The following is a 144,179-nucleotide window of genomic DNA, read 5'->3' as shown; positions in this document are numbered from 1 at the left end:
GGTATTGTTGTATTTCTCTAATAGATTCCCATTCCAATCATAAACGTCACTTTTGAGTGCATTCTTGCTCCACCTTTGCAAAATATATTTATCAGGTATGTCCTTAAACTTTCCCGAACAAACCCAAATGATGTGATTTGCATAAAATACCTCTCCTTTCAAACAGTTTACATGTGCACCTTACATCATTCGTGCTTTCTACCGCACTCAACCGCAAATTTTAGTCCTTTCTTTGCATCCTCAACTAACGACACTTCAAAGTTCGTCACAGGATTTGGCGGAGTGTATCCAACCAAACTGCAGGTATTTATTGAAAGCTTCACCTGGTTTTGGAACTCATAGAACATCGCATGGGTATAGCTTCTCACTGCTTGTGTCTCCCATTTTGACCCATACAAAGTGTTTCGGGATTGAATTCGCATTCTCCTCTTCACGGAGCTTCAAAGCAGTGCTTTTGGTGGTCGGTGGCGCTTTCATAGCGAACCAAGAACTCGTTAATGTCCCGTATTTGTTTTCAAACCGCTTAAAGAAACTATTAGCACTCTCTGACCTTTGTGTAGTTCGTAGTAAACCGCCCATTGGCACATTTCTGAAATAAGCGGGTATCCATGTGTGTCTATCAGCGAACTTCCCATTCAACCACGTATTGTCTTCCAAGGAGAAATCGTTCATGACTTTAAGCCACTTCTCTTCAAATTCCCGGGCTCCGGTCATCGTCCCATACAACACCGTTCGACGGGTTAAAAAGTCGGTATCTCTACAAATTTTACTCCCAACCTTGTCGGTTATTTTCTTCATGATGTGCCACATGCAAAACCGATGTTTCGTTGTTTTGAACTTAGCTGCAATGAACAAAATCAAATTATCGACCGTCACCATCATTTTATAATAACTAAATTCATGCAGTTTCACATAACAAAGTCATACGATGCACTATTATGTAAATCTCAAGTCTTATCCTCAGATTCAGACTATAAATCATATAGCTTATTTTGTGAATCCTACAGCTTATTTTGTAAATCTGGGGGGTTATTTTGTGAATCTCATGTCTTATCCTCGGATTCAGACTATATAAATTTTGTGCCTTATTCGCGATATAAGTACGTGAAACATATATTTACCCCAGTTTCACACATTCATGATCTAGTTTGGCATAATAAGCACTACGATTCACATAAACAAAAAACCAATCAAATTATTACAACCATCATATTTTATGAGGTACGATTTGCAAATTTCAGAAACATACCTGGAACTGCTTTAATTATTCCTGGGTCTTCGTCAGTGATGATGTAGTTAGGCTCCTTCCCACCCATAGCTGCCAGAAACTGGTCAAATACCCACATGAATGAATCCTCGTTTTCATGTTCTATAAGCGCACATGCAAATGTGATTGACCTTTTATGATGGTCAATTCCCGTGAAAGGCGTGAACGTCATGTTGTACTTGTTTGTACCATAAGTTGGGTCGTATGAAACTCCATCCCCAAACAGAGCATACGCTCTTTGCATGTCACAATCCGTCCAGAAAATCCTTGTCAATGCGTTCTTGGAATCTTTTTCATAAACAAAGTGGAGCCCTTTTGTTTCAGCTAGGGTGTCTAAGCGTGATTTGAACATTTCCCCATCATCATTTGTTCATTAGACACTTCATTTCCCTCGAAAATTTTTGAATTGCTTGATTTGTTGCCCCGACATTTTGAAAACCACCCAATTGTTGAGTGCATAGTTGGTGTGTTAAGCTAGGACCAACATTTGCTTTTGAATGGCTGACAATCATTTGCATATGAAATTCATTGATATTTTCAGCAAGTTTCTCAAATTCCTTATTTTTCACAACATCAAGCGGGTGATTGTGACCCTCAATAAACACGTCAACCATGTACTTGTTCTCATGGAACTTGAACTTTATCATTCTTTGGACAGCCCCACCTTCTAATCTTTGTTATTCTTGTGGTTGACCCTTTGTTGGAACTCTCTGCCTCTCCTCCACCTTTTTTCACCCTACGTTTAGCGGCTAGTTTTTCGGTTTGCTCTTTGTACCACCTATTTTCGTTATTTCGATGCAACGGATTCATCCGCCTTTTTCGCAACACCAGTTAGGGCAGGGGTCGTCTTTTCTTCTTATTACAGCCTTCCCGATTGCAAACCATGCACTTTGTTCTGATAATATCATCACGAAACCTTTTGCTTGAAGATTTCCTTGATTTAAACCCACAAGCAACAACAGACGTTTCATAAAAAAGCATCGCCGAGTCTAAGTCAATAAATGTTTTCCCAATCATTTGGTGTAAACTTTTCATCAATCCTATTTATCCATCGTTGGCTGCCACTCGGTGTGTAAGTTATAAGAGTAGTAGGTGTGGAAATAGTTGGTCTTTGTAGGGCTTGTTAAAACAAAAGAGAGGTAGAAGCTTCACCGCAATTAACATTGGAATCAACAATTGAAAATTGTAGATTCACAAAATAAGCCAAAAGTGCAAGATAGGAGATTAACAAATAAAGTTCCACAATATTAGCATATAAGGTTCATAATCTCTGCCACAAACCAAGTTTCAGGATCTTATAGTCTATATTTCAATAAATAACCTACTAGATTCAAATAATTAGCTCTTATATTTACAAAATAAGCACTCTGATTCACAAAATAGACAATGTTAAACAATCTTTGCCACAAACCAAGCTTCATAATCTTATAGTCTATATTCACTAAATAACCTATCAAATTCACATAATTAGCTCTTATATTCACAAAATAAGCTATCTGATTCACAAAATAAGGAGAATAGCAAAACAAAGCTCAAAAAAATAACATCTCAAATTCATAAAAGATTGATGTTTCTTCGGTTCAATTAGTAAGTTTTGCCAAAAAGAGCAACATAGGAGATTCACAAATCAAGTTTCACAATATTAGCATCTAAGTTCCTCTGTCACAAACCAAGTTTCGGGATATTAGTCTATATTTTCAAAATAACCTCTCGGATGCACAAAGCTAGCTCCTAGATTCGCAAATAAACCTCTCGATTCACAAAACCGGACCAAAATAACGTCTCAAATTCATAAAATAGGGACAAAACAAAATACTGTTGCAATAGCGAGTCTTATCAGAGTTTGTAGTATCGGGAGTTAGACTGCAACATCGGCAGGAACACTATAATAAATAGGACGAAATTGATAAATTTTGATCAAATTCAGGATATTATAGCATACATTCACGAAATAACTTCTCAGATTTACAAAATTCACTCTTAGATTCACAAAATAACCTCACATATTCACAAAATCAGGATAATAGCGAAAAAAAGGAGATTACCTGTTTCAATGACAATATTATCACCGATTCATCGTAATGTCGTAATCTCCATTGAAATTGAAGTCGCAACGTCAATTTGAGCCTTATTAGCTCTTATATTAACAAATAAAGTTTCACAATAATAATGTTTCAAATTAACAAAATAGTAGGAACACCATAATAAGTATGACATCGACAACCATAGATAAGAAAGCATGCAATATTGCGATGCAAGACAATTAAAGCATTCAATGGTGCGGACTTGTGCAAACTTTTCAGAATTTGTCATCTTATTTAGTTTTGTGTTTATCTTATTTTTATCAGATTCAATAAATAACTTATCAGATTCACATAATTAGCTCTTATATTCACAAAATAAGCACCCTAATTCACAAAATAGACAATGTCAAACAATTTCTGCCACGATCCAAGTTTCGGGATATTATAGACAGTTTATATTTTCAAAATAACCTCTCAGATGCACAAAATTAGCTCCTAGATTCGCAAAATAACCTCTCAGATTCACAAAACCAGAACAAAATAACGTCTCAAATCCATAAAATAGGGACAAAACAGAATACCTATTGTAATAGCACTATTATCGAGAGAGTCGCTAACGAGATCTGTAATCTCCATTGCGATTAGACTGCAAACATCGTGATAATACCATAATAAGTAGGGCGAAATTGATTATTTTTGATCAAATTCAGGATATTATAGCCTACATTCACGAAATAACTTCTCAAATTTACGAAATAACTTCTTAGATTCACAATATAACCTCACATATTCACAAAATCAGGAGAATAGCAAAACAGCTTCATAAAATAGCGAAAAAACGGAGATTACCTGTTTCAACAAGCATATTATCCCGATTCGTAATGTCCGTAATCTCCATTGAAATTAAAGTCGCAACGTCAATTTGAGCCTTATTAATGAATGAATTATAATCAATTAATGAATGAATTAACAAAATCAACAAATTTTACACCGCGAATGACGAAATTGCTCAATTGCTCAGTTTTGATCGAATTCAAACCCTAAACTAACGAAATACTTCAGTTTTGATCCTTATAAATTTACAAAACAGTTCGATTTTGTTCAAATTTGATCATTATATCATCAATTAATGAACGAAGTTAAGAAAATCAATTTTTCATCAAATAATATGAAATTACCTGGAAATTACCTCGAAATCTTCTAAGAAATCGATTAATTTGATGAATTCGCCTCTTTGATTGTCAGAATTTGATTAATTTGATGAAATCGTCTCACAAATTTGATGATATCGCCTCTTTGAAATCGACGCCCAAATTGAGTGATTTTGTATAAACGCACAAACTCAGTAGTTTTGGAAGGAAAGAATTTGGGCCTTTTGTTTAGATTAGAGAGAATAAGGTATTTGGGCTTTTTTTTAGATTAGAGAGAGAAAGTGTTTTGGACCAAATGAAAAGTTTCTTGTTGACCCCTAATTTTCATCCTTGTTTTTTCAGTCCAACATTACAAAATCAGCCCATCCATGTATAATGCAAATCAGTCCAAGGTAGTAATTTGGTGAGATCGGCCGCCTCGCCATAATAAGGTGCCTCACCGGATCCGGCCTATATATATATATATATATATATATATATATATATATATATATATATATATAAGATCCTACCAAGAGACGATACCTATATATAGGAAGAGGCAATTGCACTAAAGTTGGAAACCCTTGTTACTGTGATACTGTTACTATAAGCATTTACAACACAAAAAGATACTGTAACAACAACTGAAAAACATTTTGTGGAATGCTGGTCAGTGAATAGCTTTCAATGGGGAGTCGATAGGGTTGTGTGTGTTCGTTAACCCGGGTGAACCTAATATACTAGCCAGTTCGGGCAAGTGAGCAAAAAAAATGATGCAGAATGCATGTATATGATCTCATGGTTTATGCATACATGAAAGCACAAAGTGATGCATAATCAACCATATTTCAGCCTATTAATGTCTGAAGCACTTAAAACCTTCCCCCAAACGCACGGCTCTTAGTTGCCAGCTATTATTGGCTTAACACCATAACATTTTGTGGAATGATATTGTAACACTGTAATTTCTGTGTCATTGTAACACACAAGTACAACTATTGTAACACATAATCATTGTTATTGTAACAAAGAAATTTCTGTGTCATTATAACACGGAGGTACAACTATTGTAACACATAATCACTATTTTTGTAACACAAAATTTTCGTGTCATTATAAGACACAAGTAAAGCATTTGTAACACATAAACACTGTTAGTGTAACACATATTTGTTGTTATTGTAACACATATTTACAATGTTGTCGTTCATAACTATTAGTTTTGAAGTACGGCGTCTATTAGCTCAAATGGTAGAGCATTGTGCAATGACACAAGATGTGGGTTCAACTCCCATATAGACGAAATAATACAAATTAAAATCATAAAAATAATATCTCCGATCCTCTTAATACGATAATGATATACTCCCTCCCACTCAACATGATGTTTACACTTTTATTATTTTTGAGGAGTATTTTAATCAAACGTAAACAATTTGTTGAGTGAGAGGAAGTAGATTTGTGACGATAATGGTGCTCTTGTGTTACAATAATGGTGTTAACTGCGTTACGATAATGGCGTAGATGTGTTATAATCAAATTGTAAATGTGTTACATTATGATAATGGTGTAGATGCATTATAATAAAATCATAATTGTGCTACGTTAATGGTATAATTCAGGTACTATATAATGTAATTTGAAAAACTATCGACAAAGAGAATACACACATGAACATAAAGGAAGCCCATGTGGGATTCGAACCCACATTGTTCGCATAATTATGCGATGCTCTACCAGTTGAGCTAAAAGGCTTTATACTATGTTTAATTAGTCAAAGAATGTGAACAACTCTAGGTTATAATCCAAAAGTTTACATCATAACTATTGCAAATGTTTCATAAAAGATGAAAACTCTACAATAAAATTCCGTGAAGACGATAGGCCGCCTAATAAGTGTTTCGATTTTCTTCCACATCGTGTCTGCTACTTTACACAAATTGACACAACTGTGATATATAATTCGTCACCTAAGGTAATTGGTCAATTGGCATCTTATTGCATTTAAGAAATCTAGAATAAACAACAATTTCAACTACGATATTCTGATGGATACATAGAATTGATCCAAGAGACAACTCATAAACAAAAGTTTCTCTTAACAAAAGGATTAATGTAACAGGTGGATAGTTTAATGATACATAGTATAAGACTATACACAAAAATTGCATTGTCCAAACTCCAACCAACACAATCATCATTGTAGCATCGATACAATACATTTAACATATATATAAAACCATAGTAGAGTGTTGAAAACTACAATGAAACACCAGATTTTACCAAGAAAACAAGTTTGTTACGATATCTAATATGTGTTACAATAACTATAACGTGTGTTACAACACTAGCATAGTACAGGTTATAAAGTTCCCTTTGATCACGAAATGAGGAAATTATCGATAGATTCATACAACTTAAAACTCATTTAGCATAGAAAAAATAGAAGATCGAATTGAAAATAACGACATTTTAATGTTAACAGTATGACCAGTTGTCGTCAGTCGCCATCCTTCAAACTGACCTGAGAATCATCCGGTTTATCCAGATTAACACAAAAAATTAGAGAAAAAAACACTTAACAGAAAAATCAAGAAGTTTACCCAATTAATCATCCAATTTCTTCAGGCTAGTGCAAATAAAGGAAAAACATCAATCGATGAGAAAAATCTACATAAAAATTGAATTATAATTGCAAGTTCTAAGCAACTCACCAATTCCAGAATATTATTTAAGTATACCTAATTCTTGAGATATATATTGAGGCAAAATCTTCATCGCAAGGGTAATTCAAGTGATTCATACACAATGCCGCATAACTTTCATTACTTGTCCTTTGCTTCGATTTAGAGCAAAATTATAGAATATGTTGAATAAGTTAGGGTTTTAACAAGAACGACGATGAACGACTAACGGTGAACAATTGATAAAGCAAATGAAACGATGAAAATTGATAGAAAAGAATTGTGAATTTTTCAACAAGATTCGAATTTGTAGGATGAATTATGAGAATATTGTTACAGAGAACTAGAAGTTTTATCCTAATTAAGGGGGTGTTTGGTTCACGCGTGGGTATGGGTTTGGAATCGGGAATCATACCAGGGTGGTATTGGGTTGGAACTTGATACCTCATACCTTGTGTTTGGTTCAATTTTGGGGGGTATGGGGTTAGAAATCAATCAAAGCTAAAAACTCTTCAAAATACAATATTTTTAATAATAATTTTTATACTATTAAATCATGTAGAGAAAATTTAATCAAATAAATATATAAAATAGTTTTTTTACAATTGTTTTTATCACTTTTTAATATTTGTAATTTGATACCATGGGTATCAATCTCATACCCACCCCCCTCCCTGGGTATGAGAAACCCATACCTCATGGGTTTGAGGTATGGGTATGAAACCTTCAATTTTGTCAAACAAACACATGGTATGGGTTTGGTTCATTCCAAACCCATACCTCATATCTCTATTGGGTGAACCAAACACCCCTAAGAGAATATGATAGAAGAGAGAGAAAGAAAAATTAAAGAATGAGTTTCTGCGTATGAGGGAGACGCTGGGTATTGCCGCTATGACACGTGGCTTAATCTCAGGCGTTGTTTAAGTTAGATCTGACGGCCTAGAATAGAACGCAAGACTCATTTAAGAAGGGTGTACTCACATATATATATATATATATATATATATAAGATCCTACCAAGAGACGATACCTATATATAGGAAGAGGCAATTGCACTAAAGTTGGAAACCCTAAACTTTGAGAAGTGTCGAATTTAATAAGGTTAGTTCCTAATTTTTTATATCCCTTGCTTTGTGTAATTTAAATTTAATTAATACTTGAATTTTACTGTTGCTAGTACATGTACATGGCTTTCGATTGGGCTGCATTGCCTCTTGATATTCTGGGTACCATTGCACTAAAGTTGGAAACTTTTAAAGATTTCATTACGTTTTCCGTGGTATGTCGGTGCTGGAATCATGCTTCCTCTTTACTAAAGCACCAATGGAGGGCTACACCATCCGTCCCATGGCTTTTACTTGTTGAAAACACTAGCAATAAACCGAGTTGTGTTCGGAAGATTCAAAAGCAGATTAGTTGTTACAGATTGAATTTCCCTAAGACCTTTGGAGAAAGGTGTTGGGGATCACCTTACGGTTGGGTTGCAGTCGCTAAACGCGACCTCACCATTCAATTATTCAATCCAATCACAAAGGCAAATATTAGTTTCCCATCTTTAGAAACCATCGCGGACCTACACAAATATAACCCCGAAGATTTCAAAGATTATTATGATTGGGTTTTGAGGACTTTTTTGAAAAAACTTGTTGTGCTAAGAGTGTCTCAAAGTGGTCATCACGAGTTTGTTATTATTCTACTTTCTGATTTTAGCAAGGGCCTAGCTTTTGCTAAGCATGGTGATAAGTCGTGGACGACAATATTGATCAAGGAAACAGGTGTTACGGTGTATGATGTTGTGGCTATGGATGATCATGTATTTGCTTTATATGATGATGGAGCCATTGCGTATTGGAGTGTCGATGAATTCTACGGTCTTAATAAGATCGTTAAACCGATGAATTACTATGCAGGTGAGCATGGGATTTTCGAACGGTTTGATGTAAACAAAAGAAGAATATATTTGGTACAATCAAGTAGTGACCTCCTCATGGTATTAGTATTACATGAAGAATATGTCCAAGCCTATAGACTTAATCCTCAAGACAAAGTTTGGGAGGAAATCAAAGATTTGGGTGACGTGGCGTTGTTTCTAGGTGATAACTCATCTATGTCTGTTTCTCGAGCACATCTCAAATGTTTGCGAAGTAATTTTATATATTTTACCGATCAAGAAAGTCCGTTTTGGTTAATGGTGGTTCAACTTGATCTTCATTTTAACTCACACTTTCACATCATATATAATCGTATATTTTATAAAGATGATGATATACGTTCCTCATTGTGCACGCCCACCTGGTTTATTCCTCAATTTTAATGTCGTCTTGGGGCATTGTATTATATTTGGCAGAGGCAAAAGGGTAAGTGATGAGGCATCGCGTCTTTTGTTAAGGTTTCAAATGAAAAGAGTAAAAATGTTATACTCCATAGTACCTTTTTTTTCTATCCTAAATACGTTGTTTTGGTAAGTTATTTTTTCCTTTCTTTTTCTTATTTTAATAAATTTAGCGCTTCAGTTTAAAAACTAGTTAACCGTTTTTGTTATGTTAGAATCGAACATGTATCCAGTTATTTCTCAAATCCGTCGCTCGGTTGACCGAACCAGAATATAACCGAATTAAAGATTTGGCCAGTATGAATGTAAAAAATGTAATTATATATTTGGAGGACGGGGGAATAGATCACTCAACATCTCTGTTACCTAACTTACCTTGTAAGGTAAGTGCAATCGTTCCAACGTTATTTTCTAAATTTAAATACGTAATACTTTCTTTGTCTTAGGTCATCGTATTATACGATGATATAGTTCCTTATTGTGCACACCCATCTGGTTCATTCCTCAATTTTAAAATCGTCTTGGGTCATCGTATTATACTCCGTATATGGAAGAGCCGAAAGGGTCATAGATGAGGGGTCATTTGTTAGGGTTTCCTCCTCCTCTTCATTTCTCCTGTTCGGTTTTTCACCAGGGACGTTGACACGCCTAAAATGTCGCACTTAAAGACGGCCAAATTAACAATTTATATACCACTAAACACACTAATTAGCACTAATTATAAACTAGTAAAATAGCAAGCAAGGGATCGAACCCAAGAGAAGATGGGTTTTGCAATAGTGAAATTAAAAGAGTAATTAGAATAATTAAGACAAAGTAACAACAATTATATAAAAAGGGGAGGGGGTTTGGGTTGAGTTTCAATTGTAACAAAAGCAAGGAAATTCAAACAAGAGTGCAAAACAAGTAATCAATCAAGAGTTTTAAAGATGGAAATTAATCAATTTGAGAAAAACTTAACCGACCCAAAGTTTGGCACTTTAGTTGACAAAACCCTTCAATCAATCCTTCAATTATATATTATCACTCTATTGTGAAGATTAATCTTCTAAATCTCCTAAATAATGGCCAAATGACAAGGAAATCACACTTAATCAAATAACCCAACTTATCAATTCTACCAAGTAGAAATCACATACATTGGTCAAATTTACAAGAAGATATGAGCACAAGAGATTCAATAGAGGTAATTAGACACAATGAAATCACAATTAATGCCTAACTACAAGTTAATCCTTTACTTGCTAGTTAAGCCAAGAAGAAATCACATTCATTAGCATAATAACAAGGTGTTGCAAAGATGAAATTACAAGGAAATCACACTTAATAATCCCAACAACAATAAATTAAGGAACTTGATTAATTAAGCAACAAGGAAATCACACTTAATTACTCAATATAAACAAGGATTCCAAAATTCAAACAATAAACACAAAAGGATTAACAATGATAATGAAATTAAAAGAAAGATTAAAGAGTCTTACAACCAAAAGATTAAACCTTGAGTCGGATTAAGAAAGGAGATTAGTTCTCCATAATTAGATCTAACCCAATTCAAAAGATGAATAATTCCCCAAAATTACAACTTGATTAATTCAAAGAGCAAAAGATGTTGAAAACCTAGAGGCAATCATCTATATATAGTCTAGGTATGAAAGGGATTAATGGGTCATACCATGGTGCAAACCCGTAATCAAAACATGCTAAAACACGCTGAAACCCAGATATTTCGCACCGTGCGAAATATGGGTCCTGGAATTTCGCACGGTGCGAGTTCCCTGCTGGACAGCATTTTTTCCGAAGGTCATATCTCTCTCGTTACTTGGCCAAATGAGGCGTGTGACCTACCGTTGGAAAGCTAAGAACATAAGCTTTCACCTCCACTTGGCCTTGCATCGATACGAGCTCTAGAACTCAAGATATACCCATTTGAAGTCGATCCTTATGCAAACGACGCTTCAAATCTTCAATTCCTTCATCCTTTCAATTCTTCATATCTTAGCTAGTCTTCCTTCTTGCTTGTAGATATCTTGTACCATGGTAGACTTCAAGACATGTCTTTGCTTTCGATCATTGCTCAAAACTCCATTACTAACCCGGCATTAAGAATATGGTAAATGTGGAGTAAATCATGTGAAACCACGTCTCAATGCCGCTTTATTATGCATAAAATAAGCTAAATATATAGTATAAATACGAGCCTATCAAATACCCCACACTTAAACCTTTGCTCGTCCCGAGCAAACTATTATAGAACCAATCAATCAACAAAAGGCTCACAAAATAAGTATGGGTACGCTCAATCGATTCATCCCTCTTTTCTCACACCTCTTCCTACTTATATCTCCCTCATCACATTATCAACATAGTCACTATTCCGTTACAACATCATCACAAAAGTAAGTGACCCAAAGCCTCCATAATGAACGCTCTTCACTTACGCGCCCTCCTTATGTCTTCCCTCATCTAAGATGATCCTACTTTCCACCAATTCAATCTCATTTTCATAATCCAACATAACATCCTCCTTATTTCTCCCCCTTATCACTCCATCCATTTGAAACACAAGGTTATCTAGCATCAAACACCTCCAAACCCAATAATTAGACAACCTCAAAATAACCAAAACTCAACCACACTATCAATGCATAAGACAAGTCAAAGCAATCCAACTCCAAACAACAAGTATGCCAAGCACTAGTATCAAAATAAGCTTCCAAATCCCCCTCCTAGTCTTGGCACACTACTAGTCTACCCTTCCGGCCTTCTAGAGCTCCACCACTTATGTCACCAACACCAAATGGAAGTAGTCATGTATGTGACATGATTTCAAGGCTTCAAAGAGTCAAAAAGGTTTTTCAATTTTTTTCCTAATTCTCTCATTTTGCCTAAACCGCCCTCTCGGGTTTTCGGTTTAGCTCTTTTCCTCACCTCTACTCTCGTGGCTCGCACTCTTTTTTTCATTTTGCCCGGAGTGCCCTTTCGGGTTTTCACTCCGACCTCGGCCCCTTTCCCACTTTTGCCTAGGATGCCCTTTCGGGTTTTCATCCTAGCCGGTTTTTCTTGTCTTTTTTTTCTTCTTTTTTTTTTCTCTTTTTTTTCCGTTTTTTTTTTTTTGAATTGAAATACGATGCATGAAATGAATATATTACAATATATACATGATGTTACCAACTCATGTCCACCCCACACTTAATTCTTCACTTTGTCCCCAAAGTGAAGGTGAACATCACAATCAACCTCAATGAAATGACTTGAGGCACCCACTTTCTCTTAAAATTAGAACAAGTTCAACTCCATCTCACAAGCTCACTAACTTACACCACCAAACACCCTCGACTCTCGATGATGAGCTCAAAGATTCACACCTTACATCCTCCTCTTCATCTACTTCACTTGGTATTATCATGGTGTACCAAGCACAAATCATGGGCAAAATGAGAACTCAACATACTTCACCATTTTTCCAACAAAACTCCTCCATATTTGAACTTTTGATTGCTTCTTTTTCATTGTTTGATTTGTGGGAATGAAAGTGGGAATTCTTTTGTAGGTGATTCCACATGATTGAGGTAATGATAGGGAAATAAGGTGTTTAGACAATTCGGCAAAGAAGAGTGGTGATGTATGTAGTGATTGTGTCAAAAAGTGAGATTGGGAATAATGAGGCACAAGGGTAGCTTGAATAGGCTTGATAAGGAGCATTGGTGGAATTGTAAAGCATGATACTTTTTACTCTCAAGCAAGGACTTATCAAAAGATTTTAATAAATCACTTGCACCATTTCACAAACACCTTGTGTGCACTACTCAAGAACTTGAGTTTTACACACAAGTAACCACTCATAATCCATTATTAGGAAAAGACAATAATAAAAACATTAAAGAAGAAGTACGGGTTGCCTCCCGTAAAGCGCTTTTGGTTTCCGTCGTTTGCTCGACGCCTTTTCAAGTTTCATCTTCTACCAATGGTCAAGAGCGGAGCAACTCAATGCTCTTAGTAACTTATCAAACATGTTAGCCCACAAACAAGAAAAGTGACAATAATAGAAAGTCAATACATACCAAGCATGAACAATGAAAGCATATGCATATGACAAGTGATTCATTGAGTTTTCATGTTCGAAAAACAAATTAATGTCACGATAAGACTCCTTGAAAGAAGGGTTAGACTTGGTAAAAACCAAGTAAGAGTGAAAGGACACAAGAGATTCTTTGGGAATTAGAATGGGTGGCTCTTTCATGTAAACTAGGGGAGGTTCCTCTTTGTGTGGCAAAAATTCAACAATCATCATGTTCTCTACTCTCTTAACATTCTCTTTAAAATTCATACTCACTAACTTCTTAGCCAAAGAAGGGTCACAACCAACATCCTCAAGTACCACAACATTCTCGTTTTCTTCTAATTCCTCCATGGGTGGATTTGCCTCCAAATCTTGTAAGGTTGTCTCCAAATCACAAGACAAAACATACCCCAAATCTTCTCCAACCATTCCATTAGTTAAGGCAACATCCAAAGTGTCACCTCCACACAATTCATAAATGGTTTGAACAATAGGTTCAAATATCTCAAGAAAACATAGAGAAGAAGTCTCGAGAGGGTATTTTATTGCCTCATATATGTTGTGTTTGAACATTTGACCCTCAAACTCCATGGTAAGACACCCACTAGACACATCTATCTTAGTATTGGAGGTTTTCATGAAAGGTCTTCCCAACAAGATTGGTGTTAAGCCTTTTTCGGGCTCCATGTCAATCACATAAAAGTCGGCGGGAAACATCATGTCACCCACCTTGACCAAAACATCCTCAATGATACCTTTGGGGTAGATGTTGGACCTATCGGCCAATGAAATGACTACATGAGTCGATTTCAATGGCCCCAACTTGAGAGACTCATAAAGGTAATTAGGCAAAACATTAATAGATGCACCTAAATCAAGCATAGCATGTTGACAATCCAAGTCACCAATTTTGCAAGGAATGGTGAACATGCCCGGATCACTACATTTTCGTGGCAAACGTTTTTGAAACATAGCCGACACATGTTCACTAGCCCTTAGCTTTTTCATACTTTTTGCCTTATTGGTCCTCTTAGTAGTGCACAACTCTTTCAAAAATTTTGCATGCTTGGGCACACTACTAAGAAGATCAAGAAGAGGAATGTTTACCTCCACTTTACGAAAGATATCGTAAAGGCTTGAAGTTTTCTTGTCAATTATCCTTGTATCATTCAAAGCACTTGGAAATGGAGCTTGTGGCTCATATTAGGAAGAGGTTCATTGATCCTCACTTGTTTGGGTGTAGATGCTTCCCCATGTTCCACTACCACTTCAATTTCATCTTCAATCACATCTTCCACTTCATGAACAATAGGAGGTGGTCTTGATTTCTTAGGAGCCTTGGGTGCCTCTACCAATTCTCTACCATTCCTCAATGAGACCGCTTTTGCTTGTTCTTTGGTGGGTGGAGGAATTGTGTGAGAAGGTAGGCTCCCTCCTTGAGTGGTTTGAGAATTGAGGGTGTTGAGAATTTGACCAACTTGGGTCTCAAGGTTAACAAACCTAGAGTCGGTGAGCCGATTTTGTTGAAGCACGGCGGTTTGGAATTCCTTGGTATTATTTAGCAAGATTTGGCTTTCTTTTTGCATTGTCACTTGATTCATAGCAAGTGTTTTCATTATGTCTTCTAAAGATGATGAAGTTTTAGGAGAGGGTTGTTGAGAGTTTTGAAACTCCCATTGATAAGTTTCATTAGCCAAGTATAGAAAAAATTCCCACTTCTCTTCATAGCTAAACATATATCTAAATTTTCCCTCACTCAAATGATAAACATGTAACACCGTTTCATCATTCAAACCATTAAACACCACATGACATAACTCCCAAGTTCGATATGGGTATCGACATCTAGAGACATACTCACCCAACCTATCAAAATACTTGTGAAATGGTTCATCCTTAAATTGAGGAAAATCAAGAGAAGCCATTAAAACAAACAAGAGAGCAATAGAAACTAGTTAAACTAATCCTAATATTTACAAAAACACACAACTATTCTAATAACACCAACAAAAACACTAGCAAAACCGTTTCCTTCCCCGGCAACGGCGCCAAAATTTGACACGCCTAAAATGTCGCACTTAAAGACGGCCAAATTAAAAATTTATATACCACTAAACACACTAATTAGCACTAATTATAAACTAGTAAAATAGCAAGCAAGGGATCGAACCCAAGAGAAGGTGGGTTTTGCAATAGTGAAATTAAAAGAGTAATTAGAATAATTAAGACAAAGTAACAACAATTATATAAAAAGGGGAGGGGGTTTGGGTTGAGTTTCAATTGTAACAAAAGCAAGGAAATTCAAACAAGAGTGCAAAGCAAGTAATCAATCAAGAGTTTTAAAGATGGAAATTAATCAATTTGAGAAAAACTTAAACCGACCCAAAGTTTGGCACTTTAGTTGACAAAACCCTTCAATCAATCCTTCAATTATATATTATCACTCTATTGTGAAGATTAATCTTCTAAATCTCCTAAATAATGGCCAAATGACAAGGAAATCACACTTAATCAAATAACCCAACTTATCAATTCTACCAAGTAGAAATCACATACATTGGTCAAATTTACAAGAAGATATGTGAAGAGTTAAGAACGATTAACACCTAAGAGGGGGAGGGGGTGAATTAGGTGTACCTTTTTTTAAAATTTTATTCTTAACTTAGTTAATTAACTATTTTAAGCTAAGAATAAAGAAGTACAAGACTTGAGAAACTTAATTGAAGGTAAGTTCACAAGAAGATCAGCGATTCTATGTCACGGTATAGGTGACTGTGACACAGAACTTGATTAGGTACATGCGAGAAATAGCAAAGTGGAAGAACGTAAAAGTAAATGAACAAACAAACGACATTTTAAAAATTGGTTCAGCCTCTACTCCGAGGCCTACGTCCAACCGTTATTTTATTGCTTGTTTAGAAATTTACTCAAACTTACTAAACCCCTTACAATGAAAATAACTCGCCAACCTACTCCGGTTGCACTCAAACTTAAAGCTACTCCGCTTCAAGAGTTTATGGGTTCTATCTCAAGGTGTTACAGAATCTTGAATCTCAAGAGTTCACTTAAATGAACATGGAGATTACAATGAAGATCTAACACGAGAATCATGGAACAAACTCATCATGTCACAAAGACAAATGAATCGATACTTGGAGGTTTTCTGACTTTTTCGAAAACAATTTTGAAGACTTAAAACCAGAAAAACGTTTTGCAAATACTTGAAGAACAAAGCTTTTAATGCACAACTGATTTGCAAGGTTTTTACAATAAATGCTTTGGAAGTCTTAAGAAATAAATGTGACTAAGACACTCTATTTATAGTGGATTTAGTCTTAGGTTAGTACACTTTGAAAAATTAAATCCAATATTAAAATGATAGCTTTGAGTGATGGTAAGTGTTAGACTTGTAGGCTTGGGGCTTAAGAAATCAGAAAACTTAAGCTTCTACACTCAACATGTGACAATTTACCAAAATGGCAAAAAGCCTTTCTTACTTTAGAAGTTTGACAAGTCTTCTTTGCCATTTTTGGTAAAAGGTGTTTGCACAAATCTAGAGGCTTAGTCAAGTGGGCTTGTGACTCCAAAATTTCAGATTGTTTTCAAGTTTCTGAAAATTCAAATGTTTAAGGTTTAAGGTTTGCAAAGTTTTGACACTTAAAAACATTTGGACGAAAAACTCCTCCGTATGATAGTAGTACGAAACCACGATGCAGCGTGCGTTGCATGGTTTTGCCATTACTTGACTTAAATGAGAATGTTACACTTACTCTTACATATATCGACTAAGGCTTTGGAAAGTATCATTGTCTTGACTTCCTTGAATGACTTGATCATCTTGAATCATTGTTGAAAGTCCATTTGATTGCTTCATTTACTAATTATATCAACTAAGAGCAAACAATCAAATAACAAGGGGACTTGGCATCATCAATCTAATGTGTTCTAACAAATTCCCCCTTTGATGATGACAAGTCCAAACATGTGTGATATTCCCCCTTAGCCCATGGTTAGTCGGTCTTTGGTTAATTTCAACATAAACATAATTAATAAACATGATCAAGGTATTCGAAAGGTGCAACATGCTTGGCCAAAGTAAAACATCTAATCATGGAAGCTAAGACATAATTAAGGTGGACGTTAGCCTAAGAGTTAAAAGATCACACATGGCATAATTAAACTACTTCCCCCTCTTGACATCGTCAAAGGAGGAGAAAACATGTGCAAAAGGCAAGCAACACGATTAAAACACACGCAAATAGTTCAAGCAAGATAAAAACAACCGAAGGTGCAAGAGAGTGTCTTAAAACAAAACAAAGAGCCAAAGTTCAAGAGGAGAAACGGGTTAAAGAGGTATGAGTTTAGGAGGCATTCTGAAGACGTTCAAGGAGATCTTCATTCATGGTGCGAAGATCACCGACTTCATCCCTCAACTTGCCCTGTTCTTTGACCAACCGGTTCACAATCCCAAGAAGCTCATCCAACTTTGCAAGGACCACACCCATTTCAACGGTAGAACCCACTGTAGAACCCGACTGATTCTTCCTTTCCAATTTGCCATTCTTAATCTCCAAGTTCATTCGAGAAAGAAGACCCGGTGTCATCTCATCACTCAATTTCTCAATTGCAGGGCTTCCCTTCAACACTAACCCTTCCCTCATGAAAATTATCGAGAGCCACATACCATAAGGAACTACGGCATTTTTGTCAAAGTTCCCGCTTTGGAACTCAGTGGACATCTCAAGTATGCGGTGAAACATAAGGCGAGGAAGGTTAATGGGTTTGTGCTTAACAATGTGATGAATTAGGAGCATGTCAAGAAGAGAACATCTCCCACGGCTATTGTTGGAAGGGACAAGGTTGCGAAAAACCAGGTTGAAGATGAACCGGGTGGGTGCGGTTAATTCAAAGGCATATATGTTGGTAGGGCCATCATCATCATGAGGTCGAAGAACCTTCATGACCTGGGTAGAGGTAACCTCATCAACTTCACCCCAATCACGTTTGGGAAAAGAGGTAAGCCCGACATTACAAATATCAAGATGAGCAGCAAGTTGGTCGAGGGTTAGGACAAAGGGTTTTTGATTGATAAAGGCAGAGAGAGTTCCAGATTCAACATCCACTTTGACGGTTGCATAGAATTGGATGATTTCGGACAAATACATGGGGCTATATTTGTCCAACAAATTCACCCAACCTTGTGCATACATGGCCTCTTTGAAATATTTAAAAGCAGGAGAGGTGTCATACCAAGATTTCTTATAACGACGACCATTGTGGAAGCAACAAAGCAGCATACCGTGGCATATCTTGAAGATCTCCTCCGGGAGATCAAGAGAATTGAGATGGTTGAGGATATCATTCTTGAATGATTCGGCAAAAGGAGCAATGACAAGGTCCATGCATGTGTTGAGAGGCACCTTCTCCTCAATGATCTCATCCTCATTTATGCTCGGTAAATCCCGTTGATAACGAGCCCTTTTGGGTGCTTTTGATTTTGACCCGGATCCCCTTTTTCTTTGGGTAACCTTGGGTTTTGGAGGGGATGCCTCCGGGGTTACATCCTCGTCATCATCACCGAATATTTCAAGCATCTTCCTCTTGGACCGGGTTCGTGATGCGGGTTTTGAAAATAATGGGTCAAGCCCATCATCAAACACCACTGTGGCATCATCACGATCCTCAACATCAACAACTTCATAATCAATTTTCTCAGCATTTGAACCGATTTCCTTTTCAACAGTGGAGGTCTCCGTTGCATCAATCTCACTCCTCTTATCCTTCTCTAAAGTGTCACTCACCAAATCCTTTAGAAGCACATCATCATCATTCTTTTCAATTAGAACATCACTATCCTCCTTCCTTTCCTTTCCGTCTGAATCCCTCTCATTTTTCTTATCTAATTTTTCTTCACTTTCTTTTGATTGCTCTTCATCTTTCTCTGATTTTTCCTCACTTTTTGATTTTTCTGATTTTTCATCACTTTCTTTTTCTTTGTTTCCCTCTGATTTTTCCTTACTTTCTTTTCCCTCTTTTGATTTTTCTCCTTCAAGTTCCCCCTCGTTCATCTCACTTGAGTGATCTCCCTTTTCACTTGTTTCGATAACACCACTTGATTTTTGACTATCTTCATTCTTTTTGGTTCCCTTAGAACCGGATTCTTCTTCATCGGTTTCAATGTCCACTTCAGCATCAAGTTGTAGAGAAATAGGAGGATTCCTACTTCGACCTCCTCTGCCACGACCACCGCCCTTTTTGGCGGTTGTCTTTTTTCGTGCAACGGTTGGTTTGGCAGTGGCAGAGGTGATTTCATCTAGTTTTGCAGCGGTTTTGGGAGCCATCTTTTTCTTGGCAATGTATTTTGGATTAAAGGAATTTCTGAGTTGAAGTAATTCTTTGGAAAGTTTTGGAGGCATTTTGAAGAGAGTGGAAGAGGAAATGGCTTTGACGGTTTTGGGAATCCGAAAAAGTGAGAGTTGGTTGTTTATTTAGTGGGTAATAGGGTGTGTTTAGTGGAAACATGGAAGTAAATGAGGGGATGGTGTAGTTATTCTAGGTGAGGGACGGTTGAGTGTTGATAATGTGAGGCTAGGGTGTAGGCTTTTAAGTGATGGGACATAAAGTGATTTTTTGGAAGCTCAATGCAAAAACAACTCAAGTGCACTCATTCGGCTGTCAATTACATTTGTTCGATATTTGCATGCATTCTACCACATTAACTAACATTTAATTACATGTTCATCCTCCCTCTAATCAATCATTGGAAAACGTAATTTTAATTTAGCGGTATGTCACCTAATAAACCAATTTCCGACCGAAGTCTTTCGAATTGTTCTCTTTCTAACGGTTTTGTAAGAATGTCCGCAATTTGATTTTCCGTTTTACAAAAGCTTAGACAAATATGACCTTTCTCAACTTGATCACGTAGAAAATGATGTCGTATGTCGATGTGTTTAGTTCGTGAGTGTTGTATAGGATTTTTTGATATATTAATTGCACTAGTGTTGTCACAAAAAATAGGGGTAGTCTCGAAAGTAAGGCCATAATCATGCAATTGTTGACGTACCCAAAGAATTTGTGCACAACATAGAGCGGCACTCACATATTCGCTTTCGGCCGTGGACAATGCAACGGTGTTTTGCTTCTTCGAAGCCCATGAAATGAGACACGGTCCTAGGAAAGTAGCAATGCCCGAGGTGCTTTTCCTATCCAATGTATCACCGGCATAGTCCGCATCCGAAAAACCTACAAGATCAAGTTCGTAGTGAGTTGGGTACCAAAGATATAGCCCTTGTGTTCCAATCAAATACCTAAAAATCCGTTTGACGGCTTTGAAATGAGATTCTTTAGGATTTGCTTGGAAACGGGCACAAGCACACACACTAAATTGTATGTCGGGTCGACTAGCGGTTAAGTAAAGTAAGGAACCGATCATACCTCGATATACCTTTTCACTAATGCTCTTACCGTTTTTGTCTTTGTCAAGCTTGACTTTAGACACCATTGGTGTAGGCATAGGATTAGAATTAGTCAACCCAAACTTACTTAGCATTTCTTTTAAGTACTTTTGTTGGTGAATCATCGTTCCATTCTCACATTGTTTGATTTGAAGACCAAGAAAGAATCCAAGTTCTCCCATCATACTCATTTCAAATTCGAAGTCATCAAATCGAAAAGTACTTATAAAGAACATTGTTAGTTGCACCAAAAATAATGTCATCGACATATACTTGTACAAGCAACAGTTCATCTCCTTGTGACTTGATAAACAACGTTTTATCCACCGACCCACGTATGAAACCGTTTTCCAATAGAAACTTTGAAAGCCTATCATACCAAGCCCTAGAAGCCTGTTTTAAACCATAGAGTGCTTTATCTAGTTTAAAAACGTGGTTGGGAAACTCGTTGTTTATAAAGCCCGGAGGTTGTTCAACGAACACTTCTTCATCAAGGTATCCATTTAAAAATGCGGTTTTGACATCCATTTGAAAAAGCTTAATACCTTGAAAAGACGCAAAAGCTACAAGCATTCGTATGGCTTCAAGCCTAGCTACCGGTGCAAAGGTTTCATCGTAATCAATTCCTTCTTGTTGGTTAAAACCTTGCACCACTAGTCTAGCTTTATTCCGTACGATTTCTCCAACATCATCTAGCTTGTTGCGAAAGACCCACCGTGTACCAATTACGATGACGTTGGGAGGGCCTAGGGACAAGATGCCATACCTTGTTCCTTTCAAATTGCTCCAATTCCTCTTGCATTGCAATCATCCAAAGATTCATCATCAAGGCTCTTTGTGACATGGTCAGTTCGATTTTTGAGATGAAGGCATTGTGTGCACAGAAATTTTGAAGCGATGATCTGGTTTTTATTCCAGAGGTTAGGTCACTGGTTAAGTTTGATAAGGGATGAGAGCTTTGGTGTTTCCATTTCTTGGGAATAAGTGAGTTAGAAGATTCGGTTTGTTAAATGCCTGTGATCGAGGGGACGTTGCATGAGAGAGTGCTTGAAGGAGGTGATTGTGGTTCGTTTATGATTAGATTGGGCTGTTCTTCACCATCCTTGTTCCCCCTGGATGAGGTAGCATCATTTTGTGTAGGAGGACGATTAGTTCCCCCTGAATTTTGCACATCCTCCTCATGCAACAAAGTGGCTCTAATCGTTGCTCGCCTTCTTCTACCACTTGATCCATTTCATGTCGTATCATACCAATCTCAAAATCATCATCATATTCATCATCCTCATCATCAACCTGTGTGTTTGACACAAAAAGACTAGATTCGTCAAATATTACATGAACGCTTTCTTCCATTTTCATAGTCCTTTTGTTATAGACTTTATATGCTTTACTATGATCGGAATAACCAACAAAAACTCCTTCATCACTACGAGCATCAAATTTGCCAAGGTTGTCTTTTCCATTGTTGTGCACAAAGCATTTACTACCAAAGCATTTTAAGTGTGAAAGATTAGGTTTTCTTCCTCGTAGTAGTTCATAGGGAGTTTTCTCAATGATTTTTCTAATCATGACACGGTTGTAAATATAACAAGATGTGTTTACGGCTTCGGCCCAAAAATTCTTAGGAACCTTAGAGCTAATGAGCATGGTCCTAGCCATATTTTCAAGCGTTCGATTCATTCGTTCCACAACCCCATTTTGTTGTGGGGTTCGTGCGGCCGAAAAGTTATGACTAACACCATACTCATTACAATAGGACTCAAATGACGAGTTCTCAAACTCGGTTCCATGGTCAGATCTTAATGAGACAAGTTTATATCCAAATTTGTTTTGAACCTTTTTGACCCAGATTAAGAACTCATCAAATGTTTGATCCTTAGAACTTAAGAAGAGAAGCCAAACAAATCTTGTGAAGTCATCTACAATGACACAAATAAAACGACTTCCGCCTCTACTCACCACTCGCATGGGACCACATAAATCAATATGAATGAGTTCAAGAGGTAAGGAGGTGCTAACAACCTTTTTGGATTTAAAAGAGCACTTAACTTGTTTCCCTTTAACACAATCATCGCAAAGTGATTTAAATTCAAATTTAATGTTAGGAATGCCGTCAACTAGATCAAGTTTCTTAAGGGTGTTAAGTGTCTTAGCATTTACATGACCAAGTCGTTTGTGCCAAAGCCAAGGGTCGTTCTTTTGAACACTCATGCATGATAGTGATTGACCCGACAATGCATACAAGTTAGTCATATAGACGTCTTTAACACGTTTACCTTCAAGTATGAGTTCTCTAGTTTTACCATTGATGATTCTACATTCACTAGCAAGAAATTCAACAATATTACCTCGATCACAAAGTTGTGAAATGCTCAAGAGATTGTGTTTCAAACCTTTGACAAGCAACACTTTGTCCACGCATAATGACTTTGACTTACCAACCTTTCCAATACCAATGATTTCACCTTTCTTGTTGTCGCCAAAAGTCACCATGCCACCATCATAGGCTTCTAGCGAGAGGAATCGGTTTTCATCTCCCGTCATGTGACGAGAGCATCCACTGTCTAAGTACCAATTGCTGCTGCCCCTCACTAATGCCTATAAGAAATCAAACATTTAGTTTAGGAACCCAAACAAGTTTGGGCTCCTTCTTGACAACGACCTTTTTAACTTCTTCTTTCTTTATCCACACTTGTTTAGCATTCTTAGTGTTTCTTTCTAAGTCACGGACTCTTTTGTCACAACCATTAAACTCATGACCTGTTTTGCCACAATAGTTACAAATGATGTACTCGGGAAGACCAAAGATACTTTCTTCTTGAAGTCGGTTTGACTTGGATCCTGGTTTCGAGTGCAATGTGTGTGTGCTCTTTGTTGCATTTGAAACCAAGTCCAGCATTCTTTGCAAATTTTTCGTACTCTTGTGATTGTTTCAAGAGAAACTCCAAAACATTTTGACTTCCTTCCCATTTTAAGTAAAACATCTTAGCCTCATCTAGCTCTTTAGTTAATGTTTCAATTTTAGCAAGATGATTAAGATTCAATTTACCTAAATTGTCAAACGCTTGTTTTGTAAGTCTTGCTTCGTCACTAAGTAACATCCCAATTTGTTCCAATTGTTTATTATCTCTTTGACATAATTTGAGGTCAGCTAGAAGAGTGTCACGTTCCTTAGTTAAAGAAGACACTAATTCCGTGAGAGTATCTATTTCTTTTCTTGAATCGGATGCCACAAAGAGAAACCTCGTGGCATGAGTCATTCAGACTTTCTTTAACATCTCATTTTGAGCAAGAAGGTCATCATTTAGTTTTTGAGCTCGTTCTAAGGCACTTTTGACATGACTCGACTCATCATTTAACATTTCAGCAATCTTAACAAGATCATCTTTTTCGTTGTGACAAGTAGCTAAGTCAATCAAAAGTTGGTCACGTTCTTGTGTTAGTGATGACACATTTCCTTTAGAATGGATGCAAAGTGCAAGGATCATTGCCTTTGGTTTCATCAACTTTGTTGGCTAAAAACAAGTTTTGTTTTCGAAGTTTTTTGATTTCTTTTTCAAGACCCAACATGGAACTAGGTTGATCATTCTCATTTAGACTTTCTTTAAGGACTACATTTTCCTCAGCTATGTCCTCAATTTCGATTTGCATAGCTTCCAACTTATTAGTTTGGACACGACACTTATCTATGAATTGATCTAGGAGGAGACAAACTTTGTCTTTAGAGAAAGATCGAACCTTTTTCTTGAGCTTAATTACCTCATGGTCCGAATCGAGTCCGAATCCACGGAGTGAGCCATAAGACACTTGATGTCTTCTTTCTTTGATGATTTGGAAGTATTTTTTGAGGAACTAGACGAGATGCTAAGTTTGGCGTCTAATTCATCCTCAAGGACATCGTCCTCTTCAGAATCAGACATGCCCCAAATAGCAGTCATTACCTTGTTTTTGTAATCACGTTTTGCAAAGTCACGTTTTTCCTTAGATTTGATATCGTTCCACTTTGGGCATTCTTTGATTTGGTGACCTTTATCACCACATTTAAAGCAACCAACAGTGGAGTTAGATCTTCTCTTAGGAAAACGGCGTTTACTAGAGTTGTTGCTATACCTTTGAGAGTTTCGACCATTGATCATGCCAACAATGTTTTTAGTAAACATTGCAAACTCATCATCTTCATCCTCCTCATCACTTGAGAGAGCATTAAGAGCGAGTCCTTTCCCTTTAGAGCTTTCACTAGAACGCTTCATGAGAGTTAACTCATGAGCCATAAGTGAGCCCATAAGTTCATCAAGGGTGAGCAATGAAAGGTCCTTAGCTTCCTCAATAGCCGTAACCTTCGGTTGCCACTTTTCAGTTAGGCTACGAAGGATTTTACGGACTAAATCCTCGGATTGAAAACTCCTACCTAAACTCTTAAGGTCATTGACAATACTAGAAAAACGTGAAGACAAACTATTAATTGACTCATCTCGGTCCATATTGAACATCTCATATTGTTGCATGAGAAGATCAATACGATATTTTTTGACTTGTGACGTTCCCTCATAAGCAAGGTTTAGGGTGTCCCAAATCTCTTTGGCCGAGGCACATCCAGATATACGATTAATCTCTTGGTCACCGATTCCATATTGAAGAATGGACATGGCCTTAGAGTTTTTCTCGATTTTCTTATAGTCGGCCTCAACATACTTATCCTCACTTTTCAAGGAGCTAGTGCCATCAGCATTAGTCACTTCGATTTTGAGGGGACCCTTTTGAATGATTAACCAACATTCATAGTCCGCACTTTTGACATAGTGCTCCATGCGATGTTTCCACCAGGCATAGTTTTCTCCTTTGAAAATGGGATACTTAGTGTGTTTTGAATCGTCCATAACTATAGGATCAACTCTTTGGATTTAACCAATATCAAGAGCACAAGGCTCTGATACCAATTGAAGAGTTAAGAACGATTAACACCTAAGAGGGGGAGGGGGTGAATTAGGTGTACCTTTTTTAAAATTTTATTCTTAACTTAGTTAATTAACTATTTTAAGCTAAGAATAAAGAAGTACAAGACTTGAGAAACTTAATTGAAGGTAAGTTCACAAGAAGATACAGCAGTTCTATGTCACGGTATAGGTGATTTGTGACACGTAACTTGATTAGGTACATGCGAGAAATAGCAAAGTGGAAGAACGTAAAAGTAAATGAACAAACAAACGACATTTTAAAAATTGGTTCAGCCTCTACTCCGAGGCCTACGTCCAACCGTTATTTTATTGCTTGTTTAGAAATTTACTCAAACTTACTAAACCCCTTACAATGAAAATAACTCGCCAACCTACTCCGGTTGCACTCAAACTTAAAGCTACTCCGCTTCAAGAGTTTATGGGTTCTATCTCAAGGTGTTACAGAATCTTGAATCTCAAGAGTTCACTTAAATGAACATGGAGATTACAATGAAGATCTAACACGAGAATCATGGAACAAACTCATCATGTCACAAAGACAAATGAATCGATACTTGGAGGTTTTCTGACTTTTTTGAAAACAATTTTGAAGACTTAAAACCAGAAAAACGTTTTGCAAATACTTGAAGAACAAAGCTTTTAATGCACAACTGATTTGCAAGGTTTTTACAATAAATGCTTTGGAAGTCTTAAGAAATAAATGTGACTAAGACACTCTATTTATAGTGGATTTAGTCTTAGGTTAGTACACTTTGAAAAATTAAATCCAATATTAAAATGATAGCTTTGAGTGATGGTAAGTGTTAGACTTGTAGGCTTGGGGCTTAAGAAATCAGAAAACTTAAGCTTCTACACTCAACATGTGACAATTTACCAAAATGGCAAAAAGCCTTTCTTACTTTAGAAGTTTGACAAGTCTTCTTTGCCATTTTTGGTAAAAGGTGTTTGCACAAATCTAGAGGCTTAGTCAAGTGGGCTTGTGACTCCAAAATTTCAGATTGTTTTCAAGTTTCTGAAAATTCAAATGTTTAAGGTTTAAGGTTTGCAAAGTTTTGACACTTAAAAACATTTGGACGAAAAACTCCTCCGTATGATAGTACTGAAACCACGATGACAAAGCGTCACCGTTGCATGGTTTTGCCATTACTTGACTTAAATGAGAATGTTACACTTACTCTTACATATATCGACTAAGGCTTTGGAAAGTATCATTGTCTTGACTTCCTTGAATGACTTGATCATCTTGAATCATTGTTGAAAGTCCATTTGATTGCTTCATTTACTAATTATATCAACTAAGAGCAAACAATCAAATAACAAGGGGACTTGGCATCATCAATCTAATGTGTTCTAACAATATGAGCACAAGAGATTCAATAGAGGTAATTAGACACAATGAAATCACAATTAATGCCTAACTACAAGTTAATCCTTTACTTGCTAGTTAAGCCAAGAAGAAATCACATTCATTAGCATAATAACAAGGTGTTGCAAAGATGGAATTACAAGGAAATCACACTTAATAATCCCAACAACAATAAATTAAGGAACTTGATTAATAAAGCAACAAGGAAATCACACTTAATTACTCAATATAAACAAGGATTCCAAAATTCAAACAATAAACACAAAAGGATTAACAATGATAATGAAATTAAAAGAAGGATTAAAGAGTCTTACAACCAAAAGATTAAACCTTGAGTCGGATTAAGAAAGGAGATTAGTTCTCCATAATTAGATCTAACCCAATTCAAAAGATGAATAATTCCCCAAAATTACAACTTGATTAATTCAAAGAGCAAAAGATGTTGAAAACCTAGAGGCAATCATCTATATATAGTCTAGGTATGAAAGGGATTAATGGGCCATACCATGGTGCAAACCCGTAATCAAAACATGCTAAAACACGCTGAAACCCAGATATTTCGCACCGTGCGAAATATGGGTCCTGGAATTTCGCACGGTGCGAGTTCCCTGCTGGACAGCATTTTTTCCGAAGGTCATATCTCTCTCGTTACTTGGCCAAATGAGGCGTGTGACCTACCGTTGGAAAGCTAAGAACATAAGCTTTCACCTCCACTTGGCCTTGCATCGATACGAGCTCTAGAACTCAAGATATACCCATTTGAAGTCGATCCTTATGCAAAGGATGCTTCAAATCTTCAATTCCTTCATCCTTTCAATTCTTCATGTCTTAGCTAGTCTTCCTTCTTGCTTGTAGATATCTTGTACCATGGTAGACTTCAAGACATGTCTTTGCTTTCGATCATTGCTCAAAACTCCATTACTAACCCGGCATTAAGAATATGGTAAATGTGGAGTAAATCATGTGAAACCACGTCTCAATGCCGCTTTATTATGCATAAAATAAGCTAAATATATAGTATAAATACGAGCCTATCAGACGTCTAACACTCCGTGCAACTACGGACGGCGGAACCGGGCCTCTGGTTTTGAACACCGAATTTATGCCTTATTGATTAAACTCAATACAAAAATAGAAGTATAGTACTCTTGTGCATTTATATTTGGGGCCTCATTTTTTCTCAGTGCATCGGACCTTCATTTGTTTTAAGACGCCCCTGTTTTTCATAGATGAGGGGTCACATTTTTCGTACTTGGTTTTTCATCCATTCGGTTTACAATTAAGATTTACATGTAATGATCTAAATTTACAGTCTCTTTATAAGACTCCCTATAATCAAGTGTGAAAAATGTAAAATAATAGGAATTCGGGGCAAGTGGCATTGTTTATAGATCTTTACTTTTGTTATTTTGTACGTATATTTTTTTAGAATGAATATGCCAAAGGTTTGATCGAGAAGAAGTTGGGTATATCTGGCCAATGATGGGTAGGAGTATTAGATGTACATGATATGAGTGTTTATGACAATGAAGATGACAAAGGTTCTGTTTGTCAAAACTAGCTGAAAAGATAACTGAAAACTGAAAAATTATCTGAAACTTGAAAAGCTAGCTGAAACCTGACAGTTAGGAGCTGATAAAGTAACTGATTATGAAAAAAAACGTTTGGCAAACTAACTGAAAAGGTAGCTAATTCTTGATAAAATGACGTAAAACGATATGATAATTATTTAATATTATAAATTCAAAGGGTAATAAATGGAAAATAATTTATTTCAGGTACCTGAAATCTCAAATGCTACTCTAGGTATCATTTCATTTCAGATAGCTTATTTGATCAAATAAGCTACTTGATTGCCAAACACTTGCAGAAAAATCAAGTAGCTGAAATTTTGGTCAAATAAGCTACTTTGGTCAAATAAGCTACCTGAAATATCGTGTCAAACAGAGCCAAACTATAGCGATTTTAGAAATGAATAATGGAGCTCACTATTTGTCCACCGATTTGGTTTATTCATTATTTCTTTTACCTTATTTTGTGGTCGGTTAACTTATACTTTGTTTACTTATTCTATCACATACTAGCGAGTATTAACTATTTTTTTTGGGGGGTGGGGGGGGGGGGAGAATGAACGATAAAATTAAGCATAAACAGAGGGTTCAATACAAACTAGGGGAGGGTACCCGATAAAGGAGTACAAATGTGAGCAAGGTCCAAATTATACAAAGATAAAACAAAGGTGGGTACAATATCCCAGCTAAAAACGCCACTATTAGAGCTCGGGTTGCGTAAAGCGAACTTGGAGACGGCATCCGCTACATGATTAATTGATCTCTTCTCATAGATAATGATCGTTGAGCGTGAGACTTTTAAAAGATTCCTGCACTTCAAAATGATATTAGTAAAAGGCCCACAAGGAGCCGAATTACCCAGAATTGCATTAACCGCAAGTGTGCAATCAAAACTAATAATAAAATTTCCATTGTTAGAAGCTGCAAAAATAAGGTCGTTCTTTATCGCAAGGAGTTCGGAGATGAAGAGGTTAGGGGCTAAAATTCTAGTGGACCAACCTTTGATCCAAACACCTAAGAGGGAATGAGAAACACACGCAAGGCCAGCTAGGGAGGAGGAAAGACAAAAAGTCGCATCGACGTTGATCTTAGACCAACTAGACGATGGAGGGGCCCAACGGTTTGGGTAAAAAGGGGTGGCAGGTGCTGTGGGAGGGGGGGTTGTCAAGCTGGTGAAGAGTAGTGTGCTGGTGGTAGGTAAGCTGGTAGAGGGTTTGCGGGGAGAGGGGAATTGGTTTGTTAGGCACTGGTGTATGTTGAGAGAGGTGAAGTCAGGTGGACAGATGCTAGTGTTTGGGCAGCGCTCCATTGAGATGCAAGAAAAGAGGAGTGGTTGATCCATTTGGGATCATGGGAGGGTTAGTATCCGAGAAGACACTGTCATTTCGACTGAGCCAGAGACGCCAAGCGAGGAAGGAAAAAAGTGTTACCCAAGATTTGTTAGTGGAAGTGCAATTTGTTTTGATCCAAGGTTGAAGAGGGAGGGAGTAGAAGTTTGGAGGGAGGGTGTAATTGTCCCAGACGGGGAGGGCATGGGTACAATCGCGGAGGATGTGAAGCGTAGTTTCTTCCATCAAAGGGTTAGGGCAGACTGTGCACCGTGGAGAATTGATGACAAATCTTTTGTACAGGGTAAAGTTATTGTTGGGTTCCTTATGATTGATGATAACATGCCCATTTGATTTGTGTTATCTTAGTTTACCTTTTCAGGATTAATGATTAAATCAAGCATGGATTAATGATTAAATCAAGTATGGATTAAGAAGTGTTGAAGTTGTTAATCATCCCTTGTATTGAGTCTTAGTGTCATCTAATGTACAAGTGAGAAAGTAGAGTATCTTAGAGTAATAGAAACAGTCAAGACGACTGTTACTTTTATTAGTAAACAACTGCTTGGATTGTTGCCACAATTCGTAACACTTGAAGCCTTTTTATCTTTCAAAAAATCTTTCACGTGTCTCTTGTTTTTCAAAGATAAACTTCAGATTTTTATTTGGAGTTGACTTTCAATAAAGAGTGGTTTGAATAATTATTATTTTCAAAACGTTTCCTCTTTGTGCAAATTCATCCCTTTGGTCCTTTAGAAAACAAGAATTGCTTTTTGCCATATTTGTGTAAACTTGTCATCATGTGACTTGTTTTTCCCTCTTTGTTTTCTGAATTTGCATGAGCTTTTATGGATATCTTTCAAACACTCTTTCTCTATTCTTGCCTTTGCAAAAGAGCCTTCTTTGGTGAATGTTTTGAGTTGTTGCTAAAGCTCTTCACATGTGTGGTCTTTGACCCTTCAAAACCCTAGCAACCTCCTCACCCATTCTCTCTATAAAAGGCGAGCCACTCCCTCTCAAAAATCCCAAGACTTCTTTCTGAAATTATTTTCAAGTTTGCAAAATCGTTTTTCAAAGCTTTAAACCGTGTGTCCTTTGCAAAACTTCTAAGAGTCTTCAAGTTGTTACAGTCGTGGCTACTGTTACTTTAACATACTAAACTCTCTTGCTTATGAATTGTTGATCTTGTAAAAGTTGTCCATCTCTATTCTTTGCTAAGAATATGTTAGTGGAAACTTGATCCTTATAACATTCTAAGTGTGTTAGTAGAGTTTAGGAAAGAGTAGTCTTCAACTCTTGGCAACCGGAGTAGGTTGCGAGTTGGCTTGTCATAAGAACGGAGTAGTTCTTGGACTAGCTTTACAACCGGAGTAGGTTGGTGTTTTTTATTGTACGGGTCTTTTAGTTTTCGGAGTAGATCACTAAAAGAAATCAATAAAAAGTAGATTGGACGTAGGCACTTGAGTTTCTTGCCGAACCAATTCAAAAATCTCGTGTTCAATTGTCTTACTTTATTTCCGCTGCTCTTTTATTTTTGTTTGTCTTGCTTTGCTTACATTTCGAAGTAACAGTTCATCATACTGTCACATTTGGTCTGCAGTCTGTATCCCATAAATTGAGACAAATAGATACAGTCCGAACAGTTGTTACTTTCATACTTCAGCAGGCATTCATTTTAGTACTCGTGTAATCTCGCAATATTACTCGAAGTATTCTCTCTTCTCTTTTGTTCTCTTAACTCACTTTAAATCAATAAAGTTGAAGTTAAAATTTTTAAATAGTACCTAATTCACCCCCTCCCCCTCTTAGGTACTTGAATCCATAAACTCAACAATTGGTATCAGAGCCTCGTGCTCTTGATCGAGGCTAATCGCCTTAGAGTTTGATTCGTGGGTAATGTATTCCGAGAAACACTCCAAGATCCCGGTCTTTACCGGTTCGAATTTTGGATGGTGGAAACTCAAAATGGAACATTACATCAAAAGTATCGATTATCAATGTTGGAACATCATCCAAAATGAACCTCTTGTCATTGAGGAAACCGATATCTTAAACGGTTTCACCAAGACAAAAGAGGAAAGAAATTACAATGAAAACGACTTCAAACTTGCCGAAAAGAATTCCAAAGCAATGTCGATTCTTCAACGTTGTGTTGGTGAGGGGGAAGTTAGTCGAATCTCCGGATGTCCTACGGCAAAATCTATTTGGGATTCTCTTGTACTTGCTTATGAAGGGACGTCCCAAGTAAGAAAACACCAGATTGACCTTCTCATGCAACAATATGAGATGTTTAGAATGTCAAAGGACGAGTCTTTAAATAGTTTCTCTTCACGTTTTTCTTGTATTATTAATGAGCTTAAAAGTCTAGGAAGGAATTTCGAGTCCGAGGACATCATTCGAAAAATCCTTCGTCGTCTAACCTCTAAGTGGCAACCCAAAGTCACCACCATAGAGGAAGCTAAAGACTTGTCAACCCTATCTCTTCATGAACTAATGGGATCACTAATGGCTCACGAGTTTAATCTCGATAAGCATTCTAGTGAGTCCTCAAAGGGAAAGAGTCTCGCCCTCACATCCTCTCCAAGTGATGGAGAAGATGAGGAGGAAGACGAGTTTGCTATGTTCTCAAGGAACCTAGCCGGGTTGGTCAATGGCCAAGGAAACAAAAGTTTCACTAATAATTACTCGAAAAAACGCTTTCCTAAGAGACGACCTAACTCCACCGTGGGATGCTTTAAATGTGGTGATAAAACTCATCAAATTAAAGAATGTCCCAAGTGGGATGAAATCAAATCAAAGGAAAGAAGAGAAAAGGTTAAAAAGGACTATAAACATAGAGTCATGAGTGCTATTTGGGGAATGTCCGACTCCGAGGAAGATGAGGAACTCATCGAGGAGGAACTAGAGGCTAAAATGTCTCTTAGAAATCATGGTAAAGAAAAAGTCTCAAAAACCTCAAAACTTGAACACTTAAGATGCCTCATGGCTAATCCCGACGATTCCGACTCCGATTCCGACAACGAGGTAAATCATCTAAAGGCCAAGGCTAGAACTTACTCCAAAGAGAAAGTATGTAAGCTTCTTGACCAACTTTTTGATAAGTGTCGGTTTCAAAATGATAAGCTTGAGGTAATGCAAAATGAGATTGAGGAAATTGCTCAAGAGAACTTTAATCTGAAAAATGAACTAAAAGCAACAGACAGCGTCACTGTCACATCTGAGGCTTATGATGAGGTTAAAAGAGTCAACAAGTTAAACAAACATTTGACTAAAGAACTAGAACGTCTTAGGTTGACCCCCACGGACGTCTCTGACCTTGAAAATGTCAACACTACCTTGGTGATGCAAGTTTCCTCACTAACCAAGGAACGTGATGATCTTTTGAAGGACAAAGATGCTCTTGAGAATGAGATCTATGACTTTGTAGTTGAAGTTGTAGACCTAAGAGAAACAGTGTCTAAGACTGTTGCTTCTGACAAAGATTTAGACAAGTCTAAAGAAAATATTGAATGTTTGGAAAATGAAAACAAGTGTCTAAAAGGTGAGGTTGTTTGTCTCAAGAATGAAATAGAAGTTCTTCATGATAGGCTTACTTTCTTTCAAAAAGGTATGCCCGAATGTAGCACTTCTAGGTCTTCTCCTCATCATAGATCCGATGAAATCGTTGATCTAAACAAAAGACTTGACGAGATGACATCTAAATATGAAGAGTCCAAAGAAAGAATCATGTATCTCGTGTCTAAACTCAACAACCACACCCATGACTTCATAGTTGAGAAAAGATTGTCTATTGAAAGTGTTAACAATGATGAACTCAAGAGAGAAAAAGAAAAGAATTTGCATCTCCTCTCACGTGTCAATGACTTGACCAATGAACTTGTTAATGCTAAAAACATCACTGAAAAATGGGAAGGAAGTCAAACCGTGTTAAACTTCCTCACGAATCAAACCGAGAGATGTCACAAAACTGCTGGTTTGGGGTTCAAATGGAACAGTCAGACAGACTGTTACATCCAGAAGCCTAAAACCGATTTTAGAAGGAGAAAGTACGTTGGTCTTCCCGAATACATTATTTGCAATTATTATGGTAAGAATGGTCATGTCCTCAACACTTGTGAGAGAAGATTTCATGACATTAACAAGAACATCAAAATAATTAAGCAAATATGGATTAGGAAAGATACCATAAGATGTGTTAATCACAAAAGGGGACCCAAGTTTGTTTGGGTTCCTAAACTCAAAGTCTAATCTTGTGTAGGGCTTGGTGAGAGGCGGCCGCAATTGGTACTTGGATAGTGGATGCTCTCGTCACATGACGGGTGATAGAAGCCAATTCCTCTCACTTAAAGCATAAAATGGTGGCACGGTAAGGTTTGGTGACAACAAGAAAGGTGAAGTAATTGGCATTGGAAAGGTTGGTAAGTCACCATTACTTTGTGTCGACAACGTGCGGCTTGTCAAAGGTTTGAAGCATAATCTCCTTAGTATCTCTCAACTTTGTGATAAGGGTAATATTGAAGAATTTAGTGCTAATTTGTGTCGAATATTTGATGCCACTACTAATGAACTAATACTCGAAGGAAGACGTGTCAAAGACGTATACTTAACTAATTTGAACACTCTATCCGGTCACACCATGTCTTGCATGAGTGTAATGAACAATGATCCTTGGTTATGGCATAAAAGGTTTGGTCATGTTAGTACAAAAACTCTTAATACTCTTAAAAGACTTGACTTAGTTGAAGGTATTCCTAACATGAAGTTTGATTTTGATAAAGTTTGTGATGAATGTGCTAGAGGCAAACATGTTAGAAGTTCCTTTAAATCCAAAAGAATTATGAGTACATCTCAACCTTTGCAACTTTTACATATCGACTTGTGTGGACCAATGAGAACTAGAAGTAGAGGTGGTAGTCGTTATGTGTGTGTCATTGTTGATGATTACTCTAGGTTCGTTTGGGCGCTCTTCCTAAGCTCTAAGGATGAGACATTTGATGAGTTTCTAATTTGGTTAAGAAAGATTCAAAATAAACTTGGTTTAAAACTTGTTTCAATGAGAACCGATCATGGAACCGAATTCAAAAACTCATCATTTGGTGCTTATTGTGATGACAATGGTGTAGACCATAACTTCTCGGCTCCTAGAACACCACAACAAAATGGTGTGGTTGAAAGGATGAATAGAACCCTTGAAGGAATGGCTAGAACAATGTTATTATCTAGTAAGTTGCCTAAGAACTTTTGGGCCGAAGCGGTAAATACCGCTTGCTACATTCATAATCGTGTCATGATAAGGATTATATTGAATAAAACTCCCTATGAATCGCTACGTGGAAAAAAACCCAACATTTCATATTTTAGATGTTTTGGAAGCAAATGTTTTGTTCATAACAATGGTAAAAACAACTTGGGTAAGTTCGATCCACGTAGTGATGAAGGAGTATTTATTGGGTACTCCGATCATAGCAAGGCCTATAAAGTTTACAATAAACGAACCTTGTTAATTGAAGAAAGCATCCATGTCATTTTTGATGAATCTAGTGTGCTTGGACAGGTACAAAACGTGAATGATGATGATGATAGTGATGACGATGAGTTTGAGATTGGCCTTGTTCGAAAGGACTTCGTGTTCGAGGATGAAGAAGCTCCCAGCACTGATTTGCAACAGACACAGAGACTGTCACCTTCAAAGGAGATCGGTAACTCAGGGGGAACACGTAGCACCTCTGCTACTGTTTCTTCTCTGGAAGCAACAGACCCAACGACTGTTGCCTCCACCTCCAGAACTGAAGTAACCCAAAACAGAGATGATGAAGATCACTCCAGGCCAAAAGAAACAGTCACTGTGATTGATGCTGCTGAGGGGGAACAAGAAACCTTTGTTCCAAAGAAGTGGAAACATCAAAGCTCTCATCCACTCTCTAATCTCACAAGTGATCTCAACTCGGGAATTCGAACAAGATCATCCCTCAACGATCTCGCTCATCTCAATGAGTATTGTGCCCACAATGCCTTCCTCTCTCAAATTGAACCTTCAAATGTAAATGTCGCCTTTGACCGATGCAGATGGTTGCTTGCTATGCAAGAAGAACTCAATCAATTCAAAAGAAACGAGGTATGGCACTTAGTCCCTAGACCGCCTAATCGTACCGTCATTGGTACTAGGTGGGTCTTTCGCAATAAGCTTGATGACTCGGGAGAAATTGTAAGGAACAAGGCTAGGCTAGTGGTGCAAGGTTATAACCAACAAGAAGGTATTGATTACGATGAAACCTATGCACCGATAGCTAGACTTGAGGCCATACGATTGCTTATAGCTTTTGCGGCTCACAAAGGTATTAAACTCTTCCAAATGGATGTTAAAACCGCTTTCTTAAATGGATATTTGGAAGAAGATGTCTTTGTAGAGCAACCACCGGGTTTTGAGAACAATGACTTGCCTAACCATGTTTTCAAATTAGACAAAGCTCTTTATGGTTTAAAACAAGCACCTAGGTGTTGGTATGATAGATTGTCAAAATTTCTTATTGAAAATGGTTTTAAAAGAGGCTCCGTTGACAGAACATTGTTCTTGAAGTCACAGTCAGACGAACTGTTGGTTGTACAAGTATATGTTGATGACGTTATATTTGGTGCAACAAATGAACTCCTTTACTTATATTTTTCGGAACTAATGAAATCGGAGTTTGAAATGAGCATGATGGGTGAGCTAGGATTTTTCCTTGGGCTCCAAATTAAGCAATCAAAGGATGGAATCATGATCCACCAACAAAAGTATATTAAGAAAATGCTTAAGAAATTTTGGATGACTAATGGTAAGTCTCATGATACACCTATGGTAGCCGGGTCCAAATTGGACAAAGATGAACTTGGTAAGAATGTTAGCGATAAGGTGTATAGAGGTATGATAGGGTCACTTCTCTACTTAACCGCAAGTCGTCCCGACATTCTCTTTAGTGTTTGTTTATGTGCTAGATTCCAAGCAAATCCGAAAGAATCACATTTTAAAGCCGTTAAACGAATTCTTCGGTATTTGATTGGAACACAAAATCTTTACTTATGGTATCCCTTACATTGTCCTTTTGATCGCATAGGCTTTTCGGATGCGGACTATGGGGGATGTACGGTTGATAGAAAGAGCACCTCCGGAATTGCAACATTCTTGGGTCCATGTTTAATCTCTTGGGGCTCAAAGAAACAAAATACGGTAGCTCTTTCAACGGCCGAAAGTGAGTACGTTAGTGCCGCACATTGTTGTTCTCAATTACTTTGGGTAAGACAACAACTCTTGGATTTTGGTATTATTTTTGACTCCGTTCCCATAATGTGTGATAACACGAGTGCAATAAATATTTCCAAAAATCCTATTCAACACTCTAAAACCAAACATATTGATATTCGTCACCATTTTATTCGTGATCATGTGGAGAAAGGACATGTTAAACTTATCTTTTGCAAAACCGAAAATCAAATCGCCGATATTTTCACTAAGCCACTTGCAAGAGAACATTTTGAGAAATTTAGACTAGAAATTGGGTAATTAATTGCTTGTGATTTTTAGTGTGAGTTTTACAAATTTTCTTAATTGATTAAATTAAAATTGGATATATGTCATTAAGTATTCTAAGTGCATTGACATCATTTTTAGACCAAAAATTGACACCGTATTTGTGAGTCGGTAATCACTCAACCTCATATCTAAGTTTACGTTTATAATATGTTACCTTGCGTCTTATCTCGAGTGATTAAATGTGTTTAGTTGGGCCAACTACCTCTCCTCCCTCATTTATTGGGCCATTTACTCCATTCAACCCACTTCCTATCCCTAACCTACCGTCCAAACTTACTAACCCACAACATCCATCTCTTCATCTCCCAAATCCTACCATCTCACCTACCCACTAACCTACCTTAACCCACCATGGTAAAAACATCCTTTAACACAACTATACCCGTCAAACCCACAAAAATGACCTCACCACCCGTCACATCTGACCCACCAACAACAACAACTCCAAACATGCCTCCACCCAAAATCTCCCATGCCTTTCCTCCACAAACCTCAACCACGATTCCATCACCATCACCAAACCCAGATCCACCAAACCCACATCCAACACCGCTCTCCACTGTTCCATCATCACCAGACGACATCCCCATCTCCACTATGGTCGGGCGTCGTACTCGAGGAGGTCAGAAGAAAAGTACTACTGTCCCAAGCTCTTCCTCTAAACTGGTTATGGTGAATGTTGATGATATTGAAGAAACTGAAATTGACTTGAATGAGAATCCAACCAAGTCTGCCGAATCAGATCCGATTCCGGCAAAGAAAAACAACAAAAGGAAAGAAAAGGCTTCTTCATCCCAATTACCCCCCATTTCTGAAAGTGTCGAGCATAGCAACATCGAAAACCCTACTGTTAATCCTCCTGTTGAAACACCCAGTGAACCACCATTGAAAAAATCAAAACCTTCCAAGAAGAAATTAGTGTACCTTTCTCCCTCAGATTCGGTTTCCCTAACCTCTAAATGGGATTTGGCTCTTGTTTGGGATCACCTTGAAAGTCTAGATCTTCCTACCTCCATCTACAAAAACTGTGAGAGGTTGATGAATCCCAAAGCCATCCATTCTCCTCGGGTTTACAACCAATCTTGGTTCGAGCCTCCCACCTTTCACACTGTCCGTGACATGATATTGGCTCAAGGTTGGGAAAAATTGTTGGAAATGCGTGAACCGGTCTTTGTGAGTGAGGTGATTCAATTCTTTGCATCCGTCCGAGTTGACAAATCGGGTGAATTCCTCACGGCTAAGGTGAATGGTAAGCCTCTGAAACTTACTCAATCTGATTTTGCTACCGCCCTTGGTATCCCAACCGGAGGCTATGACAAACTCCCCTCCGAAACCTGGGTTGCTTTACCTTACGCCTCACCCCTTAGTGTCGCTCAAGTCGTGTGTCCCAAAGCTGTCTCTTGTGGTCCAGTTAGCAACACCCAAATACCCCCTCCTCTTCGAATTGTCTTTAACATGTTGTGTCGTTCCCTTTACCCTTCGGGTGACCGGGGAAAACTCTCCATAGCCCAACAATACTTAATTTATCACATTGCAACTCACAAGAAAGTGAACTTAGTTGGGTTAATGTTTAAGCGTTTTCATCTTATTTCGACCAAACTCCGTAAACCCTCTTCTAGCATGCTACACTTACCCTATGGAATGTGGTTGTCGGTTGTGCTCAAGGCACATGGGGTGTTAGTGAGTTCTAGCTTGGGGTCAATAGACATGTGTGACATTATGAGTAATGGTCAAATGGGGAAAATGCTTATCAAAGTGGAAAATGATGAATTGATCTCTGTGAAAATTAAGACGGATCCTGAGGTTGGGTCGTCTAGTCAAGTGAATACGGGTAGTATGCAGGAAGTTCTTCAAGCTGTGGCTGAGTTGAGTGCTTGGATTAAGCACGATGCTCATCAAAAGGATTTGGCCATCTCGGATCTTGCCTCCACCGTGGACCTCATTCGTGGAGAAGTGGACATTATATCCACTCTTGTCTCAACAAAGGAACATGGTGATGATGCTCCATTGGATGATGATCCTTTGGGTAGTGGCTCGGATGGTGAACAAGCTTCCTCTCCTTAGCCTATCCTATCCCTTCTATTTTCGGCCCCCTTAACTTTTATCCTTGCCTTTTCTTTTGTCCCACCTTGTTGTGCCCTTCTAAGACTATTTTTCTTTACTTGTTATTTTGATGCTTGGTGGTGTATCTTAAACTCTATTTAGCCGTGGTGAACTATGGTTAACTTATGTTTAATCCGTATGTTTATGTTGACTTTGTTACCTTGTCACGGTTATATGTGTCTTTTTGTGTTTTCTTGTGGTTATCTGCACTCTAATGCCTTTGACATCCCTATCCTTTTTGATGATGTCAAGAAGGGGAAAAGTTAAACTCATGCTCTTAATTTCTTTGCATATTGATTAACTAATGTCTAGGCCTAACCTTCTTAGCTTTGAATCTTGTTTTGGGGCAATGTAAAATTGTCATGGTAGTTTGATTCTAGCTCTTGCCTTAGGTAAGGTAATATTGTCCCTTCTCTCATTTGATCTTGCTTGTTTAAAATCTTGAATTAAGGTGTTTACATTGCTTATACATTCGTTTAGGGCTTGTCATCATCAAAGGGGGAATTTGTTGGGTTCCTTATGATTGATGATAACATGCCCATTTGATTTGTGTTATCTTAGTTTACCTTTTCAGGATTAATGATTAAATCAAGCATGGATTAAGAAGTGTTGAAGTTGTTAATCATCCCTTGTATTGAGTCTTAGTGTCATCTAATGTACAAGTGAGAAAGTAGAGTATCTTAGAGTAATAGAAACAGTCAAGACGACTGTTACTTTTATTAGTAAACAGCTGCTTGGATTGTTGCCACAATTCGTAACATTTGAAGCCTTTTTATCTTTCAAAAAATCTTTCACGTGTCTCTTGTTTTTCAAAGATAAACTTCAGATTTTTATTTGCAGTTGGCTTTCAATAAAGAGTGGTTTGAATAATTATTATTTTCAAAATGTTTCCTCTTTGTGCAAATTCAACCCTTTGGTCCTTTAGAAAACAAGAATTGCTTTTTGCCATATTTGTGTAAACTTGTCATCATGTGACTTGTTTTTCCCTCTTTGTTTTCTGAATTTGCATGAGCTTTTATGGATATCTTTCAAACACTCTTTATCTATTCTTGCCTTTGCAAAAGAGCCTTCTTTGATGAATGTTTTGAGTGGTTGCTAAAGCTCTTCACATGTGTGGTCTTTGACCCTTCAAAACCCTAGCAACCTCCTCACTCATTCTCTCTATAAAAGGCGAGCCACTCCCTCTCAAAAATCCCAAGACTTCTTTCTGAAATTATTTTCAAGTTTGCAAAATCGTTTTTCAAAGCTTTAAACCGTGTGTCCTTTGCAAAACTTCTAAGAGTCTTCAAGTTGTTACAGTCGTGGCTACTGTTACTTTAACATACTAAACTCTCTTGCTTATGAATTGTTGATCTTGTAAAAGTTGTCCATCTCTATTCTTTGCTAAGAATATGTTAGTGGAAACTTGATCCTTATAACATTCTAAGTGTGTTAGTAGAGTTTAGGACAGAGTAGTCTTCAACTCTTGGCAACCGGAGTAGGTTGCGAGTTGGCTTGTCATAAGAACGGAGTAGTTCTTGGACTAGCTTTACAACCGGAGTAGGTTGGTGTTTTTTATTGTACGGGTCTTTTAGTTTTCGGAGTAGCTCACTAAAAGAAATCAATAAAAAGTAGATTGGACGTAGGCACTTGAGTTTCTTGCCGAACCAATTCAAAAATCTCGTGTTCAATTGTCTTACTTTATTTCCGCTGCTCTTTTATTTTTGTTTGTCTTGCTTTGCTTACATTTCGAAGTAACAGTTCATCATACTGTCACATTTGGTCTGCAGTCTGTATCCCATAAACTGAGACAAATAGATACAGTCCGAACAGTTGTTACTTTCATACTTCAGCAGGCATTCATTTTAGTACTCGTGTAATCTCGCAATATTACTCGAAGTATTCTCTCTTCTCTTTTGTTCTCTTAACTCACTTTAAATCAATAAAGTTGAAGTTAAAATTTTTAAATAGTACCTAATTCACCCCCTCCCCCTCTTAGGTATTTGAATCCATAAACTCAACAGTTATGCAATTTAATTCCAGCTCGCGAGGCTAAATCGGAAGAAATACTTTGATCAGACATAAGTGAATAAATTAGCTTGGCAATATTTGCTAAATTAACTGCATTTACGCCCGAACCCTTGGCCGGGCTGATCATAGCTTGCCAAAGCTAGGGCTACAATGCACATTGGTCGGATGATTGAATTCGATATTAGTAAAGCCTCATATCCTTTATTTCCAGGGTCTATTATAATCCACCTATTTCAACCCCTTACGTAGTGGTGGAGCTGGGGACTAGTAGGGGCGCTTGCCCCACCCACCCCTTCGGCGGATTAAATTTTCGGAGTTTTAGTTAAAATTTCTGAAATTTTTTCGAGTTGACTCCGCGATTCCTTGCTCCGCCACTACTTTTCATTATCATTTCACTCCTTAAACTTTTCACCTCCTAAACTTGAATCCTTGCTCCGCCACTACTTGCACGCTACACCGAACTTAAATCTAAAATTAAGCACCAAAAATCCCACAAAAATTTCAATCAAATCATCCTAAATAATTGAACAAAATGTGAGCATAAAATCAATGCATATCATATGAACGCTCATTCCCAAATCTCAACTTCAATATAGGGAGATTAGAGAACGCATGCCCTCCCTTCTTACCCTACATTCAAAGAAATGTGTGTCATTGCTTTGTCTCAATGAAATGTTTACATACTCCCTCCTATTCACTATATTCTTCCCTATTTCCTTATTCGGATTATTCGGGTTTTCTTCCCTATTTCCTTTTTTGGGTTGATTTGTGTGGTCCAAATTAAATTGCATATGGGATAATATATTTTGTATGGTCCAAATTCACTTTTTTATTTTTTGTGCAAAAAGGAAAGGGGAAGAATATAGTGAATAGGAGGGAGTATATTTTATACGCTAAAACCCGTTTAATATTATTAAAAGGAAAAGTAGAGAGTAAAATATACTCAAAAAAAGTGTAAATTATTGATTGAAACACACAAAAAAAAAGAAAATTATTGATTGAAAAATATAACTATTGACTAGGTCAAATGGAGTAACTACTGTTAGGCACCCTTACAGATAAATCTGTTTCTTTTCTCCATGCATTCGTCTTAGGCATATTGCGTAACTCGTCTTAAATTTAAGATTGATGTGTAAATATGTATCTCTTCTAACATCCTCTCTAAGATATATTAGTATTTCTTTAAGATTAGTTCAGCTTCGATAGTTTAGGACTACGTGCGACAATGAGAAGAGGTTAATTTTAATTATGCACTTGGGTTTGACCCATTATTCGGGTCTGAGTTGTTTATCTCTTGTTTATGTGTAGTTAAACTTGGATAAAATTAGTTTAGTACGAGTAGCTACTAAAGCACGAACATTTTAATTGCGACTTAGGTTTGACCAATGCTTCAGGTCGAAGTTGTTTACTCTTAATTTATATACAAAGCGTTTTGCTTGTGATGGGCTAATCCCGTCACAAGCTGAAGACCTCTCACAAAAGGGGAGAGGGGACAAGGTGGGGCACCCCCCATGTGCTTCCCCACTCACCTCTCATATGTATTTTGTGAGAGAAAACGATATCCGTCACAAACTTGTGATAAATATCGCCCTCTTCAATGAGATTTTGTGATTTATATAAGTGGTTAAAATTTAGATAAAATTTGTATCGTAATTTTAGTAGTTGAGCAACACAACTTAAATACCTAAGCTTGATATACTCCCCAGTCCCCACTATTTGGACAAACAACCGAGTTATTCCGTTGTACTCAATAATTGTATCGGATTGTTGGGCCACCATGTCTATAAGTTGTTGCATCATTATTCATTACCCGTCTCATTGTACCTTCGAATACTTTTGTTAGATTCCTTTCACCATGAAATCGAAACATCAATCAACTCCTTCAGCTAACTTTGTTCTTCATTTTTTTTTTTCAATTGTGTTTTTCATTTTTAGTATGTGAAATTTCAATTTTGGTTCATTGAATGATGCTATTACGTACAGTACATTGGTGGAGGACATATGTTAAGAATAGACTCTCTTATACAAGAATTTGTGCTTATAAAGCAACATGTTTATAGTTTTGAGTTATGATACGGACACATAAAGAATTCGGTGTCATAGTATGTTTTACATAACAGTGATTTCAGGAAATTGTTGAAAGCATTCGGCCCACAGTCCATAGACCATAAAAGCCCGCTCTCTCTATTTCAATTCGTATGAGTCGTTTTATAAAAAACATAAATTGCCTCTTTTTATATGTCGTTTTATATTAGTCCATATACTTCGCATTACATTTTCTTTACATTTTTCAACACACGAATAATTAGGAAAAAGTGGTACTTGTATATTGGAATTGGTAGAAGAAGTTTGCTTTCCTATTTGTAAATATCCATTTCTTATATATACATAATTATTATAACATTATTTCCTAATATTATCTTAATTCATCCGTAAAATTCCGAAACATCTTATAAAACTAAACACAAATTTATCTTATATACACAAAAGTGAAATGATACTTGACATGTTTCAGTGTTAAGACGAGTATATCAATCTTAAGCTCTTAAGTAGTATATATGAATAAAATAAAAGCAGAAAGAATAGGAAAAAACAACCGATTTGTCTTATATACATAAGTGAAATGATATTTGATTTGTTTTAGTGTTAAGAGAGATACATCCGTTTTAAATAAGACTTATTTGATCGAAAAATACATATAAGACTATAGAATACATAAATAGAATACATGAATTGGACTTGTAATATGTTTGTTATGATAAGAAAACAAAGCAACAATAGATTAAGGGGTCGTTTGGTTGCCCACTAAATTACACAGGAATTTTAATTCATGTGAATTGCAAAATGGGTAGGTTGTTTGGTTACCTCAATTCACATGAATTGGGACTTCCCATGAATTCCAATTCCTCTATAATGGAGGAAGCTGCTTACCTAGATCCCCCTAGGTAAGTGGGAATGCCTACATGAATTACAATGCCTACATGTAACCAAACAACATTTTCTAATTCACATGAATTCTAAATTCATGTGATATGACACTTCCTAGGCATTGTAAGTTCCCGTATGTAACCAAACGACTCCTAATAGTAGTAGTACATGAACACTTTGGATATGAATGTGATTTCTTAACCGTGGATATGAATGTGATTTCTTAACCGTAAATCACTATTTAAAACAACTAGTTTTCAACCCGTGAAATTTACGGGCCTGTATTTTAAATTTTAAATTAAGATAGGCGATTATAATTAAGCTGTAATGGTTAATTTATTTCGAGTTAATAACTACTATCATGATAGGCGATTAGAATTTGTATCATCCATTATGTTCCTCTATAATTTCCGTTAGCATTATTTCGACTTAATAAATGTTTATTCAGCCACTCTTAACCATCTAAAGGGAAATATTCAACCCCATATTAAGCCTTTAGTTTAATTTTCTATTAGATGTCAAACTATAAATTCACTTAAGAAAAAAAAAACAAAAGTTTTTTCATCCAATAACAGACAAAAAATGAAAAAACCGTACATATACAATATACCCCGTATGACAAAAAGAGCTAGGAAAGTATTGTTTTAACAATTTCAATAAGAAAAAAAAATTAAAAAAAAAAGTTAAACAAAAACACAGAAGAGGCAGAGAAACACATGAATAGACATTGAAGATACAAAAATCAACTTGAGCTCTTTACATCCATGCCATTGACAATTGAAAATCAACTCCACAAATTCATGGAGCATGAATTTTATTTCTCCCACAAATTCAACCCCAAAAGTTGAGTGTAGTTACATCGGATGAAGTAATTGTCGACGGCGAGTATTAGCAAAATCAAGCCCATTGAGCATTAATTTTGGTGCATGCTCTTTGCTCAATTCACCCATCCTTGGTAGTACCTTAATTTTCAAGGTGGCCTCAACAATATTTTTTGTGATAATATAGAGATTATTGTAATGGTAATAAATTTAATTTTAGACGGAGATTTTTAAATTTATGAAAGTTTTAAGATCATAAATTATGGAGAAAAATCACAGCCTGGTATTCCTAAATTATTTTTCAATCAACGATTTACTTAAAGTTAGTGTTAAGTTTTTGTGACTTGTGACTGAGTGAAGGTGAATGGGGTTATTATGGGTATTTATATTGATTTCTGTAGGGCATTTTTTGAGAAAACTCTAAACGATCATTCTAGAGAGAAATTCAAATTTTGGGTCAATTATTTTGTAACTGTAGAAAAGATAATTTTTGAGATAACTTGATATGGAATCACCATCCCCATGATTTCAGCGAATAATAAAAGTATTTGTTTCCATTTGTAGTACTATATTGGAATATTCTGTTGAAGATGCTATATACTGCGTTATCTTCTAAGTTTTTACTTTTTTTTGTTTTTTTTTTTTCAGCTATTATACCTCTATTTTTCTGCCACATCAGATTGAAACTAAAAGTTGAGATGACACATCAGTGGGATTAGCTGCTGCATTAGAAAAATATATGATGTTAATTTGACCAAAGCAACTTCAAGTTTGACCAATTGAGCATGAAGAATAGTGCATGCACTTAAATAAAATGTCATTCATTTTCTCTTTTTCTTTCTACACAAAATCTCATTTGTGACGGCATGTATCCGTCACTTTGGAGTGACGGATACCATTTTCTCTCACAAATGATCCAAATATAGGAGAGAGGGAAGCACATGGGGGTGCCCCCACCTTGTCCCCTTTATTCGTTTTGTGAGTGGCATTATCCGTCACTTACTCCGACCCATCTTCAGCAAGACTTCCTGTTCTTTCTATTAGTCCATCTCCAATAGACAACCACAATATAGAGTAGCTTAATTTGTCAAGTCGGTTTTTTAAGCTAATTTCTCTTCAACTACATATCGCTTCAATAACTGCCTACAACACTTTATAATTTTATGGGTCCCATATTAAAAAAATTCTCCAATAAAAAATTTTACTTCTTATTTTTTTAATCCAAGCCACATGCTTGGTAGAGTTATAATGCTCAAAAGTTACGCCCATTTTTCATACTCCAATAGTAAAGCTACTTGCTTGCAATTTTACAAATATGACAAGTAAGTCCCTTTTGCAAACCATTGGAGTTGCTCTTACACTCCATCTATCCAGGTCAATTGTTATTATTTGGTTTGGCATGTCACGGTTGGCTTTATGTACAACCGAGGTTCATGTGCTTCATGTGCTGGGAGTGCTTCAAGGCTCAAAGGATCAATCTTCAAGGAAGAATCTAGAAGATTAGAGAAGTATCCAGAAATGTCTAGAAGTTTCTAGAAGATAGTAGAGTCAACTAGAATATTCTAGAAGGTCCGGAATATTCTAGAATAGTGTAGAGTAATCTAGAGTATTCTAGAAGTGTCTAGAATATTCTAGAATAGTGTGGAGTCTTCTGGGTTGTTCTAGATTGTTCTAGTGCATACTAGAATTGTCTAGAAGGGTCCAGAATCTTCTAGTAGGTACTAGAACATTCATGTACATGATAGAGATATCTAGTAGTGTCTGGAACATTCCGGAAGTTTCTGGGGTTGTGATATCCAGAGCATTCCAGAAGGTTCCGCTTCCAGAGATTTCCATAGGAGTAGTATAAATAGGGGTAAGGGGCATCATTTGCCAACCATCCTACCAAACTCACACACACCAACACATTATATCCAAGTCTTGTAATTCTCTTAAGCATCTAAGTGTAATATAAGTAACCTTTTCACACATAGTGTCTAGCCTTCTTATCCGACATTTAGCCTATACGAGACATAATATTCCGCTGCAAAGGGGTTGCCTGGCTTAGTTTGCGAACGGGTGCGAGTTAAGTGGCACACGAGCTTGGTTTTCTAGTGTCAAAGTAACCAAGGCGTGACAAGTGGTATCAGAGTAGGTTCGCCTGCGAAGACCATACATTGCGGAGATGTCGGGTGTTGAAGCAACTAGTGCCATTAGTGGGACCGTGAATGTGCAGAAGGCAAAGGAGTCTACTAGTTCTCAGCTTGCGCGCTTGGAGGAAGTTGTGGTGCAGCACCAAGGGGCGCTTGAGAGAATAAGTGAAAACGTGGAGAATGTAAGTGATCAGGTCAAGGCGTTCGATAATGGGGTAAGCGACCTTGTGAAGCAGGAGATGCAAGGTGCGTTCAACGTTCTTGCAAGCTCACTTGAAGAGAGGCTTGATAAGAGGATGGACGAGAAGCTGGCTGCCTTAATCCAGCCCCTGTTGAAGCGAATCGACGAGCTTCAAGAACAAATCGTGGTGTGTAGAGCTGCAGTGGCAGGGAGTGCCACAGTTGGGGAGGCATCAATTAGGATCAAGGTGCCTAAACCGCCGAAATTCAACGGGAGTCGGGACGCAAAGGAGATAGATAATTTCCTGTGGTGCGTCGAGCGTTACTTTGACGCTCTCCGAGTTGAAGACGATGCCACGAAGATCACTACCGCCAGTATGTACCTTGTCGATGACGTAATCCTATGGTGGAGACGTCGACAAGCCGAGGTGAAGAAGGGACTATAACAAATCAGGACATGGGACGAGTTTAAGGTAGACTTCAAGAAGCAATTCTACCCCGAGAATGCCGAGGAGGTTGCTTTGAAGAAGTTGAGAGCATTGCGACACACGGGGACCGTAAAAGAATATGTGAAGCAATTCTCATCAACGGTGTTGGAGGTGTCGAGTATGCCGGAGAACTTGTTGCTCATATACTTCATGGACGGGTTACAACGTTGGGCAGAACAAGAGTTGAAACGCCGCAACGTGAAGACCCTAAATCAGGCGATTGTGGCGGAAGAGTCCTTATACGAGGTGACAAGTGATCGAAGGAGGGGTAGGGAGGCGGATAGCATCAACGAGATTGGTGGGGGAGACCGCCAATCAAGTACCATCACGGGTGATGGTACGAGGGCCAAGGAAGCAACACATGACCGGAGTCGTATGAAGGGGCGCGACAAAGGTAAGACGTTCAACTGCTTCTTATGCGGAGGGCCGCACATGGTCAGAGATTGCCCCCAGCGGGCAAAGCTTAGCGCAATGGTGATGCGCAACGAAGATGAGGAGTCATCAGAGTCCCAAGAACCACGAACGCTTGGGGCAATGAGACTTCTCAATACGGGGGTCGTGGACAAGCCGACGGGACTGGCTACTGCGATAAAATTTGGCGTCGAGCCGACGTTAAAGGCTACCGGGGTCATTAACAAGGAGCCTGTGGGGCTGGATGCTACGACAAATTGTGAAGTCGAGCAGATTAAAAAGGCTAACAAGGTCGCGTACGAGGTGGCAACAATAAAAGAAGAGGCGGGACGCAAGTACAAGGGGAACTTGTTGACCGTCAATGGGGAGGTGAACGGTGTTCATACTCGGGTGCTAATCGACTCAGGTTCAAAACACAACTACGTTGCTTTGAGAGTGATTAGGGATATGGGCATTCGATACACCAAAACCGGGGGCGAGTTGAAGGCAGTGAATTCTTCGGCTACGCTAATTTACGGGATGGCCTATGGAGTCCCAATCCGCTTGGGGAAGTGGAAGGGGAAGGCCAAATTCATGATCGTCGATATGGACGATGAAGATGTTGTGCTTGGCATGGAGTTTATCGACTCAGTCAAGCCCTTCAAACTTGGGGATGATATCAAGCTTGCACAAGAGGAACGCGATGCAAGGATCGCTTCTTTACGAGTGATTAAGGCGCCAAGAAGAAGGCGCCAACCAAAGATTCAAAAAGGGACTAAACCTGCCAGAAATTGGGGATATGTTCAACAAGGGTGTTGTTGTTGCTGCACAACTAGTCATCGAGGCCGGAAGACAACGTATGAGCATGGTTATCGAGGATCGACCGTGACGAGGACGTCTACGGCTTTGGTGGGGGAGAATGTCACGGTTGGCTTTATGTACAACCGAGGTTCATGTACTTCATGTGCTGGGAGCGCTTCATGGCTCAAAGGATCAATCTTCAAGGAAGAATCTAGAAGATTAGAGAAGTATCCAGAAATGTCTAGAAGTTTCTAGAAGATAGTAGAGTCAACTAGAATATTCTAAAAGGTCCGGAATATTCTAGAATAGTGTAGAGTAATCTAGAGTATTCTAGAAGTGTCTAGAATATTCTAGAATAGTGTGGAGTCTTTTGGGTTGTTCTAGATTGTTCTAGCGTATACTAGAATTGTCTAGAAGGGTCCAGAATCTTCTAGTAGGTACTAGAACATTCATGTACATGATAGAGATATCTAGTAGTGTCTGGAACATTCCGGAAGTTTCTGGGGTTGTGATGTCCAGAGCATTCCAGAAGGTTCCGCTTCCAGAGAGTTCCATAGGAGTAGTATAAATAGGGGTAAGGGGCATCATTTGCCAACCATCCTACCAAGCACACACACACCAACACATTATATCCAAGTCTTGTAATTCTCTTAAGCATTTAAGTGTAATATAAGTAACCTTTTCACACTTAGTGTCTAGCCTTCTTATCCGACATTTAGCCTATACGAGACATAATATTCCGCTGTAAAGGGGTTGCCCGGCTTAGCTTGCGAAGGGGTGCGAGTTAAGTGGCACACGAGCTTGGTTTTCTAGTGTCAAAGTAACCAAGGCGTTACAACACGCCAAAGAAAAAAAGAAGAGGACCAATAATGATAAATGGACTAAATAGAGTTTGAAAGATTAAATTGTTCATCAAATTCATTCCTAAAATAGAAAGGATAATAATTGATTGAGATACCCAAAAATAAAATAGGACAACAAATGACCGAGACGGAGGGAGTATATGATATCTTTGAGGCTCGCTTAGACAGGATAATTATTACTAGGATAATAGAGCTAAAATAACTATAAAAAAAATGCAGGTAGGTAATGGTGGTTGCTAGTTGGAGTTAGAAATGAAAAAAATATTGTAATAACCTTTTATTACCTCTCTTTAAGGAAGTAATAGCTACCGACCTCCTTTTCAATTAATGTATGATCTCTGTTTGAAGGTAATAATTTCTCTTTCACCTCCTGTTTCCACCCTCCATGATTATAAATCATCAATCTCCTTCCATTTCTTCTTGTTTTACTCTCCATTATTCCAATAACAATTACCCCATCTCAAACAAGCTGAAAAAGGGACTTTCCTTTCCTTTTAACATAAAATAAATCACAAGTAACATATTATTACATACTAGTGTACTACTCCTTATATCTTCTCACCCGTATAAAATGAATAGTTTGTTAGTTAAACACTTATTTATTACTATTAATAAATAATTTATATATATATATATATATATATATATATATATATATATATATGATCTCACACTTATTATTGAAAGAAATAGTAAGTTATGAAAAATATAAAGCGATCTGTTTGAAAGTAGCTGAATATGTAAGTGAAACTTAAAAAGATAACTAAAATTTAAAAATGCAACTCAAAACTAATAAAGATATTATCTGAAAATTAAAAGTAAATTATTTCCAAAAAAAGTTTGGCAAATTGGATGAAAAGCTTTCTGACATTTGATAAAACGACATAAAAAGATATGGTAATAATCCCTTGTTAGTGGTCTATAAGAAAGAGAAAGTGAAACAAAGTTATTGATTTACTTTGTTGGTGTTTGTTTGAAACAAACAAAGAGAATGAAATTCCTTCCTTACCCCTCAATCTAAGGAGCTGTTTGGTTAGGGGTAATTAGGAAAGGGAGAGGGAATTAAAGTCAGTTCCCTTTGTTTGTGTTTGTTTAGTCATTTTAATCATTCCCTTTCCCCCTCCCTTAGCCCTGAATTAATCTAAGGGTGCGTTTGGTTATAGAAAGGGAAAGGGAAAGGGAAAGGAAATTAGAAAGGGTAAGAGGGGGAAAGGTAAGGGATTACCTAAAACTTAACTAGTTGTTTGGTTACATCAACAAAATGAAGTGTGGTGGGTTGTGGTTTGTTTTGGTGTACGGGTGGTGGTTTAGGCGAGGTGGTGGTGGTGGTGATGGTGGTGGTGGCGTGGTGGTGGGGTGGCTATGGTGGTGGTGGCGTCATTGTGGTTATGGAGGTGGTGTTGCGGTGGTGGTTTATGTGGGGTGGCTGTGGCGGTGGTTTTTGGTAGTGGTTTATGTAGGGTGGTTGTGGTGGTGTTGGTGGTGGCGGTGGCATCATGGTGGTGGTGGTGCTGCTGGTGGGGTGGTTGTGGTGGTTGTGATGGTGGTGGTGGCGTTATGGTGGCGGTGGTGTTGTGGTGGTTGTTTATGTGGGGTGGATGTGGTGGTGGTTTTTGTGGTGGTGGTGATGGCGATGGGGTCTTGTTGGTGACGGATGTGGTGGGAGTCGTAAGTGTAGTGGTAGGTAAATAAGGTGGTTGAAGGGTAATAAGGGAAATGAAATCTCATACCTTAGGGGGGTGGGAGGTAAGGAATTAGATGGATTGAGAGGTAAGGAAGGGAATTGCATTCTCTTTGTTTGTGTCAAACAAACACCAACAAAGGGAATCAATAACTTTGTTTCCCTTTCCCTTTCTTATAGACCTCCAACCAAACGCCCCCTAACTCCTTCCTCCTCACCTCCCTAATGAATGAGATTTTATTCCCTCATTCCTCCCTTACCAGTTACCACCCACTACCACAACCATTATCACTAAACCACTCACCACCGATCCTGAGACCAACACCACAGTGAGTGGTCGTCGCCTCTCCTAGCCTCCCCATCGTCGCACTGGGACCAACCACCACCAAAACACATTACCTCTATTGTATGACGAACAACTACCACTAACACCCACCACCACGTCAGCAATGCATCGAGACCATTGTTGCCGGCGACACCTCGAGAGTCGAGACCACCGGTAATGGCGCCTCATCGCTCATACCATCTAAAGTCGACCTCCCCCGTTTCAATATCACCATCATCGCCCCTTTAATCTTCTTATCCAAGTTCTAATCCGATGCTCATATCCTTCACATTTCATATATAATTTTTCAATGTGGACAGATTCTTTTTTGGGGATTGATGGCAGTAGCAATTTAGGCAATATTGAGAAATCATAAAATCCATATTTTTGATTGTCTAATACTCAAGCAAGGAACCAAGTTCATGTATATTATTGAAGGTCTGATGTCAGGGACGTGACACCGGTAGCAAGATGTCGGCGTCTCTATGATAGAGGTAGGCGGTGGAAATGGTGGATGTGAACGGTTGTAGTGGTAGAAGGCGGTGGTTGTTGGTGGTAAATCTGGTGATTGAGAAAATAGGTGGTGCCTGGTAGCTGTGTTAGTATATTCCCTTTTCTTATTGTAACCAAACCAAACAAGTAGTTAAGTTATGGGTAATCTCTTTCCTTTCCCCTTCTTTCCCTCTCTTATTTTCATTTCCTTTCTCTTTGTTGAATCAAACGCCCCCTAATTTCATTACCCTTGTTACCCTCCAACCACCTTATTTATCTACCACCGCATTTACGACTCCCACCACACCAGTCACCATTAAGACGCCACCGCCACCGCTACCACCACCACCAAAATCACCATCACTGCCAATCCACATAAACCACCACCACAACACCACTGCCACTACCACCCACCATCATCAACACCACCACAGCCACCCCACCGCCACCACCACCACCACGACGCCATTGCCACCACCACCACAACCATCCCACCTAAACTACCACCCGCACACCAAAACAAACCACAACCCACCACACTTCATTTTCTTTATGTAACCAAACAATTAGTTAAGTTTTAGGTAATCAATTACATTCCCCCTCTTACCCTTTCTAATTTATTTTCCCTTTCTCTAATTTTCTTGATCTCTCCAATTTTTCCTCCTAAATAAATTTCGCTATAATCGGGCTTTTATTATATCATATATGTAATTGGGCTTTTACTATATTATATCTATAATTGGACTTTCATTATATTATATCTACAACTGGATTATACTCAACTTCCACGTTTCCACCGATTAATGCAAACAGTAATAATAATAATAATAATAATAATAAATTTTACAATTAAATTTCAAATTGAGTTAAATATGAGCTGTATAATTATTATTTTCTTTAATATTCTTATCTAAAAAACCGTGCATTCGCGCGGAATCTATACTAGTGAATAACTAATACGAAGTATAAAGTACTCTTATTTGTATTACTTGGTACCTTTTTTTTCCCTCACATTCTACATGTCTAACTTTTCTCACATTTTTAACTATTTATGAATCAGTTAACAAATATCCACATGTTTTAATCATTTGTTTACTTTTTATTAAAATATTTCTCACAAAAGTAAAAAGATATATAAACAGATAAATAAGAGGGCGGGAGTATATGATGACTAAATTTTAATCAAGTAAACTATTTTATTCAAATATTCCCTAAACTATTTATCACATAGAGCATATACCATGCATTCCTTCATTATAATGGTAGCTAAATATGATTATTATCCACCTAATTAATGATATGGTTTTGAAGAAAGTATTCCACTCTATTTCAAATAATCGAAAGAGCATAAAAATGCATAAATTTAGCGATCCAAGTTGCATATGCCAGCATTTGCATATGTGGATTACCCTATTTTAGAATACATAGTGGCTAACGTGCATGATGAAGCAAGGTACGTCCTTGTTTATAATAATCAAATCAAACTTGTTTAGTTGTTAATCTCTTTCCTATTATGCAGTTTGAGCGACTAAATTATGAGCACTAACGTAAAACACATCTTTAATGAACTGGGAAATTCCTAAATAAGAAATAAATAAAATAAGAAAGATTCAGGTGAAATGAATTTCGTAGGTGACACCGTCCATAATTACAAGTAACAAGTACGATATATAGACTGTTCGTGCCAATTAGCCACACTTTTTTTTTGGACAATTTTTCATTTTTAATTCTATTTTATGGTATCAGTCATTTGTTTTGTTTAGCTTTTAATAATGGAAAAGTTTTGAATGAATAATTTGATCATCTAACTTTACAAATTTACAATACTATCTACGGAGTATCACATATTCGGAAATGGTCCATCTTCTTTTTTTTACAGTTTGTAACAAAAGTAAAGATAAACAAATAAAAGAAACGGATGGAGTATTAGACGTACAACTAAAAGGAGCTCAATCCTTGAAAAATACTAGTACACTATCTAGAAGTTGCTAGAGGAGTTGGACTTGGATATAAGTATAATGCATTAAAAGATGAAGCCGCGTTAAGAGAAGATTTCAAAGGATTATACATAGTACTCCGTATTAGTATAGGAAATTGCGTAATTGGTTAAGATTAGAAAACATAGAATTCCATGTACATAGTCACTTCCTAAATTGTCAATTTCAAATCTAATTCAAGTCTCTCATTGCCCTCCCACTCTCCCATTACTTCTTTTTCTTTGTCTCTATACTCCTAGTACGACGTATAGTTTCCTATGTGGTCGGTATTGGGTAGTGATTAGTGTTACACAAATTTTCAATGAAGATGGACGCTATTCATCATAAGTTGGAGATGGATAGTGTCCCTTTCATATCAAGTGAGAATTAAACGGAGCACTTTACTTGCCCTTCAATATTGTAAGAGGAGCACTATCCATCTTCAATGAGACAAACTGTTAGAACACAAATTTTCATTGAAAATGGACACTATCCATCACAAGTTGGAGACGAATAATTTTTAATGTTCGTAAATGGGTTCTACAATTCACGAATTACTAGTCCCTCGTTAACGTTTGGATGGGTCATATAACTCACCAACTACACAAATAACATTATACCTTCAAAGTATATTATAATATCATACAACAAATCTATATTTAATCGGGCTTATGTGCAATTTTCTTTAGCTTTCTTATTTATTTATTTTTTTGTTTAGATGAGTGAGTTTAGAAACTTTATGGTATAATTCCGATTCTTTATAACAAAACTCGAAATATTTATTATAAAGTTTGGATTCTACATCACTGATTGTACTACAACTAATTGTATAGTCTATTAACTAAACTAACTATGGTGGTGTTTGACCTAGCTTTAAAAGTGCTTTTGCATTTGAAAAAGTAGAAACTATGTCAAACACTATAAAATTAGGGAGAATTAAAAATGTTTTTAAAAAGCCAAAAGTTGATAACTAACCCCTAAGTAGAAGTAGAAAATTGTTACTTCTACTTTTCACTCTATTGCTTAAAAAGTCCAAAAAAGTAGTTAGGTCAAGCATAAATATTTATTAAAAAAACGTTTTTAAAAAGTTTGGCCAAACAACCAAAAATTTTCCGAAAAATAACTCGTGAATAAATTCATTTTAAAAAGAAAAAACTATTTTACATAATCAAGGCTAAACAGTACCATATATTAAATTTTAAAAACGACAATTTAAAATATCCACAACTTATCAACTAACATTCTAGGCTAGGCACTAACTCAATCGACACCAAAGTTCTCTCTTCCTAGTACGATTCTACCCGTTTGTCACGGTTGGCTTTATGTACAACCGAGGTTCACGTGCTAGGAGCGCTTCAAGGCTCAAAGGATCAATCTTCAAGGAAAAATCTAGAAGATTAGAGAAGTATCCAGAAATGTCTAGAAGTTTCTAGAAGATAGTAGAGTCAACTAGAATATTCTAGAAGGGTCCGGAATATTATAGAATAGTGTAGAGTAATCTAGAGTATTCTAGAAGTGTCTAGAATATTCTAGAATAGTGTGGAGTCTTCTGGGTTGTTCTAGATTGTTCTAGTGCATACTAGAATTGTCTAGAAGGGTCCAGAATGTTCTAATAGGTACTAGAACATTCATGTACATGGTAGAGATATCTAGTAGTGTCTGGAACATTCCGGAAGTTTCTGGGGGTGTGATGTCCAGAGCATTCCAGAAGGTTCCGCTTCTAGAGAGTTCCATATGAGTAGTATAAATATGGGTAAGGGGCATCATTTGCCAACCATCCTACCAAACACACACACACACACACACACCAAGATCACTACAGCCAGTATGTACCTTGTCGATGACGCAATCCTATGGTGGAGACGTCGACAAGCCGAGGTGAAGAAGGGACTATGCCAAATCAGGACATGGGACGAGTTCAAGGTAGAATTCAAGAAGCAATTCCACCCCGAGAATGACGAGGAGGTTGCTTTGAAGAAGTTGCGAGCATTGCGACACACGGGGACCGTAAAAGAATATGTGAAGCAATTCTCATCAACGGTGTTGGAGGTGTCGAGTATGCCGGAGAACTTGTTGCTCATATACTTCATGGACGGGTTACAACGTTGAGCAGAACAAGAGTTAAAACGCCGCAACGTGAAGACTCTAAATGAGGCGATTGTGGCGGCAGAGTCTTTATACGAGGTGACAAGTGATCGAAGGAGGGGCAGAGAGGCGGATAGCAGCAACGATATTGGTGGGGTAGACCGCCAATCAAGCACCATCACGGGTGATGGTATGAGGGCCAAGGAAGCAACACATGACCGGAGTCGTATGCAGGGGCGCGACAAAGGTAAGACGTTCAACTCCTTCTTATGCGGAGGGCCGCACATGGTCATAGATTGCCCCCAGCGGGCAAAGCTTAGCGCAATGGTGATGCGCAATGAAGATGAGGAGTCATCAGAGTCCCATGAACCACGGAGGCTTGGGGCAATGAGACTTCTCAATACGGGGGTCGTGGACAAGCCGACGGGACTGGCTACCGCGATAAAATTTGGCAGCGAGCCGACGTTAAAGGCTACCGGGATCGTTAGCAAGGAGCCTGTGGGGCTGGATGCTACGACAAATTATGAAGTCGAGCCGATTAAAAAGGCTAACAAGGTCGCGTACGAGGTGGCAACAACAAATGAAGAGGCGGGACGCAAGTACAAGAGGAACTTGTTGACCGTCAATGGGGAGGTGAACGGTGTTCATATTCGGGTGTTAATCGACTCAGGTACAACACACAACTACGTTGCTTTGAGAGTGATTAGGGATATGGGCATTCGATACACCAAAACCGGGGGCGAGTTGAAGGCAGTGAATTCTTCGGCTACGCTAATTTACGGGATGGCCTATGGAGTCCCAATCTGCTTGGGGAAGTGGAAGGGGAAGGCCAAATTCATGATCGTCAATATGGACGATGAAGATGTTGTGCTTGGCATGGAGTTTATTGACTCAGTCAGGCCCTTCAAACTTGGGGATGGCATGATCACCATCACGTCAAACGGGAGCGATATTGATATCAAGCTTGCACAAGAGGAACGCGATGCAAGGATCGCTTCTTTACGAGTGATTAAGGCGCCAAGAAGAAGGCGCCAACCAAAGATTCAAAAAGGGACTAAACCTGCGAGAAATTGGGGATATGTTCAACAAGGATGTTGTTGTTGCTGCACAACTAGTCATCGAGGCCGGAAGACAACGTATGAGCATGGTTATCGAGGATCGACCGTGACGAAGACGTCTACGGCTTTGGTGGGGGAGAATGTCACGGTTGGCTTTATTTACAACCGAGGTTCATGTGCTGGGAGCACTTCAAGGCTCAAAGGATCAATCTTCAAGGAAGAATCTAGAAGATTAGAGAAGTATCCAGAAATATCTAGAAGTTTCTAGAAGATAGTAGAGTCAACTAGAATATTCTAGAAGGGTCCGGAATATTCTAGAATAGTGTAGAGTAATCTAGAGTATTCTAGAAGTGTTTAGAATATTCTAGAATAGTGTGGAGTCTTCTGGGTTGTTCTAGATTGTTCTAATGCATACTAGAATTGTCTAGAAGGGTCCATAACGTTCTAGTAGGTACTAGAACATTCATGTACATGGTAGAGATATCTAGTAGTGTCTGGAACATTCCGGAAGTTTCTAGGGGTGTGATGTCCAGAGCATTCCAGAAGATTCCGCTTCTAGAGAGTTCCATAGGAGTAGTATAAATATGGGTAAGGGGCATCATTTGCCAACCATCCTACCAAACACACACACAAACACACACACACCAAACATTGTATCCAAGTCTTATAATTCTCTTAAGTATTCAAGTGTAATATAAGTAACATTTCCACACTTAGTGTCTAGCCTTCTTAGCCGATATAAATCCTTTATAACACATAATATTCCGCTGCAAAGAGGTTGCCTGACTTAGCTTGTAAATGGGTGCGAGTTAAGTGGCACACGAGCTTGGTTTTCTAGTGTCAAAGTAACCAAGGCGTGACAAGTGGTATCAGAGCAGGTTCGCCTGCGAAGACCATACATTGCGGAGATGTCGGGTGTTGAAGCAACTAGTACCATTAGTGGGACCGTGAATGTGCAGAAGGCAAAGGAGTCTACTAATTCTCGGCTTGCGCGCTTGGAGGAAGCTGTGGTGCAGCACCAAGGGGCGCTTGAGAGAATAAGTGAAAACGTGGAGAATGTAAGTGATCAGGTCAAGGCGTTGGATAATGGGGTAAGCGACCTTGTGAAGCAGGAGATGCAAGGTGCGTTCAACGTTCTTGCAAGCTCACTTGAAGAGAGGCTTGATAAGAGGATGGACGAGAAGCTGGCTGCCTTAGTCCAACCCCTCTTGAAGCGAATCGACGAGCTTCAAGAACAAATTGTGGTGTGTAGAGCTGCAGTGGCAGGGAGTGCCACAATTGGGGAGGCATCAACTAGGATCAAGGTGCCTAAACCGCCGAAATTCAACGGGAGTCGGGACGCAAAGGAGATAGATAATTTCCTGTGGTGCGTCGAGCATTACTTTGACGCTCTCCGAGTTGAAGACGATGCCACGAAGATCACTACCGCCAGTATGTACCTTGTCGATGACGCAATCCTATGGTGGAGACGTCGACAAGCCGAGGTGAAGAAGGGACTATGCCAAATCAGGACATGGGACGAGTTTAAGGTAGAATTCAAGAAGCAATTCCACCCCGAGAATGCCGAGGAGGTTGCTTTGAAGAAGTTGCGAGCATTGCGACACACGGGGACCGTAAAAGAATATGTGAAGCAATTCTCATAATCGGTGTTGGAGGTGTCGAGTATGCCGGAGAACTTGTTACTCATATACTTCATGGACGGGTTACAACGTTGAGCAGAACAAGAGTTTAAACGCCGCAACGTGAAGACTCTAAATGAGGCGATTGTGGCGGCATAGTCCTTATACGAGGTGACAAGTGATTGAAGGAGGGGCAGAGAGGCGGATAGCAGCAACGAGATTGGTGGGGGAGACCGACAATCAAGCACCATCACGGGTGATGGTACGAGGGCCATGGAAGCAACACATGACCGGAGTCGTATGCAGAGGCGCAACAAAGGTAAGACGTTCAACTCCTTCTTATGCGGAGGGCCGCACATGGTCAGAGATTGCCCCCAGCGGGCAAAGTTTAGCGCAATGGTGATGCGCAACGAAGTTGAGGAGTCATCAGAGTCCCATGAACCACGGAGGCTTGGGGCAATGAGACTTCTCAATACGGGGGTCGTGGACAAGCCGACGGGACTGGCTACCGCGATAAAATTTGGCGTCGAGCCGACGTTAAAGGCTACCGGAGTCGTTAGCAAGGAGCCTGTGGGGCTGGATGCTACGACAAATTGTGAAGTCAAGCCGATTAAAAAGGCTAACAAGGTCGCGTACGAGGTGGCAACAACAAATGAAGAGGCAGGACGCAAGTATAAGGGGAACTGGTTGACCGTCAATGGGGAGGTGAACGGTGTTCATACTCGGGTGTTAATCGACTCAGGTGCAACACACAACTACGTTGCTTTGAGAGTGATTAGGGATATGGGCATTCGATACACCAAAACCGGGGGCGAGTTGAAGGCCGTGAATTCTTCGGCTACGCTAATTTACGGGATGGCCTATGGAATCCCATTCCGCTTGGGGAAGTGGAAGGGGAAGGCCAAATTCATGATCGTCGATATGGACGATGAAGATGTTGTACTTGGCATGGAGTTTATCGACTCAGTCAGGCCCTTCAAACTTGGGGATGGCATGATCACCATCACGTCAAACGGGAGCGATATTGATATCAAGCTTGCACAAGAGGAACGTGATGCAAGGATCGCTTCTTTACGAGTGATTAAGGCGCCAAGAAGAAGGCGCCAACCAAAGATTCAAAAAGGGACTAAACCTGCGAGAAATTGGGGATATGTTCAACAAGGATGTTGTTGTTGCTGCACAACTAGTCATCGAGGCCGGAAGACAACGTATGAGCATGGTTATCGAGGATCGACCGTGACAAGGACGTCTACGGCTTTGGTGGGAGAGAATGTCACGGTTGGCTTTATTTACAACCGAGGTTCATGTGCTGGGAGCACTGAAAGGCTCAAAGGATCAATCTTCATGGAAGAATCTAGAAGATTAGAGAACTATCCAGAAATATCTAGAAGTTTCTAGAAGATAGTAGAGTCAACTAGAATATTCTAAAAGGGTCCGGAATATTCTAGAATAGTGTAGAGTAATCTAGAGTATTCTAGAAGTGTCTAGAATATTCTAGAATAGTGTGGAGTCTTCTGGGTTGTTCTAGATTGTTCTAATGCATACTAGAATTGTCTAGAAGGGTCCATAACGTTCTAGTAGGTACTAGAACATTCATGTACATGGTAGAGATATCTAGTTGTGTCTGGAAAATTCCGGAAGTTTCTAGGGGTGTGATGTCCAGAGCATTCCAGAAGATTCCGCTTCTAGAGAGTTCCATAGGAGTAGTATAAATATGGGTAACGGGCATCATTTGCCAACCATCCTACCAAACACACACACACAAACACACACACACCAAACATTGTATCCAAGTCTTGTAATTCTCTTAAGTATTCAAGTGTAATATAAGTAACATTTCCACACTTAGTGTCTAGCCTTCTTAGCCGACATAAATCCTTTATAACACATAATATTCCACTGCAAAGGGGTTGCCTGACTTAGCTTGCAAATGGGTGCGAGTTAAGTGGCACACGAGCTTGGTTTTCTAGTGTCAAAGTAACCAAGGCGTGACAAGTGGTATCAGAGCAGGTTCGCCTGCGAAGACCATACATTGCGGAGATGTTGGGTGTTGAAGCAACTAGTGCCATTAGTGGGACCGTGAATGTGCAGAAGGCAAAGGAGTCTACTAATTCTCGGCTTGCGCGCTTGGAGGAAGCTGTGGTGCAGCACCAAGAGGCGCTTGAGAGAATAAGTGAAAACGTGGAGAATGTAAGTGATCAGGTCAAGGCGTTGGATAATGGGGTAAGCGACCTTGTGAAGCAGGAGATGCAAGGTGCGTTCAACGTTCTTGCAAGCTCACGTGAAGAGAGGCTTGATTAGAGGATGGACGAGAAGCTGGCTACCTTAGTCCAACCCCTCTTAAAGCGAATCGACGAGCTTCAAGAACAAATTATGGTGTGTAGAGCTACAGTGGCAGGGAGTGCCACAATTGGGGAGGCATCAACTAGGATCAAGGTGCCTAAACCGCCGAAATTCAACGGGAGTCGGGACCCAAAGGAGATAGATAATTTCCCTGTGGTGCGTCGAGCGTTACTTTGACGCTCTCCGAGTTGAAGACGATGCCACGAAGATCACTACCGCCAGTATGTACCTTGTCGATGACGCGATCCTATGGTGGAGACGTCGACAAGCCGAGGTGAAGAAGGGACTATGCCAAATCAGGACATGGGACGAGTTCAAGGTAGACTTCAAGAAGCAATTCCACCCCGAGAATGCCGAGGAGGTTGCTTTGAAGAAGTTGCGTGCATTGCGACACACGGGAACCGTAAAAGAATATGTGAAGCAATTCTCATCAACGGTGTTGGAGGTGTCGAGTATGCCGGAGAACTTGTTGCTCATATACTTCATGGACAGGTTACAACGTTGAGCAGAACAAGAGTAAAAATGCCGCAACGTGAAGACTCTTAATGAGGCGATTGTGGTGGTAGAGTCCTTATACGAGGTGACAAGTGATCGAATGAGGGGCAGAGAGGCGGATAGCAGCAACGAGATTGGTGGGGGAGACCGCCAATCAAGCACCATCACGGGTGATGGTACGAGGGCCAAGGAAGCAACACATGACCAGAGTCGTATGCAGGGGCACGACAAAGGTAAGACGTTCAACTCCTTCTTATGCGGAGGGCCGCACATGGTCAGAGATTGCTCCCAGCGGGCAAAGCTTAGCGCAATGGTGATGCGCAATGAAGATGAGGAGTCATCAGAGTCCCATGAACCACGGAGGCTTGGGGCAATGAGACTTCTCAATACGGGGGTCGTGGACAAGCCGACGGGACTGGCTACCGCGATAAAATTTGGCGTCGAGCCGACGTTAAAGGCTACCGGGGTCGTTAGCAAGGAGCCTTTGGGGTTATATGCTACGACAAATTGTGAAGTCGAGCCGATTAAAAAGGCTAACAAGGTCGCGTACGAGGTGGCAACAACAAATGAAGAGGCGGGACGCAAGTACAAGGGGAAATTGTTGACCGTCAATGGGGAGGTGAACGGTGTTCATAGTCGGGTGCTAATCGACTCAGGTGCAACACACAACTACGTTGCTTTGAGAGTGATTAGGGATATGGGCATTCGATACACCAAAACCGGGGGCGAGTTGAAGGCAGTGAATTCTTCGGCTACGCTAATTTACAGGATGGCCTATGGAGTCCCAATCCGCTTGGGGCAGAGGTAGGGGAAGGCCAAATTCATGATCGTCGATATGGACGATGAAGATGTTGTGCTTGGCATGGAGTTTATCGACTCACTCAGGCCCTTCAAACTTGGGGATGGCATGATCACCATCACGTCAAACGGGAGCGAGATTGATATCAAGCTTGCACAAGAGGAACGCGATGCAAGGATCGCTTTTTTACAAGTGATTAAGGCGCCAAGAAGAAGGCGCCAACCAAAGATTCAAAAAGGGACTAAACCTGCGAGAAATTGGGGATATGTTCAACACGGGTGTTGTTGTTGTTGCACAACTAGTCATCGAGGTCGGAAGACAACGTATGAGCATGGTTATCGAGGATCAATCGTGACGAGGACGTCTACGGGTTTGGTGGGGGAGAATGTCACGGTTGGCTTTATGTACAACCGAGGTTCATGTGCTGGGAGCGCTTCAAGGCTCAAAGGATCAATCTTCAAGGAAGAATCTAGAAGATTAGAGAAGTATCCAGAAATGTCTAGAAGTTTCTAGAAGATAGTAGAGTCAACTAGAATATTTTAGAAGGGTCCGGAATATTATAGAATAGTGTAGAGTAATCTAGAGTATTCTAGAAGTGTCTAGAATATTCTAGAATAGTGTGGAGTCTTCTGGGTTGTTCTAGATTGTTCTAGTGCATACTAGAATTGTCTAGAAGGGTCCAGAATGTTCTAGTAGGTACTAGAACATTCATGTACATGGTAGAGATATCTAGTAGTGTCTGGAACATTCCGGAAGTTTCTGGGGGTGTGATGTCCAGAGCATTCCAGAAGGTTCCGCTTCTAGAGAGTTCCATATGAGTAGTATAAATATGGGTAAGGGGCATCATTTGCCAACCATCCTACCAAACACACACACACACACACACACACACCAAGATCACTACAGCCAGTATGTACCTTGTCGATGACGCAATCCTATGGTGGAGACGTCGACAAGCCGAGGTGAAGAAGGGACTATGCCAAATCAGGACATGGGACGAGTTCAAGGTAGAATTCAAGAAGCAATTCCACCCCGAGAATGACGAGGAGGTTGCTTTGAAGAAGTTGCGAGCATTGCGACACACGGGGACCGTAAAAGAATATGTGAAGCAATTCTCATCAACGGTGTTGGAGGTGTCGAGTATGCCGGAGAACTTGTTGCTCATATACTTCATGGACGGGTTACAACGTTGAGCAGAACAAGAGTTAAAACGCCGCAACGTGAAGACTCTAAATGAGGCGATTGTGGCGGCAGAGTCTTTATACGAGGTGACAAGTGATCGAAGGAGGGGCAGAGAGGCGGATAGCAGCAACGATATTGGTGGGGTAGACCGCCAATCAAGCACCATCACGGGTGATGGTATGAGGGCCAAGGAAGCAACACATGACCGGAGTCGTATGCAGGGGCGCGACAAAGGTAAGACGTTCAACTCCTTCTTATGCGGAGGGCCGCACATGGTCATAGATTGCCCCCAGCGGGCAAAGCTTAGCGCAATGGTGATGCGCAATGAAGATGAGGAGTCATCAGAGTCCCATGAACCACGGAGGCTTGGGGCAATGAGACTTCTCAATACGGGGGTCGTGGACAAGCCGACGGGACTGGCTACCGCGATAAAATTTGGCAGCGAGCCGACGTTAAAGGCTACCGGGATCGTTAGCAAGGAGCCTGTGGGGCTGGATGCTACGACAAATTATGAAGTCGAGCCGATTAAAAAGGCTAACAAGGTCGCGTACGAGGTGGCAACAACAAATGAAGAGGCGGGACGCAAGTACAAGAGGAACTTGTTGACCGTCAATGGGGAGGTGAACGGTGTTCATACTCGGGTGTTAATCGACTCAGGTACAACACACAACTACGTTGCTTTGAGAGTGATTAGGGATATGGGCATTCGATACACCAAAACCGGGGGCGAGTTGAAGGCAGTGAATTCTTCGGCTACGCTAATTTACGGGATGGCCTATGGAGTCCCAATCTGCTTGGGGAAGTGGAAGGGGAAGGCCAAATTCATGATCGTCAATATGGACGATGAAGATGTTGTGCTTGGCATGGAGTTTATTGACTCAGTCAGGCCCTTCAAACTTGGGGATGGCATGATCACCATCACGTCAAACGGGAGCGATATTGATATCAAGCTTGCACAAGAGGAACGCGATGCAAGGATCGCTTCTTTACGAGTGATTAAGGCGCCAAGAAGAAGGCGCCAACCAAAGATTCAAAAAGGGCCTAAACCTGCGAGAAATTGGGGATATGTTCAACAAGGATGTTGTTGTTGCTGCACAACTAGTCATCGAGGCCGGAAGACAACGTATGAGCATGGTTATCGAGGATCGACCGTGACAAGGACGTCTACGGCTTTGGTGGGAGAGAATGTCACGGTTGGCTTTATTTACAACCGAGGTTCATGTGCTGGGAGCACTTAAAGGCTCAAAGGATCAATCTTCATGGAAGAATCTAGAAGATTAGAGAACTATCCAGAAATATCTAGAAGTTTCTAGAAGATAGTAGAGTCAACTAGAATATTCTAAAAGGGTCCGGAATATTTTAGAATAGTGTAGAGTAATCTAGAGTATTCTAGAAGTGTCTAGAATATTCTAGAATAGTGTGGAGTCTTCTGGGTTGTTCTAGATTGTTCTAATGCATACTAGAATTGTCTAGAAGGGTCCATAACGTTCTAGTAGGTACTAGAACATTCATGTACATGGTAGAGATATCTAGTAGTGTCTGGAACATTCCGAAAGTTTCTAGGGGTGTGATGTCCAGAGCATTCCAGAAGATTCCGCTTCTAGAGAGTTCCATAGGAGTAGTATAAATATGGGTAAGGGGCATCATTTGCCAACCATCCTACCAAACACACACACAAACACACACACACCAAACATTGTATCCAAGTCTTATAATTCTCTTAAGTATTCAAGTGTAATATAAGTAACATTTCCACACTTAGTGTCTAGCCTTCTTAGCCGACATAAATCCTTTATAACACATAATATTCCGCTGCAAAGAGGTTGCCTGACTTAGCTTGTAAATGGGTGCGAGTTAAGTGGCACACGAGCTTGGTTTTCTAGTGTCAAAGTAACCAAGGCGTGACAAGTGGTATCAGAGCAGGTTCGCCTGCGAAGACCATACATTGCGGAGATGTCGGGTGTTGAAGCAACTAGTACCATTAGTGGGACCGTGAATGTGCAGAAGGCAAAGGAGTCTACTAATTCTCGGCTTGCGCGCTTGGAGGAAGCTGTGGTGCAGCACCAAGGGGCGCTTGAGAGAATAAGTGAAAACGTGGAGAATGTAAGTGATCAGGTCAAGGCGTTGGATAATGGGGTAAGCGACCTTGTGAAGCGGGGAGATGCAAGGTGCGTTCAACGTTCTTGCAAGCTCACTTGAAGAGAGGCTTGATAAGAGGATGGACGAGAAGTCGGCCGCCTTAGTCAACCCCTCTTGAAGCGAATCGACGAGCTTCAAGAACAAATTGTGGTGTGTAGAGCTGCAGGTGGGTGGAGTGCCACAATTGGGGAGGCATCAACTAGGATCAAGGTGCCTAAACCGCCGAAATTCAACGGGAGTCGGGACGCAAAGGAGATAGATAATTTCCTGTGGTGCGTCGAGCATTACTTTGACGCTCTCCGAGTTGAAGACGATGCCACGAAGATCACTACCGCCAGTATGTACCTTGTCGATGACGCAATCCTATGGTGGAGACGTCGACAAGCCGAGGTGAAGAAGGGACTATGCCAAATCAGGACATGGGACGAGTTCAAGGTAGAATTCAAGAAGCAATTCCACCCCGAGAATGCCGAGGAGGTTGCTTTGAAGAAGTTGCGAGCATTGCGACACACGGGGACCGTAAAAGAATATGTGAAGCAATTCTCATAATCGGTGTTGGAGGTGTCGAGTATGCCGGAGAACTTGTTACTCATATAATTCATGGACGGGTTACAACGTTGAGCAGAACAAGAGTTTAAACGCCGCAACGTGAAGACTCTAAATGAGGCGATTGTGGCGGCATAGTCCTTATACGAGGTGACAAGTGATTGAAGGAGGGGCAGAGAGGCGGATAGCAAAGAACGAGATTGGTGGGGAGACCGACAATCAAGCACCATCACGGGTGATGGTACGAGGGCCAAGGAAGCAACACATGACCGGAGTCGTATGCAGAGGCGCAACAAAGGTAAGACGTTCAACTCCTTCTTATGCGGAGGGCCGCACATGGTCAGAGATTGCCCCCAGCGGGCAAAGTTTAGCGCAATGGTGATGCGCAACGAAGTTGAGGAGTCATCAGAGTCCCATGAACCACGGAGGCTTGGGGCAATGAGACTTCTCAATACGGGGGTCGTGGACAAGCCGACGGGAATGGCTACCGCGATAAAATTTAAGCGTCGAGCCGACGTTAAAGGCTACGGAGTCGTTAGCAAGGAGCCTGTGGGGCTGGATGCTACGACAAATTGTGAAGTCAAGCCGATTAAAAAGGCTAACAAGGTCGCGTACGAGGTGGCAACAACAAATGAAGAGGCGGGACGCAAGTAGTAAGGGGAACTGGTTGACCGTCAATGGGGAGGTGAACGGTGTTCATACTCGGGTGTTAATCGACTCAGGTGCAACACACAACTACGTTGCTTTGAGAGTGATTAGGGATATGGGCATTCGATACACCAAAACCGGGGGCGAGTTGAAGGCCGTGAATTCTTCGGCTACGCTAATTTACGGGATGGCCTATGGAATCCCATTCCGCTTGGGGAAGTGGAAGGGGAAGGCCAAATTCATGATCGTCGATATGGACGATGAAGATGTTGTACTTGGCATGGAGTTTATCGACTCAGTCAGGCCCTTCAAACTTGGGGATGGCATGATCACCATCACGTCAAACGGGAGCGATATTGATATCAAGCTTGCACAAGAGGAACGCGATGCAAGGATCGCTTCTTTACGAGTGATTAAGGCGCCAAGAAGAAGGCGCCAACCAAAGATTCAAAAAGGGACTAAACCTGCGAGAAATTGGGGATATGTTCAACAAGGATGTTGTTGTTGCTGCACAACTAGTCATCGAGGCCGGAAGACAATGTATGAGCATGGTTATCGAGGATCGACCGTGACAAGGACGTCTACGGCTTTGGTGGGAGAGAATGTCACGGTTGGCTTTATTTACAACCGAGGTTCATGTGCTGGGAGCACTTAAAGGCTCAAAGGATCAATCTTCATGGAAGAATCTAGAAGATTAGAGAACTATCCAGAAATATCTAGAAGTTTCTAGAAGATAGTAGAGTCAACTAGAATATTCTAAAAGGGTCCGGAATATTTTAGAATAGTGTAGAGTAATCTAGAGTATTCTAGAAGTGTCTAGAATATTCTAGAATAGTGTGGAGTCTTCTGGGTTGTTCTAGATTGTTCTAATGCATACTAGAATTGTCTAGAAGGGTCCATAACGTTCTAGTAGGTACTAGAACATTCATGTACATGGTAGAGATATCTAGTTGTGTCTGGAAAATTCCGGAAGTTTCTAGGGGTGTGATGTCCAAGAGCATTCCAGAAGATTCCGCTTCTAGAGAGTTCCATAGGAGTAGTATAAATATGGGTAACGGGCATCATTTGCCAACCATCCTACCAAACACACACACACAAACACACACACACCAAACATTGTATCCAAGTCTTGTAATTCTCTTAAGTATTCAAGTGTAATATAAATAACATTTCCACACTTAGTGTCTAGCCTTCTTAGCCGACATAAATCCTTTATAACACATAATATTCCACTGCAAAGGGGTTGCCTGACTTAGCTTGCAAATGGGTGCGAGTTAAGTGGCACACGAGCTTGGTTTTCTAGTGTCAAAGTAACCAAGGCGTGACAAGTGGTATCAGAGCAGGTTCGCCTGCGAAGACCATACATTGCGGAGATGTTGGGTGTTGAAGCAACTAGTGCCATTAGTGGGACCGTGAATGTGCAGAAGGCAAAGGAGTCTACTAATTCTCGGCTTGCGCGCTTGGAGGAAGCTGTGGTGCAGCACCAAGAGGCGCTTGAGAGAATAAGTGAAAACGTGGAGAATGTAAGTGATCAGGTCAAGGCGTTGGATAATGGGGTAAGCGACCTTGTGAAGCAGGAGATGCAAGGTGCGTTCAACGTTCTTGCAAGCTCACGTGAAGAGAGGCTTGATTAGAGGATGGACGAGAAGCTGGCTACCTTAGTCCAACCCCTCTTAAAGCGAATCGACGAGCTTCAAGAACAAATTATGGTGTGTAGAGCTACAGTGGCAGGGAGTGCCACAATTGGGGAGGCATCAACTAGGATCAAGGTGCCTAAACCGCCGAAATTCAACGGGAGTCGGGACCCAAAGGAGATAGATAATTTCCTGTGGTGCGTCGAGCGTTACTTTGACGCTCTCCGAGTTGAAGACGATGCCACGAAGATCACTACCGCCAGTATGTACCTTGTCGATGACGCGATCCTATGGTGGAGACGTCGACAAGCCGAGGTGAAGAAGGGACTATGCCAAATCAGGACATGGGACGAGTTCAAGGTAGACTTCAAGAAGCAATTCCACCCCGAGAATGCCGAGGAGGTTGCTTTGAAGAAGTTGCGTGCATTGCGACACACGGGAACCGTAAAAGAATATGTGAAGCAATTCTCATCAACGGTGTTGGAGGTGTCGAGTATGCCGGAGAACTTGTTGCTCATATACTTCATGGACAGGTTACAACGTTGAGCAGAACAAGAGTAAAAATGCCGCAACGTGAAGACTCTTAATGAGGCGATTGTGGTGGTAGAGTCCTTATACGAGGTGACAAGTGATCGAATGAGGGGCAGAGAGGCGGATAGCAGCAACGAGATTGGTGGGGGAGACCGCCAATCAAGCACCATCACGGGTGATGGTACGAGGGCCAAGGAAGCAACACATGACCAGAGTCGTATGCAGGGGCACGACAAAGGTAAGACGTTCAACTCCTTCTTATGCGGAGGGCCGCACATGGTCAGAGATTGCTCCCAGCGGGCAAAGCTTAGCGCAATGGTGATGCGCAATGAAGATGAGGAGTCATCAGAGTCCCATGAACCACGGAGGCTTGGGGCAATGAGACTTCTCAATACGGGGGTCGTGGACAAGCCGACGGGACTGGCTACCGCGATAAAATTTGGCGTCGAGCCGACGTTAAAGGCTACCGGGGTCGTTAGCAAGGAGCCTTTGGGGTTATATGCTACGACAAATTGTGAAGTCGAGCCGATTAAAAAGGCTAACAAGGTCGCGTACGAGGTGGCAACAACAAATGAAGAGGCGGGACGCAAGTACAAGGGGAAATTGTTGACCGTCAATGGGGAGGTGAACGGTGTTCATAGTCGGGTGCTAATCGACTCAGGTGCAACACACAACTACGTTGCTTTGAGAGTGATTAGGGATATGGGCATTCGATACACCAAAACCGGGGGCGAGTTGAAGGCAGTGAATTCTTCGGCTACGCTAATTTACAGGATGGCCTATGGAGTCCCAATCCGCTTGGGGCAGAGGTAGGGGAAGGCCAAATTCATGATCGTCGATATGGACGATGAAGATGTTGTGCTTGGCATGGAGTTTATCGACTCACTCAGGCCCTTCAAACTTGGGGATGGCATGATCACCATCACGTCAAACGGGAGCGAGATTGATATCAAGCTTGCACAAGAGGAACGCGATGCAAGGATCGCTTCTTTACAAGTGATTAAGGCGCCAAGAAGAAGGCGCCAACCAAAGATTCAAAAAGGGACTAAACCTGCGAGAAATTGGGGATATGTTCAACACGGGTGTTGTTGTTGTTGCACAACTAGTCATCGAGGTCGGAAGACAACGTATGAGCATGGTTATCGAGGATCAATCGTGACGAGGACGTCTACGGGTTTGGTGGGGGAGAATGTCACGGTTGGCTTTATGTACAACCGAGGTTCATTTGCTGGGAGCGCTTCAAGGCTCAAAGGATCAATCTTCAAGGAAGAATCTAGAAGATTAGAGAAGTATCCAGAAATGTCTAGAAGTTTCTAGAAGATAGTAGAGTCAACTAGAATATTTTAGAAGGGTCCGGAATATTCTAGAATAGTGTAGAGTAATCTAGAGTAATCTAGAAGTGTCTAGAATATTCTAGAATAGTGTGGAGTCTTCTGGGTTGTTCTAGATTGTTCTAGTGCATACTAGAATTGTCTAGAAGGGTCCAGAATGTTCTAGTAGGTACTAGAACATTCATGTACATGGTAGAGATATCTAGTAGTGTCTGGAACATTCCGGAAGTTTCTGGGGGTGTGATGTCCAGAGCATTCCAGAAGGTTCCGTTTCTAGAGAGTTCCATAGGAGTAGTATAAATATGGGTAAGGGGCATCATTTGCCAACCATCCTACCAAACACACACACAGACACACACACACAAACACACACACACACACACACCAAACATTGTATCCAAGTCTTGTAATTCTCTTAAGTATTCAAGTGTAATATAAGTAACATTTCCACACTTAGTGTCTAGCCTTCTTAGCCGACATCTATCCTTTATAACACATAATATTCCGCTGCAAAGAGGTTGCCTGACTTAGCTTGCAAAGGGGTGCGAGTTAAGTGGCACACGAGCTTGGTTTTCTAGTGTCAAAGTAACCAAGGCGTGACACGTTGGTTACAAAGCATAAACTTGTTCTTATGTGTAAACGAAAAAATCATCAAACAAATTACAATCCAAGGTTTCATTAGAATAAAAATCTGAATCAGGTTTCACAAACGTTATTAATTGCGTGTGAGGTAGCATTTTCTATTAATGTGTATGTTAAATATGGAGTATATCGTATATGATCAGACAAATTAAATAGCGAACGAAATAAAAATTTCATTAATAAGAATTGGAATATAAATTTAATGCTGAAAATAGTTTAAACTAACAGGATCTAGGTTATAGCAAAACGATTATAAAATTAAACTTATACATGATGTACTAATAAGTATTCACCATGAAGTAATTGTCATTTAATCAACTTAAGGAAAAACATATGCACTAAAAGAGTATCTTCGGTTATTGATTCTAACAAAACTTACTTTTAAAATTTATAAAATATTAAGATAGTAGCTTATTATTGGAGTTGTAAAATAAATGTTAGAAACTTGCGAACTGATACTATAAGAGTAAATAATCTCTTATAAAACGATTTTATGATAATAATTTGTAAAATCATATAAAAAAGACATGGATGACATTGTTATAGAAAAGTGCCGGTTCGTGAAAGTTATTTTAGTAATGTTTGACAAATGTATAAACAGATTCATAATAACGATTTTAGCAGCAAGTATGAGTGTATGACTATCAAATAAACTAAGAGAAATTAGAAAATACATTTTATAATTAGCAGATTATAGGATAATTAAAATGTGTTTATGTATAAATTGAGTATTCTGGTACAATAGAGGCCGCTATTAGCAACATATAAAAAATAACAGATTCTGATCAGTATGATATCAGAATATATATTCCAACTGAACTGAAATGAACCTGAATTAAACTGAACTGATCTGCACTGAACTGAACTTATTAAATAATAAGGAAACTGAGCTGATTTGAACTGAATTTATAAAAACCGAAACTAAATTCAAAAGAACAATGTCTTAAAGTCTGGGAGTCTTGAAAACAACTAAAAATCGATTCAAGTCAATTCAGATGAGGGTACATCGAGCATTACTATACAAAATCCCAAAATTAAGGTCCCGTTCTTTTGAACTAAAATTATCTGAACTTGATTGAACTTATCGCAACTAAATTTAATGGACTAGAAGTAAATTGATCTGAAGTAAATTGAACTGGAAATATTATTAAATTTCAGTAATTCTAATCTGAACTGAAATTAAGTTTAAGAGAACCGGGCCTAATACTTCGTACCTAGCTCAACCCGTTTCAAAGAGACAACACTAAACCGAAACCGACCCAAATTTATGAGGACAGAAACAAGGCACATAACAAAAAAGACAACAAGTGGGTAAAGTGGGGGAAGCAAGAAACAATAGATAGAGTGATAAGTTAGGAAAGTGAGCATAAGATTCCTAATTTTAAGGCATAGATTCAATGAATTTGCATGCTGACATAACTTCCCCTCTACACACCTTTCCCCCCCTACACATTCATTGTATACATCTTCCCAAATTCATACATTCATCATGCATTCTCCTTATTTATTATTATTTTTATTTTTAAATATCTTTTTTTATTCTCATTTTACACCCACTTTCCCTTTTCTTCTCTAACCCTTCCCCATTACTTAAAAACCTCTCATTTCAACACCATTTTTCTTATTTCTCATCTTCCTTTTCTTTCCTTCTTCTTCCTCAACTTTTTTATTTTCCTTTTTTTCCCTATTTTTATAGGGTTTTATTCCACTTGGTTCCACTTTGTCTCATGAATTTTGCGCTTATTCTACAAATTTCAACTGCTTTGTTCATAATCTTTGTTTTTGGGACCTGCTTTGATCTGGGTTTGTGCTTTTATCCATCAAGTTTCCATCTTTTTTGCCTCTTTGAGGTTTTTCTTTGCCTTTCATCATGTCTCAGATCTTCGATTTCACTGGTATGTTCTTTTTTCTGGGTTTTTTGTAATTCCTTTTAATTTTCATAATAATGAAGACGGTTTCACACTGTAAGACGGTCTTATTATAAATTTGTGCTTAATTTTAGGTGGTGATATATATAGGTTGCAATGTTAGTTTGATTTAATTAATTTATTTCCACTAATGAATTTAGATATAGATATGGACATGTATAAATCATGGATTTATTTCCCCAGTTTATGGTTGATTGTGATCATATTGGAAGAACCCTAGCTAAGTAGTTTTTGGTTAATTTGGATATTCAGGTGATGAGGAATTTTACCATGGGGGATCAATATACTCAAACCCCAAGGAAGCCGGTAGCTTTTTGTCCTTGGGTGATAGCCCAATGGATGTTTTCTTTCCTCGTAAAAAGGCTCGATTCGATACCCCTTTTGTTCTTAGCCATGAGATCTTGGACCAGAAAAACCAAGTCTCTATTGATTCTCTCCCAGATGAGTGCTTATATGAAATCCTTAGGCGATTACCCGGTGACCAAGAAAGAAGCACATGTGCTGGTGTTTCTAAGAGATGGCTTATGTTGTTGAGTAGTATCCCTAAGGAAGAACTTTGCAGGGAGAAAATGGATCTTATGGATGAGGATCTGGAGGATGGGTTCCTTACTAGGAGCTTGGAGGGAAAGAAGGCAACTGATGTTAGACTTGCTGCGATTGCTGTTGGAAATGGTGGTTGTGGTGGTTTGGGAAAGCTCACGATTAGGGGAAGTAACCCTAACCCTACTCGCGGAGTGAGTAACCTTGGTTTAAAGGCTATTGCTCGATGCTCCCCATCGCTTAAGGCTCTTTCTCTATGGAATATCTCTTCTGTTGGGGATGAGGGTCTTCTCGAGATAGCCAATGGGTGTGCCCGTCTTGAGAAGCTTGACCTTTGCAACATCCCTTCAATCACCGATAAGGCCTTGGTTGCTATTGCCAAGGGTTGCCCTTCTTTGAACTCTATTAGCATCGAGGGTTGTCAAAATGTTGGAAATGAAGGTCTACAAGCCATCGGGCAGTTCTGCACCAATTTGAAGTCTCTTAACGTTAAGGACTGCCCGCTTGTTGCTGATCAAGGGGTAGCTAGTTTAATGTCATCAGCTACTTTCGTCTTAAACAAGCTTAAGTTCCAAGGATTGAGTATCACCGATGTATCTCTTGCTGTCATTGGGCACTACGGCAAAGCACTTACTGATCTTGTGTTAGCCAACCTTCCAAATGTTAATGAAAGGGGTTTCTGGGTTATGGGTAATGCTCAGGGGCTTCACCACCTTAAGTCCATCACTATCACATCGTGCCGTGGAGTCACAGATCTCGCAGTTGAAGCTGTCGGAAAGGGTTGTCCAAATTTGAAACAGTTTGTTCTCAAGAAGTGTGCTTTCTTATCTGACAATGGATTGATCTCTTTTGCCAAGGTTTCAAGGTCTCTTGAGAGCCTTCAATTGGAGGAGTGCCATAGGATAACCCAAATCGGGTTTTTCGGTCTCCTTTTGAACTGTTCCCCCAAATTTAAGGCTTTAGCCATGTCAAACTGCTTTGGTTTTAAGGATATGATTTTGGGATTTCCCCTTCCTGACCTGTCCACCCCACTTCGATCTGTAACTGTGCGTAACTGCCCTGGTCTTGGGGACATGACTTTGGCCATGTTAGCCAAGTTATGTCCTCACTTGCAATACGTTAACTTCGCTGGTCTTCCTGCAATCACAGATGCAGGCCTTCTCTCTCTTGTTGAGAGTTGTGATGCTGGTAACGGTCTTGTTAAGGTTGATCTGTCCGGTTGCATCAACGTCACCGACGACGTCATAGTTTCATTGGCTAAAACCCATGGTGGAACCCTTGAGGTTCTAAACCTGGCTGGTTGTGGAAAGGTGACTGATGCCAGCTTGGCAGCCATTGCTAATGACTGCCTTGTCCTCAGTGAACTTGATATATCAAAGTGCGGCATCTCTGATTTGGGTATCACATCTTTGGCTCGTTCCAAGCAGCTTAGCTTGCAGATCCTCGCGTTGTCCGGGTGCTCATCGGTCTCAGACAAGTGCTTGCCGTTCTTGTATAAGTTGGGTCAGTCTCTTATGGGACTCAACCTGCAGAACTGCAACTCAATCTCTAGTAGCACCATCGACATGCTCGTGGACCGACTGGTCAAGTGTGACATCCTTGCCTAAATCCAAACCCGAAGTATATCTATCTAGAAGCGTTCGTGAATAGTAGTGGTTCGTTTAGTTTTTGGGTCCATCAGTTCAAAATCGGGCCTTACTCATCCCAGCGACTCAGTTCTTTTTCCAGGCGGAAATGGCAAATTTTACCCCCTTTTTTTGCAGACTTCCTCAACAACGAGGAGCCTGTTTCAAGAATTCCGGTACCCCCTTTTGCAACGGGTGCCGCGTTCTACCGCCATTGATGCCTGATAATATAGCTACGGAGTCCCTGGAAGAGTGAGGCCTTCCCCTATCTTTTGCTGGTGTCTGGATCTCTCTAAAAAAAAAAATAGTGTCTTTTGTTTAGTTTATCCTGTTGGTTGTCAGTTTTACCATGTCGTCCGTGACCGAGCCTTGATGGATTCGGTCATGGCGGGTGTTGTTGGTTACAAGTCGTTTTCATCGTCTGCTGCTTTTGGAAGCTCGAACTAGGGTAACTGGCTTCATCATGGGCTTTGGCTTTTACAGTTTTCCTTTACCGGAGACTGTTTTTTAACCTTTTTTTGCCAAGTCCTAGTTTTACCGGTGTCTTTAGTTACGAGCTTGTACTCTGCAGCGACGTTTTTTATGTAATGGTTAATGGGAGTACTACTGTTATGATAATGAATAAAAATCTTTCTTTAGTGTAAAATTATGTACCTTGTTATTCGGTCTCTATCGGTCGTTTGTTTACCTTTAATTGTACGAACAAACAAAGCAGACACCTAATTGTCGCACAACATAAGCGATATGCTGCACGTCTCATTTGACATTTGCCTAACATTTTTGTTGCGAAGACCATGTGATATACAAGGTGCGTGGAATAGTATCTCCAAATATTAATTGTCTAGTGCGATGTGATGCAATGGATGCCGGTTTCACATTTATCTTTTTTTCCATTTTGTTATTATTTACTTTCGTCCTGGTCATTTTTTTCCTATTCTATTTTGGGTATCTCAATCAATTTTTGTCCTTTCTATTTTAGTAATACATTTGATGAACAATTTGGTCATTCACACTTAATTTGGTACACATGTCATTTAGTAATTGACTCTCTCATCTTTCCTTTGTTTTTATGCCAAAATCAAAGGATAACAAATGACCGAGACGGAAAGAATACTTCGCAACTGAACTAGTTTTATACCTGTGCAAAAAATGCACGGGTCGTAATAGCAGGTGCTATCGTTAGATACATAAACAACCGTATTTTATCAGAATTATATTAAAAGTATTGACATGTTAGACCCGTTGAATGTATGTAAATTGGAACATTTTATGTAAATTGTGACATTTTAACTTATGTTTTAACATAAGTAATTAAAATAGGAATATGAATTGAGTTTAGGAGAGATGGTAATTTAATTGAATAAGAAACATGAAGGGTCTCATATATAGAAATTCAACACCCAATCAGAAGCTAGTAAAAACTTGGCTTTTATATTATGTTGATTAACATTTAGCAGTCCAATTTATAATTTTGTTGTTTGTATAAAGTTTATACATCAACTTTGGGCGTTGGTTTGTTTGTTATGTTGAACACTTGTTTTTACTATATACCTAGGTGAAATATGGTATTAGTAAATATTGTTAAAAATGTTTTGATTTTTTATGATAAAAATTTGCAACTAAAAAATATGTTATTAGTAAATATTTGTGTGGAGTCTATTGATCGAATACGAAAGAGGGGGGGTGAATTGAGTATTAAAACGATGACCACTTTTTGAAATATATGATATAAATTAATTACTTGATTTTATTGATTAAAATCAACTAATTAAATTATTAACAATAAGTGCAAAATCGAAATAACAATAATAAAGAGAGAGAGAAAGAGAGACACACAGGATTTTGAAGTGGTTCAGTTTCACAAGTCGAAACCTACGTCCACTATTCTCGATTAATAATTTTTAGTACCTTTCTCCGGATTACAAAAATTACCAATCCACTCGTATAATCAACTATATGATTATAACTCAGATTGAGTATCGCTAAATACTCTAGGTTGCTCTTACGTTAATAAGAAAAATACAACGACAAATACTAATCTCACGTTATGCGAGTGAGTATACTATCCTTGTGTATTTAATATCCTATAACGATTTTTCTTCGAGTGATTGACAAATTTGATGCGTGATTTTTGTATAAGCAAATATGAAAATAAGAATTAAAGCTCAAATAATTTTTGCTTAAAATATTTTTCTCTCTTTGAAATTTGTAGATGTGTGTGTCAACAATTAATGTTGAACTAGTGTAGTTCCCGTGCTATAGCACGATACTTTTTAGATTCATTTTATAAAGAGATATTATCAATTAAATTATTTACATAAATGAAGTATACTTTTAATTTAATGTTATAAATCTACTAAATATAATATCAATAAGAGGTTGAAAAAAAAGTCTACTACCATAAGAAGACATTTTAAGTTAAGTTATTTTTTTACTATTAAAAATAATACAATAATTTTATACCATTACATGCAACTAATTTATGACATTAATAGTACAATTATTAAGTTAATTGTATAATTTTATTAAAACGCATATTGACCTTAAAACGAAAAGCAGTAAAAACTATTCCTCGCGCCGAAAAAAAATAATTTACGAAATATTAAAATAATGTTTTCACTTTTTTATTTCTAATAGAAAATACATAAGTGTTTTTACATCCTTCAAAAAATAGTCCATATTACTAAGACAAAAATTTACATAATAAATAACTGATGACTTCTTACAAAAGAGGCAATATATAAATATAATATAAATTTAAATTTATACGAAATCAAGTTCACTCATCTAGCTTATAATATGACATGTAGAGTCCAAAATTATGGGCTATTAATAATTTTTACTTTGATAGATGAGATACAAAAAGTGGGCTACGTATATGGTCCACAATTTACAATCCATCAAATCTTGTTGTGTTAGTAGTATCCAGAAAAATAGGCCCAATTAAAAAAAAGTCACTTTAGGCGGGAAAACTAAGAGAATTTTTATTCTCTTAGTAGTAGGGGAGATGAATGAGAGTATTTATAGTAGAGAGGATTAGGGTTTGGAATATTCTGGAACTAGGGCATAGGAATGTTCTGGAAATATCAAACTTGATGAACAAGTAAGAAGAGAAAGGAAGGAGAAGATTTGGCCTCCTAGGGTTTCGGCCACCTAGGGTTTCGGCCTCCCTAGGGTTCGGCCGGCCCAAGGCCTCCTTCGGTCCATCCTTGCTTCTCTAGCCCGCAACAAATCGAGATAGAATTTAGTTAAAGCCCTAGGTTGCATGACGATATAAATATCGTATTACAAACCAATAGTTTATTTAACTTAAATTCTAATTAATTAATTCCAACCAAATAAATACTCTCTTATTTTTATAAACCATTAAAAATATATTTTCCAAAAATTAACGCATCATTTTTGTCTAGCAATGAAGTTATGTCTATTAGGTCATAACTTCACTAACCTTTAAATCAAACAAAGTAAAACCATTACCGGATGACGACCTATACTATCTAATCTTGAGTAGATCTTGAAGAACGAATCGTCTCTTCACAAGTCTCTCATCTTGAGTCTCGTGGTTGATTTCCAATCTTGATCTTGCTTGAATGCATCGATCAAATGTGTTTGAAGTTGTACCTTCTTGGTCCAAACTTCAAGCTTGCGTCTTGTAATTGTTCCTTTCTAAATTAAAACTTAAGCACACAATTACACGCATATGTTTATATATTAAGTCCACATACAAATCATTCATCATGTCATTATCAAAACAATTAATAAGGACTAAAGGTCCAACAAATTCCCCCTTTTTGATGATGACAAGTCTCCTATGATTTGTGTCTAAGTCTAGTTCCCCCTCAACATAATACTTCCCAAATTATAGAACAGTTGAGCGTAGAAACTAATAATCTCTTCAAAGTTATAACTATAGAACGCCATGAGAGAATTAACTTTAAGACGGTCGCAAATCATAAAAACAATTCCCCCTCTTGGCATCATTGAAAAGATAAGAACAAACATAAAACGACCAGAATAACATATTATGAAACAAGAAATAATCATGAAAATCATATTATATTAAACGTAATCTAGTTCTTAATTAGCATAATAATATTATAAACTGAAATCACACAAGGAATAATGCGGAAATGAAAAAGCTAATATCCATAAGAATGGATTTTTATTGTGAGCAAAGGAATTAAAAGATAAGGCGAGGTTGAATGGATTAGGGCAAAATGATCAAGGGTATCGTGGGCTTGGTGGGTTGGACCGTGGTCGGGTGCGGTATTCCAAGTCCTCGAGTCGCGCATGACAATGGTCGAGAAGTGCAGCTTGAGCGGTTAATCGAGTATCGAAGTTACCAATCCTCAAAGTCATTGCTTTAACTGCTTCATATATAGTTTGCATCTCAGACCTCATCTCCTTCCCAGATTGCAAAAGATCATCACCAAACTTAACCAAACTAGCCATACCTTCCTTTATTTGAGTAGACTCGGAGTGAGTTCGTACGGCGGCCTTAAAAACGCTGTCAAGCCGTGTATCAAACCGAGATAACACGGTTTGGATATGAGCCGCGCTAACCTCACTTGGTCCACTAGTATCAACTCTCCTCTTTCTTTGAATAAGATCAAACAATTCTTCTAATTTCTTGTCTTGTTCATTAATCCTTCCAAGAATAGAAGTAAAGTTTGAATCCATCTTAGAATCCAACATATCAATGCTCACATTACTTTTTCCTCCTTTTTCTCCTTTTTCGCCTTTTGTCTCAAAACCTAATTCGTTGCCATTAATAACGAGCTTCATATAAGATAGATAAAGATCGCTCATCTCGTCATTAGTGATAACTCCATAACTCTGCTTCCCAATTACTCCTTTCTTCTCCAAAATTCGAGATATCCAATTCCCATAAGGCAAACTTAAAGTAGAAGCAAAATCCTCCATCTTAGCCGTTACACTAGCTTGTATAATTTTATGAAACACAAACAAGGGTAGACTAACCTTTTCTCCTTCAAGCCAAGCCTTCATAATAATCATCTCATGTGCCCCGAATTTATCTCCACCTTCTTTTCTAGGGACAATAGTATTCCAAAGAAAGTTCAAAAAGAACCTTAATTTTGGCGGCAACTTTGTAGTCAAGATAGTCTCAGACGAAGTTGCATCTTGTTTGAAATACCGTTTCACTATCAACCTTTTTTCAGGTAAAAGACCTCCCCATTCTACGCTTGGATTGACCTCAGTTCCTCCTTCAGGGACTCGAGCCAAGTCGCAGAAATCACCAGGTGAGACTTTTATGGAAGTCTCATTGACCACAGCAAATAAATTTCCCTCCTTAAGATGAACAGAAGCATAAAATTGATATACCTCAATAGGAAAGACATGACCACTTACAGCAACAATATTTTCCCATCCTTGATCCTTGAGAAAATTTCTGAAAAACCCAAGTGCTTTGTATTTCTTTAACCAATCAATCGAATATACTCGTCCTGCGTGAATGCGATATTGAGCAACTTGATTGACATCTCTTCTTTCTCCTTGAGTTAGTCTAAGATTATTTAGTCCATTGTTGGTGTAATCATCCATATGCTGTGCGTGAAGAATACGTGAAGAACCATCTTGAAGTTTATAGCTCTCAGTCTTTGAACTTACCTCAATTTCCGAAACCGTCTTTCCCTTACCCTTAAACAATTTTCGTCGCTTGATGAGGTTGGAGGGTTGGTCGGCATTGGACCGTGGGGAACGGGGTGGTTCGGCCGGTGAGGTGGAGCGGGTGCGAGGTGGTGATTGGCTTACCTTCTTTCGAATAACAACATGTTTCTTTGATTGAAAACGGGTTGTAGGTTGATTAGTCATTATGAGAATTAAAGAAAGTAGTAAAAGGTAATTAGGGTTTAGAGAATTGTAATTGATGAGAATTATGGTGAGATTAAAGGGGTATATATAGCATAAGGAATTTTAGTTAAGGTAAGAATATGATTCCTAAAAGATAGAGAATAATACCAATTTCCTTATTTCTTTAATGCCTTTCTCCTTTTTTTTTTTCGGCACCTTCCTTTTTTTTTTTTTTTTTTTTTTTGTTTCGTGCCCTTTTTTTTTTTTTTTTTTTTTTTTTTTTTTACTAGGCACTTTTTTTTTTTTTTTTTTTTTTTTTTTTTCGTGCGTTTTTTTTTTTTTTTCGCACTTTCCTTTTTCCTTTTTTTTTCGGTATTATCTCCTATTGAATGTAAGATTAGGAAAGAAAATCTTAAGATGGAGTTTAGGTAGGATTTGTGGAGGAATATAATAAGATAGAAATATCTTTATTATATTAGGCAGTTTATTGTAGATTTTGTCGATTTTTGTAAGGAAATGTGATTATGCAGAATATAAAATACTACCATACACATAAGCAAGATATAACACGTAAAATAAATATTATTTAACATAATGAAACTTGCAACAAAAATATACGGACACAATCGTACAATCTTATCTTCCTAGCCAGTCATTCAGGTTCCCAGACATAATTATGACGAATTTAATTATCACTAATTAAACCAATCTCAAGTCTCAATAACTCAAAGCGTTTTCTAGCTAATGCCTTAGTCAAGATATCAGCCCATCGCCTTTTCAAAGACTACAAAATTCAAGTGAAATGTTGCCTTTCTCTACATGATCCCGTAGAAAATGGTGTCGAATATCTATATGTTTGGTCCTCGAGAGTCTTGGGCAGGGTTCTTAGAAATTACTATAGCACTCGTATTGTCACACATAATAGGCATACGACCTACATTTATACCATAATCACATAATTGTTGCTTTAACCAAAGTAATTGAGAACATACCAGTCCTGCAGATACATACTCGGCCAAAGAAAGAGACATTGCAACCGAATTTTGTTTCTTTGATCCCCATGTGATAATACAAGGTCCAACAAACGTTGCATACCCAGAAGTGCTTTTCCTATCTAAAGAACATCCTGCATAATCTGCATCTGAATATCCTACTAGATCGAAATTACACTCAAGTGGATACCATAAGTATAAATTAGACGTACCAATTAAATATCTCAAGATACGTTTAACTGCAATTATATGTGATTCTTTAGGGCACGATTGAAATCGAGCACAAACACATACGCTAAACATTATATCAGGACGACTTGCAGTTAAATATAAAAGTGAACCAATCATACCTCGATATGTAGTCTCATCGACACACTTACCATGTTCATCTATAGTCATCTTCTTTTCAGGTACCATAGGTGTATCGTATGATTTTGCATTTTCCATACCGAACTTTCGGATTAGTTCCTTGATATATTTCTGTTGGTGTATCTTTATACCATCCTTTGTTTGTTGAATTTGTAAGCCTAAAAAGTACTTCAGTTCTCCCATCATGCTCATTTCAAACTCAGAAGTCATTAGATCAGAAAAATACTTGCACAATTTTTCATTTGTAGAACCGAATATAATATCGTCTACATAAATTTGCACAACAAGTAAATTTGAACCCTCGGATTTTAGGAACAAGTTTTTATCGACAGATCCTCTTGTAAAATTATTTTGTAACAAAAACTTGGATAATCTGTCATACCATGCCCTTGGAGCTTGTTTCAAACCATATAACGCTTTGTCTAGTTTATAAACGTGGTTTTGAAACTTGCTATCTAAGAATCCGGGAGGTTGTTCTACGTAGACTTCTTCCTCCAAATAACCATTAAGAAATCTTTGTCTTAACGTCCATTTGGAACAGTTTCATTCCTTTATGAGCAAAGAAAGGCAATAATGAGACGTATAGCCTCAAGTCTTGCTACAGGTGCAAAGGTCTCGTCATAATCGATCCCTTCCTGTTGATTGTAGCCTTGGACAACTAGTCGTGCCTTGTTTCTTGTAATAAGTCCTGTATCGTCCAATTTGTTTCTAAACACCCATCTAGTACCAATAACAATTCGATCACTAGGTCGTGGCACTAAGTGCCATACCTTATTGCGTTCGAATTGTTGAAGCTCTTCTTGCATAGCGGTTATCCAATCAGGTTCAGCAAGAGCTTCTTTAATATTGGTAGGTTCAATGGTTGATAGAAACGAAAAGAACGAGCAGAAATTATTCAAGGACCTTCTAGTTTTAATGCCTTGCTCTAGATCCCCTAGGATTTTGTCCAAAGGGTGGGAGCTTTGATGTTTCCACTTTTTGAGAACTCTAGGCTCATTATCATTTGATGGACTAGCATCATCTGCAGACGAAGAATCATGATTTGTTCCCCCTGAGTTGGACTCGGGATTTTCTTCAGAAGCATCACTAACTTCATTAGAAATATCATGATTTGGATCGGAAGTTACAACATCATTAGGTATAACTTCAAGATCTCTTTCTTTATCCAAGGAAGGGTCGATAGTATCATTAACTATGGACTCATCACTTCTCTTAGGATTGTTTGCAGAATTTTCTAGTTCATCATTGATACCTTGAATATCTTCTTCTTCATTTAAAGGCTCATTTCTTGCTAGAAAGAAATCGGGCTCATCTGGATCCTCTTCTTCCTGTTCAGCTTTATCAAGCACATTATCTTCGTCAAAGCGAACATGAACACTTTCTTCTATGCGCAAGGTTCTTTTATTGAACACTTTGTAAGCTTTACTATGATCCGAATATCCCGTAAAAAACACTTCATCACTTTGGGGTCAAATTTTCCTAAATTTTCTTTTCCATTATTATGAACAAAACATTTGCTCCCGAAGCAACGGAGATGTGATATATTGGGTTTTCTCCCTCTTAAAAGTTCATAGGGAGTCTTTTTCAAAACAGGTCGGATCATAGCTCTATTATGCACATAGCATGCGGTACTAACGGCTTCTGCCCAAAAGCTTCTAGGAAGGCCACTACACAAAAGCATAGTACGAGCCATATCCTCTAGGGTTCGATTCATACGTTCCACGACACCATTTTGTTGTGGGGTACGTGGTGCGGAGAAGTTATGCCCCACACCATTTTCCCTACAATATTCTATAAATAATTGATTATCAAATTCCGTGCCGTGATCCGTCCGAATCGAAATAAGCTTATTATCATATCTATTTTGGGCAAGCTTCATTAATACCACAAATTCATCGAAAGTTTCATCTTTAGAAGAAAGAAAGATTGGCCAGACGTACCTTGAGTAATCATCGACTAGAACAAATACATACTTTGATCCACCACGGCTTCTAACTCTCATAGGTCCACATAAATCCATGTGTACCATCTCAAGTGGTCGTTTAGTGCTAACTATTCTCTTAGGTTTAAAAGAGGATCTAACATGTTTGCAGCGGGCACATGAGTCACACATTGTCTCTTGGTCGAAATTAATTGAGGGCAAGCCTTCAACTAAATCCATGGACTTAAGTTTCTTTAAAATAGTTGGACTAACGTGTGCAAACCTCTTGTGCCACAAGCAAGACTCATCGGAAGTTACTTTCATACACGTAAAGGAATTTGTATTGACAGCATTTAAGTCAATCATATACACATTCCTCATACGGTGACCCTCAAGTAAAACATTACTAGTACCTTCAATTATGATACGACAAACATCGGCATGAAAAACAACTCTATTTCCTTTGTCACATAATTGAGAAATACTAAGTAAATTGTGTTTAAGACCACTTACCAGATATACTTTATCGATTGAGTGAGAGGTAGAAATTCCAATTTTTCCTACTCCAATAATCATACCCTTCTTGTTATCTCCAAAGGTAACCTTGCCACCAAAGAAGGGCTCTAGTGAAAGAAAAAGACTGTCTCTGTCATGTGTCTCGAGCATCCACTTTGTCGAGATACCATAAATTATTTTCTTTCACTTCTTCCTGCAAATGAATAAAATACAACTTTTAGGTACCCAAGCTAAGTTGGGTCCTTTATGGTTAGTAATTCTATATATTTGATCCTTTCTAACCCATACTTGTCTTATTATTCTTTTGGCTTTGACATTGGGTTGTTGTCTAACAATCGGAACATAAGGTACTTTAGGTTTTGCTCTAACAAAAGTAGCTCTAGATCTAGTACATTCATGAGACGCTCTAGGTTTAGGGTTTTGAACTTTGGGCTTGAATGTATGCTTTCGATTCTCATTTATTTTGTTTGATTTTGAAGGAATAGATGAGTAATCAAAAGCCATATCATAAGTCCATCTAAACTCATTATTGCGTTCTTCATTGTCATTAGGCTCATCTATAGTTGAGACATCATCTTCAACTATGAAATCACAAGTCTTAGCCGTTTCGACATTCTTTTTCTTATCCCAAGCAAGTTTGACACAATTAACTTGAATATGTCCAGTAGAGCCACAGTAATTGCAAATCAAGTATTCTGGAAGATTAACGTATTTTCTTTTTCTGAAATCATTTTCAGATTTGCATTTATCATGGTCTCTACGACTATAGCATTCATGACCAAGTCCCATCTTCATGTTGTTATCGGATTGTTCAGTAAGGAAGTTTAAAACCTTTGTGCTTCCTTCCCATTTATCATGAACCTTTCGTGCATGTAAAAGTAATTCTTTCAAGGATTCAATTTCTTTTTCACATTTTGAATGATCTACACTTGAATCCTTGGAAGAGTTACCTTTCTCAAAGTCTTCACGAAATTTATCAAAATGTTCATTCAAGACACGTTTCTCAATTTCATGTTGTTCCTTAAGTTGAGACAGACTTTTACTAGCTTCTTCTAATTGCTTAGAGAGAAATACAATTTCTCTCTTGTGTTCGGAAACCACACTATCTTTGCCATTAAGCTCATCTTTTAAGATCTCATTGACTTTCTTCAACTCAGAAGTTATAGCATCACTAGCTGTAACTTTAGCTTGAAGATGCTTTATGTTGAGTTTGAGCTCTGAAGTTATGGCATCACTAGCCGTAACTTTAGCTTGAAGATTCTTAATGTTGAGTTTAAGCTCTGAAGTTATGGCATCACTAGCCTTAACTTTTGTTTCAAGAGCGTTCTTCTCAGCATTCGTCATGTCTGAAGTTGTAGCTGGAGTAGCCATAACTTTAGATTTGAGCTTTTTGGCGTTGGCTTTCAGAAGTTGGTTTTCCTCAGCAATATCTAAAATCTGTTCCTTAAGGTCTTTTAACTCTAGACTTTGTTCATGACAATGATCAAGGGAATGTTCACAACACTTAAGTAAATTATCCTAAGAAAGTTTCCTAACACGCTTTTTAAGGTCAAGATAATTTACCTCTTCATCCTCTGAATCTGAATCTGAATTTCCAACAAGACATCTCTCAGAATTTGAAGCATTGCTTTCATTGTCGCTTTCGGAGAATAGGTCAAGACTGACGTTACTTAGACAAACGTTGGCAGTTTCTTCTTCATCTTCGGATTCGCCATCTTCAAAGTCCAAGTCTCCCCAACAATATGCCATCATAACTTGCCTGAATTCTTTCTTTGTTTTGTCACGTAGATTTTTGTCTTTAATTTTCTTCCATGTAGGGCAATCTTTGATCATGTGATCATTTTCACCACATTTGAAGCATCCACGATTAGAGAAAGACCCTTTTGACTCAAAATTTTTCTTGGGAGTTTGTTTTGATTTGTTATTTGTTTTATTTTGATTTTGAAAGAAAGCCTTTTTCTTAAAACGTTTAACAAACAAAACGGTTTCATCTTCAATATCTGAAGAATCATTAATCTCGCTAGACTCAGCTTGTAAGGCCATCTTTTTGCTTGTGCCAACTTCCTCCTCATCCTGATTAAGAGTAATCTCGTGAGCCATTAAGGTTCCGAGTAGCTCCTGATAGGATAATGAAGTTAGGTCCTTACATTCTTCTATGACAGATACTTTATGTCTCCATCTGCGAGACATACTTCTGAGTATTTTTCTAGCAATTTCCTCAGAGTCAAAAGTTTTTCCTAAATTCTTTAGCTCATTGATGATGCTAGAAAAGCGAGAGGACATGCTATCAACGACTCGTTTTGCTCCATGGCAAAACAAGCTCGTATTTTCGCATTAATAATGCCATACGTTGCTTTTTGACAACAATGGTTCCCTCATAGGCTAATTCTAGACCATCCCATATTTCCTTGGCAGATGAACTGGTTGAGAAACGATCGAATTCAGTGGCAATCATACCGTTTTGCAATAAGCTTATTGCTTTTGAATTCTTCTCACCTTTTAATAATCCGCCTCAATATAGTCTTCTTCTTTCTTTTCGACGGTAGTGCCATTCGGTTGCAAGTAAGATCTTATTAGGACCATTCTTGATAATCAACCAACACTCCCAATCGTTTCCCTTAATGAAGTGGGTCATCATATTTTTCCATAAACCATAGTTCTTCCCATTGAATATAGGACACTTTAGGTGTTTGGAATCCATTTGATAAAAAATAAATGCAGCGGAAAAGACGATAAATAGACTACAAAAAAAACGATCAACTCTAGCTGTTAGGCTATCAAGAGCACGAGGCTCTGATACCAATTGTGGAGTCTATTGATCGAATACGAAAGAGGGGGGGTGAATTGAGTATTAAAAACGATGACCGCTTTTTCGAAATATATGATATAAATTAATTACTTGATTTTATTGATTAAAATCAACTAATTAAATTATTAACAATAAGTGCAAAATCGAAATAACAATAATAAAGAGAGAGAGAAAGAGAGACACACAGGATTTTGAAGTGGTTCAGTTTCACAAGTCGAAACCTACGTCCACTATTCTCGATTAATAATTTTTAGTACCTTTTTCCGGATTACAAAAATTACCAATCCACTCGTATAATCAACTATATGATTATAACTCAGATTGAGTATCGCTAAATACTCTAGGTTGCTCTTACGTTAATAAGAAAAATACAACGACAAATACTAATCTCACGTTATGCGAGTGAGTATACTATCCTTGTGTATTTAATATCCTATAACGATTTTTCTTCGAGTGATTGACAAATTTGATGCGTGATTTTTGTATAAGCAAATATGAAAATAAGAATTAAAGCTCAAATAATTTTTGCTTAAAATATTTTTCTCTCTTTGAAATTTGTAGATGTGTGTGTCAACAATTAATGTTGAATGAATGAGAGTATTTATAGTAGAGAGGATTAGGGTTTGGAATATTCTGGAACTAGGGCATAGGAATGTTCTGGAAATATCAAACTTGATGAACAAGTAAGAAGAGAAAGGAAGGAGAAGATTTGGCCTCCTAGGGTTTCGGCCACCTAGGGTTTCGGCCTCTCTAGGGTTCGGCCGGCCCAAGGCCTCCTTCGGTCCATCCTTGCTTCTCTAGCCCGCAACAAATCGAGATAGAATTTAGTTAAAGCCCTAGGTTGCATGACGATATAAATATCGTATTACAAACCAATAGTTTATTTAACTTAAATTCTAATTAATTAATTCCAACCAAATAAATACTCTCTTATTTTTATAAACCATTAAAAATATATTTTCCAAAAATTAACGCATCATTTTTGTCTAGCAATGAAGTTATGTCTATTAGGTCATAACTTCACTAACCTTTAAATCAAACAAAGTAAAACCATTTAGGATGACGACCTATACTATCTAATCTTGGTAGATCTTGAACGAATCGTCTCTTCACAAGTCTCTCATCTTGAGTCTCGTGGTTGATTTCCAATCTTGATCTTGCTTGAATGCATCGATCAAATGTGTTTGAAGTTGTACCTTCTTGGTCCAAACTTCAAGCTTGCGTCTTGTAATTGTTCCTTTCTAAATTAAAACTTAAGCACACAATTACACGCATATGTTTATATATTAAGTCCACATACAAATCATTACTGTCATTATCAAAACAATTAATAAGGACTAAAGGTCCAACAATTTGTAACTTAACATCATTAATTTCTGTGTAAAAAAACAAAAAAATACTCATTTTATTACTTCTTTCGATCTAAATTTTAATTTATTTCTCCAATCAAAATACATTAAAGAGGAACATGAAAAATAAGTGAATTGTCGATTTAAATTCTATAAATAATGTACTAGAAAGTAAAACTCTATAAATACCGTGCATATATTGCACGAAGTCTATATTAGTAACTCTATAAATACCGCGTATTCATTGCGCGGGATCTAAACTAGTCTGCTAATAATCAAACAATTTTTTTTTTTTTTTGAAATATGCTAATTTAATTTGATTGTCGAATCCGCTACTAAAACCTTTTAACTGTATTCTACTAATATTATCCATTATTATAAATCTGATTCTGCTAATTGTCAAATATAACCTTTAAATTAGTATAGTAATATAGTTTATAGGAGTAAAAAAAGTAGAATAATTGAGGTATCTTGAAGGAGTTGGGTCAAAATCGTTGACGATCTTAGAGATGCTTACGCTAAACCAAGAAAAGATTTCCTAGTGATAGCCATCATTACTTTCTAATCTTTTTAGATTAATTTAGTTTGATTCTCAAAGACAACAAATCATGGACAAAAAATTCACTAATTTCGCATCAAATCTTCGAGGATCAATCTTTTTCTAACAGTACGATCCCTTAAAAAGGCTCGTTTCACCCGATTTAGCCCAACATTGAAATATGTAATGAGTGAGTGGAGTCTATAAATAAATTAAGAAAAGTAATAATGTAATGATTTCAAAGCTTTACAGCTAAGAGATATGATTAATAAGGATTTGTTCATGATTAGTTGATCCCAAAATGAGCTAATTATCTTAAACCAATGTTAATCAACGGTGGACTTGTATCATTGAATCTTGAAAGATTAAATTGTACTCGTAGTAGTATGTCTTAATTAAGGAGCCCATTAAGCTTTTCACAAGTTGTAGAATAAGACCATTTTCGAAAAAAGTTTGTTCATTTGTGCTAATAAATAATGAATTATCTTCATGTATAATGAGACCGTCTCATAATATAAAACCGTGTCACTAGAATTAATATAAGCTTTTAGTTGTATTGCATAACTTTTGTATTTTCTAAGAATTTGAGATGAGCTCGGTAAAATTAACTCCATATAACAAAATTTATATATCTATATACTCATTGATGAAGTTAGGGATTGTCGCGGAGATGCAAAATTTAAGGAGGTAATTGAAATTATTAACTACTAAGCTTATAAGACCCTGTTCTTTTGGACTGAAATTGTCTGAACTGAACTTAATGGAGCTGAACTGAACTGAACTGAACTGATCTGAACTGAACTGAACTGAAATAATAATAAAAAGATTATAATAATAATAATAATAATAATAATAATAAATATTATAATAAAAATAATACCAATAATAATAATAAATATTATTATAATATTATTCATTAATAATAATAATATATTAATATAATCTAATAATAATAATCTAATAAGATATATAAAAAATAAAATATTAATATAATAATAAATAAAGTAATAATAATACAAATATATTAGTAATATAAATGATAACATTATTAATAATAATATAATATATTAATAATAATAACTAGAAAATAAATAATATAATAATAATAATAATAATAGGTCTAATATAATAACTTATTAACATAATAATATTAAATATAATAATAATAATAATAATAATAATATAATAATAAATATGTGATTAATAATATTAATAATGAGTATATTAATAAAATAATAAATAATAAATAATAACTTATTAATATAATAATATTAAATATAATAATAATAATAATAAATATGTTATGAATAATATTAATAATAATAAATATATTAATAAAATAATAAATATAAAATAATAATAATAATAATGATAATAATAATAATAATAATAATAATAAATGTATTAAATATATATATAATAATATAAACAATACGAATTAATTATTAATAAATATAATAGTAATATAATAAATATAAAAATAATAATAATAATAATAATAATAACAATAGTAAATACAGTACATTAATATAAAAATAATAATAAGAATATCAATAAGAATAATAATAGTAATGTTGAAATAAATGAATCGAATCGAATCGAATCAATCGATCTCGAATCGAATCGAATCGAATCAATTGATTGAGTGAATCGAATCGAATCGAATGGAGTGAATCGAATCGAATCGAATCGATTAGAATCGAAATTAAGTCCAAAAGAACAGGGCCTAAGTATAACTGCTGGAGAGGTTTTGAGAGTTTATATAATACTTTCTAAGGTTTAATACAGAATAACCTAAAAGACCCAAGACAGAACTCTAGTCCAATACAAATAACGGACACCGTTTAGGTTTCAGGGGCGTTGCCTCCGAGCCCACACTAAGGCGTTTCACTCCTGGACGACCCTGACTCGCTCACTTCGACACAGTCGTTCGAAATGACGACTAACAAATTCAAGGCATATATCCAACAAATCTCCACCTTGACTTGAATCCTCTCACAAACAACAAATGTACCAGATGCACCCTACCTAAATGCCAGATGTACCATATACTCTTCTCCCCTCCCCCTTAAATATTACACACAATCGGGCAATCAGATGCTTCAGATATTTAGTAAGTCCAAACAATGTTGAAAATTACTAAGCGAAACCGGCTTGGTAAGCATATCAGTTGGGCTATCAGTGGGACCCACTTTATTCACCCTAATGCTCCTCATTCCTTAAGAAATGATACCCGACGTCGATGTGCTTAGTCCTCTTATGATGGACTTGATCCTTAGCTTGACAAATTGCACTGAGGCTATCCCAGTACACAATAGCTTATTCCTGATGTAGACCAAAATCAATGATCAGCCCTTTAACCAAATTTCTCTACTTTAGCTGCTGCTGTTAAGCCATTACTAAGCTTTTGTAGTAGATAACGTGTTACTGTAGGCTGCAAAGTAGCCTTTCAACTGAAAACCGTACTAGTAAGAGTGAAAACATACCCAATCATAAATCTAAATACTCTGTATCACCAACATAATCAGAGTCAGAATACCTGACACTAAATACTCTGTATCACCTCCATAAATGAGATCAACATTAGATGTACCCTTAAGCAGGTACCGAAAATCCTCTTTACAGCTTACCAGTGCTTTTTACCCGGATCACCTATAAATCGACTCGTCACACTGACAAACCCTGCTAGATCAGGCCTAGTACAAACCATAGCATATATAAAACTTCCTACTGCATTAGCATAAGGAAACCGAGACATGTATGCCTTCTCTTCAGTTGATTTAAGTGCGAACGACGCAACAGACATATGTGCATTCGATTCACTAGGAGTATCTATGGGTTTAGAAGTAGACATGTCAAACCTTGGAAGCACCTTCTGAATATAGCCTATCTCTGATAAGAAAAGCTTCTTCTTGCTTCTATCCTTGTTATGTCCATCCAAAATTTTTGTTCGCTGCACCCAGATCTTTCATTTCAAACTCAACACTGAAGAGACCTTTCAACTTCTGAACACCAGACTTGCTCTTTGCAACTATTAGCATATCTTCGACATATAGGACTAAATAGATGAATGAATCATCAGAGCCGTAGCGTAATACACACAACAATCAGACGAACACCTATTATAGCCGATCTTCATCATATAGCTGACAAACCCCTTATATCATTGCATGAGAGACTGTTTTAGCCCCATATAAGGACTTTCGGCCCGCAAACATAGCCTTCTTTTCTGGAGACCTAAAAACCCTCTAGTTGAGTCATGTTTATCTCTTCTTCCAACTCTCCATATAAGAAAGCTGTTTTAACGTCTAGTTGTTCAACCTCCAAATCCTGTTGTGCAATTATCGCTAGTAGAGTTGGCAAGCTCCACTCGACTTGAGAAACATGACTGACCTGCCCGAAACCTGACCCGACATCATATGGAAACTAACAATATCCGAAACCCACCCAACCCGTTTACGACCCAATATGATCTGATGATCAGTGACCTGAATCCAAACCCGGTCCCCCTTGATATGAACTCCATCTGATAATGACCCGGTAGTTATTAAGTTTAATAATGATCAAAATGAAAACGATTTAGTGTTTAATTTAATATATTTGACTTAATATTAGAGCAATTAAAAAAATAGCTAAAAACAAAATTTAATGATAAAAATTAAAGTAATACGGTAAAATAACTTAGAAGGCATGGCTCAAATTTGAGTTTGTTGAGATCATTAAATAGTTGAAGGTACCGCTATAAACTAATTAGGTAGGAGTATGACCCAGTTCTTTTGGATTGAAACTGATCTGATCTGAACTGAACTTATAGGATCTGAATTGAACTTATAAGATTTGAATTAAATTTAAATTAAGTGACGAATGAGATCTGAACTGAACTTATAGGATCTAAAATTAACTAAACTGAACTTATAGAGTCTGAATAAACTGAAGTTATAGGATCTGAATTGAATTTATAGGATTTAAGCTGAACTGAACTTATAAAATTTAAAATGAACTTAGATTTAGTGGCTTTAAGTTTAAAAGAACATCACCTATGTAGTTCAAATGAACATCATTACCTAAATGAATTGTTGAAATTGTCTTTACCTTACGATGTAGAATTGATTGTGGACGGGTGTTGTTCGGTTTGCTTAAATTTCAAGCCTAACTAATATAATACGAGTAAGAGTTAACTTGCACGTTTTGTGACAAAAATAAACAAACAAATCGGAAGATTAAAACTTGCACGTACATTCCAATTTATGAGACAAAATACGGCAATGAAAATGAAAGGACCACTCTCTAATAGTCTAATACGTAGTAGTATTATTAAGAAACAATGTTTTTTTTGAGGGACAAAAATTTATTTTTTATTAATCAAAGCCGATACGAGGTCGGTAGACAGTAGCTACAGTATCAGTGATAACTTAAAAGGACACGTCTACCAACCCCCGGGTCGAAAAAACAAGAGGCATAAACTTCATAAAGCGCGCCATCCTTTGGATAAAAAAAGCCATAGTATAGCCGAGGCGCTAAACCTCTTTTTGAGAAATGTTAGAGCAAGAGATCCTACTGAGGCAGAAGAATGCAGTTTCGCTCCCAAAGAGAACGTAAGGTAAAGACAGAGGAGGCAGTAAGCGCTGTTGGCGGAGCAGCAAGCACTCATTGTGCAGGTTATTACCTTCCGTGATCGGAAAAACCACTAGAAGAAATGAAAAACAAGTAGTGACTTTATCTTCGGTCTACTTGTTAAGGCCTATCCTTCCTCCCCTTCTTCCATTCCCTTGGATTTGCCTTCAAGTCCGAGGAGATACCAAACTGAGAAACGACCGATGCTTGATTTCATTGCTCTACACCGATTGTTCATTCCAATACTGTCCCTTAGGCTCCCCTCGTTGTGAATTTTAATTTAATCTTCCGATCCAAATGATCCCCACGCGAACTGAGGACCATGAGGTACATTACCCAACCGCTTAACAAGAGAATGTTCACTTTATAAGTCCAAGGAGGTTTCATCGCAAAACCAATTGACAACGGATGGAGCAGCCCTTTGGGTTATAAGCACTTAAGCAGGGCGAACCTGTTGAACGTATAAGACTTATGTATTTCATATATTTGCCAAATCAATTGTGTTGAGTACAATGTACAAAGAGAATATATATACTAAGGATACACGGTATTTACGGAAACGAGATAATTTGGTAACGGCTAGTGAATAAACTCTTCTAGGCAAGGAAGATTGTTGCCTGTTGTGTGCTTGATGGAGCCGTTGGAGGTGGGTCGTATTACCCCTCTCAAGTTGGTGCGTGCAAATTGGAGACTCCCAACTTGGATAGCATATTCTTGAAAGAAATCCGTGTAACACCCCCATATTCAGAGGAGCCTTAACTAGGCCTTCCTTAGCATATAAGAGCGTTACCATCTCGGTTGCCTGAGGATAGTAATAATCAAATGTCGATAAAAGAACTATTATATTGTATTACAAGCGATTAAACCAACAAATAATATGAAAGATACAACTCAAAGACTACTCGCTATGACTATCGAATCTCGTGAAGACTCATCCCTGCCCGGACTCCTACTATCAACAACATCAACACCTGCTAAAACCGACTGCTCACCATAAGGGATCACGGCAGACACATAACAAACAAATAACCACACAAGGTCAGTACTGAGACAAGATACGACAACGGCAACTACGACTATCAACACAAAACAAAGCTATCAAACCCAAACACAAACACGATAACCCAACCAACTTTGTCACCGACTGTCCACTGGACCAGTCCTGCCAGTGGGGGACCGCAGCCGTTCCCACCAAATCCCCGTTCCTCATAATGAGCGATAACCCTGTCCATTAATGTGCACATCCCCTCCCGTGGCGGGTTCCACGGAGGGCGAAACTAGGGCGTGAAGTCACTCCCGCAAGTGACCTCACTCAGCCGAGGCCACACCTCGAGAACCATAGACAACGATCACAATCACCATCACAATCGTCACCAAACAATTACGATACTAAGCAATCACAAAACAATCACAACGACCGACACGCTAGACCATCTACAGAAACTGAGTAGGCGAACCTACCTTTAAGCAACTGCAACCAACCCATGCCAACATATGACATATCCAGCAATCAAGCAAGGCCTATAAGCACAACACAATCATCTATTACTACCAAGCAAACCCTAATCGCAAAGAACAAGGACACGGATGATGATTATGACATACCTATAGGGAGAAACTCAGCAAAAGACCGCTACCCGACTCAAGTGACGCCCTCCTAAGGCTCAAGGATCTTCAAAAAGGCTTCCATGGAGGTTTTGAGGTGAAGGGAAGGGAAAGAGGCGACTGAAGGATAGGAAGAAAGTGGCGGAAGTGATTTGCGGATTTAACAAAACGCGATATAAAACCCTCGCTGAAAACTCGGTACTCGATCGAGTACCCAACATACTCGATCGAGTGGCCCCCTACTCGATCGAGTAACCTAGCTACTCGATCGAGTAGCCTCTACTCTATCGAGTACCATTCTTAACACGCAACCTAAGATGATTTTGGCACTCGCTTCTAAGGCTATTCCCGCTCCCAAGGTTAGTAAACGCTGGTCAAAGGGTCCCAAAAAGGGCGGGTATTACAATCCGTCCTAGAGCTTTAGTCAAAATATCGGCCAATTGGATTTTGGTATGGACGTAGCTTGGTTTGATTGTGAGTTTTAGAATCTCGTCCCGAATGAAGTGACAATCCACTTCAAGGTGTTTAGTGCGTTCATGAAAAACCGAGTTGCGAGCTATGTGAAGGGCGGATTCACTGTCACATAGTAGGTCAATCGGTTTGTCATGAGGGAGACCCATAAATTGTAGTAGACCTTTAATCCATTTCAGTTTGCAGACCGTGACGGCCATGGCCCGATACACGGCCTTAGCTGATGATTGCGAAACCGTTGTTTGCCTTTTCGTTTTCCAAGAAATAGGGGTGCTGCCGAGAAACGTAATGTAGGCGGATAGGGATCTTCGACTATTAGGACAATTTGCATAATCAGAGTCGCAATAGGCGCGTAGGCGAAGATCATTATCAGACCGAAGAAGGAGCCCTTGACGTGGATTATTTTTAAGATAACGAACCACCTGAAGCACAGCTTGCCATTGATCTGTCCGTGGGGCATGCATGAATTGCGTCAAGATGTGGACGGAGTAGGTAAGTTCTGGTCTTGTGATGGCGAGGTAGACTAGGCGGCCTATCAAGCGTTGATAAGGCTGCGGGTCAGAGAGCAAAGGAGAGCTCGTTGAGGCGAGTCGATGATTGGGTTCCATGGGTATAGACTGGGGTTTGGAACCGAGTAGGTCGACTTCAGTGAGAATGTCGAGGGCATATTTTCTTTGCGATATAAATAGCCCGGTCTTATTCCGAGCAATTTCTAAACCCAAGAAATATTTTAGAGGCCCAAGGTCCTTCATGTGAAAACAACTACTGAGATAGCCGTTGAATCGATCAACCATACTTGAATTATTTCCACAAATAAAAAGGTCGTCGACGTAGACTAGAACATGTACCTCAGTGTTGGATGTTGTGATGGAGAACAGGGAATGATCGTAGGGACATTGCTTGAAGCCATATGAGATCAAAGCCGAAGCTAACTTGGCCTACCAACATCTTGGAGCCTGTCGCAAGTCATATAAAGATTTCCTGAGACGACAAACTTTGCCGTTGGTGTCATTGTTGAAGCCCGGAGGTGGTTTCATGTAGACCTCCTCTTCAAGTTCACCATGTAAGAAAGCATTGTGGACATCTATTTAATGGATGACCCAATTCTTTGCGGCGGCGATGGTGAGGAGAGTACGAACTGTGACCATTTTGATAGTTGGTGCGAAGGTCTCTTGAAAATCAACACCTTCAATTTGCTTGTTACCCATGATGACTAGACGGGCTTTATATCGTTCAATTGTCCCATCGACATTGTACTTAATTTTATAGACCCATTTCGATCCAATCGCCTTTTTGTGGGGCGGGAGATATTCCATTGCCCATGTGTTGTTGCGTTCCAGGGTTTAATGTATGGTGCAATTGGTGGCAAACCAAAGCCTTTACCTTTGAACCCCACAACATGTCTATTGCAAATTTAATAGAATAATATTTACTCATCTGTATTTTGCAATAATTGGGTTAGCAAAAATCCGTCTTCTAAACCATTTTTTTTATGTTTGGGGAACAACTAGAGTAAGAAGCCCCAAGTGAGCATATTAAGGGAGACCTGGCAAAACGGGTCAACGGGCCGGGTTCGGGTCGGGCCAATTCGGGTCGGGTCAATTCGGGTCTCTCGTTGAGTTCGGGTTAATTCAGGTCGGGACGGGTCTTTTCGGATTTCGGGTCTGTTTCGGGTTTGTTGTCGGGTCTGTTTCGAGTCAAGCGGGTCGGGTTGTTTCGGGTCGGGTCATTTTCGGGTCAATGAATAATAGAGAAATAGCCATTTCAAGACTTTTCGGTTCAATTAGAGTTATATTTTGTCGAGTCATTTTCGGGTTTGGTGGTTTCGGATCGGGTCATTTTCGGGTCGGGCCAGTACGGGTCAAGAAAGATCGGGTCATGTTCGGGTCGGGTCGGGTCAATTCGGATTTTCGGGTCATATTCGGGTGATGTAGTTCGGGTGACTTCGGGTCTCGAGTCAACTTTTTCAGGTCGGGTTGCTTTTGCCAGGTCTAGTCAAGCACATCCGGCATAAATAGGTCTCAGCAGCTCATTAGACATTCGTAATCCTGGTCACCTTGCTTCTAGGTTCGAGTGATAGGTTATTGGGCCTGCCCTTCTTAACCTGAAATGTTCTCAGTCACTCAATGGCGTTTGGTTCTAAGGATTGGTTTATGCTTTTTCCGGAGACGGGAATAAAACACTTTCCTATACAAATATCGGATCATGCACCAATTGAGTTGGATTTACACCTTACCCGTAATAAAAATAATAAGCCTTATAAAGTGGATGCATGGATTTTCGAGTATGATGAGTGTATATCTCTTATCAAGGAGGTTTGGAAACGACGATTATGTGGAACACCAGCTTACCAAGTTGCAAGAAAGCTTTCTGTGGTACGGCAAGAAGTACGACATTGGGCTTTAGATAAGAGACAAGAGTGGCATCAGAAATGGGATGATTTTGATTTGGAATTAGAAAGAGGTATGGATGCTGCTATTAATGATGGTAATGATGATATGTATACGAGAGTTAATGATAAGGTTCGGGAATTTGCTAAAGTGGCCGCGGTCTTTTGGCGACAAAGGGCAAAATTAAAGTGGATGATTGAAGGTGATACTTGTACTAGGTATTTTTTCAATTGGGTAAAAGGGCGTGCGGGTAGAAACTTTATTCTAGGGGTAAAGAATGGTAATGGAGATTGGATTTATGAGCCGGATCTTGTTGGGGAAATTTTTTATGAGTCTTTCTATAATTTATATAACCCACCATGCGCTGATAATGGACCTGTGCGGGAAAACTTAATGGAGGAGGTCTTAATGGGGATAAGTAAGACTGTTCATGGGGATGATTGTGATGAGTTAAGTCGGCCCTTTACGGCGCAAGAAGTGCGAACTGCAGTTTTCCAGATGGGTGCACTTAAATCACCGGGACCAGATGGAGTACCAGCTATCTTTTACCAGAAATGTTGGTATTTTATTAAAAAGGATGTAACAAGGGCAATTCTCTCAATTCTCAATTCGGGGATGGTTCTCAAGGAACTTAATAGGACTTTCATTACCTTAATTCCAAAATGTGATAACCCGGAGAAGGTGGGGGATTATCGACCAATAAGTTTGTGTAATGTTCTCATGCGTATTGTCTCTAAGTGTATCACAAATAGAATGGCAAAAGTGATGGGTTATCTGGTTGGGGACTTCCAAAATGCTTTCATTCCGGGAAGGCAGATATCAGATAATATTATTTTGGCTAATGAAGCTCTACATAAGATTAATTTACACAAAAAAGGGAAATCTGGGCGGTATGCGTTCAAAGCTGATATGAGTAAAGCTTATGATCGCGTGAGGTGGGATTTTTTGCGGGCTGTGCTTTATAAATTTGGAGTGCCAGAAAGGTTGATTTTTCTGATCATGAATTGCGTCACGACAGTTTCATATCAGGTTCTTTTTAATAGAGCACCATTAAGGGTTTTTCAACCGCATTGTGGCTTGAGGCAGGGTGATCCGCTTTCCCCCTACCTCTTCGTCCTTTGCATGGAGGTGTTATCATGTAATGTGCGTAAAGCACAACAACGTGGTTTGTTGAAAGGGATTACGTTGTGCCGTGGTGTGGAGGCTTTGTCTCATTTGTTTTTTGCGGATGATGCGATTTTCTTCTTACATGATAGAAAAAATTCGACGAGGAATCTCCGAGCTATTTTAAATAAGTATTGCAAGGTGTCTGGACAAGTAATGAATGAAGATAAATCCGGGATTCTGTTTAGTCCTAGTACAACACTTGCACGGGCACGTTGTGGAATGCGGAATTTGCGAGTAAAGGGAACCCAAGGTTTGGGAAAGTATCTGGGGTTACCTACTGATTTACAAGGATCGAAGAGGGAACTTTTCAGAGGACTTATTGATATTGTTATGAAGCGAATCTCTTCATGGAATGGGATCTTTTTGACTCCAGCGGGAAGGTTAACTTTAATCACATCTGTCCTATCAAATATCTCTAATTACTTTCTATCGGTTTTTAAAATACCGGTAAGTGTGACTAATAAGATTAATTCTTTATTATCACATTTTTGGTGGGCGGGTGGTAGATTGGGGAGGACAATCCATTGGTGTAGTCAGAAGTTTCTTAGTTTACCAAAAAGGGAGGGTGGTCTTGGTATTAGGAATATTGAGTGTCTTAATCAAGCAATGCTAGGGAAGCATGCATGGAGACTTTTATCTGGTGATCAATCGTATTTTGCACGCATTTTCCGGAAAAAATTATTGGGAGATGAAGTTTTGAAGGATAATTGGATGGTACAAAATGGGAACAATTTATCATGGGGTGCTAGAAGTATTCTTCATGGTCTGGATTTTGTGCGAAACCAAATCGGGTGGAAACCAGGTTTGGACTCTGAGATGAATGTGTGGACTAACAAATGGGTGAATGGAGATTATCCGGAACCAAAGGATGATTGCCTGGGAATTGACCGTGTGGATCTTCAGCACTTGATGGTTAAGGATTTGCAGATAAATGGTCAGGGCAGGGAAAGAAAATGGAATGAAGGTTTTCTTCATTCTTTCTTGGTGGATGATAGTGTAAAAGCTATTCTCGCTAAACCCATTTGTCGATCACAAACATCTGATGAAGTTTATTGGTTACATAATAGTGATGGCCAATATAGTGTTAAGAGTGGTTATGGGATACTTTTTCATGATTTTATGTTAAGGAGGGGATCACTGAAGGATAAGGAACGGCTCAGTCGTGTTGGTTTGACTTTTTGTAGACAAAAATTATGGAAGTTGCCGGGCCCCCCGACTTGGAAAATTCTCCTTTGGAGGATTCTTACTAATACTCTCTCCGTGGGCATTAATTTCGTGAAGCGGAATATTGAGATTGATCCGAGTTGTAAGTTTTGTAAAGGGAGAGAGATGACCATAGAATCTATGGAGCATTTATTTAGGGACTGTCCTGTGTCCCGAAGATTGTGGGCAGGATCTGAACTTGGTATTCGCACGAATCAGACTTCGTTTCTGCAAATTGACTCTTGGATTATTGATTGGATGTTATACATGGAAAAATCGGAGGGTTGTGAGGAACAACAAATCCGGTTTCTTGCCACACTTTGGTGCATATGGAGTACTCGCAATCAAATTCTTTTTCAAGGTGTGGATTTTCATCCTATAATGTTTTTTAAGCATTGGTCACAAATTGTTAGTACTGGGATCCAAGCTACTAAGGAAATAAAGAAGGGTGCTTGTGCCTTAGAAGGAAACTCAACATCATTAGCACGGGATAACGCTAATTGGGTTCGCAATAGTAATCCAATTTGTGTTGTGGGGCGGATTGGTGATTGTCGTCATGTGCGAGTGTTGGTGGATGCGGGTTGGAAGGGCTTTGATAAGGCAGGTGTTGGGTGGATTGCTATGTCTGAAAATGGTTACATTTTCCATAGCATGGGGACGAAGATTATGGCGGAATCTGCTTTGCAAGCTGAAGGTCTTGGTGTGCTTTTAGTGATTCGATGGGCTTGTGAAAGGGGTTTGCGTCATTTGGAGATTTCATCGGATTGCTTATCTTTGATTTTGCAGCTTGCAGGAATGGAGAGACGCCACCTTATTATAAAGACTACTTTAGAGGAGATGTCTGATTGCTTTTCTTACTTTCATTGTTTAGCTTTTAGTTATGTTCCTAGGCGTTTTAATTATAATGCCCATCGTCTTGCATGTAAGGCGATGGATAGTTAGGTAAACCTTTATTTACCGCTGCCAAAAAAAAAAAAAAAAAAAAAAAAAAAAATGCTACGCGTTCAAGCTAAATGCATTTTCGTCTTTGAAATGTCATATATCCCCTTTTTTGTTCGGCATAGGACTTAACCATAGAGAAGGTAGCAGTACCAACTACTATTACTTTCAGCTTGAATCACCCAATTTAGAGCTTTGATGCTTAAGACATGGTCACGTAATATAGACTTTTGTGTATAAGCTTTGTTAAAACTTATTCACGAGCAATTTTGTGTCATTTGTTTTTCTCGGCTTGTCATGAGTCATGTCTCGATCATATGAATGTCATGGCTCTCACTTAAGCATGCCTTGATCACGGCCTTCGACTCTCCTCTTCGTTTCTCGATCACTTCTAGTTGACCAATCAGTACTTGCTCATCATCTACTGACATCAACCTTCAAATTATGACTTTTGTGTACCAACTATGAGTCTATGACCTTAGCTATTAAAACAAAACCGATCAATATAATCGTCGAATAAGTTGTATAGCGGATCGTACCACACCTCACATATCTTCGTGTTTTTTCATCTTATCTACTGAGACATTAACCTTTAAATTATGTTTTTCAATATCGATGGTTTTTTTCAGGAATCGTATCCCCAGTATATCTGAGACGTTAAAAGAAAAGAAGGGAGTAATAAGTAAGCAATAACCCCAGTATATCTGAGTCGAGGACATAAAGAATAAACTGATGACATTAGAAAAAAGAGCGTGTACATTCAGAATCAAACGAGCCGAGCTTGCTTTTCATCGTCTATCCTCGACTGATAACGATTTCTAGCATATAAATGTTAATGCCGTTACCACCCTTAAAGAATTAAATACAAACTACGGAGCATACTAACTAATTAACAAGAAACTGTCGACTTGCAAAATTATTTAGATAAAATGGTCAATCTAATCGGGAAATTGATTGACATAGTTTCGTCTCATTCTTTCAATAGTAATTTAAAGTTGGGGAATAAACAGGGTCGGTGGGGCAAATGATGAGTTCATATCATCACCTTCGTAAAATCGTTGTATGTTGCCAGTCTTGAGGTCAAAGAGACCCGTATCATGTCCACCAGGCTCTTTTACTGATTTCCAAAAGCTACATTCATCATCAGTAAAATATATGCAATTAAGTTGCAATCCTTTGACGTGTGCTACAGAAACACACATGGAAGAATTACCACCTACGACTAATGCCACTTCTCCCAAATCGTTAATTTCCTCCCAACTTTTGTCTTTAGATTTAAATCTATACACCTCAAAATCGACTGTTCTAAAAGAAATAGTATCATCCTCCTTATGGTCGTACTGATCCATGTATCTTAACACCGTGAGGAGATCACTACCTGAGCGAACCAAATATGTATGGTCACAACCCCCTCTGTTAAACTCGACGAGAAATTCATGGCCACACGGTGAATAATCTGCTGGTTTAATAAGCTCAAGGGCGTTGAATTCCTTGAAATTCCAAGATACAATTGATCCATCTCTATATATGGCAAATAATTTATCACCCATTCCGACAACATCAAGCATCTGATCTTCTGATTTGACCAAGACAGGTGTCCATGATTGATCGCCTTGCCTAGCGAAAGATAGGCTACGGTAATACACATGAACTACCAGAACAACAAACTCGTAATGCTGATTTTGAGGAACTTTAAGCACAATAAGCCTGTCTGCGAAACAACGCAAAAACCAATGCTGATAACTTCCATCACTCTTAGACTTAACACCACCATCATCTACGGATTTTAGACAAGGGAAAGGAATTTGTGCCTTAGTGATTGGATTAAACAATATAACATCGTAGTTACGATCAATCATTGCAATCCAACCATAAGGCGAACCCCAACACCTTGCCCCAAAAGTTTCTGGGAGGTTCAAATTGTAACACTTGTTATTACTAAGATTATAAATTTTGCGAACACAATCGGGATTATCCTGATTGTTTTCAGCAAGTAATAGCCATGGTACAACTGGTGTAGCCGTCCATTGATGCTTGACAGAAGATGAAGCACGATTCCAGGAACGACATACAGCAGAAAACTTAAAAAAATCTTCGAAAGTTTCCAACTTTAATGCAATGACACCAAGAAGATCAAGAGGCAACATCGAGAAATCGGAAGCCATGTACTAGAAACAATTAAAAATCCAAGTACTTAGTATGAAATTTAAAGACGATATAAGGGTTGTAAGAGCTAACTTGGTGTGGTAATTGTAGAAGTTTTGCGCTTTAGGGTTTATCTTTTCCTTAATCAACTTAAATTAAATACGGAGTATACTATATCATGAATCAAAATTTGGAAATAAAAAATTTGAATTGGAATATCGATCCTTACCTATTTCTAATACGGAGTTGTAGATGTCTTGAAAATTCCTACTTTGCTCCTTTCTTTTTTCGATATTTCGTCGGAAATCATGTCATTTCTTAGTTTCTTGTAGTGGTCTCCTATTGTCTTTCCTTTAAAATTGAGAAAATTTATAAATTGGATTCATTAACTTTGCGGTATAAAAAAATATTATTTACAAAAATACATTTCAACATGCTATTCATTTCTTTTAATTATTTTTCAGTTTCAATTGTTTATTTCTCAAAGCAAAATGCAATGATGAGAAAAATAAACACTTAATGAGACACTACTATTATATATCTAATTTAGTACAAATATAAAAAACTTTATAAACCGTGCATTAATGCACGGGGTCTAACCTAGTTTCACTATTATGCTATTATATTTATATCCATGTTATTTTCAAGAATTGTATTCCCTGTATATTCGACACTTATAAAGAATAGAAGGGAGTAATAACCCGAGACAACAATGAGATAAAAGGCTCTTAATTAATTAAATGCATGAGGCTGCTTCATCGTTTATCCTCGACTGATTACTACGAGTAAAAATTCTGATGTAGACCAAAATCAATGATCAGCCCTTTAACCAAATTTCTCTACTTTTGCTGCTACTGTCAAGCCATATACTAAGCTTTTGTAGTAGATAACGTGTTACTGTAGGCTGCAAAGTAGCCTTCCACTGACAACCGTACTAGTAAGAGTGAAAACATAGGCAATATAGATCTTTTATTGTCCACATCTCCAACATAATCAGAGTCAGAGTCAGAATACCCTGACACTAAACACTCTGTATCACCTCCATAAATGAGATCAACATCAGATAGGTACCGAAAAATCCTCTTCAAAGCTTACCAATGCTTTTTACCCGGATCACCCACAAATCGACTCGCCACACTGATAGACTCTGCTAGATCAGGCCTAGTACATACCATAGCATACAGCAAACTTCCTATTGCATTAGCATAAAGGAAACCGAGACATGTATGCCTTCTCTTCAGCTGATTTAAGTGCGAACACAACAGACAGATGTGCTTTCGATGCATTAGGAGTATATATGGGTTTAGCAATAGACATGCCAAACCTTGAAAGCACCTTCTGAATATAGCCTTTCTGTGATAAGAAAAGCTTCTTCTTGCTTCTATCCCAGTTATCTCCATTCCAAGAATTTAGTTCCCTACACCCAGATCTTTCATTTCAAACTCAGCACTGAGAAGACCTTTCAACTTCTGAACATCATACTTGCTCTTTGCAACTATTAGCATATCATCGACATATAGGACTAGATAGATGAATGAATCATTCAGAGCCTTACTGTAATACACACAACAATCAAACGAACACCTATTATAGCCGATCTTCATCATATAGCTGTCAAACCCCTTATACCATTGCACGAGAGACTGTTTTAGCCCCATATAAGGACTTTTTAAGCCTACAAACATAGCCTTCTTTTCTGGAGACCTGAAAGCCCTCTAGCTGAGTCATGTTTATCTCTTCTTCCAATTCTCCATGTAAGAAAGCTGTTTTAACATCTAATTGTTCAACCTCCAACTCTTGATGTGCAATTATCGCTAGTAGAGTTGGCAAGTTCCACTCGACTTGAGAAACCTGATTGACCCGCTCAAAACCTGACCCAAGAGCATATGGAGACTAACAATACCTGAAACCCACCCGAGCCGTTTACGACCCAATATGATCTGATGATTAGTGACCTGAATCCAAACCCGTCCCGCCTCGATATGAACCCCATCTTATAATGAGCCGATTGAATTAATGACCGATAATTATTAAGTTTAATATTGATCAAAAGGAAAACGACTTAGTATTTAGTTTAATACATTTAACTTAATACAGAGTATTAGAGTAATTAAAAAAATAGTCAAAAACTAAATTTAATGATAAAAATTAAAGTAATACGATAAAATAACTTAGAAGGCATGGCTCAAATTTGAGTTTGTTGAGATCATTAAATAGTTGAAGGTACCGTTCTAAACTAAGGTAGGAGTATGGACCTGTTTTTTTGTACTAAAACTGATCTGATCTGATCTGAACTGAATTTATAGGATCTAAATTGAACGGAACCGAACTTATAGGATCTGAACTGAACTTATATGATCTGAAGTGAACTGAACTTATAGGATCTGAACTGAACTAAACTTATATGAACTGAAGTGAACTGAACTTATAGGAACTGAAGTGAACTTAAATTGACGTATAGGATCTGAATTGAACTTATAGGATTTGAACTGAACTGAACTGAAATTATAAGATCTGAATAAACTGAAGTTATAAGATCTAAACTGAACTTATTATTGAATCTGAACTGAACTGAAGAATCTGAACAGAACTGATTTTAAGTCCAAAAGAACAAGATCTATGTAGGTAAAATGACCATCATTACCTAAATGAATTGTTGAAATTGTCTTTACCTTACGATGTAGAATTGATTGTGGACGGGTGTTGTTCGGTTTGCTTAAATTTCAAGCCTAACTAATTTAATACGAGTAAGAGTTAACTTGCACGTTTTGTGACAAAAATAAACAAACAAATCAGAAGATTAAAACTTGCACGTACATTCCAATTTATGAGACCAAATACGGCAATGAAAATGAAAGGACCACTCTCTAATAGTCTAATACGTAGTAGTATTATTAAGAAACAATGTTTTTTTTGAGGGACAAAAATTTATTTTTTATTAATCAAAGCCGATACGAGGTCGGTAGCTACAATATCAGTGATAACTTAAGGACACATGTCTACCCACACCCGGGTCGAAAAAACAAGAGGCATAAACTCCATACAGCGCGCCATCCTTTGGCTAAAAAAGCCATAGTATAGCCGAGGCGCTAAACCTCTTTTTGAGAAATGTTAGAGCAAGAGATCCTGCTGAGGCAGAAGAATGCAGTTTCGCTCCCAAAGAGAACGTAAGGGAAAGACAGAAGGAGGCTGTAAGCGCTACTGGAGGAGCAACAAGCACTCATTGTGCAAGACATTTGTATTTTGTTGTCTGGCGACTGGCGTTATCAAATCCTCTCACTTTTCCTTTAGTCGAGAATAAGTTTCATACATAATAGGGCATAAACGAGAATGTTCTCTGTCACTCAATGCTACGCGTTCAAGCTAAATGTATTTTCGTCTTTGAAATGTCATATTTCGCCTTCTTTGTTCGGCATAGGACTTAACCGTAGAGAAAGTAAGAGTACCAACTATTACTTTCACCTTGAATTACCCGATTTTGAGCTCACATATCTTCGTGTTTTTTCATCTTATCTACTAACATCAACCTTTAAATTATGTTTTTTCAATATCGATGGTTTTTTTCAGGAATCGTATCCCCAGTATATCTGAGACGTTAAAAGAATAGAAGGGAATAATAAGTAATAACCCCAAGAGTCCAGGACATAAAGAATAAACTGATGACATTAGAAAAAAGAGCGTGTACATTCAGAATCAAACGAGCTTGCTTCATCGTCTATTCTCGACTGATCACTACGGCTGTAAAATTAAAACTCGGATAACCATTTCTAGCATATAAATGTTAATGCCGTTACCACCCTTAAAGAATTAAATACAAACTAGTCGACTTGCAAAATTATTTAGATAAAATGGTCAATCTAATCTGGAAATTGATTGACATAGTTTCATCTCATTCTATCAATAATAATTTAAAATTGGGGAATAAACAGGGTCGGAGGGGCAACTGACAAGTGCATATCATCAGCTTCGTAAAATCGTTGTATGTTGCCAGTCTTGAGGTCAAAGAGACCCGTATCATGTCCACCAGGCTCTTTTACTGATTGCCAAAAAATACATTCATCATCAGTAAAATATATGCAATTACGTTTCAATCTTTTGACGTGTGCTACAGAAACACACATGGAAGAATTTCCACCTACGACCAATGCAACTTCCCCCAAATCGTTAATTTCCTCCCAACTTTTGTCTTTCGATTTAAATCTATACACCTCAAAATAAACTGTTCTACAAGAAATATCAGTATCATCCTCATTATGCACGTACTCATCCTTGTATCTTAACACCGTGAGGAGATCACTACCTGAGTGAACCAAATATGTATGGTCACAACCCCCTCTGTTAAACTCCACGAGAAATTCATGGCCACACGGTGAATAATCTGCTGGTTTAATAAGCTCAAGAGCGTTGAATTCCTCGACATTCCAAGACACAATTGATCCGTCGCTATATAAAGCAAATACTTTATCCTCCATTCCCACAACATCAAGCATCTGATCTTCTGATTTGACCAAGACAGGTGTCCATGATTGATCACCTTGCCTAGCGAAAACTAGGCTATCGTAATACTCATAAACTACCAGAACAACAAACTCGTAATGCTGATTTTGAGGAACTTTAAGCACAATAAGCCTGTTTGCGAAACAACGCAAAAACCAATGCTGATAACTTCCATCACTCTTAGACATAACACCACCATCATCTAAGGATATTAGACAAGGGAAAGGAATTTGTGCCTTAGTGATTGGATTAAACAGTATAACATCGTAGTTACGATCAATCATTGCTATCCAACCGTAAGGCGAACCCCAACACCTTGCCCCAAAAGTCTCTGGAAGGTTCCATTTGTAACACTTGTTATTACTAAGATTATAAATCTTGCGAACACAATCGGGATTATTCTGATTGACATTTTCAGCAAGTAATAGCCATGGTACAATTGGTTTAGCTGTCCATTGGTGCTTTACTGAAGACGAAGCACGATTCCAGGAACGACATACAGCAGAAAACTTTAAAAAATCTTCGAAAGTTTCCAACTTTAATGCAATGACACCGAGAAGATCAAGAGGCAACATCGAGAAATCGGAAGCCATGTACTAGAAACAATTAAAAATCCAAGTACTTAGTTTGAAATTTAAAGACGATATAAGGGTTGTAAGAGCAAACCTGGTGTGGTAATTGTAGAAGTTGGTTTCTGTTTTCCTTAATCAACTTAAATTAAATATACTCTATCATGAATCAAAATTTGGAAATAAAAAATTTGAATTGGAATATTTATCCTTACCTATTTCTAATATGGAGTTGTAGTAGATGTCTTGAAAATTCCATATTACTAAGGTACTAGGTTTGGTGCCCGGCTACGCCCGGGCTACCTTTATTTAACATTTAAATTTTATTTTCTATGAAATATATTTCTCTAAATTTGTTTAACACATACATTTACAATTTATATATTGAAATTATGATGAGAGGTAAAATTAATCAACAAATTATGAGACACGTTCACCTCTCCCGCTGTTAATATTATTACCTTTCACTACATCTCCTGTTAATATTATTACGTTCAGCTATTTTTACGGTTAACCCGTTAGTTTTGTCAAGCTCGTATATTTAAATAAATTAATATTTTCTTAAAATCGAATTCTTAGTTAATTTTTCACTCTTTTCGTTGTTCCTACTGTTACTTTCATTACATGTGTTGTGACTACTATTACTTTTACTTCTCCCGCCGTCATTACTTTTTCTTTCACTACTCCCGCATTTATTATTGATAATTTCACTACTGCCGTTGCTGCTAGTATGACTTTTACTACTTCCGTTGCTATATATTATTGTTGCTTTTACTACTCACATGGAAGATTACTATCATAATAGTTGATTATCTAGTTGTATTAGAGTTATATATTTAAATAAATCTGAAATATTAGATTAGAATATTATTTAAGAGCAATCATTATTATTTACTAATTAAATTACAAATCTAATGAATTATGGAATATTATATTTTTTGGAAATCTGAATTGATTTAGTTACTTTTTAATAGTTTCCAAAATATAACATATACTTATATTATATTATATTTATGTATGTTAAATCATTAACATATTTATACTAATTAATACCATACATGGGACCCGTTTATTTTAAGGAAACTCGCCATATTCTAATACTCTCTAAATTTATACTTTCAACCAAAACTATATAATATTTACATTGGAGTCCTTTGTTCAGGTCCATCACACGGCGCTAGCGATTTAAAACTATATAGTATAATTAATGTGTATAGATTTATTTAATTACATGGAAGTCCCTTGATTTCTGGAATTAATATATAGTATTGATTTTGCTCCTTTCTTTTTTGGATATATGTATTTTGTTTTATTCTAGACGTTTTCCGAACAAGGTGGCGCATGAATTTGCCCATGTGTGTCCTTGAGTAGTAGGTACTGTTAGAATTTGAGTATGTACGAAAAAGAAATTGACAATAAAATTGCACCGAAACTCGAACTTTCTATTAAGATAAGACGGTGCCCTCTGATTTTAATATAGAAAATATTTTGTGTAGAATGTTAAAGGTTCTTTTGATGCATTAGAAGATTATGTTTTTTTTTTATGCAGTAGAAGATTGTGTTTTTCTGTAACTTTTCTTCTCATCATTTCTCTATTCATATAGAAAGGATTTGGGTGTCAGGGAAACAGGGGATGCATTTGTGAATGGTTGTAACTCTTCACAAATTAGGATTAAAAGTATTTAAATTACTCCCGTCATAGTTATTCGAACGAAAACTATTCCGCAATCCCGTAAATAATTACACGAGCGTACACTCCGTACTTCCCGAACTCACATTATATTATTTAGAAATAACCCATCAATGAACCGACCTTAATTACGCTAAATAAACCGGTAATTACTCTTAAATCACCAACATAGACATATTTGGCTTGATGTACTTGCTGGAAACATTAACGACATTGCGCTGTCGACAGTTTGTGGTTAGAAATTTGAGTTACCACCTACAATCAATGCTACTTCCCTCAAATCTTCAATTTCCTCCCAACTTTTATCTTTAGATTTAAATCTATACACTTCAAAACTAATTGTTCTACAAGAAATTTTAGGGGTTGTTTGGTTGCCACCTAGAAACATAGGCATTGGAAAATCTCATGATTTTGAAAAACATGGGTTGTTTGGTTGCCATAAATTTTGGAAAATGTAGGAACTAGAACTTCATAGGAACTTCCAATGCCAACATGATCTGGGAAGTTGCATACCTACTCCCCCTTTGTCATTGGAAGTTCCTGTGGAATTTAATTCCTGCATGAGCAACCAAACACTTTTATGAAATTCACCCGAATTAAATGAGGGAACTTAATTCCCATGAATTGTAGGTTCCTAGGAAAATTAAGTTCCTCATCGATCACTCACTTCTTTCTTGTATCTTAACACCGCAAGGAGATCACTACCTGATCGTACCAAATATGTATGGTTTATACCCCCTCTGTTAAACTCCACGAGAAAGTCATGGCCGCCAGACGCTGAATACTCTGCTGGTTTTATACGCTTATCAGCGTTGAATTCCTTGACATTCCAAAATACAATTAATCCATCTTTATATAAGGCAAATACTTTATCATCCATTCCCACAACATCTAGCATGTGAATTTTTGATTTGACCAAGACCAGTGTCCACGATTGATCGCCTTGCCTAGCGAAAGCTAGGTTCTAAGAAAGTCATGATCAAATATCTTTTGGGTTGTAATGCTACCCATTTATTGTAGATAGGTAGCGAAAGCTAAGTTCTGGTAGCACTCGTAAACAACCAGAACAACAAGCTCGTAATGATCATTTTGAGGCACTTTTACCACAATAAGCCTGTCGGCAAAACAACTCAAAAACCAATGTTGATAACTTTCATCACTCCCATATATAGGTTGAGTGAAGGGAAAGGAATTTTTGCCTTAGTGATTGGATTAAATAGTATAACATCGTAATTACGGTCAATCATTGCAACCTAGCCATAAGGCAAACCGCAACACGTTGCTTCAAAAGTCTTTGGGAGGTTCAACCCGTACACTTGTTATTAGAAAGATTAAAAATCTTGCGAACACAAGCGGAATTATCGTTATTGTTTTCAGCATTTATAGGACTCCGTGTGTGAACCATCATAGACTATCATTTTTCCAAAAATTCACTTGAATTGGAAAAAGGGTAGTCGTTTGTTTTGGGCGGTTCATATAAATTGTGCAATTTACGTGTTTTATAAAATCATGGAAAATTTATTCCGATATGACAACCAAACGACACCATATACATATCATTTCTTGTTCATATTACTTGTATAAACAATTACTCACCATTAATTAACAAGCGCCAATTCTTCGTGGCACAAGTCCTTCACATTTAGGCACGTAGTTACGACACCCAATGTAACTTGAAGATGATGTACTAGTTACTACTTACTTATTTCAACACAAATATCCATTTAATATCATATAATATTCCATAACAATGTAGCCATTCCCCGATTTTATTCAACGACATTATAATCTTTATATGGTATCAGGTTCAATACCGATCCAAACTCTTCTTCTTCTTGCTATCATCACTGTTTTTCGCACAACCATGGCATCCAGCAACACCATCCTTCCTAACCCGGCTGAACCCACCAAACCCCTCATCTCCATCTCCTTCCCAAACTGCATCAAACTCACCTCCACCACTTATCGATCTTGGTGCTATCAGATCACACGCCTACTCCAAGGCTTTGCCCTCTTCTCCTTCCTCGATGGCACTGTTTCACCACCATCTAAAACCACTACACCCACCAAGACCTCTGATGCCACCAAAACACCCACACCCATGCCTAACCCTGCCTATGAAACCTGGTTTCGTCAAGACCAGTTGATCCTAGGTGCACTTGCCGGCACCCTTGACGAATCCATTGCCCTTCTCCTTAACAACGCCACCACCTCTAGAGAAGCGTGGCAAATTCTTGCTACACCTACGCAAACCCCTCGCATGGCCATATTCTACAACTAAAAGATCGTCTCAAACACATAACCTTAGGCGACAAAACAATCACTGATTACATGCTAGCCATCAAACTTTGCACAGACCAATTAGCACAACTCGGGAAACCCGTTGATCCCGAGGATATCACCGCTCACATCATCAATGGCCTCAAACCTAACCTTTATAAATTGGTCATTGATATTGTCCGTGCTCGAGACACCCAAATCTCATTCGATGATTTACATGAAAAACTAATCCAACATGAAATCATCGTCAAACGTGAAACCCCTACCACCCCTTTTCCTCCATCAACACATGCCGCCACCACCAAGCCTTACTACTACCAAACTCGTCCTCGCACCACACCCCACACATCCTACCCTAACAACAACCAATGAGGCATCCTTCCAACACCCAACACCCAACCACAGTCTCAACCGCAACCCTTCAAAGGCAGATGCCAATTCTGCCGCACCGTGGGACATGTCATTCGTGACTGTCCTGACTTCCAACGCCTCTACCCCAATGTATCCTTTAATTTTCTCCTCCACCACCTAGACAACCACGACCTCATGCTCACACTGCTACCATCGCTGCTGTCAACCCCACCTCCTATTTGAATGACAGTGACGCCTCCACCCATATCACTCACGACTTGAACACCCTTGCTCTTCACTCCCCGTATGATGGTCCAGATGATTTGATCATAGGCGACGGTATCTCGCTTCCTATAACCCATCATGGTTCTTTCTCTTATCCTACTTCCTCTAAAACTCTTTTATTTAACAATGTTTTAGTTGTTCCGTCTATCTCTCGTAATTTATTATCCGTCTCACAATTTTGTCGAGACAATAACTGTTGGGAAATGTGTCCTCAACAATAGTGCGATCACATGATTTAAATATCATTATTAAATCTCATTTTAAGAATACATATGGGATGTAATATTTTTACAGTCAACTGGTCCACACATATCGGTAATGATTGGCTGACTAGAGTTTGACATTCTGCGTCGTGCGGCGGTGGTGATCGATTGATCCCCTTAGGTCATACCTATAGGGAAATACTCTTAATTGATTATTTAATTAATCGTATACCGATACGAGTTAATTAAATTGCTTAAAATTAACGGATGATTTTGTGAGTATAATTTACGTATCTTATTGTAAATATGATTAAATGAGACACGGTCTAAGTAATCGAACTATTTTATTACTTAGATGAAATTATTGTTTACAGAAACAATTGAATCGGAATGAATAAATTATTATAAATAACAGAATGTTGTAATTCATAATTCGGAAAACACTTTTGGTACAAGTAATTATGAATTACAATGATAATTTTTATAAGTGACATATTTTATTAATATGTTGATTTTTAATGGTTAAAAATACATTTTATAAATAAGGTGCCATGAAATGTGTCACATGTGACATATTGACAAAATCACAAATAAAATGGACTCATCCATTTTATGTGAGTGTACCGATATATATGGAGGGAGTTAGTGGAAATTGTGTTAATTGTTTAAGTATAAACACAATGATAAAAGCTAACAAGTAGGCATGCAAAACCTAAGCTTTTGAGAAGAGCAAAAAGAAAAGGTATTGGGCATCCTACCCAAGCCTTATTTTCGGCCACTCCACAAGAAAAGAGAGATGAGCTTTTCTCTTTCATGATAATTCATTCTTCCCATCCAATTTTCTAGTGTAAGAAAATTCATCAAAAACTCTCTACAATTTATGATAATTCTAGAGAAATAAACTCACAAAAATTACTCCATCTCTTGACCGAAATTTTCAAGAGCAAAAAATACAATTTATTTTGTATCAATTTTATAGCAAAAACTAATATTATTACTAGATCTAAATAATATTGGTTATTAAGATGTATTCCTTGGGTATATGCTTTTGGGAGGGATTCTACATTTGAATCCTTGTTCTTCCATTTGGAGAGCTCAAGAACAAAAGAGAAAGAGATCTCTTTTGTGCCCATATAAACCGAAATACCCATTGTAAGAATATGATTTCTTCTCTATTTTGTTTATTTGTTTGCATGCATAAGATCACCATTTAATTTTATGATTAAATTAAATTAAGACATATATGAATATGTTAGTAATGAGATCTACATTTCCTTCAATCGGTATCAAGAGCCACGGTTGTTTGCATGCAAATCGGTTAAAGGTTTTTCCGAGTTATAAGAATAACAAATAAAACTTGTAAAATTTGTGTTATTGTGATATATCACGAAATTAATCCATGCATGTTAATATTTCTGGTCCTAAAATGTTTTAGGATATTTTGGTTAATTTTACGGATTTTTATTGTTCATAATTTACTATAATGGCATTTAAATGTGATTTTAAGAGTAAAAATGTCATTTTTAGTCTAAAATTAGCTATACTTCGAATTTTTCATTGATTTTTGGATATGTTGTCAAATATATTATTTTGAGATAACCTGTAAATTTTCATAATTTTTGGACTTGTTATGCTCGAAAAATGAATTTTTCATTATTAAATTCGGATTTAGGTGAAAAATAGGTTAATATGAGTTAAATTTCGAATCTGGTCATAGAAAATTAATATGTTGTCACATGCAATTTTACAAGATGTGTGTAAAATAATTGGCTATAAAGAAGTTTTTTTGCATGATTTATGGATTTTTGAAGAAAAATAGCATAAATAGTGACATTATTAGTGGAAAATTAATAAAACATAATCTATGACTTAGGAAAAATATCTAATGTTGCATTTTATTATATTTTTCAGATCTAAAATTGAAAAGTTAATGAGAATAATTTTTTCCATGTTTTTATGATTATTTTATTAAAAATCGATAAACCGCAACATTGTTTTTCCGGAAAAATTTCGAAATTTTTAACCTAAGATTTTGAACATTATGAGTGTCGTGGTATTTTTCCAGAATGTTCATGAGTTTAAATTTCAAATTTTGAATTTATTTGAAATTTTGTGATTTATTTGAAGTTTAATAGCTTATTTTTGTAATTTTTGGTCCATTTATGAACAATTTTGTAAATATGGGTTAATTATGGTCAAATTATTAGTGAAGACTAAATTTTGAGTCCTAAGAGGTTAGGGTAATTAACTTATGCATAAATATGAGTTTATGTATTTTTGTGATTATAAAATGTTGAAATCACGCAAATCCGTAAAAACCGAGTAATATACGATATTGGCTAATTAAAGGCGATTTAGCATAAAATTGAGCATGTTCATACATATTATAATGTTGCATTTTCTTTATGTTTGTCATAATTTTAATTTATGTAATTTTGAATTATGTAATTTTACTTAGTATGGCCTTAGATTTTAATTGGTATTTCCCGAAATGTATGGGAATATCGATTCGGTTGTAATTTTTATTGTGATCTCGTATCACCGTTTTGTAATTTAATAGATTTAGTTTAATTTAGTTACAAATGTATAATAGGAAATTATGTAATTTATTATGTAATTTTATTCATTCCGGAGTTCCCAAAGACGGATTTCTTCAAGAATGGCGATACATAAAGACGGTGTTACCTCGAGATGCGTGCCACAACCGAAGTTCAAGGGACCAATGGAGTTGGTTTCCGAATTTGTAACAGTTAAATAGTTTTTCTATTTTAGGAAAGGCCATACTAGGATTTATTTATCTTTATGCTTACATTTTATTTTATGTCACATGCATCGCTAAATCGCCATAACTAAAACATGCATCCTTATTTTATCGAGTTTATCGACCGTGTTAATTCGAATTATCGTAGTTCACCGCTTTAGTTCACTTAAAACGTGATAGATAATAAATTGACATGACCTCTCGCTAAAACAAACAATTGAGACATAGCCTTACCAAATAGTAGAAACCATGAAAACCTATTTCGCGAGGGAGTGCACTCGGCTACCCCGGGGTACAAACCTTGTTACGTAGGGGAAGTGGGTGATAAATGTCTATCCACCGAATTCATGTTGATGAAGGTTGCATCGGCTACCCCGTGCCTAAGTTAATGTGGGTTTGGATAATGGACACATTTATTCGAAATTTGGATTGAACTCAACAAAAGTTATTGATAAGGGTTGCATCGGCTACCTCGTACCCTTGTTGATGTGTTTTGGGCTATAGATAAACATTAGAGTAATTTTATCGACCAAGAGTTCTAAAAGTAGAATCGATTAAAAAGTTAATCTACCGAGTTATATTGATGAAGGTTGCATCGGCTACCCCGTGCCGTGCCTAAGTTGATATGAATTTGGGTCTTGGAATCATTTATCATAGTTGGGTAGAGGTCACTATGTAAATGCTTTACTTGTTATTTACAAGTATTAATAAAACGATAAATATTAAGTTTTCCACTATTCCGTTTTTATATTGTTCTATTTCTTTACCACAATTCATATACGATATCATTTCGATTTTGATACAAATCTCCATTAAAACATCGTAACTAAAGACAAAAATTTGAATTTGCTTCTAAAACCTCAAACGAACCATTGCTAAGGATCTCTTGTAAAGAGTATAGATTAAAGTTATTCATTATCAAACAGGTTTTTGATTCTTGACTAACACTTCTACTTACAATGGATTATGTTTCATATACTTAATTGAATTAAGTACCTTGAAGCGATAAATTGTTTTGGTAATTAGTTTTGTCAGAATTCGTAATTAACCAAAATAACGCAACCACTTCAATGAAAGTTTTAAGACTAAAACGAACAAATGAAGAGTAATCTTCACGAATTCAATTTTGCTTCTCAAAGCAAAGACTCATTGAAATAAGTGGGAGCATTCTCTTAAACCGTTAAGATGAAAACGAGGTTCAAGAAAGTAAAGATAATAATGGAATTGATACAAGGTTATGTTAAAGATAAAGTTGTTGAGAATGACAATACTAAACCTATCAATCCCGACCGATAAAGTTTCCATTGTCTTAAATGTTAGACACGAGAAAGGAAACTACCCCAAATTATTGAAGAATCAACAAGTTAGTTGTGGGACATCTAATGGGACCTTCTTCGTTAAATGTTTATTTGATTAAACATAAATTTTGCTAGTATTACTTCGTTAATATTAGAAACCGGTGGAGGTTTTCATCATTGTACTTGATACATAGGATGATTAGAATATGACGACTAGCAACGATAATGTCGAGAGATAGAGTAATTGTGTACTCAATCTAGTTTTTGGATTTAAAGTTGCACTTAATTGTGACTATTAAGTGCATAAACTCTAAATAAGAATATAAACTTGTTAAGATACAAAAGAGGTTTCACTTTTGTGACCCTATACACCACGATTTGATGTATGGCTAGCCCATCATCAAGGTGATTATATTCTAAACCAAACTAGAATGATATATCATGTAGATGATGTAAACTCAAATTGGTAACCCAAGATTAAACCTTAAATTTTGGAATGATGAACGCAAAGAGTTATCGAGTACTCTTGAAACCATTAGATTGTTAATGGTATATGCGTATCTTGTATTCAAAGCAAAATGTCTCGTGCCTTTTGGTTGAAAAGGAGATCGAGGTTGTAAATCATCGATCCAAAATAGGTTGATCATTATCTTTACCAACGAGTTATGTTGACTAATATGTTCACTTAATAAGGTAAATAGAGAAATCTTTGAAGAATTTCAAAGAGTTCAAGGAATTACGATTTAGTCGTGATGGGATTATCAAAGTGAAGACTTTGATATAAGCCAAAGGAAATGTGATATAGTATCACAAGTTAATCTCTCTTAGCACGCATTATGAAATAATGTGTGGATGGATAAGAAATCAAACGCTATTTGATATGGTTTGGACTTCAATCAAGTTACTTTGAGTTACTTGATCCTTTTGGGGATTTTATCATTTTTGTCTAAATTATTTTTCCACTAAATCGAATCATATGAGATATGAAATGGTAAGGGTACCATGGTTGTAAGTTTTTCATAAGAAACAAATGCTCATTTTTCCCTTGCAATTATCACAAGCACGACGGGTTTGCGGCTCATGAAGCTGTCTTTCTAAAATACAAGTTTATTTCTAGAAGACAGAGTGGGAGAAATTATTCAAGAGCCACTAAGAATGTTATGTTGCAAGAAACTGGTCTTTCTTGGCTACATGAGACGTTTAGTGTAAGACATAGTTTCTTCAAAACCTAGGAGGTTAAATTCGTCACTTATTAAAAATGATGAATTCATGCTACTTTTAAGAAAGTAAAGAGCTGATAACTTACAAAAGAAATTGTTTGATTCAAGTTGATTACTTCTGGAAAGTAATCAACAAATGACTTACATAAGAGTGTTTAAGTCACAACTCAATACAAGGCTTGATTAGTGACAAAGGGTTTTGCACTAATAAAGACAGTTTTCAAGGCAAGATTGGTTGCAAAAAGTTTTGCACTAATTGAAATGATTAAGTCTATTTGGATCTTCTTAGGGATTGTGTTTCATTATGAGGATATGCATACAGCAAGTGAATCTAAAACCCACTTCTTCAATAGAAGGAATGTATTCAATACATGTCATGAGTTTTGTAGATTCTTGCAATCCTAAGATAATGTGAAACTTAAGAGAGGGTCTTAAGTAGGACATCAATGAGTTGGAATCAACATTTTGATCATGCGATAAAACATTTCTCGATAAGTCGAGAAGTTATGTTTATACATGGAGTTTAGTGGGAGTTACGGAATTTTTAATTAGTCCGATATGTGGATGACATATTGATCATTGAGAATGATTTAAGACTTTTGGAGTATTATAATACATCTTGAATATCCGGATTTATGAAGATAAATCCACATGATATTAGCGTCAGTAAGAAGTCTTATGTTGATAAGATTCATGACTAGTTCAATTAAATTGAACATATTTGATTGATTTCATTTGCTTCCGCTGCCAAATCCATTAAAAGGAAATGATGTATAACACTTCATATGCTTTGAGTATGATGAATTGTTTTCAAAATCGAATTTAAGTAATCTTTACCAAGTAAGCTATAAAGATTACCCTTAAGTGCTTGCAGAAGCATTAAGGAAGTAAAGCAAAGTGTTTATGATGCAATATTGTGTAAGGGTGTTACACAAGTGACAATTGACAATTGAGATTGCGCATGGTTTCCGACAAAACCATAATCAAAACACATTAGGATGGTTAAGATACCATTGTGGCAATGTTAATTAAGAAGTAGATTTTCTAGAATCGTTCTAGGCAATAAAGAACAATGAGAGATATTTATAACGGAAATTGAGTACACTTGCGATCATGAGATGTGCAAGAAAGATGAGTCCCGCACATTGTGAAAACAGTGGGAGCTATTCTTAGGCTAGAGGGCCTATGTCTTGATTGGATCTCGACACGTACTCAGAAAGTTTTGTAATGCAAATGTATACATTACAAAGGAAAACGAGTATGTAGTAAGGTTGAGTAAGGTACAAGAAGTTGATAAAACCTACTAACCAAAGCCTTCTCATAGGCTAAACATGATGAGTCATGTCATTTCAATTGAATTGAAATGAACAACTACATACAAGATCAAATTAGATTATAGAACATGGAATAGTAATCAGGCATTGACTATTCATGTGTGATAATCGCATTTGTCGTTCGAGTTTTACTTTAAAACTCTTTTATTATACCTTGTTACATCCAAACGGGTTGTAGAGACAATTGAACCCCGTTAAAGTGAACACGGATTAGCATGGTATTCGCCCATAGTCACTTGTATGAGGTGACGTCTCGAAGTGACTAGAGTGTGATGCGATTGATGGCAAGTTCAAGTGCCATAGAGTCATGTGAGATGACTAGTCGATCACATAGGCAGACTGTTAGGAACGTTTTGTCGGGCCGAATGACCGCTTATAGAGTTCTGGCAAATTTATATAGCCTGGTCGTGGCGAGAGCTGCTATAGTATTCAAATGAGTCGATTCTTTTGACTAAAGACTATTCACCTAAGATGGCTCAGTTTCAGATTAACTTTGATTTGTGTTACTACGACCTTCGTAAATGGGGTCAAATGGGCATATTTTGGGTTATGATGGCTGTGGCTAGTCGAAGGGAATGAGTGCGATAGGAATTGTCCATCCCCTTGTCAGGGTTAAAACAATATCTCAGGGCCACTCGAGGAGTAATGAACTGGAAATGCGTGGCCACGCTCGGAAGGTATCCAGAGTGGATAAATCCGGTCAATCAGTTATTCTCCAGATCGAGGAAACCACTCTCGATATGATCACTTGCAAGTACGACCTGAAAGACACCTTGCATTGAGTGGGAGATAGTAATAGGACAAGAGAATTGGTAACGCACACTTGTCGAGGACAAGTGGGAGATTGTTGGGAAATGTGTCCTCAACAATAGTGCGATTACATGATTTAAATATCATTATTAAATCTCATTTTAAAGAATACAATTGGGAAGTAATATTTCTTGTCAATGGTCAACATATATCGGTAATGATTGGTGACTAGAGTTTGACATTCTTGTCGTGTGTGGTGGTGGTGATCAGTTGACCCCCTAGGTCATACCTAAAGGGCAATACTCTTAATTGATTATTTGATTAATCGTATACCGATACGAGTTAATTAAATTGCTTAAAATTAACGGATGATTTTGTGAGTATAATTTACGTATCTTATTGTAAATATGATTAAATGAGACACGGTCTAAGTAATCGAACTATTTTATTACTTAGATGAAATTATTGTTTACAGAAACAATTGAATCGGAATGAATAAATTATTATAAATAACAGAATGTTGTAATTCATAATTCGGAAAACACTTTAGGTACAAGTAATTATGAATTACAATGATAATTTTTATAAGTGACATATTTTATTAATATGTTGATTTTTAATGGTTAAAAATACATTTTATAAATAAGGTGCCATGAAATGTGTCACATGTGACATATTGACAAAATCACAAATAAAATGGACTCATCCATTTTATGTGAGTGTACCGAAATATATGGAGGGAGTTAGTGGAAATTGTGTTAATTGTTTAAGTATAAACACAATGATAAAAGCTAACAAGTAGGCATGCAAAACCTAAGCTTTTGAGAAGAGCAAAAAGAAAAGGTATTGGGCATCCTACCCAAGCCTTATTTTCGGCCACTCCACAAGAAAAGAGAGATGAGCTTTTCTCTTTCATGATAATTCATTCTTCCCATCCAATTTTCTAGTGTAAGAAAATTCATCAAAAACTCTCTACAATTTATGATAATTCCAGAGAAATAAACTCACAAAAATTACTCCATCTCTTGACCGAAATTTTCAAGAGCAAAAAATACAATTTATTTTGTATCAATTTTATAGCAAAAACTAATATTATTACTAGATCTAAATAATATTGGTTATTAAGATGTATTCCTTGGGTATATGCTTTTGGGAGGGATTCTACATTTGAATCCTTGTTCTTCCATTTGGAGAGCTCAAGAATAAAAGAGAAGGAGATCTCTTTTGTGCCCATATAAACCGAAATACCCATTGTAAGAATATGATTTCTTCTCTATTTTGTTTATTTGTTTGCATGCATAAGATCACCATTTAATTTTATGATTAAATTAAATTAAGACATATATGAATATGTTAGTAATGAGATCTACATTTCCTTCAATAACGCTGTTGCAGTATTCTCATCTTCATCGTTTTGTTTTAAGGACCGCTCGACGGGACACACTCTTCTTCAGGGGCACCTCCTTGATGGTACCTATGAATGGCGCCCTCCACCTAAGGCGTACATTGCGAACACCACCAACCTGTGGCACCACCGACTCGGCCACCCTTCCAACGACACTCTTCAACTTCTCAACCGCTCCTTTAATCTTAATATTTCTGATTCTAGTTCGCATTGTACTCCCTGTCTCATGAATAAAAGTCATAAATTACCTTTCCATAATTCATCTTTAAAATCTACTGCTTCTCTTGATTTATTATTTTCTGATGTTTGGACCTCCCCTATATTATCTCATGAACAATTTAAATACTATGTCATCTTTGTGGATCACTTTACCCATTACACATGGCTTTACCCTCTCAAAAAGAAATCTGATACATTCACCTCCTTTAGTCAGTTTAAATCCATTGTCGAAAAATACTTTCAAAAACCCATTCGTCAGTTTTATTCCGACAATGGTGGCGAATATGTTAAATTAAACCCTTTCCTCTTAAATAATGGAATCACGCATCTCACTTCTCCCCCGCACACCCCAAATATAACGGGTTTGCGGAACGTCGACATCGTCACATAGTCGAAACGGGCTTATCCCTTCTACCCACGCCAACATGCCACCTATTTTTTGGCCCTACGCTTTTGCTATGGCCGTTTACCTTATAAACCGCTTACCCACACCCACTTTAAACAATGATTCTCCGTATCAACTACTACACAATCAAGCTCCTAACTACAAAAAATTACATCCTTTTGCCTGCCTATGCTTTCCATGGCTAAAACCATACACTAACCACAAACTTAACCCCAAATCCACCCCCTGCGTTTTCGTTGGGTACTCCACCACCCAAAGTGCGTATCTTTGTCTTGACCCAACCAACAATCGGGTCTACGTTTCTCGTCATGTCCGATTTTTAGACTCGGAATTTCCGTATCCTGTCCTTGCTCAAAACCCGTCAACCTCTCCTATATCTCTTGACAAATGGTGTACCCTTTCCCTCCCTATTCTCTCATCCACCCCTGCCACTACACCACCCGACACCTCCACCCCCTCTGCCTCCTCTCCACCTCCCTCGTCCACCACTCCTACCCCTAATGAACCCTCCACCCCAGCTTCTCGACCACCCATCACTCGGGTCTATTCCCGTCGCACTGGGGATCAGCCACAACCCAACCCCAACACCTCCACTCCTGCCCCATCGACCCCTAACTCACGAGTCATACCTCCCTCCATTGCTTCCGCCCCCATCCCATCCCCACCACCACCTCCTCCACCACCCACCCGCTCTACTACTCGCCTTTCGAACAACATTATCAAACCTAACCCTCGCTATGCAAAATATGCGTCCACTACCCCATCTCCCACCCCTTATACCACTCCCACCACCACCAAACAAGCACTAATTGATCCTCGCTGGCGCGCTGCCATGATCGAGAAAAACCAAGCTCTCCTTCGAAACAATACCTGGACACTCGTTCCCCGTCATCTTGCCCCGAATGTTGTTGGATGCAAATGGGTATATCATGTTAAATACAACGTTGATGGTAGCCTTAAACAATATAAAGCTCGTCTTGTTGCCAAAGGTGTAACATCCCCATACTCCAAGTGCCTTACCAGGACCACTTAAGGCATGGAAGTGCTACCATCTCGGTTACCCGAGGCAATGATAATCAAATGACAATGAAGAAACATAATTTAAATAACAATATAGTTTAAAGTGATTACATGATCAAACCAAAACTGTAAAACTGAATTTCAAGATTCTCAGACGGTCTACTGCTAAAACTATCAAAGCTATAAAACATCGTCGACACAAATGGAAAACTTCTAACGCCACGTGATGACTCATCCGGCTATCCCATACGCGTCATATCATACCGCTCAATAATCGCTCACCACCCCGAATGGATCACCACAGTTTTTAAAACATTAAACGGGTCGAGACTAATCACACAATTTATATAATCCAACAACACAACAAACAACACAGCTCAAACGGTCACACACACAATCACACCCACTCCAATCAATCTCCGTCACCGATCGTCCCCTGGACCGACCGCCAGATGGGGGACCGCAGCCGTACCCACCAAATCCCCGCTCATCATACCGAGCGATAACCCTGTCCCATTAATGTGCACATCCCCTCCCGTGGCGGGTTCCACGGAGGGCGAAAATAGGGCATAAAGCCACTCCCGCAAGTGACTCCACTCAGCCGAGAACGCATCTCGAGAACCAGAGACAAACAATCACAACCATTAAACAGCAATCACAAACAACAACTGTCACAATACGAATACGATAACATTCAACAATCACAAACACCAACAATGCATCATGGGACTAATACTGAGTAGGGAAACCCTACCTGGAACAGCAACACAATCAGACGGTCTCAACAGCTGTATCAAAATTCCTCTTCTACGAATCCTCCTCCTAACATATAATCACATAATTACTAACAATCACAAAACTAACACAAATCCCCAAATTTCCAAAATTAGGGTTTAACGAAACTTAATTAAATATAACAAATTTGGTACGTAGATCTTACCCACGACGCAAGGATCACAAAGATATAAAGAACAACAGGATCCGACACTTCTAGCTCCGGGATTTGCTAATAATGCGGCGAGAATGATTCAACGTAACTTCTAATCTTCTCTTGAAGGTTTTTAGATTATAAAAGTGTTTTGAGAAAAGTGACGAAAGCCTTATATATCATTCCCGCATTATTAATAAAACCCGTCAAAACATTACCCGTAAACCGGGCTACTCGATCGAGTAGCTGAGGTACTCGATCGAGTGCCCCCTTACTCGATCGAGTATCTACGTTACTCGATCGAGTACCCAACAGCCCCGAAACTAACTAGTAACAATACGAGGAAAAGAAACACCTAAGACATCTTCCCGAAGAATGGAGCGAAGATCGGAAGGAGGAGCCAAGAAAATAGTTGTAGTAGGATTCGAATTTACGCCTTTATTAGCAAGCCAGTCAGCAGCTCGGTTGGCTTCTCTGCAAGTATAGTCAATCTTAACCCACCAACCAGTCAACTTAATCAATTCTTTTGCACCGTAGGACTCGAGGGTGTAACCCATTACTTAGGAGTTGCTCTTCACGAAAGAACTTCACACACGAGTCATTATCCATAAGGACAAGTAGCCTGGGAATTTGTAAGGTCCTTGCGTATTCTAGACCAGTTAAGAGAGCCCACGTTTCAGCTCTCATAAAATTACAAATGCCGCACAGAATAAGAAAGATCTCATCAGAGATACTAGGTCGTTATTAGTTTATTTTTGAAGCCTATATAAGGCGTGTAATTGCGGTCACAATAGACGTTGAAGATTGAATTAAAATTAAAGCTGTTGCTTTGTTTGTGTTTGCAAGTTCTGTAAACATAGGATCGACGCATTTCGTTCCAAAACGGTTTCTGTCTGACGCGTTCTCAGGCTTAAACTAGATCGACTAGCACGCGCTTTGCTACATCGGTCACCATTGTTCAATGCATAGGTCTGTTTTGAGAAAATATCCTAATTTCATTATTGTTCGTTATTCTATTAAACCGCTTCTGCGCAACTTTCGTATCAAAAAAACAAATAAGCTGATACGAAGTTTCCCGTATCGTCATGTATTATACCACCACAACCTGCATTATTGAGATTGCCCTTAGATGCGCCATCTGTATTTAACAAAAACCAACCAAAGGGAGTAGGATGCCATCTGACACATATTTTCTCATAGGAAGTACCTGGTGCCGAGATGAATAAAGAAAGCGGATCAAAGGCATTCTTATTGATAGTATGGTACTAAAGTTGGCTGGTGTGAGTGATAAGGGCTCTTATCTCTTAAACAAGTAGTCGGAGGTTTGATTTCTGACTCTTGCGAATGAAAAAGGCGAACTTGGGAGGAGTCAACCCATTAAATTGCCTTCAGTACCCAAAGGAGATTGCCCAGTTATCGATAGGGGATATTCCTGGTTAACACCAAAAAAAAAATTGATAGCATGGTAAGAAAAAAAAAAAGAAAAAAAGACAGGCGGAAAGTATCGATGAAGGGGATGACCAACACAATGAGTCTAATGTACATTCAACAAGCGGAAACTCTTGAAACTGCGTAATAGGTTGGTCGGGAATTTAACGACTCGAGAGAGGTTAAGGAGTGTCCCAATTAATCATTTGTAATTTTGTCGATTGCTGAACTTTAAAATATCATTCCACTATCATACTAACTACTCGTTTATATAATAAAAATATGAAATCAAATACAAACTAGGGGGTATTATAAACACCAAGATATTCATTAATGGTGATGAAAGATATAGTTGTAGAGTAGAGGAAGAAGAAGTAGTTAGAGAGATTATGTAAGAGAGTAATCTAATTCTATTATTTGAGCCATCCATGTTTACATCAGGGAGAGTTGGTATTTATACATCATGTGTAACAAACCTAACTGCCTAACTAATCATGTTCTAAGTCGGTTACAGTTTGTTAGTTTGTTACACTAATATCTCATATACTCTACATCCCCCCCCCCTCAAGATGGACTAGAAGGATTTAGCTGGAGTCCAAGCTTGGCAACCAAAAACTGATGTTCTGCTGTACCCAGTGGCTTTGTCATAACATCTGCCAGTTGTAACTTGGTACCCACATGTTGTGTCTGCAGAAAGCCCTCCATTTGCTTATCTCGAACAAAGTGGCAGTCCACATTTATGTGTTTGGTCCTTTCATGAAATACAGGGTGTTTGGCTATATGTTGTGCAGCCTTGTTGTCGCAATATAAAGGAATAGGCAACCTGACTGGCACTTGGAGCTCCTGTAATGCACCTGCAGTCCAAACCAGTTCACTGGCTATATAACTCATGCTTCTGTATTCTGCTTCAGCAGAGCTCTTACTCACGGTCTTCTGTTTTTTAGTTTTCCATGAAATGAGTGAGCTACCCAAAAATATGCAATACCCACTCAAGGACCTGATACTGAAGGCACAAGTTGCCCAGTCAGCATCAGTATAAGCCCTCAATTCTAATGATGCAGAGGCTGAATAGAACAGGCTAGCATTAATAGTCCCCTTTAGATACTTGACTAAATGTTGGGCAGCTGCATAGTGTGCATCTCGTGGAGCACTCAAAAATTGACTCAAGTCTTTGAATCGTAAAAAAGAAATATCAGGCCTAGTCAAACTGAGATAGAGCATTCTCCCAATAAGTCTTCTATACTTTTCTGGCTCTGCTAGCAACTGTCCTTTATCAGTTGACAGTTTGAGCCCTTTTTGCATGGGAAAGCTCACTGCCTTTGACTCCTCAAACCCAGCATCTTTAACTATGTCAATTATGTACTTTCTTTGGTTAAGAAGAATGCCATCTTTATTTCTGGCCACCTCTAATCCCAAAAAGTATCTCATCAACCCCAGATCTTTAATGGTGAACTTGGCATGTAGCTGATCTTTTAATCTCTGAATAGCCACACCATCATCACCAGTTACCAAAACATCATCTACATATACCAAAACAACCAAAAACCTTTGACTGGCACCATCTGTCCTGGTAAACAAGGAATAGTCCAACTTAGACTGTATGAACCCTAACTCCAAGAGATACTTTGTTAACTCAAGATTCCATTGCCTTGAGGCTTGCTTGAGGCCATAGAGGGATCTCGTGAGCTTACAAACTTGTCCTTTCTTTGCTAGGCTATACCCCAAAGGTGGCTTCATGTAAACTTCTTCATCCAAGTACCCATGAAGAAAAGCATTGTTGATATCCAACTGATGCAAAGGCCAGTGCTTGACTGTAGCTATTGCTAAAAGAATCCTCACAGTAGAAAATTTTGCCACTGGAGAAAAAGTCAGCTTGTAATCCCTATCTTTGACTTGATTGTAACCTTTGGCCACCAAACGTGCCTTGTATCTCTCAATGGATCCATCTGGCTTGTATTTGATTTTATATATCCATTTACATCCTATGGCCTTCTTATTGGCAGGCAAAGTTGTTAACTCCCATGTATGATTTGTTTCAAGTGCTTGCAGCTCCTGATTCATTGCTGTCACCCACTTGTCATCTGAACATGCTTGTGAGTAATAACTTGGCTCATTTGCTTCAACTACATTACATAAGGAAAGCACATAATCCTTGTCAAAAGCTTGCAGCTCATTGAGGACATGAGTATGCAAAGCTGCAGACTTCTTGGCTTTTTGAGGAGGACAATGATAGCCTGACAGTAAGACAGATGGTACCCTGGGACTACCTGATCTCCTTACACCCTGATCCTGCTGGACTGTGACTATATTATTTGGCACATCCTCAGTGCTTATGTCAGCAGTCACAACAGTATCATTAGTTGCACCAGTCATGAGGTCCATGTTATGTATGGCCTCATCTGCTGGTGTAGGAACTCTATGCTGCACTTGTTCAGAACTGTCAATAGGGGATGAACTGCCAGTGTTAATAGACTGCAGAAAATCAGAGATCTCTGGCTCTACAGTTGGACTGTCAAGGACACTGTCTTGAACTTTATTTCTGAAAGGGTAGACCCCTTCTCTGAAGATAACATCTCTGCTAGAAAAGATTGTGTGACTGTCCAAGTCATATAATTTATAACCCTTTTGGTTATAAGGATACCCAATGAATAAGCATTTTCTTGCCCTCTTCTGAAATTTATCTGTAGCAGTAGGAGGCATTGATGCAAAACACAAACTACCAAATATTCTCAATTCATCATAGCTTGGTTTAGTCTTGAACAGTAACTCATAAGGAGTTTTCCACTTCAACACAGCAGTTGGCATTTTATTAATTAGATAGGTTGCTGTTAACAAGCACTCACCCCAAAATTTAATATGGACATTAGACTGTATTTGAAGTGTCCTAGCAGTGTCTAGTAAATGCCTGTGTTTTCTCTCCACTCTGCCATTTTGTTGAGGCCTCCCTACTATATATTTTTGATGTACTATGCATTTTTCATTAAAAAACTCTCTACAATAAGTCTGCAAAAACTCTGTGCCATTGTTTGATCTAATCACCTGAATTTGTTTACCAAACTGAGTGGCAACATAAGACACAAACCCCTTCACCAAACCAGGTACCTGAGTCTTGTTATGCATTAAAAAAGTCCAGGTTAACCTAGAGTAGTCATCTAATATGGTCAAAAAAGACCTAGCACCAGTCAAAGTAGGGATCCTGTAAGGTCCCCACACATCCATGTGCGCCAACTGAAAACAATGACTAGCATAAGACAAACTTTTAGGAAAAGGCAAAGTATGATGCTTAGCAAGGACACAAGTATCACAATTGAATTTATTTATTCCTTTAAAGGAGTCATGACTTACATGCTTCATTTTGTCTAATGATGAATGCCCAAATCTAGCATGTAACAAACTTACATTCTTTCTTTTATTTAATGCATTAGCACTACTTACAAAAGCTCTATTATTAGCCAAATTACAGCTAGCTGCTGAACAATAAGTACTACTAGTTCTTAGCTTGTATAAATCCCCATTCCTCTTAGCCAATGCAACTATGTCCTTACTTGTAGGGTCCTGAAACACACAATTAGAATCCAAAAACAACACAAGTAAGCCAGCAGTAGTGATAAGTTTTCCTACAGATAACAAGTTCTGTTTAAAATCTGGAATGAACAACACATTCTGCAATGTTATCTTATCAGTGATTCTAGCATGTCCTGACTGATATACTACCTTTATACTCCCATCAGGCAACCCCACATAAACAGGCTTAGGCAAACATACTATATTATGAAGCAAAGACAAATTGGAGGTCATATGATCAGACGCTCCTGTGTCCACAATCCAGTCTATATTTGAGCTAGAATTATTAACTGCACAGGCTTGAGAAGACTGATACATACCAGCAAAATTGACAGACGACTGAAGTGTGGAATGTGATGGCTCAGGCTTTTCATTCAGAGCTTGTAAAACCTTAGTCATGACTGAATTAACATTGCCCTGAACAAAATCAGGAGAGACATGAGCATTAGTTGATATCTGATTATTTCCAGAAAACCCCATGGAACGATTGCCAGCAGAAGAGTCAGACATTTGGGTATGATTCACAGAGAATGAAGCTATATCTTGATACTGAGAATCTTGATCTGAATAGAAAACCTCAGCATTATTAACAGCTTTAGATGACCCTGCATCCCCATTGTTCTTGCCCTTCTTAGCATTGAATGCCTTAAACTTGTAGCACCGTTCCTTGATATGTCCTTTGACATTGCAGAAAGTACAAGTTTTGCGTCTCCAACACTCATCAATTGTATGTCCAGTCCTTCCACAGAACTCACAGGACTTCTCATCTTCAGGATCACCAACATCACTATCCTTAAGACGTTTCTTGCTAGTTTCATCTTTAGAAGAATAAGACTGACTACGCTTCTTGGCTGCATAAGCAACTGACTCCACAGCAACATCAGAAGTTACATCATTAATTAACTTCTGACGTTCAACCTTTTGCAACATCCCTAAAGCTTTGTTAATGGGAGGCAAAGGATCTAAGGTCAGTATGTGTGTCTGCAACTGCTCAAAACCAGAGTTCAATCCCATCAAGAGCTGTATCATCTTTGCCTGTGTTTCCCTATCCAGCAACCTCTTAAGCAGCTGACAAGTGCAATTATTCATAGCACCACAGGTACACTGTGGGATTGGATCCATGGTGTCGATATTCTCCCACAGGTTCTTGATCTTTCCATAGTAATCAAGAATGGAGGATGTGTCTTGTGAAACATTACTTAAATCCTTTTTAAGAGCATATAAATCCAATACATTCAATTGACCATATCGCTCAAGGATGTCAGACCACAAAGACTTAGCAGATGCAGCATATTGCAGATTATTAACGATAGGTTTTGCAATGGAATTCTTAATCCAACGAGAGACGAGAATGTCGCATCTTACCCAGGAATTGTGTTTCTTGTCTGTAGCAGGAGGACAGGGACACTCGCCAGTAATAAACCCGACCTTGTTCTTCGAAAGAAGTGCCCAAATGATCTCTCGCTGCCACTGAACAAAGTTTGAGCCATCAAAGAGGAAAGAAGACAGAGTTAAACTTGGTTGATCTGTCTGAGAGAGAAAGAGAGGATCGTCTAAAGGAGAATACAACGTTTCTTCAGGCATGATTTAGAAATTAGAGTTTATTATGCGGAAGCAATTAATAAAATTGATTGAAAAGGATCTTTTATTTAGGCTGATACCATATAAACACCAAGATATTCATTAATGGTGATGAAAGATATAGTTGTAGAGTAGAGGAAGAATAAGTAGTTAGAGAGATTATGTAAGAGAGTAATCTAATTCTATTATTTGAGCCATCCATGTTTACATCCGGGAGAGTTGGTATTTATACATCATGTGTAACAAACCTAACTGCCTAACTAATCATGTTCTAAGTCGGTTACAGTTTGTTAGTTTGTTACACTAATATCTCATATACTCTACAGGTATACTTGCAATCTTTCTAACCTCTAACATCTAGTCGACATACATTACTGCCGCAAGAATTATACTGTATGTCCGGAACTACCAATAAATTAAAATTGGGGAATAAACAGGATTGGTGGGGAAAAGGATGAGTGCATATCATCGCCTTCGTAAAATCGTCTTATATTACCATTCTTTAAGTCAAAGACACCCGTATCATGTCCACCAGGCTTTGTTAGTGATAGCCAACACAAATCTAAATCATCAGTGAAATATATGCAATTACGTTGCAATCCGTTGGCATGTGCTACAGAAACGCACATAGAAGAGTTACCACCTACGACCAATGCCACTCCTCCTAAATCTTCAATTTTCTCCCAACTTTTGTCTTCAGATTTAAATCTATACACCTTGAAATCTTTTGTCCTGCAAAAATAATCAGAATCACCTTTATTTTCGTGATCAACATCATCCTCATCCTCATCATTGTAATCAGTATCATCCTTATCACCCTCATCTTCATCATCGTAATTAGTATCATCTTGATCATCGTGGTCAGTATCATCGTCGTGATCAGCATCATCCTCATCCTCATCATCGTAATCAGTATCATCCTCAGTATCGAATTCTTTCCTATATGAATTCCTATATCTTAGCACCGCAAGGAGATCACTACCTGATCGTACAAAATATGTGTTGTTTAAACCCCATTTGTTAAATTCCACGAGAAATCCATGGCCAAATGGTGAATAGTCTGCTGGTTTTATAAGCTCAAGAGCGTTGAATTCCTCGACATTCCAAGACACAATTGATCCGTCTCTATATAAAGCAAATACTTTATCATCCATTCCCACAACATCACACATCCCAAATTTTGAATTGACGAAGACAGGTGTCCATGATTGATCACCTTGCCTAGCGAAAGCTAGACTACGGTAATACTCATAAACTACCAGAACAACAAACTCGTAATTATTATTTTGAGGTACTTTAAGCACAATGAGCCTCTCCGCAAAACCGTGCAAAAACCAATGCTGATGACTTTCACCATTCTGATCAAACTCATCACCATCATAAAAGGGTTTTAAAGAAGGGAAAGGAGTTTGTGCCTTAGTAATTGGATTAAACAATTGAACATCAAAGTTGAGGTCAATCATAGCAACCCAGCCATAAGACGAACCCCAACACCTTGCTTCAAAAGTCTCAGGGAGACTGAATTTATAACACTTGTTATTAGAAAGATTAAAAATATTGCGAACACAATCGGGATTATTCTGATTTGTTGGGTTCCTTATGTTGATGATAACATGCCCATTTGATTTGTGTCATCTTAGTTTACCTTTTCAGGTTTATTGATCATATCAAGCATGGATTAAGAAGTGTTGAAGTTGTTAATCATCCCATTGTATTAAGTCAAGTGTCATCTAATGTACAAGTGAGAAAGTAGAGTATATTAGAGTAATAGAAACAGTCCAGACGACTGTTGCTTTCACGAGTAAACAGCTGCTTGGATTATTGCCACAACTCGTAAAACTTGAAGTCCCTTTTTATCTTGATATTCAATAAAGAGTGGTTTGAATTATTATTTTAACTTGAAGTCCCTTTCACGTGACTCTTATTTTTCAAAGATAAAAATCAGATTTTTATTAAGGAGATGATATTCAATAAAGAGTGGTTTGAATTATTATTTTCAAAATGTTTCCTCTTTATGCAAATTCAACCCTTTGGTTCTTTAAGAAAACAAAGAATGCTTTTTGCCATTTTAGTGTCAACTTGTCATCATGTGACTTGTCTTTTCTCTCTTTGTTTTCTGAATTTGCAAGAGCTTTTAAGGTTATCTTTCAAACACTCTTTCTCTATTCTTACCTTTGCAAAAGAGGCCTTTTTGGTGCAAGTTTTGGGTGGTTGCAAATGCCCTTCACATGTGAGGTCTTTGACCCTTCAAAACCCTAGCAACCTCCTTCACTCACCTCCTCTATATAAACCGCGCCTCTCCTTCATTAAAACCCAAGACTTTTCTGAATTAATTCTTCCATCTTTGCAAATTATTTTTAAAGCTTAAAAAATCGTGTTTATTTGCAAAAAACCTTTAAAAGTCTTCAAGTGTCTTCAAGTTGTTACAGTCGTGGCTATTGTTGCTTTTCTATACTAAACTCTCTTGCTTATGAATTGTTGATCTTGTAAAAGTTGTCCATCTCTATTCTTTGTTAAGAATGTGTTAGTGGAAACTTGATCCTATAACATTCTAAGTGTGTTAGTAGAGTTTAGGACGGAGTAGTCTTTAACTCTTGACAACCGGAGTAGGTTGTGAGTTGGCAATCGGAGTAGGTTGCGAGTTAGCTTGTCATAAGAACGGAGTAGTTCTTGTACTAGCTTTACAACCGGAGTAGGTTGGTGTCTTTTATTGTAAGGGTCTTTTTTTTGTCGGAGTAGATCACTAAAAGAATGCAATAAAATGGTAGATTGGACGTAGGCACTTGAGTTTCTTGCCGAACCAATTCAAAAATCTCGTGTTCATTGTTTTACTTTATTTCCGCTGCAATTTACTTTGTTTGTTTGTTTTGCTTTGCTTAACCTTAGAAGTAACAGTTCATCATACTGTCGCATTTGGTCTGCAGTCATATTCCACAAACTGAGACAAATAGATACATTCAGAACGATTGTTGCTTTCATATTTCAGCAAACATTCATCGTGATACTTGTTCAATCTTTCAATATTATTCAAAGTATCTTCTCATCTCTTTTGTCCTCGTAACTCACTTTAATTCAATAAAGTTGGAGTTATAAATTTTTTAAATAGTACCTAATTCACCCCCTCCCCCTCTTAGGTACTTGAATCCTTAAACTCAACAATTGGTATCAGAGCCTCGTGCTCTTGATCGAGGCTAATCGCCTTAGAGTTTGATTCGTGGGTAATGGATTCCGAGAAACACTCCAAGATCCCGGTCTTTACCGGTTCGAATTTTGGATGGTGGAAACTCAAAATGGAACATTATATCAAAAGTATCGATTATCAATGTTGGAACATCATCCAAAATGGACCTCTTGTCATTGAGGAAACCGATATTCTTAACGGTTTTACCAAGACAAAAGAGGAAAGAAATTACAATGAGAACGACTTCAAGCTTGCCGAAAAGAATTCCAAAGCAATGTCGATTCTTCAACGTTGTGTTGGTGAGGGGGAAGTTAGTCGAATCTCCGGGTGTCCTACGGCAAAATCTATTTGGGATTTCCTTGTACTTGCATATGAAGGGACGTCCCAAGTAAGAAAACACCGTATTGACCTTCTCATGCAACAATATGAGATGTTTAGAATGTCAAAGGACGAGTCTTTAAATAGTTTCTCTTCACGTTTTTCTTGTATTATTAATGAGCTTAAAAGTCTAGGAAGGAATTTCGAGTCCGAGGACATCATTCGAAAAATCCTTCGTAGTCTAACCCCTAAATGGCAACCTAAAGTCACCGCCATAGAGGAAGCTAAAGACTTGTCAACTCTATCTCTTCATGAACTAATGGGATCAATAATGGCTCACGAGTTTAACCTCGATAAGCATTCTAGTGAGTCATCAAAGGGAAAGAGTGTAACACCCCCTCATACCAAGGTGCCTTACCAGGACCACCCTACCATGAGAGTACGTTACCATCTCGGTTGCCCGAGGTTAGTACATATCAAAAGCGTCTGAACTGAGCACATTTATTAAAGTAATGTAAAAAGGCGAAGTTTACAATATCCGAAACCAAATACTGTTTAATGAATTACAACTTCAAAGTCTTAATAATAAAAGAAAACTCGCTAAGAACTCAGACAGTGATGCTATGACTCGTGGTGGCAATTCTCCCAAGATAATCCCCAAGCTCTCACTAGCAAAACCTGTCAAGCCTGCTCACCATCCCCGAATGGATCACCGCAGATTCCACAAACAACAACGGGGTTAGTATTATGCAACAAACAAGACAAACAAATGCAATACTCGTCTGATCATCATCAACTCCCAATCACCCTGTCTCACATAGTAACCGACTACACACTGAAGTGTGTAGCCCTGCCAGATTACCCATCGCAACAGGTAATCCTCGCCGCCAGTGGGTGACCGCAGCCGATCCCACCTAGTCCAGCTCCTCACGAGCGACAACGATCCCTGTCCCTTAATGTGCACATCCCCTCCCGTGGCGGGTTCCACGGAGGGCGAACTAGGGTGTGAAGCCACTCCCGCAAGTGACTCCACCATAATCACAATCACATGACATTACTATCATCTCAATCTCCTCACACCAACACTGTCACAACAATCTCCATATTACGATGATCACAGACAACGATAATTACAACAACATGTCATGAAAAGCACAGTAAACTGAGTAGGGAAACCCTACCTTAGCAATCACAGCAGTAAGCAACACGGACAATCAAAAAGGCTCCTCTACGAAGTCTTCTCCTATACAATGATCATACAACACAATTATACTTTGTACAATTCCCAACATCCCCTTCCATATAAATGTATAGCAACCCGAAACGATGCAATAATTACAAAGATGTACTTACCAACATTGCAACAAGAACTTATACGCAAGAATCACCGCAATTATCCACACAAAGATGCTACGAAATGCTCAAAGGAATGATTAGGGAATGATTTGGGTATGATTAGGGTAACGTAGAAATGATAATTTGTGAAAAGTGATATTAGAAACCGACGCGGAAATATAAATTACCCTAATCACTCCTTAATCAAACCGTCGAAATATAACTTCGCCAAACCGGACACTCGGTCGAGTGCAACAACACTCGGCCGAGTGTCCAATACTCGGTCGAGTATTCGCTATACTCGGCCGAGTATTCCTCGGCAGAACCGAAATAACACGCACTAAGAGCACTACTCGGCCGAGTAGGCTCTACTCGGTCGAGTAGGCTCCAAAGAAGATCCGTAGTGTTACAATCTTTCCCCTAAAAAAAAACTTCGTCCCGAAGTTCACACTCTACTACACACAAGCACAACACCACGACACAAGACTCTAACAATCACATGAGACAACTCCAAGGAACTACACAAGCATCACAACAAGTTACCCAAAACGCATCTCCCGACACGAATCAAACAAAGCAAAGAAAACACAAAACACTATCGCGACCATCTCCTACCCCCCTAAAAAGACAACGGTTACGTCCCCGTAACCAAACATACCTGATCAAAAAGGTTAGGAAAGCGGTCTCGCATAGCTTCCTCGGGTTCCCATGTGGCTTCCTCCACATTATGATTAGACCAAAGGACCTTGAGTAAGACCGTCTCACCATTCCGGGTCTTACGAACCTTGCGATCAAGAATCTCCTTAGGAATCTCGGCATAGGACAAGGATTCATCAAGTACGATGTTCTCCATCTCGAGGATGTGCGACGGATCACTCACATATTTCCGGAGTTGAGACACATGAAAAACATTGTGCACTCTATCCAAAGCTGGTGGTAAAGCTAACCTGTAGGCTACCTCGCCAACACGGTCCAGAATTTCATAAGGACCTATAAACTTTTGGCTTAACTTACCCTTCTTCCCAAACCTCATAACACCTCGCATAGGTGACACTTTCAAAAGCACCTTGTCACCTACCGCGAACTCAATGTCCCTGCGGTGTAAGTCGGCGTAGCTCTTCTGACGATCTTGAGCTGCTCTCATCTTTTGGCGAATCAACTGGATTTGCTCAACCATATCTTGAACCAATTGTGGCCCTAAGACCACTGTCTCGGAACTATCATCCCAACAAACTGGACTTCGGCATTTCCGGCCATACAAAGCTTCAAAAGGTGTCATCCCAATGCTTGTATGATAACTATTATTGTATGAAAACTCGATCAAATCAAGTCTGTCTTCCCAACTGCCTCCAAAGTCCATCACACATGCCCTTAGCATGTCTTCTAAGGTCTTGATGGTCCGTTCTGTCTGACCATCGGTTGCCGGATGAAAAGCTGTACTCATCTTCAATGTTGTACCCATCAACTCTTGCAGTTCTTGCCAAAACTTTGATATGAACCTCGCATCACGATCGGAAACAATATCTTTCGGAATACCATGTAACCGAACCACATGCTTTCGGTAACCCAATGCAAGCTGCATCTTAGACCAAGTATCCTTTATGGGGACGAAATGGGCTGATTTGGTTAGCCGATCCACAATCACCAAATCATGTTGTTACCTTGCTGTGACCTAGGTAACCCCACAATAAAGTCCATGGAGATCGACTCCCACTTCCACTCAGGCACTGACAGAGACTGAATCTTACCTTGAGGTCTCCTTTGTTCACCTTTGACCCTTTGACAGGTCAAACATCTAGCCACAAACTCAGCTACGTCTCTCTTCATGTTCGGCCACCAAAAAGTCTTCTTAAGGTCTCTGTAAAGCTTGTCACCACCCGGGTGAACTGAATAAGGAGTGCAATGAGCCTCAGACAAGATCATTCTCCTTAACTCGCATCGTCGGAACACACCATCTCCCATCAAAACGAACACTCCCATCTGGATGTATAGAGAACCCGGAAGGCGCTCCACTCTCTACCTTTGACTTCCACTCCGGATCTTAGGATCAAGCTCTTGCTTACTTTTGATGTTTTCATACAACTCGGGCTCGATCGTCAAATCCCCGATGGTATTCCCCTCTCGAATCATAAAGATCCCCAATCTGGACATCTCATCTCTCAACTTCAAGAAGGACATAGCTGTACATAGCGAATGAACGCTCTTCCTACTCAAAGCATCTGCGACAACATTAGCTTTACCCTCGTGATAGATGATCTCCATATCATAATCTCCAATCAGCTCCATCCACCGCCCTCGTCGCATGTTAAGCTCCTTCGAGTGTAGATATACTTTAGACTCTTATGATCGAGAACACCTTAAAAGTTGCGCCGTAAAGGTAGTGCCTCCAAATCTTAAGTGCGAACACAACAAAGACCTGACTCCAAATCATGAGTAGGGTAGTTCTCCTCATATTGCTTCACCGCCTCGAAGCATAAGCTATCACTCTCCCTCCCCGCATCAAGACACAACCCAAACCGTTCTTTGAAGCGTCGGTATAGACCTCAAAGTTCTCACAACCCTCTGGCAAGGCTAGGATAGGAGCCGTGGTCAAGCGTTCTTTTAAGGTCCGAAACGCCGTTTCACAACTCTCATCCCAAACAAATCGACTTCTTTCCTCATCAAGGATGTCATAGGCCGTGCTATGGTAGAGAAATCCTTCACAAATCTCCGGTAGTAGCCGGCAAGGCCTAAGAAACTCCGAATCTCAGCAACATTCTTCGGCGATTCCCACTTGGTAACGGCCTCAATCTTACTAGGATCCACAGATACCCCCTTCTTGGATATTACATGGCCTAGAAAAGCCACTTCCTCTAACCAGAACTCACACTTGGATAATTTGGCATAGAGCTGATTTTCTCTCAAAGTCTGCAAAACTATCCTCAAGTGCTCTTCGTGCTCTTCTTTGGTCTTGGAATAAACTAGGATATCGTCGATGAAAACAACCACAAACTTATCCAAAAACGGTGTGAAGATCCGGTTCATCAAATCCATAAAAGCTGCTGGCGCATTGGTCAACCCAAAAGGCATCACTACATACTCGTAGTGACCATAACGAGATCGGAACGCTGTTTTAGGAATATCTTCGTCTGCTATCCTCAGCTGATGATACCCCGACCTCAGATCAATCTTAGAGAATACACCAGCTCCACTTAACTGATCGAACAAATCATCAATCCTCGGCAACGGATACTTGTTCTTCACTGTAACCCGATTGAGCTCTCTGTAGTCAATGCACAATCTCATACTCCCATCTTTCTTCTTTACAAAAAGAACTGGAGCTCCCCACGGTGACACGCTAGGCCTGATATAACCTTTGTCTAACAACTCATGTAATCGCTTCTTCAACTCACCAACTCTTTAGGTGCCATACGATAAGGTGCTTTAGATATAGGACCCGTTCCCGGCTTAAGCTCCACGCTGAAATCGACATCCCTCTTGGGAGGCAAACTCGGTATTTCCTCCGGAAATACATCTTCAAATTCTTTCACCACGGAAATCTCAGAAGTCGTCGGCGGCTCTACTCGGTGATCTCTCACATGACAAAGGATTAAGGGACACTTCTTCCTTAAACATGACTTTAAAGTCATAACCGCTATAAACCTACACTTAGGCTTTACCACAAACCCTCTATAGGACACCTTAACACCCTTGGGACTCTTTAAAGACACTCTCTTCTGTCTACAATCTATCCTGGCATCATACCTACCTAGCCAATCCATCCCGACAATCACCTCAAACCCATCCTTAGGAAACTCTAATGGTTTCTTGGTAAATCTACCCCTCCAATCACCATAGATATACCCTTATATAACTTGAGACACGACACGACTCCCCGAAGGTATGAACACATCATCTTTTACAACCTCAAAATTGCCCAAACCCATAGACACAGCATGACTTTTAGACACAAAAGAATGTGTAGCCCCGGAATCAAACAAAACAAAAGACGGTACATTATTAACAAGAAAGGTACCGGTAACTACATGAGCATCATCCTGTGCTTCCTGCTTATCCATCATGAAGAGCTTTCCACTATTCTTCCGTCCTCCACCCCGAATCGAAGCATTGAGGTACTAGGCTTAGCCGCCGAATCCGGGTGACATCGTTATTCCGGCGCCGGTAAGATCCACCACCACCGCGGTTGTAACCGCCCGGTTACCCTGTCCACCTCTGTTGCCCCATGAACCTCCCGGTCGGCTACTAGCAAAACTCGAGTCGGCCCCGAGAGAAATTTCCGATCGAGCTCCTGAACCATTGCCGGGCTTGTAGCTCGTGCATTCCCGCCTTTTGTGGCCTATACCACCACAGTTGAAGCACGTAAGGTTGGTGTTGTCACTTACAGCCCGACCTCCATTCTTTCCCCAGCCACGAGAACCTCCAGAGAAACCAGCTCCACTAGAGAAAGCTTTAGCATGGTTGAAATTCCCTTTCTTGTTGGTTGGCTGATTGTTGTTCCCACTATCGGCCCTTCCTCTTTCTCGTAGTGATCCTCTCCTCGATCTCCTTGAGAGATCCACCATTCTCTCAGCTTGACCCGCTCTCAGATACACTTCCTTGAGGTCAGTAGCAACCCCAGCCGGCATACGGCTCACGATCTTAGCAGACAAACCCCTCTCAAATCGGAGAGCCAAACCTCTTTGTCCGAGTTGCAAATCTTCCACATAACGAGATAGCTCCATAAACCGATGATAGTAATCAGTGACTGTCATCTCCTCAGACATAGTGAAAGATTCAAAGTCGGATCTCATCTTGTGTCGGATATGCTCCGGCACAAACCGCTCTCTCTCATAGCACTCTTCAATCCGGACCACGGAATAGCCCCTTCCCCCGGTAGTAAGCTCTAGCATCATCCTTGACGTTCGCCACCAAACTGCAGCTTCTCCTCTTAGGTAGTATACAACCTGTTCAACAATCATATCCTCGGGGCACTTAACCATTTCCATGAGAGCTTCAATCTCACGGTGCCACTTCTCGAGCAGCTTTGGTTCGCCTACCCCGTCATATGTGGGAGGGTGGAAACGAGCAATGTTGATGCTAAGCTGGGTTGCATCCATCGTCTTCTCGTTTCCTTTTCCCACATTTTTGAGAGCTTCAAGGAGAGCCTCTTGTTGCTCAATCATGCGAGCAATCTCATCAATAGACATCTCCGAAGCTTGGATCTGTGCGGGAGTTCTTTTGGGCGGCATTTTGAGCTGATAAGAAAGAAAGAAACGTAAACACATGCTCAAAATTTAACATCCCTCCGCCATAAGAACACTCGGCCGAGTGTACATCATACTCGGTCGAGTATTGATAACTCGGTCGAGTATCGACTCCAGAGACAAACGCCAAAACACCAAAAAGAACACTCGGTCGAGTGTAACAACACTCGGCCGAGTGGCCTATACTCGGTCGAGTACACTCTCATACTCGGTCGAGTAATCACAAACAGTAGCAACTGCTACTTCTTATCAAACAACACTCGGTCGAGTTTTGTCCACTCGGCCGAGTAGACCATACTCGGTCGAGTGTCTACCCTGCTCGGCCGAGTTACGCTATAAAAAAAATTTTACAGATTACGATTCCCCTATCATGCTCACTATTCCGCAGCAAATACTTAAGGATTTTAAAACCATGCTATAATCACGTCAGCATGTAATGCATATATTAAAACTTTAGCACCATAATGCATATATTAAAACTCTAACACCATATTGTAGCCATATCAACATCCAATTTGCACATACGCTAGATCCAACGTTGAAATCACAACCCGTTTCATCAATTACTTCTCCCATCACAACAGTTAAGAATTTCATCACACATATATACATCTATCGACTTTTACCAACATGTATCTTCACATACGTGCACATACAAGGCCTAGTCCTCATCACACTTTCCCCCAAGTTACCGGCTCGAGTTAGTAAGGGCCAAGGTGCGACTCCGGGACGTCTCCCGAGTGTTTGCGGTAGCTCCAAACAACTCTCCCCGGGTTCATTTTAGTTAGACTCCCTAGGTTCATTAAATTCATTTGTTTAGGTGCCGGAATCTTCGGCTCTGATACCACTTTGTAACACCCCCTCATACCAAGGTGCCTTACCAGGACCACCCTACCATGAGAGTACGTTACCATCTCGGTTGCCCGAGGTTAGTACATATCAAAAGCGTCTGAACTGAGCACATTTATTAAAGTAATGTAAAAAGGCGAAGTTTACAATATCCGAAACCAAATACTGTTTAATGAATTACAACTTCAAAGTCTTAATAATAAAAGAAAACTCGCTAAGAACTCAGACAGTGATGCTATGACTCGTGGTGGCAATTCTCCCAAGATAATCCCCAAGCTCTCACTAGCAAAACCTGTCAAGCCTGCTCACCATCCCCGAATGGATCACCGCAGATTCCACAAACAACAACGGGGTTAGTATTATGCAACAAACAAGACAAACAAATGCAATACTCGTCTGATCATCATCAACTCCCAATCACCCTGTCTCACATAGTAACCGACTACACACTAAAGTGTGTAGCCCTGCCAGATTACCCATCGCAACAGGTAATCCTCGCCGCCAGTGGGTGACCGCAGCCGATCCCACCTAGTCCAG

The 144,179-nt window shown here is 38.5% G+C and overlaps 6 protein-coding genes across 6 annotated transcripts in view; 3 read left to right on the top strand and 3 right to left on the bottom strand.

The window, feature by feature from the left end:
* Nucleotides 1-336: 336 nt before the first annotated feature.
* On the bottom strand, nt 337-1,439 carry LOC141614636 (protein FAR1-RELATED SEQUENCE 5-like). Its single transcript, XM_074433382.1, has 2 exons — nt 1,250-1,439; nt 337-842 (listed from the first exon to the last, which is right to left on the bottom strand). Exons 1-2 carry the CDS (start codon nt 1,437-1,439, stop codon nt 337-339), a joined length of 696 nt encoding a protein of 231 aa, XP_074289483.1.
* Nucleotides 1,440-8,297: 6,858 nt separating this feature from the next.
* On the top strand, nt 8,298-9,425 carry LOC141614634 (F-box protein At2g17036-like). Its single transcript, XM_074433381.1, has one exon. It carries the CDS (start codon nt 8,298-8,300, stop codon nt 9,423-9,425), a length of 1,128 nt encoding a protein of 375 aa, XP_074289482.1.
* A 63,875-nt stretch (nt 9,426-73,300) lies between these two features.
* LOC141612277 (EIN3-binding F-box protein 1-like) lies at nt 73,301-76,734 on the top strand. The gene is made up of 2 exons (XM_074431018.1): nt 73,301-73,890; nt 74,176-76,734. The coding sequence occupies exons 1-2, from the start codon at nt 73,866-73,868 to the stop codon at nt 76,068-76,070; spliced, it is 1,920 nt and encodes a 639-aa protein (XP_074287119.1). The 5' UTR covers nt 73,301-73,865; the 3' UTR covers nt 76,071-76,734.
* Nucleotides 76,735-99,209: 22,475 nt separating this feature from the next.
* Nucleotides 99,210-102,785, top strand: LOC141614633 (uncharacterized). Its single transcript, XM_074433380.1, has one exon. It carries the CDS (start codon nt 99,210-99,212, stop codon nt 102,783-102,785), a length of 3,576 nt encoding a protein of 1,191 aa, XP_074289481.1.
* Nucleotides 102,786-103,616: 831 nt separating this feature from the next.
* On the bottom strand, nt 103,617-105,253 carry LOC141615299 (F-box protein SKIP23-like). The gene has a single exon (XM_074433709.1). The coding sequence runs from the start codon at nt 104,945-104,947 to the stop codon at nt 103,772-103,774; it is 1,176 nt and encodes a 391-aa protein (XP_074289810.1). The 5' UTR covers nt 104,948-105,253; the 3' UTR covers nt 103,617-103,771.
* Nucleotides 105,254-133,132: 27,879 nt separating this feature from the next.
* LOC141614632 (putative F-box protein At5g55150) overlaps nt 133,133-144,179 on the bottom strand; it is a 15,189-nt gene continuing 4,142 nt past the window's right edge. The window contains exon 2 of the mRNA XM_074433379.1: nt 133,133-134,234. Within this exon, the coding sequence (XP_074289480.1) occupies nt 133,133-134,234 (1,102 nt within the window). The remainder of the gene's footprint in view (nt 134,235-144,179) is intronic.

Source organism: Silene latifolia, chromosome 11, assembly GCF_048544455.1.
Source record: "Silene latifolia isolate original U9 population chromosome 11, ASM4854445v1, whole genome shotgun sequence".
NCBI classification, from domain to species: Eukaryota; Viridiplantae; Streptophyta; class Magnoliopsida; order Caryophyllales; family Caryophyllaceae; genus Silene; species Silene latifolia.
Note: the sequence above shows the minus strand (reverse complement) of the source record. Positions and strands in the feature narration are given on the sequence as shown.

Excerpts from the sequence above, each read along its gene's own strand:
- LOC141615299 (XM_074433709.1), bottom strand. The coding sequence starts at position 104,947 with ATGGCTTCCGATTTCTCGATGTTGCCTCTTGATCTTCTTGGTGTCATT.
- LOC141614636 (XM_074433382.1), bottom strand. The coding sequence starts at position 1,439 with ATGACGTTCACGCCTTTCACGGGAATTGACCATCATAAAAGGTCAATC. Across the intron at positions 843-1,249 it reads AATAATTAAAGCAGTTCCAG|CTAAGTTCAAAACAACGAAA; the intron begins GTATGTTTCTGA and ends TGTTCATTGCAG.
- LOC141614633 (XM_074433380.1), top strand. The coding sequence starts at position 99,210 with ATGGCGTTTGGTTCTAAGGATTGGTTTATGCTTTTTCCGGAGACGGGA.
- LOC141614634 (XM_074433381.1), top strand. The coding sequence starts at position 8,298 with ATGGCTTTCGATTGGGCTGCATTGCCTCTTGATATTCTGGGTACCATT.
- LOC141612277 (XM_074431018.1), top strand. The coding sequence starts at position 73,866 with ATGTCTCAGATCTTCGATTTCACTG. Across the intron at positions 73,891-74,175 it reads TCAGATCTTCGATTTCACTG|GTGATGAGGAATTTTACCAT; the intron begins GTATGTTCTTTT and ends TTGGATATTCAG.